The sequence below is a fragment of the Schistocerca gregaria genome, chromosome 3 (genome assembly GCF_023897955.1).
Source record: "Schistocerca gregaria isolate iqSchGreg1 chromosome 3, iqSchGreg1.2, whole genome shotgun sequence".
NCBI lineage: Eukaryota > Metazoa > Arthropoda > Insecta > Orthoptera > Acrididae > Schistocerca > Schistocerca gregaria.
The window spans coordinates 774,746,840-774,891,018 of record NC_064922.1 but is presented as its reverse complement, the minus strand read 5'-3'; the positions used below and the strand labels follow the sequence as shown (position 1 = coordinate 774,891,018).

At 42.2% G+C, this 144,179-nt stretch overlaps 1 protein-coding gene across 1 annotated transcript; it reads right to left on the bottom strand.

Moving 5' to 3' along the window:
- Positions 1 to 28,549: 28,549 nt before the first annotated feature.
- On the bottom strand, positions 28,550 to 128,337 carry LOC126354148 (uncharacterized). The gene is made up of 5 exons (XM_050003558.1): positions 128,179 to 128,337; positions 51,884 to 52,005; positions 35,407 to 35,556; positions 29,686 to 29,741; positions 28,550 to 28,889 (listed from the first exon to the last, which is right to left on the bottom strand). The coding sequence occupies exons 2-5, from the start codon at positions 51,992 to 51,994 to the stop codon at positions 28,874 to 28,876; spliced, it is 333 nt and encodes a 110-aa protein (XP_049859515.1). The 5' UTR covers positions 51,995 to 52,005; positions 128,179 to 128,337; the 3' UTR covers positions 28,550 to 28,873.
- Positions 128,338 to 144,179: the final 15,842 nt, after the last annotated feature.

Here is a 144,179-nt window from a genome sequence, read left to right as displayed (position 1 = left end):
AACACCAAACTATTTTGCTGACACCCACGTACATAGGCAGAAATGACCATCATAATAAAATACGAGGATTCGGAGATCTCGTGGAACGATTTGTGTGTTCATTTTTCCCATGCTATTCAGTAGTGGAATTGCCGAAAAATGACCTGAAAGTGGTTCCGTTTACCGCTTGCCAAGCACTTGGATGTCAATTACGTTGTAGTCATGTAGCTGTAGATCCAGATGTAGAAGGTCGTGCACTGACTTCCCTCTAGGAAAAATTATTATCCATTCTGTCCATAAAACTACGAAACGCTAGTTGCATATTGAATGAATGAAGACTCTTGTGACACGTGAAGACATGACGCTTATCAGAATGCATCTTTTACACACACTCAGATTGGATCTTCAATAGTGCTAAATATTTATCTACAACTGATAGAAAGTGGATACATGTTTCAGATTTGTACTGCGCTTCAAATTAGTCAGCAACATTGTATATAACCCGTAGCCAAAGATGTGGAAGTTGTAGGACACCCTTCGCAGCGCCAGCTGTGTTGATAGTTCGTGTGGAGCATCTATTTCCTGACGACTGGAACAGTTCTGAAGTGAAAGCCATGAAGTACTTCCTTCACCTTAGGAATCAAGTTGAAGTCACGAGGGCTTAAGTCTCGGGAGTGTGGTGGGTGGTAGAACACTTTCCAGCACCATCGATCAAATCAGTCACAACTTGTGCCATATGCGCCCGAGGATTATCCTGCAAAATGGTTGGCGGGTTCAATAGAAAGTGTCGTCGCAATTTTCTCTGAGCTGTTTGCAGGCTCTGTTCCAAAAACGAACAACTTAGAGAAAGAATCGGGGGCACTTTTTACAGGACCGGCCCATCATCTTGCAAGACAACGCTCAGGCGGATATGGCGCAAATTGACTGATTTGTTCGATCGATGGGACTGGGAACTGCAGTACCATCCACTACCGTCTCCTGAGTTAAACCCTAGTGACGTCAACTTAATTCCTATACTGAAGGAAGCACTTCATGACATTCCCTTCAGAACTGTTACAGAGATTCGTCAGGCAAAATAAGTCTCCACTCGAGTCATCAACAGAAACGGCGCTGCTAAGGGTATCATTCGACTTCCACATCGCTGGCAACGGGATATACACACTGCCATTGATTACTTTGAAGGATAATAAAACATCGACACATGTATCTATTTTCTAAAATTTTTAAAAATTATTTGCCACTATTAAAGTTCCAGTTCTCGTAATAACGATTTCAGCCTCTCATGGAAACAAAACATTTCTGTCACCACTGTATAAGACAATCGTAACTTAACCGTGAGGAGAGTGAATGAATCTCCTATGATCTTCATTCAAGTCCATAAGTTGATATCCCCACTTAATATATTCTTAAAAGTGAAGAGCGGCGAGTCGAAAGTGATACACAGGAGTAGAAGGCTCGTTTGTTTCTAAGGACGTCACGAAGCCCTTTGCTTACAGCATAGCAGTTGCCAAACTTTCGATGGCAGCAACAATGTCAAACCAAAGTTGAGAAGTATCTGCACTCGTATTATGAGTGACAGTCAAATGAAAACCGGACACCCACCACGACGGTACCATGGAAGGTTCCATTCAACATTAATTACTAGATGTTTTTAAAGATTTATCCCATTGGGAGACGAGACGATCAATTCCTGTTTCGCAGGAAACGGTCGGCTTATGACCAATGCACAACTGCACCCGCTCTTTCACTCCCCCGTCCGACTGTAACCGACGTACACGCATGTCTCTCTTCGCGTCTCCAAAGACGTGAAAATCACCCGTTGAAGGATCCGAGCTGTACGGAGGATGTTTCAGTGTCTCCCAGTCCAATTGCCGGAGCGAAGCCTTCGTCCGATTGGCAGTGTGGTGGAGGGCGGTATCGTGCAAAGGGATGATTCCGTCCGACAGTATTCCTGGGCGTCTTGACTTTATGACGGGTGGCAGTTTCTGCAGTGTCCTCGTAGTGCTGTGGATTGGTTATGGTCCCACGGTCGAGGAACTCGACTGCCAGAGGGCCCCTGCAACTGAAAAACGTCATCATGACCTTACGCAACTTGTGTGAACAGTTTGGGATTTCTTTGGCGTGGGGAGATGCGAGATGTTTGCACTGCTGGCTTTGCCGTTTGCTCTCGGCCTGTCGGAATGCTGTCGAAATATTGCACTAAAATGCCCATCCCTCCACGCTACCAATCGGACGAAGGATGCGCTTAAAAGGTTTCATTGGGAAACTTGCAACATTCTCTGTGCAGCCCGGATCTTTCGCTGTGTAATTTTCACATCTTCATTGACTTGGAAACGACATGCTTGAATGTCGGTTTCAGTAGGACGAGGAAGTGCAGGAGTGAGTGCGGCTTTGGATCCGTCAGCGGTCGACCGCGTACTTCGAAAAAGGAATTAATCGTCTCGTCTTCCAGTGGGATAAGGGTCTTAACGCGTTTGGTGATTATTTTTGAATGGAACCATTCCATGGTCCTCTTGTGTTCGTTTCCCTTTGACTGCTCCTCATATCACGAGTGCCTGCAAATACTGAGTGCCTGCAAGAAAGAAAGCGAACCGCCAGCTACGAAGTCCCGTGACCACAGGAAAGTCGCGTACTTGCATGTTTACCAAGCTTACGACACAGGACTAAATATCCAAACAGAATAACTTTAGCAATACAAGAAAACGCGAACAACCATTTATGAAAATAGAGTACATCAAAATATACTCAGTTTTCATTTGCAGAGAATGCATGACGCAGATGCAAAGTGCTGAACCTAATCTAACTTAACACAGTAGGTGATTATTAACAAATCTAATTGTAGATCAGTATGAACTGCAGTTCAGAGCGCTTAACTTCAGTGTCTTGGAGGTAAACAATTTGACTATCATTTTGACTAATCTTCGACGGTTAGTGTTAACTGCCCGAAGACAGGAACTCGTTACCAAATGATGGCTGCAGATGAGAGCTGTCCAATCCCTGTACGCAACTGAGGGCAATTGGAAGTGTGTGATAACCGGCAGAGTATCGGCGTGCAGCCGCCGAAATACAGAGTTCGGCGGGTTTACGTGCAACTGCTGTCTATTTGACTGATTTATCAAATAATTCCGGGATTCTGTGCTGCCTGTGGTTGCGGGCGTAACTGTTGGCGGATGAACAGACTATTCCAATATCTTGTAATGAAAACATGATTAGGTCCTCGGTATATGTGCTCTCTATAACAGCTAACTGACCACACTTTATGGCGCCACACTGAGACTGCAACAAATAATTCTGAGCAGATAGGGAGTGTCATGACGGATTTTGCAGTTATTGAACATGAGGTCGTTGTACTGGGTAGTTATAATTAAGCGGTGAATTGTAGAAATAGTGCCGACAGAAACAGCAGTGAAGAGTCCGCTTTTCTTCTAAGAGATGGAACCTCATAGACCTTTTAGGTGTACATAGACACCTGCACGTTATAAGTAACTCCTTGTGCAACATGTGATTCTCGCTTTGCAAGAACGTAACTGCGTCCACGACACTATTTTCGTGGAAGATGGGACGACACCATATGCCACTTGTCAGGTGAAAGATTTGTTTCGAGAAACCTTCGGTAACGATTGCATCATCTCTAGGCAGTTTCAAGGTGTGTGGTCTTCCACATCCCACGACCTAAATTCATGTGAATACAGGATGTGTGGGTATCTGAATGATTGTGTCTGTCAGAGATGTATCTAGACGACGACAGATTGCTCGGATTACATCAGATATACTGCGATCATGCCATGTTACGGTTGCGGCATGTTGCTGAGTTGGGAGACCGACTGAACCTATGTTGCAATGTGTGACCATATCTTAATATATTTACCAGAACTACAGTTGTTTGATCGTTCCCCCACTTTTCCTGCACCAACATGACATTTTGACTGCTTAAGCTCCATATTTTCACCTGATGCCACAAAATGGAACTATTATTTTTTCAGCATAATCCCCGACCCTATCGTTTACTGAACGTACCTACGGTGTCAGCTTACTTGGATGTATAAAACCCGCGCTGCTGCAATCGGAATACCGCCAGTTTAATTATAACCACACAGTTGAAACACTGAGTATAGTAACATCCAAATCAACCAAAACTAAACGAAAAATCTCTCCAAAAAAAAAGAGCAGATACAAATTTTCCTGACGTCTTCCTAAGAGACAGTCTCTACTCCTTCCCAACTGACCGTGTAAGCATAGACCAATTTAGCTTAAATTCAAAGAAATAATATCGATGGCAGTTGAAAGACACATACCAAATAACGTAATAAGAGATGATACTGATCCCCAGTGGAGCGGCCGGCCGATGTGGCCGAGCGGCTCCAGGCGCTTCAGTCTGGAACTGCGCGACTGCTGCCGCTACCTATTGGTGTTATGCAACCTGCAGCGCTTTCAAATACCACGAACGAGCTTTTCATATTCTTTCCCTCGCTACATGCAAACTACTCATATTAGTCCTCCATAAAAACGAACTGGTCAGTTTTCAAGGAAATGCAATGTATAAAAATTTTATATCGAGATACACTTTCGCTAGTAGCAATAGTTTTCGAATTATTCAAGAAAAATGTACAAAAATGACCTTCAAACCTGTTTTTCTTCAATAACTCGAAAACCTTGATCCCCAGCAGATACGTACACTGATACAAAATTTAACTACATTAAATTTCGAAGAAAAAAGTGCTATCCGTTTTTTCTGCAGGACTAATACTCGTAGTCTGCGCATAGTGGGCGATAAAATATGAAAATCTCGCTGGTGTTCCTTGAAAGCGTTGCGGATTACTTAAAGCCCATCGGCAGAGTTAGCTGAATCACCACGTACACAAGGACTACGCAAAGAAAAGAAATCTGAAGACAATATTATAGACAGGAAAATGGATGGAGGTAATACGGGCAACGCAATACTGCATGCAGTAATTAAGTTGAGATTGATGTACTTATGTGGAGATATAGAGATAGGAAGAGAAATCCTTTGCCCCACTCCAAGCTTCCTGGTATTTGGCTGAAGGGAACGAAGTTTTGCAAAAGCCTCATCAATCATGAGAACAGAATTAAAGGTTAAAAGCGCAAAAAAAAAGAAAAGAAAAAAGCAGGGTCTGGCAGGGGGAAATTGGCAAAAGGGAACGAAGTCCCGCAAAAGTCTCAGAAATCAAGAGGAGAGAATTAAAAATTCAAAATGCAAAAGAAAGCAGAGTCTGGCAGAGGGCCAGACGAAGGCGTCTCACAGCGATCCATGTTATCTTGTCTCCCACAAATCCAAGAGCTTCCAGGTGAACTCAGCGCTTCTAAGGATATGTTCTCTCTTCCACATCTTTTCACACTGTTCCGTCCCACCAACAATATACACTCCTGGAAATGGAAAAAAGAACACATTGACACCGGTGTGTCAGACCCACCATACTTGCTCCGGACACTGCGAGAGGGCTGTACAAGCAATGATCACACGCACGGCACAGCGGACACACCAGGAACCGCGGTGTTGGCCGTTGAATGGCGCTAGCTGCGCAGCATTTGTGCACCGCCGCCGTCAGTGTCAGCCAGTTTGCCGTGGCATACGGAGCTCCATCGCAGTCTTTAACACTGGTAGCATGCCGCGACAGCGTGGACGTGAACCGTATGTGCAGTTGACGGACTTTGAGCGAGGGCGTATAGTGGGCTTGCGGGAGGCCGTGCTCAACACGTGGGGCGTGAGGTCTCCACTGTACATCGATGTTGTCGCCAGTGGTCGGCGGAAGGTGCACGTGACCGTCGACCTGGGACCGGACCGCAGCGACGCACGGATGCACGCCAAGACCGTAGGATCCTACGCAGTGCCGTAGGGGACCGCACCGCCACTTCCCAGCAAATTAGGGACACTGTTGCTCCTGGGGTATCGGCGAGGACCATTCGCAACCGTCTCCATCAAGCTGGGCTACGGTCCCGCACACCGTTAGGCCGTCTTCCGCTCACGCCCCAACATCGTGCAGCCCGCCTCCAGTGGTGTCGCGACAGGCGTGAATGGAGGGACGAATGGAGACGTGTCGTCTTCAGCGATGAGAGTCGCTTCTGCCTTGGCGCCAATGATGGTCGTATGCGTGTTTGGCGCCGTGCAGGTGAGCGCCACAATCAGGACTGCATACGACCGAGGCACACAGGGCCAACACCCGGCATCATGGTGTGGGGAGCGATCTGCTACACTGGCCGTACACCTCTGGTGATCCTCGAGGGGACACTGAATAGTGCACGGTACATCCAAACCGTCATCAAACCCATCGTTCTACCATTCCTAGACCGGCAAGGGAACTTGCTGTTCCAACAGGACAATGCACGTCCGCATGTATCCCGTGCCACCCAACGTGCTCTAGAAGGTGTAATTCAACTACCCTGGCCAGCAAGATCTCCGGATCGGTCCCCCATTAAGCATGTTTGGGACTGGATGAAGCGTCGTCTCATGCGGTCTGTACGTCCAGCACGAACGCTGGTCCAACTGAGGCGCCAGGTGGAAATGGCATGGCAAGCCGTTCCACAGGACTACATCCAGCATCTCTACGATCGTCTCCATGGGAGAATAGCAGCCTGCATTGCTGCGAAAGGTGGATATACACTGTACTAGTGCCGACATTGTGCATGCTCTGTTGCCTGTGTCTATGTGCCTGTGGTTCTGTCGGTGTGATCATGTGATGTATCTGACCCCAGGAATGTGTCAATAAAGTTTCCCCTTCCTGGGACAATGAATTCACGGTGTTCTTATTTCAATTTCCAGGAGTGTATTTGTCCAAGTAAATCGTTACCCAAGAATATTCTCATAAATATCCGTTTCTACAACATTGAGCCACCTGCAGGAATAAACTGAGAAACTAAAACTAAACAAAACACTCCATATTTTATTGCCTGGTACAGTGCACTGACATGTGAGTGTAATTTGCTCATAGGCTGTCCATGCAACACCCGCTGTCGGCAGTGTCATTAAACGGTACAGAATTTTTTTCTCCTGGTAGTACCAACTAGGCAGCGAAAATCACGGTTACAATAGCGCAATGTAACGATGGGTGTCAGTTTGTGACTACCTTACCTTGTAACTTATCACCACCCGTAGTTTTAGTCTGTTGTTCAAATTCACAGCGTATAACGACTTTTTTATTCTATAATGGTGACTACTTATTTGGAACTCCACACAAAGAGTCCTTCATGTAAAGACTCGACAGTGGACTTGATTGCTACAGGGTATGATTAGCGTCTCTATCAGTAAGTATTACACACATAAAAAAAAGGTTCTGCATCACCTCGGTTCCGAAAGATTCGGAACCTGTACAGAAAACTGGAATAGAGATCAACATAATTATCATTTCGTTCCTTTTTTTATTCCTCATGAAACCCACACATTGCATGTTCTACCACCATACAGCGATACCATCAGAGTCCAGATTGCTGTACACACCGTTACCTGTAATACCCAGTTCTAGGTCCTCTTGCATTGATACATACCTGTATTCGCCGCGGCATACTATCCACAAGAACATCAAGCCATTGGTCTAGATTGTCCCACTTCTCAACGACGATGATTTCTCAGAGTGGTTCGTAGGTAACGTCGTCCATAAACAGACCATTTCAGTCCATCCCAGGCATGTTCGATAGTGTTCATGTCTGGAGAACATGCTGGCCACTTCAGTCGAGCGATGTTGTTATCCTGAAGGAATTAATTTGCAAGATGTTCACGGTCGGGGTGCGAATTGTCGTCCGTGAAGACGAATGCCTCGCCAATATGCTGCCGATATGGTTGCACTATCGGTCGGAGGATGGCATTCAAGTAAGATACACCTATTACAGCACCTTCCATGACTACCATCGGGGTACGTCGGCCCCACATAATGCCACCCCAAAACAGCAGGGAACCTCCACCTCCCGGCTCTCGCTGGATAGTGTGTCTAAGGCGTCCAGCCTGACCGGGTTGCCTGCAAACACATCTCTGACGATTGTCTGGTTGAAGGCATATGCGACACTCACCGGTGAAGAGAACGTGATGCCAATCCTGAGCCGTCCGTTCGGAATGTTCTTGGGCCATCTGTACCACGCTACATGATGTCGTGGTTGCAAAGATGGATCTCACCACGGATGTCGAGAGGGAAGTTGCCCATCATGCAGCCTATTGCGCACAGTTTGAATCGTAACACGACGTCCTGTGGCTGCACGAAAAGCATTATTCAACATAGTGGCGTTGCTGTCAGGGTTCCTTCGAGCCATAATCCATAGGCAGCCGTCATGCAGTCATCCTCAGCAGTAATAATCCATGGGCGGCCTGAGCGAGGCATGTCATTTACAGTTCCTGTCTCTCTGTATCTCCTCCATGACCGAAAAACATCGCTTTGGTTCACTACGAGACTCCTGGACATGGCATGGTTGAAGTGTAGACAGCACGAGCCGTGTGCCTCCTTCCTGGAGGAATGACTGGAACTGATCGGCTATCGGACCCCCTCCATCTAATAGGCGCTGCTCATGCATGGTTGTTTACATCTTTTCGCGCGTTTAGTGACATCTATGAACAGTCAAAGGGACTGTGTCTGTGATACAATATCCACAGGCAACGTCTATCTTAAGGAGTTCTGGCAACCGGGGTGATGCAAAACTTTTTTGGGTTGTGTAAAAAATACAGGGAATTAGATGCAACTAGGTACCAGCTGGTGATTACAGTTTCCCAGAAGACAACTTATAGAATCATCGAAGAATGTACACTGTATATAACGTAAGAAAATTTAAACGTGAATACCACTCACGGATTAAACCTTAGGCCTACTGCGATTGGCGGCTGCTGCCTACAAGACAGTAAGAGGAGCGATAGATGGTCATGTTACGCGTGGTAAGCATGTCATCAATACATCCAGCTGTTATTGCCAGTACATGAATCCCGATGATGCCACCGCTTCTCTTCTTTATTCAAGGACCTCCTCATTTGACCTCAGAAGGCTGATTTGACCCCTTTCCAAATCAGCTTACCTCAGAAAAATCCGAGGAAGTACCAGGAACTTAATTCGGGTCCTTCCCCATCGAAACACTGACGCTAACCATTCTGTTCAGGGACGCTTGGAAATTACAGATTTCAAATTTACTGATCTGTAAAAAATGCTGTGAGGAGGAGTATATTGAGATTTGGAAATTACAGATTTCAAATTTACTGATCTGTAAAAAATGCTGTGAGGAGGACTATATTGAGATTTCATAGGACCGTAGCTATTGTTACTCTTTCGTACTGGAGTGAGAAAGGAAATATAGCTAAACAGACTGAAATAAGGCTACCAAGCCCAAATATTAGATTTAGGTGAAACACAACAGGACTGTTATTCATGATGATGTAAGTGGTATTCTTAATTAAATTTAGGGAATCTTTGAAGACAAGAGAAGCAGCTGTGAGAGCATGAAGAGGAAATCCGGCAAAAATGACAAATATGAATTAAAGGAAATCTCATGCATGTCTGTAGGCTTAGATAGAAAGGCTCAGAGTCGTACCCCAAATAAGATTATCAGACTCCTAATTATAACTTAGGGTCAGCAGCAACACGCAAAATGTTCAATTGTATGTGAAATTTTATGGGACTTAGCTGCTAAGGTCACCAATCCCTAAGCTTACACACTACTTAACCTAAATTATCCTAAGGACAAACATACACACCCATGCCAGAGGGAGGACTCGAACCTCCGCCGGGACCAGCCGAAACAACACGAGTTAAGGCAATAATGCACAAACTAAAAGTTGCACTGGAAACATTTTAGCACGTGAAAGTCATTCCTTGTCAAGGTATACCGGCTAACAGACCGTAAACCGTGGGTGGGCACATACACTGAGGTGACAAATTTCAGGAGATAAACATATGCCCATTTACTGATGGTGGTAGTATCGCATACAAGACGTATAAAAGGTAGTGTATTGGCGAAGCTGTCATTTGCACTCAGAGGATTTGTGTGAGCAGTTTCCTACGTTATTACGGCCACATGACTGGAATGAACAGACTTTGTTCACCGAATGATAGTTCTAGATACACGCATGGGACTTCCATTAGATAAATAAATATTCCGAGATCCACAGCGTCAAGGTCGAGCCAAATTTCCGGAATTACCTCTCACCACGGACAACGTAGTGGCCGATAGCCTTCACTTAACGATCTAGGCAGAGGCATTTGCGTAGAGTTGTCAGTGCTAACAGACAAGCAGCACTGTATGTAATAACCGCAGAAATCAGTGGGGGACGTACGACGAAAGTATCCGTTGCGTCATTGTGACGAAAGCTATGGCAGCAGAAGACCGATGCAAGTGATTTTGCTAAGAGCATGACATCTCTTGTAGCACAGCTTCTGGTCTTGTGTCTACGCCGGTTGGACCCCTGACGACTGGAAAACCGGGACCTGTCACTTGAGTCCTGATTTCAGTTGGTAAGAACTGTTGATAGGGTTTGAGTGTGGCCCAGACTCCCCTAAACCACGGACCCAAGTTGTCAACAAGTAATAAGCAAACTGGTGGTGGCTCTATAACGCCGTGATGTGTGTTTACATGGAATGTAACTGTGTCCTTTGGTCCAACTGAACCAATCATTGACTGGAAATGATTGTATTCGGTTACTTGCACACTATTTGCAACCATTCATGGACTTCACGTTCCCAAGCGACAGCGCCATGTCACGGCGCTAGTATTGTTCACCATTAGTTTGTGGACTATTCTGGACAATTCGAGCGAATGACTTGACCATCCAGATCACCCGGTATTAATCCCTTTCAAAATTTGTGGGACACAGTCGAGAGGTCAGCTCGTGTTCAGCATTCTGCACCGGCAACACGTTCGCAATTATGGACGGCTATAGGGCAGCATGGCTCAATATTTCTGCAGAGGACTTTCAGTGATTTGTTGAGTTCATGCCACGTCGCGCTGCTGCGCTATCCAGGCAAAAGGATATACGACGTGATATTAGGTGGTACCTCACGACTTTTGTCACCTCAGTGTACTTACTGTGTTGTTTCTAGTCTCTGGCATTCAGAATAGCACTAACGAATGCCACACAGTACACAGATTACATCACAAAAGCTCTGCATACTGCAGACCAGACAGTCCAACATTACTTATAATAATAATACTGGACAAGCACGTACTGGGGAGTCGCAGGTATCCACGATGGGACTGTAATTCTCTGACCCAGAGCATCCAAAGCATGTTCACTTGAGATTCAACTGTCCACTCAAAACAAGTATTGTTACAGGAGTTTGGCGTGCAGTGAATGATCAGGCAACATCACGCATTAGATAGAATAAAGGTCCATATACACCATCAAAAATGATCACATACCATTGTTGGATGACATCCCTGGTGCTGATAGTAAACGTTCGTCTTCCTCACACAATGTTGCCTCAGATAAAAACAGTTGGGGTTCGCAATCTCTCCAATTGGCGATACTTAGTGTAAAATATATAATTGCAGTTATTTTTATATGTGGTATCTTAATATGTACACATATCATTGTGTTGTTTGTTTTTTCTTCTATGCATTGAACTGTCTTCCCAAGAACACGTCACAAACTCTGTGTCCTGATGTTTTCTGCATGGCTATATTTAGGCCACGAAATGAACAACGCCAGGCGGAAAATGAACATTAATAGCTTTCTTGTGCCACATGTACTTGGGGGTACTGTCCAACCTGAAAACAAACAACTTGTAACAGCCAATAAGATAAATACTTATATAATGTTGTTCAGTACATCGTCATCAGTTATCAATAGAAATATCTGCACATTTACCTGTTGAATACCGTGTATATACAGTGTGAAGCAGTATGTGTGAACAGAGTCGGCCATGAGGTCACTATTCCAAGTGCAGTGATGTTTTGTTGTTTTGTTATAGTGTTCAATTCGAACACTGGTTTAATGCAGCTCTCCTCATTAATCTATCCCGTCCACGTATCTACACCTCTGCATAACGACTTCACCCGACATCCACTTGGACCAGATTACCGAGGCCAACATCAACCTCCCTCTACAATCTTTGCCCTCCACACTTTTTTCCATTTCCAAATTTGTTATACCTTGATACCTCAAGATTTGTACTATCAATCAGTCCCCCCTTTCAGTCAATTCTTTCGCTCCCATTCAGTACCACTTCATACAATCTGTAGAAACACATTTCAAAAACTACCATCCTTAACTGAATCATTTATCATCTGTCATTTCTATAAAACACAAGAATTCGTATATCTTCATAAAAATCTTTACAAAATGTTATATTGTAGAAAATACTGTAAGCAGCCACAAATTTCCTTAGAAATAATTTGGTTGCACCATTACTAGTTTTGGACCTTGGTGCAACATCAGATGGTAGCGCTGATTTCTTGGTAAGATTTACCTTTGTGTTCTTGAAAATCTCTCCTTTACATACGGGGTGTTAGTGGTATAGGTGCACAAATTTTTATTGGCGATTGAGGACGGCCGCGCGGGATTAGCCGAGTGGTCTGAGGCGCTGCCGTCATGGACTGTGCGGCTGGTCCCGGCGGAGGTTCGAGTCCTCCCTTGGACATGTGTGTGTGTGTTTGTCCTTAGGATAATTTAGGTTAAGTAGTGTGTAAGCTTAGGGACTGATGACCTTAGCAGTTAAGTCCCATGAGGTTTCACACACATTTGAAAATTTTGACTGAGGACAGTGTACTCAACAACATTATATCAATATTTGCAGACTGATACTGTAGCTATTACGAGTAGTATGTTTTTAGTTTGGTTAGCGCCTCTGAGTACTTGTGGCAAGAACAAGCCATTAATGCTTGTTGTCTCCTGGGCTGCAGATAAGGTGTTGAAGTGTGAATGCATGAGCGCAAAACAGTTAATGATAGACGAAGTCCACTTAGTGGTGCTATTACGACCATGGAGAAAACATCCTGTAGCAAATTATGTGACTTGTTTGTGGGAAGACTGTTAGAGGCAATGAAAAAAAATTACGCACTGAAATGGGTTTATATTAAGGTACCACTGATCACAGTACATGCATGTATATCCATAACATCGTGTGTTAGGTGAGATTCGCTTTTCCGATCCGTATTGATCTGTGAGCTAAACTAAATACAGCTATACTAAACTAAATTCGTTAGGTATTTAGTTTAGCTCATAGGTCAACATGGATCGCAAAAGAGAATCAAATGTGTAAAGGAGAACTTTCCATGAAGACACAAATGTAAAACTTTACAAGAAATCAACGCTAGCATTGGTGGACTCAGGCTCGAAACTAACAGCGGTACAATAAAATAATTTGTAAAAACTTGTGGCTGGTTACAGATTTCCTACAACGTGATTTACAAAAACTGCTGCGATGTTATCTAACCTTAATGGATAAAATAATGTTGTTAAAATATTTCTATTTTCCGGAAGCACTGTTCTTGCTATTTTTGCTATTTTATATTTTCCCAGTTTTGACCATCACCAGTTATCTTGCTGCCCAAACAGTAAAACTTGTCCACTAATTGTAGTACCTCACTCAGTTACCTAAATTCCTCAACATCGCCTGTTTTAATTCAACAACTCTCCATTATGCATATTTTACTTTTGTTGGTGTTGTTAACCACATAATATTTTTTTTTTTCAAAACTCTATCCATTTCCTGCAGCTCAACTGCCAAACTGTTTGCTTTCTCTGCTAGAATTACAATGCCATTGGAATTTTTGAATACTTATCCCAGAACTCTAATTTCCCTTCCAAATTTTCATATGAATTCTTGTAGTTATTGTTCTGTGTTCATTCTGAACAACATGAGGAATAGGTTAAAATCTTCATTCGACTGTTGTATACGGTCCAGTCACGTTAATGTGACCACCGCCTCGACATCAACATGGAATAACCACTCACACAGGGGAGGTGACAGCACTAGTTGGAGGGTATATAAAGCTTGTGTGTGGGACACAGGAAAAAAGTACAGCCGTTGTCGTGATGCGAAAACGGCACGCTTCATCTGACGTTCACTGGTCTCTAGATTTCAGGAGCAGGGTGAAAGCATTTCCGAAACGGCTGAGTTTCTAAACCGTTCGTGTGCAGCTACAGTTAAAGTATTCCGTGCATGTAAAATTGTACTACCCAAAATCGTCCTTGAGGCAACTGTGATGCACCATGGGCTATATATGACAGGGTTGAATGACGTCTGAGCAGATGTGTACGGGCTAACAGACGTAAAACTGATCAGCAGCTGACCGCCCAGATGAACCAATGGACTACAAACAGTGTTTCCTTACTACCGTTCCGAGAACTTTGCTGCGTGAAGGCCTCCACAGCAGGTACCTGGTTCGTGCACCAATTCTAACAGCTGTTCATCGGCGATGAAGGAAGGAATTTGAATGTCAATACCGCAACTGGACGTCCACTGAGTGGCGACAGGTGGCTTTTTCAAATGAATCACATTTTATGTTCCATCGACAGATTCCCATTGGTGTTATAATGTTGTGTCGATTCGTGAGAGTACGTCAATGAATTAGGCATTAGGTGGTGTATCAACATGTGGCAGACTTGAGTAAACCATTGCAGCATATGTTATGAAGAATAGTCTCCTCATTTTATGCATTTTAGTTGAATATTATTTTTTACTTCAATAACAGTATAGGAACGTACATTTACTTATGTGGGTGAGATGATATTTCCTGGGGCTGTGAAGTAGAAGAAAGTTTAAGTGTACATAATAGTATACTTGTGCCATGACGGACACCAAGAGACGAGTGAAGCTGTATGCATTAAATGCTGATCGACAGTGGGATGATAGAGGAACTGGTCATGTCTTTTCCACTTACGTTGATAGACTCAAAGGAATTTCTCTGTTGGTGCGTGCTGAATCTGATGGATGGTGCTTGTGAACTAGAACACAGCCAGATGAAGAACTGGATCTAGTGGAATATTGCTGAGCTTATGGTCCTTGGCAAGAAGATAATTGTGTGTAGTCACCATTAATCCTGCTGTAATGTATGTAGATAAAGGCAGATGTATTTGATAAAACAATAAACAGTCCACTGATATATGTATAAACATTTCTGAAACATAGCGACAATTCACCTACCGGTGTAATTTGTACTGATGCTTTGGGTGACACATTAGAATCACTGTCTCAATCCTGGCAGGGTCGCCATATGAAACATCCCCTTAGAAAAATATTCAATTACTGTGCTGATAAACCTCTTTCATTATTTGATTTTCAAACAGCTGAGCAGAACTGAACGTACTCAGTCATTTCGCTCTTTACCTATTCTGATCAACACTAAACTGACACACAATGTTTTTAGCGCAACGCAATCTGACTTTCAATAATCCCTACAAAAGAATGGCCCTGACTAACATTAACCTATACCTTTCATAAATCACTTACCTCACAAAAATCTTTGTTACTCGAACTACTGCAACACAGCGAGCGCCACTACTGGCAGCTAAATAAAAGATTCAAACTACTGAAGGCACTAACTACTGATAGGCATAGTTAGCAAATGAAAGATTTTGATAAAGGGCAAACAATGCATTTACCTTAATAGTGTTCAAAAGTCATAATATATACATCAGTTCATGATATCCAGTCTTACAAATTTACTGTCTCTGATGGACGCACGTCCAGATCATCCGCTCTCAAAACTCCGCCATCTCTCTCCCCCCACATCCACCACTGCTGGCGGCTCACCTCCAACTGCGCAACACTACACGCTGTTAACAGCCAACGGCCCAACACTACAATAGCATATACTCCAACAATGCAAACCAGCCACAGCCTTCACACAGCACAGTCAGTGATTTTCATATAGAGCGCGACGTGCCGTTACCAACATAAAAACCTAAACAGCCTACTTACAGCGTGTACGACAAACATCCTGCGTCAGTCTTTAGAGGCGTCTAGGCCAGAGGGCGTTCACTGGGTAACGTCATCATTCTGAAAGTCATAATGGATCAACGCAAGTAGGCATCCATCCACGGGGACCACGAAGACAAATATGCAATTTGCCTTTCCGACACGACGACATCTACCTGCAGGACAAAGCAGAGTACCTCGCAGGTCGCAGTGTACGTGTGTGGTTCGAAGCGCACCAGGATGAGTTCACCTCACTCCCCTGGAAACCGAACTCCCCGGATTTAAGCCCAGTGGAATCACCTCGATAGGGCTGTTCGCGCCATGGATCCTCAACCGAGGAACGTAGCTTAGCTGGCCACGGCACTGGAGTCGGTGTGGCTCCACATCCCTGTCGGTACCTTCCAGAACTTGACTCACTCCCTTCCCGCACCTTTCAGAGCGGCCCGCGCTGCAAAATGTGGTAGTTTAATGTGACTGGATATAGTGTACTGAGATATATCACAACAAGAGTTCGCAACATTTGGTACCAGAAGTACGTGGACGTCCGCCCAAAGCAGAAACATCGCTGGGCGCAAACCAATGAGACTGCCCGCGAGAATGACGCGCACTGGAGCGGCACCGCCAGCGGGAAGACCGACACGCCTTTAAGTAACCGTGCACAAGCAGAAGTTGTTAGATGCAAGGTGCAAGTCAGTACGAGTCATGCTAGGGTGCTCCTCATAACGTTTGTCGTGTCTTCAAGTCTTTAAGTCGTCGTGTAAGATACAATGACCCACAGGTAGTGGTCAGTCTTCAGTAGAAAGAGAACAATGAATATGGACAGAGAGCACTTGCCTAGAGATTTAACTGAGTGCTGATAGATGGAATTGTTCTTCGAATCAAGACAGAAAATTAGTTTTCTTCCGACTTCAGATCAGAGAACATTATTTACTTTTTGTTCATGGAGCTGTAGTCAATGTAGGCCAGATAGGCTAAACATGTATCCCAAGATTGCTGTAACCAGTGCTACTACAGCTGGGTAACATATTTTACTATTCGCTATTCTGTGTTACTTTCACTGTGTGTGTGCTAACCATGCATCCGTTCTACCAGGACACCTGTTGAAACTTCTCCTTTGGAAAATTATTAGACTGTGCTGGTAAACCTCTTACGTTATTTGATTTTCAAACAGCTGAGAAAAACTGACTGGCTGGCTCTGAGCACTAAGCGACTTAACATCTGTGGTCATCAGTCGCCTAGAACTTACAACTAATTAAACCTAACTAACCTAAGGACATCACACACATCCATGCCCGAAGTAGGATTCGAACCTGCGACCGCAGCAGTCGCACGGTTCCGGACTGCGCGCCTAGAACCGCGAGACCGAGAAAAACTGAACGAACTCAAACATTCTTCTTTTTAGTTATTCTCATCAACCCTAAACTGACACACAATATTTTTAGAGCAAAGCAGTCTGACCTTCAATAATACCTACAAAACAATGGCCCTGACTAACAATAACGTATACCTTTCATGAATCACTTACCTCACAAAAATCTCCGTTACTCGAACTACTATAATACAGCGAGCGCCAACACAGCCGGCTAAATAAAAGATTCTCAAAAGCCATTGTATATATATATATATATATATATATATATATATATATATATATATATATATATATATCAGTTCATGACATCCAGTCTTACAAATTTCCTTTTTCTGGCGGACACACGTCCAGATCGCCCACTCTCAAAATTCTGCCATCTCTCTCCCCACATCCACCACTGCTGGCGGCTCACCTCCAACTGCACAATATTACGCGCTGTTCACGTCCAACTGCCCAACACTACAATAGCGAATATCCCAACAATGCCAACCAGCCACAGATTGCACACAGCACAGTCAGTGATTTTCATACAGAGCGCTACGAGCTGTTACCAACATAAAAACCTAAACAGCCTACTTACACTCTATTAATATTTTTCAGCGGCAACGTGATTTTCATCAAAGTGGACGATCCCAGTCCACAACACAAGAGAGTATAGCTACTGTGTTTTCCGTATAAGCTTTAGATAACATTTTATTCCCTCCTGGAAATAGAAATGAAGTCCCATGCTTCTTGATAGAGCGTAGGGGACGATGCGGGAGAACCGCACGGCCGTACTAGGCAAGGTCCTTGTGGAGGTGCTTTGACGTTGCCTTCCTCCGACAGCAATGGGGATGAATGATGATGATGAAGACGACACAAAAGCACCCACTCATCTCGCGGCAGGTGAAAATCTCTGACCCGTCGGGAATCGAGCCCAGGACCCCGTCCTCGGGAAGCGAGAACGCTACCGTGAGACCAGGAGTGGCGAATTTACTCCCTCCTCCATTTAGCAATTCAATTAAAATTGTCACATCTTTCTTTAAATCTCCAAATGCTATAAACGCAGGTTCTCCTTTCTTTTTCAGGCATCTACGAAGATAAACCGAACAGTTAATATTGCCTGGCGTGTTCCTACACCTCTCTAGACACAGACTGGTCTTCCCCAAGGGAAGCGTTTCATTTTTGTTTCATTTTATTTTATTTTTTCATTATATTATATTTTTAGGGAATTTTTGTCGGTATTTTACAACAAGTACTTATTAAACTGATGATTCGGTAATATTCACATCTGTCAGCATCTTCCTCCGGTGGTACTGGTGTAAACACGTTGTTATTGAAGTCCGAGGTTATTTCATCTGTCTCATAGCTCTTGTATACTAGGTGCAACAGTTTTTTCGTGATAACTTCTCCTAACTATCTCAATATTCAGAAGGAACATAGCTACTCCAGGGACTGTTTTCAACTTAGATCTTTCAGTACTTTGTTAAATTCGTCTCACAGCATCATATTTCCCATCTCATCTTCATCTACTTTCTCTTCCTATCCACACTGTAAGAGGTCCATGACTAAGGAATTTGTTGTTAGCACAGTCGAGCAGATGTAATTTCGATGGATTGCTCACGCGCTGCCTGCGATATGTAAGCTGTAAGAGAATCTGAGAGCAAAGAGCAGTGTTGACTGCAGTAGGAACTATGTAGCAGTAGGAGTAAGTAGTTTCTAGCAGTCTGGTGTATCGTGTTGGCTGGGCCGGTCGTGTGGAGCGATGGCGGAGCCTGAGCGTTGTAGTGTAAGGTAAAAGCAGCCTCGCGCATATGTAGTATTGTTATATCAAGTCCCATGTAAATGTTTAAAAAAATCTTTTAATAATAATCTTTCTCATAAAAAATAATTTTTGAGAATCATTCATTTTAATTTAAAGAATTTACTAATTTCTCCAGTCCATGGTCATCCCGATTAATGAAAAGAAAAATCAGTTCTTTCTTTTTATACATGACAAATCTATCTGCCAGCATTGCACTCAGCTGCGCCAGAAGAATTTCTTATAGGAGCAGATATACAGGCGTTATCCGGCTACCTAATTGAGGTAAGATTTTTCAATTTATTCATGATGAATTTTCAGAGCCATGGCGCAGCACTGCTGACGCCCAAAATTTACCAGTTTAAATTCACAGTCAATTATTGAAAGATTATAAGTGAGCGACAATTTTATCGAGATGTTTGTCACATTGTATTATTGGTAGGTTACACTAAATGTCAATGTTATGGTTATATTTTTACTTTTGGGAGGTAACGGAATTTATTTTGTGGGGAGATTACAACACTACTCATGTTTCTTTGATGTGTATGGCCCTTCTGTATTAATTCCCTCAGCTTTCAGCTTTTTCACCGAGCGAGGTGGCGCAGTGGTTAGCACACTAGACTCGCATTCGGAAGGACGACGGTTCAATCCAGTCTCCAGCCATCCTGATTTAGGTTTTGCGTGATTTCCCTAAATCGCTTCAGGCAAATGCCGGGATGGTTCCTTTGAAAGGGCACGGCCGATTTCCTTCCCCATCCTTCCCTCACCCGAGCTTGCGCTCCGTCTCTAATGACCTCGTAGTCGACGGGACGTGAAACACCAAGATCCTCCTCCTCCTTTCAGCTTTTCCTTCGTTGCTTAGTGCTGGCTTGCCGTATGAGCTCTTAGCATTCAAGAAAAGCTGCCTCTCTTTTCTACAAACGTTTCTTTAATTTTCCAACAGTTGGCATATACAGGGTGTTCAAAGAGGCATTGTCAGTATTAAGGGATATGACGGAACAGATCAATCGAAGCAAAAAGTCTAGTAAACATGCTCTAAAGTGCATACCTTAAGAGTTATGAACACTTCGATGCTGGGAAACAAATCTTTTATATTTCGAGCTCTTTGCTTTCAAATTCTGAGAAGTAATAGCATGATCCGAAACAACAAAGAAAATTCCAGTAAACATGGGCTCTGAAGTGCATACCTTAAGATCTATGAACACTTGATCATATCCAGGTTGATCACAGGTTGCCTCAAGCCTGCTCCAGTAGGTAGACTGTTTCCTAGCTGTACTCCGAGAAATGGCTGCTGATAAAGGTTTAAAGAATTGTATAACAATGTCCACCGTCACGGCTGAGGTCCAGGGAGAGATTCCTACGATCATCCAAGAAGCTTATCGCACCTCCCGAGAATGCGTCTTCGGAACGAGGGAAGGTAAAAACACCTCATCATCGTAAATGAATGACAGCATCCCAGAAATTACTTATGAATAAAGCGAAAACAGTTGATGCAGAGGTCGCTAAACATATTATGATCAAGAATAGGGAGATCCAAGAACAATATGAAGAAATGTTAAATGTTGATACGAATTGAGAATGCGGTTAAGAACAAAACGCTAGCCACATACTTCAGCGCCTTCTGTGCCCAACAGCTTGCATAGCGCATAGTAACATCAGTGCCGCCCAAGTGCCTTGGAGATTTCGCAGTTCTGGCACATGCGGTAAGACGATACAAGTTCGCCACGTATATTGCCTTTTCCCAGTATTTTTCACGATTTGATTGTGTCTGTGTATTTGTTTGTTTCTAACCCGAGAATAAATATCTTTCACGTTATTAGCTTGCCCATAGTATAGCCATTTGCAGTAAGCTAATGGTATGATAGAACCAAAATGTTACTCTTTTCATATTTTCTTTGAGTTATAATTCTTCTGACAGGTTTGATGCCCCCCCCCCCCCCTCTCCCTCGAATTCCTCTCCTGTGACGACCTTTTCATCACAGAGTAATTGCATCCGAGTCTTCAGTTATTTGCTGAATGTATTTTCAATTCCTAAAGTAGTTCACTGCCATGGAACATGCAGTATTTGTCATTTGGGAAGTCATTATTTTGAGTAGATGTTGCATATTCGTGATATCACACGATAAAGTGGATTGATAACATCACTGTAATTCAGCTCAGCTTGTCGATTGTCCACATGGCCTGTTCGATGTGACGTATTTAGGAAAAGGATAGTAAAAGTTTTGAGGAAGTACAGTAATATCTTATCTAAACAAAAACAGCTTCGAATTAATATTTTATGCTTTCAGAATGTGTCACAAATACATCTAACGAGCTGCTCGTCTCAAAGAGACTTTTTATACTCTTCTAGATCAATTTTTGTAATTCAGATGTACAGAGTTGCTGTTAAGAACTCATCCTGAGCTAGCACTCTCTGTTTCGACCTCCTTTGATTGTATTCCCACATTCGTGGATCTTATGACTACCACATTTACTCCTAAACTAGCAATGTTTGCTAACCACAAAACGAGGAAAAAGTGGCCACCAGTTACTTCGGCTCGCTAGTTACTTGTTGCAGCTTTCATTTTATTCCAAGATCCGTCAGAGATCAATAATAGTCATTTTTTTGTGGCGATTAGTTTCGGACTGTCACATCTATTTTCAAACCATGGCTTTGAAAATGGACGTGATGATCCGAAACTAGTCACCACAAAGATATTACTGCTATCGCAACTGTTACAGATCTTGTAAGATAATAAAAAATTTAGTAACCTCGTTGCTGGTCCTCTCCTCAAGCACTATGATGGAACTTCATAAACTTGCTGCAATTTTGAACCTTCCTAGTAAGCGCTAACTTATGTAATTCTTCTGGTACACAGTATTGTCTCGCCATGTGATGATGCCATTAATTAACAGTCAGAATCATCACACTCGTAGCCACGTGTGTTTCTCCAACGTTCTCAAAGCTATTTTCCTAGTTAGATCACCTAGCGTGGGACGGACTAATTTAGTCCGTTTGCTTTACTCGGATGCATTTGCAGCAACGTCCAATGATATTCTGGTTCTCCCTTTTCGCCTGCGTATTAGGAAAACTGCATCCACTTACTGAACGAAGGAATCTAGAATGTACAAGACAGTTATAATATACAATTGCAACTTACGGATTTTTGAAAATGCGTGTATGACTTACCTGCCAACATATTCCTTCTTTCAAAAAGTCACTGAGCACAACATATTTCATTACTTAAGACCAAAAGTCTTTTAGCGGATCTGCGACCGTATTTGGCTCAATAATACCCTCTTCCCTTGATTGATACGTTATTTTTATTGTTGCTCTCCATTACAGTCGCCTTAACAGCGATTTCAGATCAAATCTTATGGATAGATAGTTTGTAGTCAGGGTTTAAAGCATCTTAGTCAACATCAAAAGCCAAACATATTGTTCCCTAAGAACCACGGATTAGGAAGAGTATGGCCCCCACGCAGAAAATATAGTGCAAAATGAAAAGAATGGGGTTAACCAATAGCAACTATGCATCAAGACGTATCCCTGGTCACATCTGATTGGCATGCCGAATATATTAATTCTTCACGACAGGAGGTAACTGCTCTCTACAAGACAATGCGTGTTGAGGTGGAATTCAGCTTCCTCAGAGACGACCGAAAGGGAGCATGATGACGAGACAACGTGTGCCCAGAGAATACGTCACAACATGGAGGACATCGCTCACTACCAGGATGGGAAATAGAAATTGAAAGAATACAGGATGATACCTCCAGTAAACCAATGGACGTGTCTTTGGATGGAAAGACGAGCTTCAAAGAGAGGCTGGATCTGGAGTAGACTGTCACTCCACCCCTACCTCCCACTCTCCCCATCAAGCTGGGAAATATTTCGTTACTCGCCTTTGGATTCGTATGGTAGTTTAAGCTAGTAAGAGTGCGAAATGGGATGTGCAATACCATCGCCATCGAAAGGTGGAAAGAAGATTAGAGTATAAAGTCCCACCGACAGCGCGGTCACTAAATACCGAGGACAAGCTCGGATTACGAAAGGATGCTGAAGCATCCTCTCTGAAGTACTGGAGGATCTAGGAAACTCCGTTAAGATCCTAGACCCAATAAAGGGTCCTAGTCTTCACTTTATGAGATGGCTAACTTAGACAGGGACCGATGAATGACCGGGATAAGTCATCACCCCGGTGTTTGCTGGGCAGGAAATGGACCCGGAAATGAGAAACTATTGCTGAAGGCGGAAGAACCAGTTGGTAATCAACGGCATCGGATGGGAAAGGCAAATGGAAACCACCACGTTAAAGATCCTCAGATACTACAAACATAAGTAAAGCCTCGCCAGTATCTTCCGTAAAGTTTCCCAGAGATAAAATAGTCCCCAAATCGGATCTCTGGTCGGAGACTGCAAAAGACACAGGCAAGATGAAGAAACAAAACTAATTTTTAAATAGTCATCTAGAATGTGAGTACACTGCTGCAGTGCAGCAAACTAGAAAACCTAAAACTTGAAATGGTACGACTGGAGGTCGAAATACTTGGCCTGTCAGAGTAGAGATGGCCCCGTTCAGGAAATTTCTACTCTGAAGAATACAGAGTGAAGAATACAGAGTGATTAAGACAAACTGGGAGTGGGAGGAGTTGGAATAAGAAAAAAAGCACTGGATCACTTGTCAAGGGATATGTGCAGTATAGCTAAACGATAACACTAAACCAAATGACAGTGTGATAATACAAGTGTACATGTCAATATTCAAAGAAAGAGTACGGTAGTTGACGAACTACATGATGAAATACGTTATGTGATAAGACACGTTAAACGAGATCGAAACCTGATTGTCTTGAGAACCGGAACGCGAGTGCGGGTGAAAACCGGCTGAGGGCATTGTGGGCAACTATGGACTTGGAAGAAGAAATGGAAGAGGAGTCCATTTGTTGAGTTCCACTCCAGGAGCCAATTACTTGTTACAAATAGACTTTTCCAACGTCACAACCGAAGAAGCAGCACCCGGAATCCCCAGGAGACTTAAGGAGACAAGTCGATTGGATTTTAATGAAATCACGTTTCAGAAACCAAGCAAAAGCGTGCAGGAGCTAACCATCTGCTGGCATAGATAATGCTCACAACCTGGTCCTGTCGGAAAGTTAATTCAAATTCAGATGTCAAAAGAAACAGACAGCAAAACGGAAATGAGAAATAGAAAAAATTGAGAACTGAGGGACTGGAAAGATATTATGCACACGAAGCAACCAACTTAACAAAAAATTTCCAACCTGCAAGAGTAGAAGAGGACAGGGAACAAATTAAGTCTGGTGTACAGGGTGTAATGGGTATAAGTGCATATATTACTATAGGTGATTGGGGACGGTGTATAGGACAACATTACATCGGTACTTCACTTACAGACTAATAATTATAAATATTACAAGTCTTATGCTTTTAGCTTGGGTAGAACGTCCAAGTACATTTGGCAAGAGCAACCTACTAATGCTTATTTTGTCCTGGAAAGCGGGTCAGGTGTTGTGTGTGGATACGTGGACGTAAAATGGTTAGTCCATACTGACACAAGTAGTCCACTTTGTGTTGTAACATGAAACCTTTAGGAGCAATCAAAATTAAATGCTATCTGGATTACGATGCGTAAAACCCACAAACATTTCCGGCTGTTGGCATAAAGTTTTAATACTTAGCCTACGGTACACCTACACTGTTCATAGTGATACGCTATCACCTAGCCCGTCAAAACCCACAAATTGTTTCGAACACCACGATCATTGTCAGATGCTACACTAGAGTTGAAGATGCACACGAGTCAGGGGTCAGACGATTACGCACCCGAAAAATTTGTGTTCTAATATGTTAAAAGCTTATGTGTTACGTCGTTCCTCGGATTCGGGTCCCTCTCTTCAGCATCACACCAGCATCGAAAGTAACTTTATTCCTGATGCCTTAATATCATGTGGTAACGTTTTTTGACGAATAAACGCTGGGATTTTTTATCCGAAGGAAAGTATTGGCACGATGGCCAACTCTCGTTCCTGGCACTCGACACCAACGAACCCAACCTCACAATTCGTCATTATTTTGATTTGAAGCTCCTTGTGTTGGCCGTGTCTGCAGTTAGAATTGCTGGATGTGAGGTCCGCCAGTTATGCAAAAAACCATTTTTTATCTGTACCCAGACATGTTTCGGTACCACTGCGCCATCATCAGTGGATTTTCGTTTTATTCTGTAATGTGAACATTTTTGTTAATGATTACAAAATTATGTGGATGTCTAGTCAAACAGTAGATCGTTTCTTTTTCCGGATCACTTGTGTGTTATTTACTACAGGCAGCTTGTCATCTGCAACCAAACAATGTTGATGAGAAAGTTTTTTGCTGGCAGTTAACCTATCTTCTAGAATGTAATTTAGTTTGTCGCAATTTTTTCGCTCCTATGTTCGTTTTTACTTACGTTTTCGTGTGACAAGCAACGTAGTTTGTGGCGATGTTTTCGCACCTATACTCGTTTTTACTTACGTTTTCGTGTGGCAAGCAACCTAAGTAAAATCGAATATAGGCGCGGAAACATCGCGGCAAACTAAATTACTTTCTAGAAGATAGGTTAACTCCCACCAGTAAACTTTCTCATCAACATCGTTTGGTTACAGATGACAAGCTGCCTGTAGTAAATAACACACAAGTGATCCGGAAAATTCACGCACATCAAATGTAAAAGTATTTACAAAAAGAAACGATCTATTGTTTGCACTAGACATCTACATAATTTTATAATCATTTATCAAAAATGTTCACATTACAGAATAAATAAAAACGAAAACCCTCTGATGATGGCACAGTAGTGCCGAAACATGTCTGGGTACTGAGTAAAAACGGTGTTTTGTATAAATGGCGGACCTCACATCCAACAATTTCACCCTCACACTAATTCATTCAAAGTAAGGCGAAACTACATGATAAATGGTACGCTTACACGAAGAACGTCGATACGCAGTGCCAAAGCCCTTCCCTTACTTTCACAAACCCTTAAGAGAGAAAGTAAACCATTTCCTTCCCTCAGCAAAACTTGACTGAAGCTGCTAGCACACACATACACCTTCCCCTCCGCCCAAATCGATCTTTTCTCCGCCCAGTAAGTCATTTATACACACTGGAGAGCACAATTTAAGGAATGATGTAACTTTCCCATCATGTTGCACTGCCAAGTGACATAGCTCGATGAAACTTGGACAGTACATAGTAAGAACTGTTATAGTGTAGCACAGAAGGCAACTGAAAGAAATATGTCTTGAGAGGAACAAAAATAACACTTTTTCTCAAACACAATAATTACACTGAAGTCGCCGAGACTGATGAGGTTCTCGTAGATATTACAGAATACTGGCCATAGTTCTTATCAGGGTGTATTGTCACCAAGAATAACAAAGCACACGCTACAACTTGCTCCCATGCTAGCCACAAGGCAGGTAAAGAGGTCTTACAGTACGCTGTTTCCCTCTTCCATGCCGACCCTTTTGAAATTATGACCAAAGGCCAGCTTTCTGGCAGTTTAGCATTCAAACCATAGTTATAACTTGTTAAGTGAAGAATATATTTACTTACTACCTTCTATGTGGTAAATACTCCATTTTGATGTTATCAATGGAACATAATTCTTTTCTAATAATGTCTCTACTTGGCAGGATGAAAGACATTCTGGGGTTTTTATGTTTCGTAAGCCAAAGACTTGAAGTTTAATAGAGGGTTGATCCTCTGAAATTTTCTGGCATTTAATGTTGCTTTTGCTTATTTCGCCGCGTGGAGTGAACGCGCGGTTTGAGGCTCCATGTCACGGATTGCGTAGGCCCTTCCCGCCGGAGGTTGCCATCCTCCCTCGGGCATGGGTGTGAGTGTTGTTCCTAGCATAAGTTAGTTTATGTGGTGTGTAAATCTAGAGACCGATGACAATAGCAATTTGGTCCCTTAGGAATTCACACACACTTGAACACATTTTTGCTTAGTTCAAAGCTTTAGTTATGTGGACCTCGGTTCGGGTGCCACGTTAAACTGCAGTTGCTTTGTTAAACTGACTGGATAAGCTGTTCACAGCCTAGAAGAGATTTACACAATATCACGTCCAATGCGACATTGTGTGTAGTGTTTAAGTGTTCTTTCTGGATGATGAATATAGAACTTACTTCTACATTATTATAAAAAGGTTTCACAAGGCAAATTGATTTGGGGGATAATTTTGAGTTTGATCTGAAAAATTTATTGCTCTTTCTACTTTAAAACAACTTGTTTTGATGATAAGAATTTTGGCAATCGGTTATTCAGAACTTGCATTTTTCATTATTGGTAGACTCAATATTGATTTTGAATTTATCAAAATTAAACCTGGTTTGCTTCAGTGATATTGTATCTTGTGGCGGAAGTATGAAGAGATCAGTCATTATCATTAGAATTGATGAATTGAAAAAAAACTAAATATCCGGAGAAAAATTCATTGATTCCCTTCACCTTCACATCAGCGACTGACACATACTGCTCTTTATACAACGACACTCTATTTAATGACATTACACAGCTGTTGTTCGCCAGCCTGTATTGCTGCCTTACAGTTTATACTCGGTACTTACTCTCTGTTAGTGATATGATGTTTATTTAACAGCTTATCAAAAGAGATGTACAATAATACAAAACATTTAAATGCTTCAGAAAAATAAAGCAATCTACAGGAGCTGGAAGATTGACGACACAGCATAAATTGATTACAACAATCGTGGAACACTGTGTAACGGAGCTGAAACTATTATGCGAGTCTCATATTTCATATATTTTCCACTGATTTTGCAGAAAGGTCCACAGTGAACATTCGAATGTGCGATTGTAAGTTCACTCCGCTTTTCAGTTACTATAGAATGAAATTTCAAATGTGTATCTCACTGTAAAAAGTAAAATTTCTTCGTAATCTCTGTGTATGATGTCAATGTATGTTAATTATAGGAAACAAATAATTTGACGTAGAATAACTTCGTTCGAGGGAAAGTGGGTACACAAAGAGGTACGATATAAACGTAAAATAATGTTAAAGTGCATTATAACGATAGCATGCCCTTGGAATGCTGTAAGTAGGGTATTAAAAAATTGTAATGACAGAAATGTAACTCGTACAATACAAACTTTTTCATTCACCTGACTCTACAGCCATGGACAGCAAGGCGCCTGTAAACACAGTGGAGAGGATCGAAGAGGTTCAAGTCTTTGGTGACTAACTCACTGTCTGAAGAAAGCTATATTGTATTTATATATTTTATGGACAATGGCCCACTGTCTGTCCTCATTCAAATATTTATGAAGACTAGTAACTTGATGTGTAGGAATCTAGAAACTTTTTCCATTGTAAGGAGGAAATCTGCTGGCAAGTAAAGTACATATTTACTTTTGGTGAATATCTTGATCAGATAAAAACTGTAGTTTTTTGATAAGACGAAATGCCACAATTATATTGGGTTGTTATTCCAATATGAAACCTCCTAGTGAACGAAAATCTCTTGACTCAAGTCTGCTGGTAAATAATACATCAGGAAGTGACTAAGTAATGTTGTGACAATGCCCAATGTCAAGGTTCCATTTATTCGTTTGTTGTTGACTCCTAAACTAGTGCTATCATGTAAGTGAGGAAAACAGTGCTGAAGAGAATTAGCACTGAGAAGTAATACAATTCTGAAAACACTGACAATAAGTTCAAATTTTGAATATTTATTATTTATTACAATCAGTGAAAGTGGAAAAATTCTTACATGTCTAAAACCTATTTTATTTTCATAAAAATATTTTAATTGTAATTTTTAATAAATAATTCAGTATTCATAAATAATTTCATTTTATTTTTGTAGCTAACAAACCAAGTTTGAAAATTTTGCCTACTGCAGATTGCACCTGTAAAAAAGAGACAATGGTCTGATTTACTCCTCTGATAAGGTTTCATGTAGTTTCATAGCAAATTGTCTGTGTTAGTTAAGCGACGGCATTTGCCTCTCTTACAGTCTATTGTTTTAAATGGTTTATATAGTTATCTAAGTTGAAAACGTGGTGGACCAACTAAGATTTCACACTTCCATCAACAATACGAGTCGAGTGACTTTGTGTTTACTTATTTTTCAGTCTATAGCTTTAATGAGAATGAATGACAGGGTACGACGAAAAATGAATGCAAAAATTAAATGGTAATGAAACTGATGGATGATGACATGCAAAAAATTTGTGTTTACTGCATACTTTTATAATATACAATTTTCCACTATTTGAGTGTTACATGTAAGTCAAAATGGCATGAATGGTGTACTTTTTCTAAAATTAAATTTGCCTCCAAAATAAAATAAAACTGATCAACAGTCAGTGCAAGGGATCAGGGAAATGTTACATTACATTGAGAATATTTACACAAAAGTACCGTTTAATAATCTTTCCACGAAATATTCTTAGAGCAGGTGTTTCAAAGTGGTAAAAATAGCTTGTGAGATTGTGAGGTCGCATGAGTTCCCTGTTGCAAGCTGAACAGCCTGCGGTGCCCATACAAACATTGACTGAGTTAAAACTTTTCTTCCATACATTTAACGAGTGTTTAAGCATCATTCATGCCATTTTGAGGTCGTTCGCCAGGCAATGGCGAGCTGTTGCGTGGCGTCCACGGACGTCGAGTTGTGGGCGAACTGCTCAGGAGGAGCGTGCTGACCTGCCGAAGGAGTTGTTGAGCAGGTTGTTGACCGCTCGCAGCACGGTGATGGGGATCTGCAACAGGACACAGCCAGGATCAACTCAGAAAGCATAGTTAAGGGTGCAAACGGCTAATCAGAAGCCGAGATCGAAACTACGGACGTCGCGGGCAGTTGTGACACAGTCACTACCGTTTTACACGTTTTCTTCAGGATCGTAATGACTGATATTCCTAGACGTTGTTCTTTCGATACGCTAAGATCCTTAAAAATGTATTAATTAAAAAAGTTATTAATGGTGTCATTAAATGAACCTAGTAATTTCCTTAACAAAACCCATTTCGAAGTATTTTCCAATGTGTTATAATGTCCCTACTTTTGCTTTTTACCTTTTCCTTTGTTTGGGTTCCTCATTCTGCTGGCTGCACTTATCAGATAGTAGCTAGGTTTAACTGCTCACCAGGACGTCATTTGCCCTTCTGTTAGTGTTCGTTTAGCTTACCGTTTTCATGCACAACACGTGTTTTAGCTTCAGGTAATACAATTATTCATATGCTGGGAAACAATATTCAATTACAAAATTTAAGAAATTCGTTCATATATAACTTACAATCTAAATATTTTTAATTAGGTAATGACGACGTGCTAGGAAGTCGAAACCGGTGATGACACTATTTGTTATCAGAGGCCCAGAAATACAATAAAACAGTTACGTTCCCTATCAAATTTTTCTATAATTTTTAAAATATTTATGATTTGACGGGAAAATTATCTAGAAGGGTTTAAATCAAGACTTTAGCTCCTACGAAAGGCTACTACATCGCTTCAGTTTCATTTTACACTAAGAGGAAAAAAACATTATTGTGACTGACGTCATCACTCGAGTCGATTATGTGACACAGAGGCCATGCCGATTCCAGTTACTATAGAGTTCCTTGTCACAGCAATCATGAATTCCCAATTTTGTAAGGAGTACGTACCGCGATTATTACTCATAATAAAGATATTTGCTGTTTCAGAAAAGGCAGATCCCACTTAGGACATACATTCAGTTTGAAATTTACAATCCGTAGCAGACTACTGAACTCTAAAGACATAGTTAAGCTTTTTTGGAAGAAGGCACTTGACGTTGTTGACAGGGAAACTCTCGACTAAACTGACAAATTTGATCCGTGAAACACCTCGTATAGACAGACTTCAAAAGTAAAGTAGGTGACTGTATTTCTAAGCTGTTTGAAATTAATGCTGGTATAAGATAAGATGATGGCGTATGTGTGTTACAACAAATAGTACCTAAGTGTTTGGAATAAAAAAAAAAGACAAGTACATCAACAAACTTTTCCCAATTATGCTGATGATACTTGAAGTCAACTATTTGACATTTGCAAATTATTTTGCTATACTATCTGAAAATGCAGATGCAGGAATATAGCCCGCACTCTTTAAAGTGATGCCACTAGAGCGGTTATCAGAATAAAATTCATTTTCGAATGACAAGAAATGTAATAAATAAAACGTGAAAACGGAAAAGTAATGTATCATAACACAGTAGTGAAATCAGAACGCCTCTACACAAGTGAATGTCTGCCACTGAATTGTGAACCAAACAAACTAGAAATATTAGAAGAATCATGAAAAAAGTTTAGATCCTATAAACAGCAAAGGCGCCTGGAAACTAAGAGCAGTGAAACAAATAAGGAAAAGACTGATATTATTTGAATGTTTAAACAGGATGATGGACACTGGGATGAGAAAATAGCCGTTCAGGTATCTCTGAGAAATGAAATCAACAACAATCAGTACCCGGGAAGTTAGAAAATTCTTAGAAATACACAACACAAAATAAGAAGGAGCAGCAGAATGAGGTAACTGTAAAAGGAACTTTAAAATTTAGGAGGCTTCAAAGGCAGAAACATAAAAGAACAAGTTTTGAGTGATCTGAAGATAGAAAGAAGACATGGTGAAAACATGAAAAAAAGAGAAAATCGAGATCAAATGAAATTATCACTTGACCTCTAGTTACCCACGAAAAATAAGATGCCATGACTGTTGAATAAAAAAAGAAAAAAAAAACAAAACAAAAACGTGAAATCGGAACCGCTTCAATTCTTTATTAATGTTTGAACATAGTATGCCTACCTCTGCAAATTGATCTCGATATAGACAGGCAATTACTTTTCAGCACTTGATGACAGCACGAATGGTTAGCAAAAGCTCGAGTCATCGCTAACATAGCTTCTGACGACTATGTAAGTATGGTTGACAAATACTGTTTGCTTTTTTTGTCTCTGAATTTTTAACATTTGTTCGGCTGTTCCCACGGATTGCCAACGTTGTCAGTACTGTCACGTGAATTAATTTAGTCACTCTTTCCCTGGCACTATATTAATTCTGGAGAATAGGCAGAAAAAAATGGACAGAGCTGGAATTAGATGTTATGTGATGTACGTTATGTGAGCGCCACGAATAACTAAGAGAATAAATACAACGACGCTGACATTTGCCTACCCGATGGGAATAGAAGTTACCGAAATTTACCACCACGAACAGCTTCTAACGGATTTAAACGTGCTATATGGGCTTCCTCCATCCTTCGCGCTAAGGATTTTCTGCGTTTATTTATAGTCACAATCATTGTGTGTGGTTTGACGCCGTCTTCCATCTTCTCTTATCTTACAGTAAAGTTTTCACCTCAATGTGCGTATTACATTCGTCATCCTTCTTTAACATCCCTTCCCTTTCTCTGTGAGTAGCTGACTTGAAATGTTCAGAAATTGGAGCAACTGTAAGTTCTCTAACTTACAGGTAAACAATTAGTGATAGTTTAATAAAAACAGTTGAGTCAGTTTTTGATATCATTTTGGTGTCCAATCAGTTGCACAGCCAGAGCAGCAGCAAGTTGTTTCTTGCTTCTCTTTTTTTTTTTCGATCGAAAACGTTTTATACTGTCTGACAAGAATCGGGTATTCCGATAAAACTGAAGGGAGCTACCCAATCGACTGAAACAGCAAAAAGTGTACAGATGTTATTGGTGCAAAATTAAGTTGATTTCCTCATTTCCATCTCCCCCTCCTTTCTCCTGCAGATCCCTGAAAATACGAACTATTTCAACAATTTTCACAACACGCGTTTGAGAGATGTTCTAAAGAAAGTTTCCACACTTTTTCTATTGCGTGGACATAATATTTAGTGTTACAAGAGATGACATAATTTTTCAGAAAGTTTTTCATGCATCTAGTGTAATTACCCAGGTGTGTTTAGGTTCTGCTGTCTTCAGCGTTAAACACACTTTGTATACAGTCTGTTTTCGCTTTCTACTGCACTATCTACGTCGACTTCCTACTTCCTACTGTGATAAAGTACGGCTCTACGATCCTATTCCCTGCCCCTGCTTCAGTACCCCACTTTCTAACCCTCCTTTTAATGCAAACGAACTCTCCAGCTCAGCCTCAGCCACTTCATCAACTGGTGCAACACAGCAAAAACGCAGGAATTAACGACAGAAAAAAACCGCCCGAACATTGTTCCCTCGATTCCTCTGTCTGTACCCCGACGGTCTTGTTCACGTATATAGAGATTAAAATTCCTAAAATGAAAATCTACATCTACATCTGCGTTTACGCGACTACTTAGAAATTCACGTTTAAGTGCTTGGCAGAGGGTTCATAGAAGTAATTGTAGACAATCTCTCCGCCTTTCCTCAGTTATGCAGCACGTGGGAAAAATGGGCACATGTATCTTCGAATGTGACCTTTGATGTCTCTCATTTCTTTTAGGATGGTCATTTCTAATGTGAAGACGTGCTTTAACTCACTGAAAATTCGTGTGAAGATCTCACCGCAACAAAAAACACTTTTGTTTTAATGACTGTCACTCAAAATCCTCTTTTTTTGATGTCCTCCATCAGTCATGTCCGGTAAGGATCCCATATCGTGCAGCAGTTCTCCTGGAGAGGACGGACAATTCAAAAGTAGGTAGTCTTTTTAACATACTTGTCGCATCTTCTAAGCGTTGTGTTTTCTATATGATGGTTTCAATCTAAGTCGCTCGCAGTTGTAATATTTAGGTATTGAGTTGAATCGACAACCTTCTGTGATTTATCATGTAACTGAAATATAACGGAATCTTTTGGTACTCATGTGGAGAACCTCACTTTTTATCTAAGTCACTCGCCACTTTTCGCATCGTGTAGATATCTCGCCTAAATCATTTTGTAATTTCTTTCGAGCTTCTGATAACAGCATCATCTATAAAAAATCTAAGAGGGCTTCTCAGATGGTTTCCTAACTCTTTTATATCGATCACGAACAGCAGAGGGCGGAGAACATTTCATTGGGGAACACTAGGTTTCACCTCTGTTTCACTAGAAGACTTCCCGTAAGATACTGTCAACTGTGACCCTTCTGGCAGAAAATCACTAATCCAGTCATATAATTGAGACAATACTCGACAGGCATACCAAAGACCTACTAGGAAGCCTAATACACAATGCATGGAAAGAAATCAACAACGAGGTCATTAGAGTTGGAAAACAAGCTCGGATTTTTTAACGATGGGAAGGGAAAACGGTCACACCCCTTCAAAGAAATCATCTTAGCATTTACCTCGAGCGATCAAGGGAAGGAAAATCTAAAATTGAATGGTCGGACGCGAATTTGAATAATCGGTCACCCGAATTTGAGTCCAATGTGCTAACAACTGTGGCACTCTGTTCGGTTCGAAGATACACACATCTGCTTCCATGAACAGGCTGAAAGTGGTAACTAAATCTCGGAACCCCTATCCACGTCACCCTCGCCCTTTCAAACGCAGAAAGTGCCTTAACCCTTCCGTTAGTTATATTAATACTTCTGATTGCTTGGATGACATGCGATTCCCAAGCCTTCCATACACAAGTATCTGATCCTGTACCAGCTCATAAAGTACCGACACGTCTTGAAACACACTTTAACATAACATTCTCTCCAGTGTTTCCGTAACCAGACTCGTCACTAAACCCGCATCTCGTGGTCGTGCGGTAGCGTTCTCGCTTCCCACGCCCGGGCTCCCGGGTTCGATTCCCGGCGGGGTCAGGGATTTTCTCTGCCTCGTGATGGCTGGGTGTTGTGTGATGTCCTTAGGTTAGTTAGGTTTAAGTAGTTCTAGGGGACTGAAGACCATAGATGTTAAGTCCCATAGTGCTCAGAGCCATTTGAACCATTTTTTTTTTTTTGAACTCGTCACTGACAGTTACCCGACGCCCTCTCAATCACGATTTCAACACCAGTAACATCGTGGCATACGTGTACCCAAACCCTTGCCTTACAAAAATTTATTTTGGACTGTAAGCCAAATTCTGATAAGTGGCAACCTAGTCATTACTTGGCATTTCTCCAACGGGGGAATGAAAATTACTAAAATTTTGTTTTCTTTCTGTAGGATTTATCTACTCTCAGTATTGCTATATTTCAGTTTCCTTTCAGTATGTATTTAAAAATGTACGCCACTTATACAGACGTTAAGTGCTGTATGTTGGCGGCAAAGTAACTGAAATTAATTTTTTCGTTTATGCAGAAATTTTTAATTTTTACTTGATCGCTTATCACTGGCATTACCTACATTCTGAGAAATGGAGTTTGATAACGACGACACTTGAAAACAGTGCATTGACGTTTTAATTTTTAATGGCAGGTTCTTAGAACAAAAATATTACGTATGAAATAGTATAGCGGAAAACACTCAGACATGATCGCTAGGCTTACCTGGAAAATATCATTCATTATCCTGGAGAACATTGAGGTCCTTGTTGTCGGGACTGTTGTGGATGTAGGGGCTTCAGTTGTGAAGTCCGACACACTACTGGAGTTTGTGCTGACGCTGGTCGGCGCTGGGGAATTGCTCACGTCAATACCCTGAAACAAATAACGTCCCACCTCAGTCGGAACCTCTGCGAAATTGAAGCACGAGTGTAAAGATGTTTTCAGTCACACCAGAATTTTAGGAAGACATAGTAGGTACAGTAAAACAGTAGCAAATACGAATACGACAACAACAAAAAATATTGGAGTATAGGGTTTTCCGTTATTGTATTACGCAGCTCAACACAACTCTCAAAAATTGTCGATAATACAGGTTTTGAAATTTTTATAGTGTCTGTAACACCCTAAGGAGAGGTCCATTTTTCTACAGGCACCGTGGCTTTGTCGTAGAAGGCTCACCTGCCACGAGAGTAATCCGGCTTCGATTGGCAGGCGATACATTAAAGAAGTAATTGAGGGCACGGAGAACAAGTACTACTCTGCGATGAAGAGGTTGCTACAAGGGACGAATTAGTTCCGAGCTATACCAAACAACTGTAAAAAGTTCTTTTCACATATTCTGTAGCTGAAGGAAATAATAAATATCTATATTCTTTGAAGATTACTGTTTTGTTGCAAATAAGGGTTAGGTAGATACAAAATTCTGACCAGCGCAAATACGTACGTGTGACACGTAGTAGGTGGTTTTTAAAAAGCAAATAAAAGTTGTTTCTCCTTGAAAATACCTTCTGCATTATAAATTAATTATTAAATTACAATACGTGGTCAATAACTGCCCCCTAAGCGTCCAACATACCGTCGAGTTAATAATTTTTATGATGTGTGCAACGGATATATACCAAGTTTCAGCTCTTATCTTCAATAGGATTTACGAAATAGGTAACTAAGTAAATAGCTGATAAGCGGTATGGATCATTTACCCTGTAAATCGTTTCACTAATAGACTAAGGACTGGAATTTAATTTGCGAAGTGTACGGAACTCCATACCGAGCGAGGTGGTGCAGTGGTTAGGACATTGGACTCGCATTACGGAGGACGACGGTTCAAACCCACAGGCCTCCGTCCATCGTGATTTAGGTTCCCCGTGATATCCCTAAATCACTTCAGACAAATGCCGGGATGGCTCATTTGAAAGGGCACGGCCGCCTTCCTTCCCCATCCTTCCCGAATCCAATGGGACCGACGGCCTTGCTGTTTGGTTCCCTCCTCCGAATCAACCAACCAACCAACGAACTTCATGGAAATGCCTGGTAATAAGGCTAGCGGCGGAACACTACGGTTGATGCGGTTGCCATGCTACAGGATTGAAGAGGCGACTAACAAGTTGGTAGAATGCTACAAAGAAAATACGCTGGACGACGTAAAACGAAAAATAAAGCTTTCTGGATATAATAGTTAAAGAGTGTATGACGATTGTGTCTCAAAACGTAACAAATAAGTTAATTTAACATAATAGCGAGAAATACAACTGTTCTCGCAATATTTATGACAAAGGCGCAAGTTCTTCGTTAGAAAATAAACCAACTTATAAAAAAAGTACAGAGCACTTCATGTACCGTGCAATACAAAACGAGCTGTATACTTCTTAAATACTTCTTATATACAGCCTTTGCCTCTTCCATCTATCACTTACATTTTCCCGTCTGCCCTCAAACAAATAACCAAAAACGTGGACCCTGAGGAGACTATTTTGCCCACTACACTTTTTGGAACCTCATGTTCTTAATGTTCTCTCCATCAACCCATAAAAGAGATCTTTGACTTTCTTTTAACATTGTCTTCTTCTCGCTTTCCGAATAAGTGTTTCCTCCATTGTAGGACTTTCATACTCTAAAAGAGAAAATAGATATTAAATTTATGTTGGCTGTTTCATCATTATACTCGATAAACAAACTTAAACGAGAAAAACATGGAGAAGAAAGCTCATTAGCCTGGTTCAAGATGCCACCTTGCGATTTACGTTAAATAATCTATCTCGGAGACAACACGGAATTTGTATTTTTATATTTTTATATCGTCGATAAAATAGACTTTGTAGTTATTCAAGAGTATTTAACACTCCAATACAATTTCATTATTTCGAAGAAACCAGTATGGCTCTGTGGTAGAATCCTCGTCTGCCATTTGGTTGGCCCAGGTTAGATTCTGAGATGCAAATGTGCAAGTTCTGTGAAAATTACAGTGTACGTAAAACACATATAGACGGAAAAAAGTCGTTAGCGGTCAAGTCTGGTAATCACTAAATTGCTGATTCGATACTCGCTTTGGTTACTTTTTCATTTTTCCCTTTCAATTCGACTACCGACGTCATTTAAATTTACAATTCCTAAAGCGTATGCTAATTAAAACACCTAATTGTAATTTTCATGAAAAATGCGGAACTTCTTACTTCTAATTACACAATGCGCACTAAACGCAGTTTTCATAGCAAGTATATATTCTTAATTTCAGATCTTCACTAAACTATTCTTAATAAAAGTAGTTTAAATGAGAAACACTACAAAGGAAAGTATTCTTCTTCATGTATTTTACAGTTCATATAAATGCTCGTAGAACTTTTTGCACCTTTGTTTAAAAACTTACGCCATCCCAGAATCGTTTCTGGGCCGCCCAACTGGCAAGCGAGGATTCTGTCACACAGCCACTCTGTTCCTCCGATTGAATGAACAAATATTAGGTTATTGAACACACTCTATAAACTTCGAAGTAGAATTTCTTGAATTCTTGAGGTTGATTGTTATTTCAGTGCTCAACTTCATGTAACATAAATATAAAAAATACAAAATCCTGATTGCTGTGCGGTCTCCGTGTTATGTCGTTTAACGTGAATCGCGAGATGGTTCTTTGAACCAGCTTACGGTATTTTCCTTCTCCGTATCTGCGCAGTTTTTCGCGTATAATGATCACAAAGTGAACGGAAATTTAATACCTAACTTTTCTTCCAGAGTACGAAAAGATTCATCGTCCTAGAATGGGGGTAACAATCGGAAAGTAATAAGAAGACAATGTCAACAGAGCAGACAACGATCTCTTTTATGGGTCGATGGTAGTGAGCAATACTAACAACAGGTTGAGAGTAGGTGTACGAGATAGACCTCGCACATAGTATAGCCTTCTAAGTTGGTTTAGATTCTGACGAAGAACTTGCACATTTGTCATAAATATCGTGAGAACTGCCATATTTCTCGCTCCTGTCTTTAATCAAGTTATTTGTTACGTTTTGAGACGAAACCGGCATATTATCTCCAAATATGATGTGCAGCACCGGTTGAGTATTTATTTCTTTCGTTCAAAATATTGTCTATTCAATACTCTGAAACCTTGTTTGTCGCCTTTCAAGCCTGTATCAAGGCAACCACATCATCCGCCGTGTTGCCCTGCTAGCATAAAAATCAGGCGTTTTCATTGAGTGGCTTGCCTTACACTCTGCAAATCAAATTTTAGTCCACAACCTAAAAGTGATGTAGAAACGAATTACAGGGTGAACGACTCACACAATACTATCAGTTATTTATTTAGTTACCTGTTTCATAAATCTTATTCAAGATCAGTATCGGAGCTTGGTATTCATCCTCTGACAGCTATTGTACACTTCATCAACTTTATTAACGTTGCTGTAGTTAGGGGAACGTTACTCAGTGCTTATAGCAATTTAATAACTCTTTCATAATGAAGAATTTCTTTTAAAGGAGAAACAACTTTTATGCGATTTTCAAAAGCCTGCTGCTGTCTGTCAGACGTTTTATTTCCGTTGATAAAGTTTCAAAGAGATTCGAAGCTATATAATCATTTTTTGTACCAAAGCTATAGTCATCAAAGAATAAATAACTATTATTTACTTCAAAAATATAGAATATATGAAAAGGAGTTTCTTTCTTTTATATTTTCAATTTTAAGTCGCTAGACTTGAGTCTAGTTTGATGCAGCCCGCAACAACTTCTTCCCTTGCAACCAGCTCTCCATCTCAAGAGGAGTACTGGACCTTGTACCCTCAAAATTGTTCAAATGGCCCTGAGCACTATGGGACTTAATATCTATGGTCATCAATCCCCTAGAACTTAGAACTACTTAAACCTAACTAACCTAGGGACATCACACAACACCTTCTACCCTCAATTATATCTTTAACGTATACCAATCCCTGTTTTACCTTACAGTTTTCATTTTCTACAGATCCCTCTAGTATGACGGAAGCTACTGTCTCATGTCTAAACACACGTCTTATAATCCTGTCCCTTACTGTCAGTGTGACTCTGCGGAACACCTCCCATATCCTTGTCTTACAGGTTCACCTGCTTTTCAGTATCCTTCTGTTGTTGTGGTCTTCAGTCCTGAGACTGGTTTGATGCAGCTCTCCATGCTACTCTATCCTGTGCAAGCTTCTTCATCTCCCAGTACTTACTGCAACCTACATCCTTCTGAATCTTCTTAGTGTAGTCATCTCTTGGTCTCCCTCTACGATTTTTACCCTCCACACTGCCCTCCAATACTAAATTGGTGATCCCTTGATTCCTCAGAACATGTCCTACCAACCGATCTCTTCTTCTGGTGAAGTTGTCCCACAAACTTCTCTTCTCCCCAATCCGATTCAATACTTCCTCATTAGTTACGTGATCTACCCATCTAATCTTCAGCATTCTTCTGTAGCACCACATTTCGAAAGCTTCTATTCTCGTCTTGTCCAAACCATTTATCGTCCATTTTTCACTTCCATACATGGCTACACTCCATACAAATACTTTCAGAAAGGACTTCCTGACACTTAAATCTATAACCAATGTTAACAAATTTCTCTTCTTCATAAACGCTTTCCTTGCCATTGCCAGCCTACACTTTATATCCTCTCTACTTCGACCATCATCAGTTATTTTGCTCCGCAAATAGCAAAACTCCTTTACTACGTTAAGTGTCTCATTTCCTAATCTAATTCCCTCAGCATCACCCGACTTAATTCGTCTACATTCAATTATCCTCGTTTTGCTTTTGTTGATGTTCATATTATATCCTCCTTTCAAAACACTATCCATTCCGTTCAACTGCTCTCCCAAGTCCTTTGCTGTCACTGACAGAATTACGATGTCATCGGCGAACCTCAAAGTTTTTATTTCTTCTCCTTGGATTTTAATACCTACTCCGAATTTTTCTTTTGTTCCCTTCACTGCCTGCTCAATATACAGATTGAATAACATCGGGGAGAGGCTATAACCCTGTCTCACTCCCTTCCCAAACACTGCTTCCCTTTCGTGTCCCTCGACTCTTATAACTGCCATCTGGTTTCTGTACAAATTGTAAATAGCCTTTCGCTCCCTGTATTTTACCCCTGCCACCTTCAGAATTTGAAAGAGTATTCCAGTCAACATTGTCAAAATCTTTCCCTAAGTCTACAAATGCTACAAACGTTGCTGGCCGGTGTGGCCGAGCGGTTCTGGGCGCTTCAGTCTGGAACCGCGCGACCGCTACGATCGCAGGTTCGAATCCTGCCTCCGGCATGGATGTGTGTGATGTCCTTAGGTTAGTTAGGTTTAAGTAGTTCTAAGTTCTAGGGGACTGATGACCACAGATGTTAAGTCCCATAGTGCTCAGAGCCATTTGAAACATTTTTTTTTTTTGCTACAAACGTAGGTTTGCCCTTCCTTAATCTAGCTTCTAAGATAAGTCGTAGGGTCAGTATTGCCTCACGTGTTCCAACGTTTCTACAGAATCCAAACTGATCTTCCCCGAGGTCGACTTCTACTAGTTTTTCCATTCGTCTGTAAAGAATTCGCGTTAGTATTTTGCAGCTGTGACTTATTTAACTGATAGTTCGGTAATTTTCACATCTGGCAACACCTGCTTGCTTTGGGATTGGAATTATTATATCCTTCTTTAGCATTAAATTTCAAACGCTTCGATTCTCATCTTTTCCAGTTTTTCCACTGTTCATGAGTCACTATCATGCAATGCTGTGTTGCGAACATACGTCCTCAGAAATTTTTTCCTCAGATTTAGACCTATGTTCGATTCCGTAGACTTCACTTGGCCAGGAACTCTCCACTTCTCTATGCTAATCTTCTTTTTATGTACTATTTGCCTCTTCCGCCATAGATTATTTTGCTTCCAAGATAGCAGAGTTCAGTAACTTCGTCTACTGCTTTATGGTCAATTCCGATATTAAGTTGACCGTATATATGCTACTCCTCGTTACTGTCCCCTTTGTTCGGTTCACTTTCAATCCATAACCTGTACTTATTAGAATATTCATTCCTTCAATAGGTCCTGTAATTCTTCCACTGGCGACAGCGATGTCATCAGCTAATTTCACCCTGAATTTTAATCCTACTCTTGAATCTTTCTCTTTTTCCGTCACTTCTTGTTCTATGTATAGACTGAACAGGAAGGTCGAAAAACTGCATCCCGGTATTACAGCGTTTTCACTCCGACCAATTTAATCTTTGTCCTGTCCTATGCTCCGTCATTCTCTTGTCCTGTTGCTTACTCATATTTTTCTGAGAATTTGCACCATCTTACGTTGTTGAACGCTTTTTCTCGATCCATAGATTCTGTGAATATGTTCTTTTTTCCTTATGCTTTGCTTCCATTATAAATCACAACGTCAGAACTGCATCTCTTGGGCCTATACCTGTCCTAAAGTCAAACTGATCGTCATATAATAGATCCTCAATTGTATTTTTCATTGTTCTGAGTACTGTTCATGTAGTATCTTCGCTGAATCAGCTCTTAAGTAGTCTGAGGGATAACTTTTGCTCTTGTCTGCCCTTGCCATCTTCTGGGATGTGTGGATGAAACTTTTCTGAAAGTCTGATGGTATGTCACCAGTCGCATGGAACCTATACGACAACATGTATAAATCTCTGTTGGTCCATCATGGCCAGGGTACATTGGCTGGTAAGAAATTTTAAATGTCGATAGAATTCACCAACAGCTGTATACTTTGAGGTATTTTATTTTATTCAGAAAGTAACCGGTTTCGGCATTTCATTTTGCCATCTTAAGGTCCCATATGATTTTATTTAAATAAGCGATATCCAGTGATTTATGGCGCTATGTGATAAGTTCGTTTATTTGGATAAAAACGTATGGGAAATGAGGAAGGCAAAATGAAATGTCGAAACTGGTTGCTTTCAGAATAAAATGAAATACCTTAAAATACACAGCTGTTTGTGAAGTTTATTGACATTGAAAAAATCCTTGTATAGATGTTCGATTGAACTTCCCATGATGATTTTAGAAATTCTGACGGAATGTTATTGATTCCTTCTGCCTTATTTCGTCGAAAGTCTTCCAAAGCCTTGTTGAAATCTGACGCTGATACTAGATTCTTTTTCTCTGGCTTATCGATTATCGTTTCTTCTTCTGCTATGCCGTCAGACAAGTCCTCTCCCGCTGAGGTCTTCAGTGTTTCTTCTCACCTATTTGCCCTTCCTCTGCATTTAACAGTGAAATTCCATTCTCACTCTTACTGTTGACGCTCTGGCTTTTTCATTTCACTGAAGGATGCTTGGACTTTTCTATATGCTGAATCAATCTTTACGACGATCATTCTTTTCGGTTTCTTCACTTTTTTCTGTAGCCATTTCACCTTGACTTTCCTGTAACTTCTGTTTATTTCATTTCTAAGTGCCTTATATGGTAGTATTGGATTTTCTCCCTGTATTGGATTTTCACTCAAGTATTTCTTCTGCTGCCCGAGGTTTCTTCGCAGTTGTCATTTTTAGTTGCGTCCATTTCTCCCTAGTGTGATATTTACTATCGCGATTTCTACAGCCTTACAAAATTGCAAAAGTGTCTCATCATTCCTCAGTACTTCAACATCCCACTTCTTTCCACATCTATTCTTTCGAACGATTCTCTTAAACTTTAGCCTCCTCTTCATCTACGTCTGGTCCCTAGGTATGCCTTAGAGTCCGGTATCTGTTTTTACGCAACCTTTTTCTCACCACGATGTAATTCAGCAGAAATCGTCTCATGTCTGTAGGCCTTCTCCAAGTATACCTCCTTGTCTTGTGAATTTTGAATTGTGCATTCTCTATTACTAGCTGAAATCTGTTGCAGAAACCAATTAAGCTTTCTCCCGTTTCAATCTGACTAGGAAGTCCGCATTCGCCCTTAACTGTGTTTTCTATTCCTTCCCCTACAACTACATTTCAATCCCACATGATAATCTAATCATCCCTTTACATATTGAATTATCCGTTCATTATCCTTATAAAGAGAAAACATATCTTCGTCTTGTGCTTGTGACGCCGGCATGTATACCTGATCTATTATTATTGGTGTTACTTTGCTGTCAATTCTGATGAGGAAAACTCAACCACTGAAATGTCCATTATAATACACTCTCTATGCTACCTACCTCTACCTGTATATAATCAATCCTACTCCCGTTTCTGTTGCTGTTCATATTACTCTAACGTCTACCAGAGTTCCGTCCACAGGGTACGTGGTAACAGCACTACTCGAGGACTGGATTAGGTGGAGTGCCGCGGCTTGCCAAAAATCGTGCACTCGGACGCCACAGCGGGATTCCCTGCGTATGGACGGCAAAAATGCCGTCCCGTGCCTATTTTCGGTAGTAAACTGACGTCAAAGAAAGGCAACTTAGCAACACTGTATTCACATGTGTGACAAGTACCTTCACTCAATACTGTGTTTCTGTGCTGTTAAGATACTTCAATGGGAAGTTTTTCTTCATTCAGTACTGAGTTTCTGTGCTGCCGAGTTACTGGAGTGGATAGTTTATTGCGTTAGATACTCGAGTTCGAGATTTTGATTCCCAGCCTAGTTTTCTTCTGTTTTTTTTTTTTAATTTTCTTTTTCGCACTGCATGGCTTCTTAATCGTATACAGACGTTATAGCGGGTATTGTACAAGACACGTTCAATTATTTAATCCTAAGTCAGAAGAGAGAACAGTCGATTTTATTAGTGCACTTTTAAACGCGTATTCAGTATACAAAGACTTTTCAGTATGTGGCAAGAATGTTAAACCTAGTTGCCATCCCTTTCAGACCAGCGCACCCAAACGGTATATTGTAGCGGCATAATGTACAGTTCACACCACAGATGCCTTGACGAATGTACAGACACATTACTTCCTGTTACCTGATTTGTCATCCGCAGAACATGAGTGGGATGCGATGGGTTAACGTAGATTTCCATACCAGCTGTCAATCAGCGATAAATGAAATGAAATAGATTGTATTTCAACTATGGAAAGTATGCTCAAGATGTTCAAATAACTTACGGGTTTGCTGCCGGGTGACGTCGTCGACCACCTCCGATATTTCGACAGGAGCACGCCCTGCCATTCTCAAGCCACAAGGCATTTGTGCCTTGAGAATGGCAGGGAGTGCTCCTGTCGAAATATCGGCGGTGGTCCACGACGTCACCCGGCAGCAAACCCGTAAGTTATTTGAACATTCAATTCGCCGGGAAAAGTTAAGGTCTCATATCCTCAAGATATTCCGGGAGGGAAAGAGCGCTGGTCTCCGGCACGAATCCGCCCGGCGGATTTGTGTCAAGTTCTGTTGAGCCGGCCAGTCTGTGGACAGTTTTTAGACGGTTTCCATCTGCCTCGGCAAATGCGGGCTGGTTTCCTTTGTTCCGCCTCAGCTACATTATGTCGGCGATTGCTGCGCAAACAAGTTCTCCACGTACGCGTACACCACCATTACTCTACCACGCAAACATAGGGGTTACGCTCGTCTGGTGTGAGACGTTCAGACGTTCCCTGGGAAGGGGGGGGGGGGGGGTAACCTTGGGTTCGGTGTGGGGCGGCGGAGGGGTGAAGTGTACTGCGGTAGTCGTCGTGGGGTTGTGGACCACTGCGGCTGCGGCGGGGACGGAGCCTCTCCGTCGTTTCTAGGTCCCCGGTTAACATAACATACATAATACAAAATCCTCAAGATGGCATTCGAAAGTTTGCTTCGATGCAACAGCATATACAAGATTTGATTCTTACCCGTGTGAGTCGTACAAATATTGATGATTGATCTTAGTTAAGAATGGAATGAAAATTTAACTATTTAATATTGGTATATGATATACATTCAAACAAAGTTTGATAAATATCGGACTGGCGCTTCATGGCATAAGACTTTTCAATTTCTGGCAATGTAGTGTATCAACTTCTACGACATATCACAAATGTTTGTATTAGCTCATGTTGGCAGCAGTTAAATAGTGGGAGACGCCAGTACCGTAACTATCTACCTACAGTGCCTGAAAAGTGCAGAAGGGTGGGCTGAGAATAGAGACGATATGCAGTAAGGGTTACATTAAGCCCGTCCAGCTAGCCGCGCGGTCTAACGTGCTGACGTGCTGCTGCCCGTGTGGAAAGGCGTACGAGCCCCGGCATGAATCCCGGCTGATTAGCGTCGTGGTACGGTGTGCCGGCCAGCCTGTGGATGGTTTCTAAGGCGGTGGTTTACCATCTATCATGGCGAATGCGGGCGGGTTCCCTTTATACCGCCTCAGTTACACTGTATCGACGATTGCAGCGCAAACACAGTTCCCACGTACGCGTGCACCATAATTATTCTACCACGCTAACACATGGGGTTACACTCATGTGAGAGGGTCCCGGAGGGGGGTGGGGGTTCCACTGGGGGGGGGGGGGGGGGCGAACCGCTCAATAACCCTGGGTTCGGTGTGAGGCGGCGGTGGGGTGGTTGGACTGCCGTGGCCTGTTGTTGTCTAGATTCCTGCATGACCGAGTAAACGAGCACAAAATACGACATGGGACGAGCACACACTAACTGGATAAGATGCCCGCACTAGTTCTAGTGACTGAGCATAGATGCCGTAATCGAATACGTAGCACGTAACTTCAAACACATTACACGTGTCATTATCTGTGTGAGACTGCAGCCAATATGGGCTTCTCATTTGTGGTGTGTCTCTCTCTGTAATCATGCAACCCGAGGAAGCCAGTGCAGTAAGACGTAAGACAGAAACCAACGTTTACGCATTGAAGAAACGGGAAGGTCTAAAAAGCCAATTATGGAGTAAGTTTCTGTTGGTTGTAGACGAAAACAGTGCGTCTACTGGGTACGTATCGTGCATAAACTGCTCCACATTATTGTGTTTCCAATTGGGAACCACTCATTTAAAGAAACACAGTTGTAAGAAACCTCACAAACATATAGCTCCTTCAGGGATACCGGCAGTTATAAAGAACAGTATTACAGCAAAGTGTGTTGGAATGTGTGCTAAGGATATGAGACCTTTTAATGCTGTTTCTGGTGAACGTTTCAGAGAACTATACCAAGAATTAATACATCTAGGTGCGCATTATGGAGACGTTAACACAGAAATGTCATGCCACATCTCTCTACTATAAGCAGACATGTCAAAGAACAAGGTGATGCAATACGAAACAGTATAATGCCTTCTGTTATTTCGGAAGTTATTAATAAAACATGTGCTGCGACAGTTGATATGTATACTGATTCGCATAATCAGGTTCACTATTTGACGCTTACAACACATAACATTAACACAGATTGGTCTCTTGTGAAAAATGTTTTATTTACAATAAAACTGCCGGCGTTAAGAAGACGGTAGTAAATGTTATGAAAGAAATTGAAGAGAGGATGGCTGATTCGGACATTACGCCGGACATGTTACACAGTTTTTTTGTCTCCGACCAGGGTGCAAATGTAATACAAGCTTTGGAAAATCACGAAAGGATTCCTTGTGCTGTTCATTGTATAAACACAGCACTTAGCCATACTTTCGATTAAGATAACTTCTTGTTAAATCATGCCCCGAACATCACATCAACAATAAATATTGCAAAATGCATTGTAAGGTACATGAAGAAAAGTGACCTCTGCTCGTCTTTGAAATCATCGTTGAAATAAGAGGTCTGCACACGCTGGAAGAGCTTGTACACTATGGTGGAATCCTTACGCACTCAGTATAACGAAGCTGCTGCTTTGCTGACGGAAAAGGACTCCGCTTACAGATTGCAAGGATATGATAATGAGCTAGCAGGAAAAATTGTGTATTTTTTGAGTCTATTCAAAGAGGCCACAGATGAATTAGAAGGCGAAAAACAACGGACAATCTAGTCAGTTCTTCTTTGGTTTCTCAAACTGCAATAGAATTGCAGTGTCAATGACACTGTCAGGTGAGTAATTACTGCAGTTAAAATCACTGTTTCATTATGATTGACGATATATTTATAATTAACTAGCGTAATTGATGTTTACTAACAGATGTGTATTTTTTAACAGGAGGTACAAAGGATTAAAAATCGAGCCTTGACTTTCGTTTTTGAGAAGATTGTGACCACTTCCAGACATAAAATTGTTACGTTTCTTTGGCCGTATTTCCATGATCTTAATATGCTTGAAATAAATGAACAGCAGGAAATTCTTAGCAATGTGCGACAAATGTGTGCTACTTACGCAGGTACAACATGAAATCACTAACATAATCATTTTTGCATAGTTAGTGGATTATGTACTATAGAGAAACGGGAATGTTATAATTCGTATAATATTTCATTTACGTAAAACACCTCGTTTTTACGGGAACATTTCGATTATTTCCACATCAGTTCTGTATTACTTGTCTCTTTTGTTTATTATCATAGATCCTTCAAGTACTGTGTCATCACCACCCTGAAAGAGAGATCGTCTCAAGGAATGGAGGAACAATAGATCATCCGCAACAGATGAAATAGATCTCTACATTTTAATGCACGCCGGAGATGATGATGATGATGACATCTTAAAGTGGTGGAGCAGACATGAAACAGATCTGCCAGGCCAGTCTGCAGTTGCAAGACGTATTTTATGTATACCTGCAAAAAGCTGACGTAGTGAAAGATGCTTTAGTAAAGCCAGCATGTTACTAACAAATCACCGCAGCTAATGAAATTAGGAACGCGTTAGTGATTTACTGCTGATCAACAATAACTATAATTTGGTTTCTGTTGCAAACAAGTGAAAAGAATTACAAGTTACGTCTGTAAATGTTTAATGTTCTTTGTATGCCTTATTTACGAAGATGGTTGTCTTTTGGATAACAGGGACAGCACGTATTTAATGTTTCCTATTAATGAAAGGAAAAATAATATCTTCTGTTTGGAAATGAGACTCTTCTTTTATCCGCGATTGTGTTGAAATATCATTTTACTTTCCAAGTGCTTTGCGAATTTAACTGCGTTACGTACCTGTTCTTGGAAACGTTACTTTTGTATTAAAAGAGAGAGAGACAGAGGTAAATACATTGTGTGTGTGTGTGTGAGTGTGGGAGTGTGTGAGTGAGTGCCAGACAGACAGACAGACGAAAAGGCGTTGGATTTGTACAGTACAGTGCAGTGAGCCAGGACGAGGCGAGGTGAGACGTCAGCGGTGACCGGTCATGCTCGATTATCCGCGTGTCCGGAATCCGGACATCAGACATGGGGCGAGTACGTGACAGAGCCGAGTCAAGTGGGGCCCGACACGAGCGGCTCGGTCGCCCCGTCAACAGGCGAGCCGTGACCGGTCAAACATTGAGCGTTGCAGCACTCTACTGTGGTGTTGTGTACCACTGAGGGCTACGGTGGGACGAAGGCTTACCTTCGTTTCTAGGTCCCTGGTTTAATACAGTACAATACAAGGGTAACATTGCTTACAGCGATACAACACCGGTTTACGGGTATCCGCGGCTTGTAAGTGATACTCAAGTGGGTAATTACAACGGAAGTCGTGGGTCATTCCTTTAGAGACGTTGAAAATAAAATTAGTTTAATGACAGCATACATAAAGCCATTTAAGCAATCATTTCTTGTTAACAATATTAGCTTATACCCAAGAATAAGCAGCTTCCACTCAGTTAATACTTGGCAGAAATCAAACCTGAATTTGGATCGGACTTCCTTAACACTTGTGCAGGAAGGTGTGCAGTATACTACTGCACCTACACTCCTGGAAATTGAAATAAGAACACCGTGAAGTCATTGTCCCAGGAAGGGGAAACTTTATTGACACATTCCTGGGGTCAGATACATCACATGATCACACTGACGGAACCACAGGCACATAGACACAGGCAACAGAGCATGCACAATGTCGGCACTAGTACAGTGTATATCCACCTTTCGCAGCAATGCAGGCTGTTATTCGCCCATGGAGACGATCGTAGAGATGCTGGATGTAGTCCTGTGGAACGGCTTGGCATGCCATTTCCACCTGGCGCCTCAGTTGGACCAGCGTTCGTGCTGGACATGCACACCGCGTGAGACGACGCTTCATCCAGTCCCAAACATGCTCAAAGGGGGACAGATCCGGAGATCTTGCTGGCCAGGGTAGTTGACTTACACCTTCTAGAGCACGTTGGGTGGCACGGGATACATTCGGACGTGCATTGTCCTGTTGGAACAGCAAGTTCCCTTGCCGGTCTGGGAATGGTAGAACGATGGGTTCGATGACGGTTTGGATGTACCGTGCACTATTCAGTGTCCCCTCGACGAACACCAGAGGTGTACGGCCAGTGTAGGAGATCGCTCCCCACACCATGATGCCGGGTGTTGGCCCTGTGTGCCTCGGTCGTATGCAGTCCTGATTGTGGCGCTCACCTGCACGGCGCCAAACACGCATACGACCATCATTGGCACCAAGGCAGAAGCGACTCTCATCGCTGAAGACGACACGTCTCCATTCGTCCCTCCATTCACGCCTGTCGCGACACCACTGGAGGCGGGCTGCACGATGTTGGGGCGTGAGCGGAAGACGGCCTAACGGTGTGCGGGACCGTAGCCCAGCTTCATGGAGACGGTTGCGAATGGTCCTCGCCGATACCCCAGGAGCAACAGTGTCCCTAATTTGCTGGGAAGTGGCGGTGCGGTCCCCTACGGCACTGCGTAGGATCCTACGGTCTTGGCGTGCATCCGTGCGTCGCTGCGGTCCGGTCCCTGGTCGACGGGCACGTGCACCTTCCGCCGACCACTGGCGACAACATCGATGTACTGTGGAGACCTCACGCCCCACGTGTTGAGCAATTCGGCGGTACGTCCACCCGGCCTCCCGCATGCCCACTATAGCCCTCGCTCAAAGTCCGTCAACTGCACATACGGTTCACGTCCACGCTGTCGCGGCATGCTACCAGTGTTAAAGACTGCGATGGAGATCTGTATGCCACGGCAAACTGGCTGACACTGACGGCGGCGGTGCACAAATGCTGCGCAGCTAGCGCCATTCGACGGCCACACCGCGGTTCCTGGTGTGTCCGCTGTGCCGTGCGTGTGATCATTGCTTGTACAGCCCTCTCGCAGTGTACGGAGCAAGTATGGTGGGTCTGACACACCGCTGTCAATGTGTTCTTTTTTCCATTTCCAGGAGTGTATTTTCAATAAGCTACCACCCGAATTCAAAAATCTTAGCAGTAGTCCACGCGCTTTCAAATCCAAACTGATGAGTTCCCTCATCCGTCGCTCCTTCTATTCTGTCTATAAGTTCCTGATTCTTCTTGTATTGTTGCTTGCGTTTACTTAAATTTATGGATTGACTTTTTCGGGTTCATACACATTTAATTTTTATCTGTCCCTACTTTTATATTGTAATTTCATCTACTGACACGGCCTAGAAGATTTGCTCCTCAATTTGCTCCTACGGAACTTGACGTGTAAATAAATACAAATAAAATGTGCGCACTCTCAATTTGTGAATAAAATGGGCAGAAATATTAATTTACTATGCAAAAAATACCTTTTATTGAGCGGAAGTAATTCACAAGAGTAGCTGGTGGTCACTAACTGTATTCGTAGCGCTCAGTCAATGAGAGGTAATAAGAATTCTGATACTTGTTTGCATGAATTTCAAAAACATCTCACAAAAGAAAGTCGTGTGCGGTGGTCTGCTATGGTGCCGAATACCTTGTCGCAATATACATGACGGCTATAATGAAAGTGCAGCTACTCACAGAGGTCCATTGAGGGCCGTAATTGCCGTATGACAGAAAAATTTGGTAGATAGGCTGTGGCGTTAATGCGGAACCGTTGTACCCTGGAAAAAAAAAATAGTTCCAATTTTGGCAACCAGGTACTAAACTGGCGAGGTGAATGCTGGAGAGACGCATAGAAAAAATTCCAGATGTAATGGATTAGAAATGGGACAAAGGCACGATAGGTCAAAAAAGTGATAAAGGCATATTATTGATTTTATTACCAACCGACACTTACACAGTCTGTTCAATATGAGCACTGGGCGCAGAGTAGCGCCAGATTTGCACCTGGAACCCAGAATTGGAACTATTTTTTTTTCCAGCGTAAATCGGTTCCACATTAACGCGTTAGCCTATCTACCATGTTTTGCTGCCATACGAAAGTTACAGCCCCCATACTGAACCTTCTTGAGTAGCCGCGCTGTAACTATAACCAGCCTGCATTACTGGCATTGGAGGATTGCAGGCGCCCTGCTGTGACTCACCAGAGGGATCTCGTTGCTGATCTCGGTCCTGTCCTCCTGTGGCCTGGCTGCCACCAGGGCCACACCCACTGCGGCGACGAGGGCGATCATCACGAACCTGTTGGCTGCCATCTTCGCGTAAACTGGAAACAAGAGGAGACGGTGGACGCAGTTTAGATTACGGAGCGTAGTTTTACTCGGATACAGAGAAGAGAAAAATACTTGTCGTTGATATTTAACAGCTGCAGTAGACTTTATGTGATACAACTTCCAGCTGCATTGTCGCCTGGGATCAAAACATTTAGAGAGCAGATGCAACCCTTTGGACCGCGGAAGTTGAAATAATGATAATTCGACCATTATTCGTGAAACACAAACAACCGTCTTATTTCAATGTGCTTGCGAGTTTGGACGGAACTGCGACCTGAGGTAAAAAAGGGAAAAGGAGAAATTTTGAAACAGTTATCAGCCACTAAATTGGCCACCACCTTAGCGGGCGACAGTTGTTTGACAAGGAGTCTGACCAGAAAGCCAAGTTACACTCAACATTTCAAGAGTAAACGTTTACTGCTCGTTAACCTATATCCGGTTCTAAAAAAACGGCTCTGGTCACTATGGGACTTAACTTCTTGAGAACATCAGTCCACTAGAACTTAGAACTACTTAAACCTAACTAACCTAAGGACATGACACACATCCATGCCCGAGGCAGGATTCGAACCTGCGACCGTAGTGGTCGCGCGGTTCCAGACTGTAGCGCCTAGAACAGCTCGGCCATCCTGACCGGCATATCCGGTTCTAAGGTTTTTTGCTTTTTATTAAAATTTTCCATAATCATGACAGTGTACGCACAGTATCGCCGCTTATAGGTACAGTAGAAATGAAGAAGTACAAGAGACGCTGAACGGTACTGTTGAAGAGGGCCAACATTCTGGACAGACTGAAGGGGATTCTGCTGTCCCACATTAAAGACACATTAAATAAGGACGGTAAGGTGGCGTATTCACTTTCCTCTAGCTCCATTTGCGAGTGAAACAGGAAAGCAGATGAATATCTTCGATACCCACTGACATACTCTCCACAGTGGCTTGCAGAGAATGTATGCAAACCATTACTCGGTTACACGGTATTATTGTTAATAAAATAGATATGAAGACTGTGGAAAGAGAAGCGAACGTTACCGAACTTGATAAAACAAAAATAGTGTTTGCTCATTAACATGAACTTTTCTGTTTTCAAGCGCCGCTGCAGAGCGACATGGAGCAGATTTCCAAACACTGGGTTTGTGTCTGGAAACAGCCGAGTTCCGACGCCCATCCTACGACCCTAACGTCGGGTTCCTTGAGCGAGTTCCCGCGGAACTCAGGTTGGTTCCTATTGACAGGGAATGCGGATCCTATCCCCTCTGTTCTTCTCTGCATTTGCTACACCTCCAATGGCCTTCATGCCTGATTTCCTCTTCACAGCACTGATATTTCGTAAAAAAAAAAAAAAAACCAGACGTTCCACTGAATCTGAATCTGTGGAGCCTTAGTTTCTGTGTTACATTTTATACACATGTCTTTACGACTATAGCTCTGGTTACAATCTTCAGTTGTCGATACACGTCAGGTTTCACACATATATGTAAGTAACTGTACCCGGACACTCTTTTCCTGTAGCTCAATCAACTTAAATTGAAAAGAAAGAAAAGAGAAAGCACGCGTTTCCAATATGTGTGGAAACTGGATAAACGCCCTAATCTGCTTCTCTCTCCTGTCTCTGTCCCTGTCCCTCTCCCTCTCCGCCACCCTCTTTCTTTTTCTTTGTCCGTCTCCTCCTCCATCCCCTCTCTCTGTCCTTCCCCTCCTGTCCTTCTCCCTGTCGATCTTTGCATGTACCCTCTTTCTTTCCCTTTCTCAGACTGTCTCCTCCCCCCCCCTTACTCTGTCCATCTTCTCCTCCCCCCTCTCTCGCCATCTCCTTCTGTCCCCTCTCTCTGTCCATTTCCTTATTCCCGCTTTCTACATCTATTATCTCACACCATTCTGTGCATCTCCTCTCCCCCTCTCTGACCGTGAGCCTTGTTTATAGTTATTGCTGCTTCAAATTTTGTAGTAGTACTCGAATCGTATACCAATAAGCCGTAAGCACAAATTTCACTTTGTCTAACAACGTTTCACTGGTGTATATTTTATACATTCGTTTATGTATTAAAAGTATATAGTCTATTCGTGCTTAAACGTTTATTACAGTAACGCGTAAAAATTTGAAGTAAATCAGAAACGTACATTATGAGATTTTTGGTAAAAATGTTTTCCCTTCGTATATACAGGGCGGTACATTGATAGTGACCGGGCCAAATATCTAAAGAAATAAGCATAAAACGAAAAAAACTACAAAGAACGAAACTCATCTAGCGTGAAGTAGGGGGGGGGGGGGGGGCAGACGGCGTTATGGTTGGCCCGCTATATGGCGCTGCCATAGGTCAAACGGATATCAACTGCGTTTTATTAAATAGGAACCGAATTTTTTTATTACATATTCGTGTAGTACAGGCAAATTGCGCGAGAATCGGGAATCTCAAAAACGTCGGTGTTGAGAATGCTACATCAGCATCGATTGCACCCGTACCATATTTCTATGCGCCAGGAATTGCATGATGACGACTTTGAACGTCGTGTACAGTTCTTCCACTGGGCACGAGAGAAATTATGGTACGATCGCAGATATTCTGCATGCATTCTATTTAGCGACGAAGCGTGATTCGCCAACAGCGGTAACGTAAACCGGCATAATGTGCACTATTGGGCAACGGAAAATCCATGACGGCTGCGACAAGTGGAACATCAGCGACCTTGGCGGGTTGATGTATGGTGCGGAATAATGGGAGGAAGGATAATTGCCCCCCATATTATCGATGGTAATCTAAATGGTGCAATGTATGCTGATTTCCTACGTAATGTTCGACCGATGTTACTACAAGATGTGTCACTGAATGACAGAATGGCTATATACTTCCAATATGATGGCTGTCCGGCACATAGCTCGCGTGCGGTTGAAGCGGTATTGAATTGCATATTTCATGACAGGACGATTGGTCGTCGACGCACCATACCATGGGCCGCAAGTTCATCGGATCTGACGTTCCCGGACTTCTTTCTGTGGGGAAAGTTGAAGGATATTTGCTATCGTCATCCACCGACAACGCCTGACAACATGCGTCAGCGCATTATCAGTGCATGTGCGAACATTACCGCAGGCAAACTACTCGCTGTTGAGAGGAATGTCTTTACACGTATTGCCAAATGCATTGAGGTTGACGGACATCATTTTGAGCATTTATTGCATTAATGTGGTATTTACACATAATTAGGCTTTAACAGTATGCGTTCTCAGAAATGATACGTTCACAAAGGTACATGTATCACATTGGAACAACCGAAATAAAATTTTCAAACATACCTACGTGCTGTAATTTAATTTTAAAAACCTACCTGTTACCAACTGTTTGTCTGAAATTGTGAGCCATATGTTTGTGACTATTACAGCGTTATCTATAACAAAGCGAAAAAAGTGGTCCAACTAAAACATTCATATTTCTTTAAGTTCTACACGAATATGTAATAAAAAATAGGGGTTCCTATTTTAAAAAATGCAGTTAATATCCATTTGAGCTATGGCAGCGCCATCTAGCTGGTCAACCATAGCGCCATCTGGTTTCCCCCTTCAAACTAGACAAGTTTTATTCTTTGTAGTGTTTTCGTTTGACGCTTATTTCGTGAGATATTTGGCCCGATCACGATCAGTGGACCACCCTGTATACAGGGTGTTACAAAAAGGTACGGCCAAACTTTCAGGAAACATTCCTCACAGACAAAGAAAGAAAATATGTTATGTGGACAAGTGTCCGGAAACGCTTACTTTCCATGTTAGAGCTCATTTTATTACTTCTTTTCAAATCACATTAATCATGGAATGGAAACACACAGCAACAGAACGTACCAGCGTGACTTCAAACACTTTGTTACAGGAAATGTTCAAAATGTCCTCCGTTAGCGAGGATACATGCATCCACCCTCCGTCGCATGGAATCCCTGATGCGCTGATGCAGCCCTGGAGAATGGAGAACTGTATCACAGCCGTCCACAATACGAGCACCAAGAGTCTCTGCATTTGGTACCGGGGTTTGCGTAGACAAGAACTTTCAAATGCCCCCATAAATGAAAGTCAAGAGGGTTGAGGTCAGGAGAGCGTGGAGGCCATGGAATTGGTTCGCCTCTACCAATCCATCGGAATGTTCAGTGCTCCCTAAGACGCCGATCAATTGCTTCGAACGTCTTCCTGTCGGGACACCTTCGTTCTGGAAATATGTCCCGATACAAACGTACCGCGCCACGGCTATTGCCCCGTGCTAATCCATACATCAAATGGGCATCTGCCAACTCCGCATTTGTAAACATTGCACTGACTGCAAAACCACGTTCGTGATGAACACTAACCTATTGATGCTACGTACTGATGTGCTTGATGCTAGTCCTGTAGAGCAATGAGTCGCATGTCAACACAAGCACCGAAGTCAACATTACCTTCCTTCAATTGGGCCAACTGGCGATGAATCTAGGAAATACAGTACATACTGACGAAACTAAAATGAGCTCTAACATGGAAACTAAGCGTTTCCGAACACATGTCCACATAACATCTTTTCTTTATTTGTGTGTGAGGAATGTTTCCTGAAAGTTTGGCCGTACCTTTTTGTAACACCCTGTATATCAAAACAATAGGTCAAGAACTTTTGGAATTTGAATAAACGAACATCTGTGTCTTTGTTTACATAGATTGGACTACCGTGAGAAACGTATTTACAGTCATATTGACCACCCAGCAAGTGTAACTGAAGGGATAAGTGTTTACACAAGTATTTTAAGGAGATAATGACCAGTATCAGTTGTGAGTAAGATTATTATCCATTATTTTTTAAATTCACTTGCCACAAATCATGAAATTAGGTTCATCTCCCTGTGCTACGTGTATAGCTACAAGACTATGATTGATTGAGAGAGCTACTGTTTTTGATTAGAACAACAGAAAATGCGAGAGTACTTCATGCAAACACTGGTTCATTAACGGAATAACCGTTACGGTTGCATTCTCTCCGAATCAGCCACTGGGTGTTAGAGGCTCACTTAAAGAAGTGCACTGTTTTTAAACGCGTTTCAGAGTTCTGTGACATTTTGGTTAGATGTGTAGTAAAAACATCTTAAGCATGTTGAAAAACGTGCTCAGGTTTGATTAAAGGAAGAAATAGAGAAGTTCAAAGACGATTTGCGCGATTGCTCACGAGTTTACTCAGTCAGCACAAGACAGTCTCAGGAAAGTTGATCAGTTTTCATGTTATACCGTAATTTATTACGTGAGAGGTCGCTTCAAATTTGCAGTCTCTTGTCATCTTCAAATGTGATAAACCCTGTAGCAGACTCGCCAAAATAGATAATTCCCGTTAAACATTCCGAAAATAATGAAGTCTTACAAAATGTGTTTATGAATTACACACCGGATGGTCACATAATAAACATATCGTCACTTATGAAACAGATTAAGATTGAGTTGGCAACATTTCAGGAGAGGAGCTTCAGTATCTCGTAATGGCTTGCTATTCGTAGTCCAAGAGGGTACGTTCCAAGGCGAATCAAGCCACGTACGAGGTGACTTCAGAACTTAGGTTGCGGATTATTAGGGCAACTCTTGTTGAATGCTGCGCTACGCCCGACAGGTACGCAGATACATGATATTGGTAGAGAGTTCCGACCTTGTTTATAGAGGTCTGGTAACTATGTTGAAAAATAGTCACCAAGTCTCCGTTAACAAGGTTGGAACTTTCTACCAGTCGTTCAGTTCTTTGACGTAGTCATTCGACAATCGCTGTTTGAACGTCCTCAGCGTTGGAAATTCTCTTTCCCCCACGTGTTCTTTCAGTCTACCGATAAGATGGAAGATCTGGACTTTCCAGTCCATCAGCCTTGGACAAATTGTTGGCACTGTTTCACTACGGCTGGACGCAACGATGCATTAAGACCGTATGCCACCAGAATTTCAATCAGACCAAAAAATCTTACTGTCCCGCGTAATTTAATTTTGAAGTACGTCTCCAGTTACCGCGCCGTTATCCAGATCCCATCAGAACTGTGTCTGTAGGACTCCCAGAACACATACTCTGTTGTTGCGCTGTGATGTTAGCGTGAGGCGAAAGTGTGACTTACTTTTTGAAGTCCATACTTATTAATCACCCCTCTCTAGTAAGGATTATGGCACTAAAATACTAGTAAAGATAAATTTTACGGTCGTTGCACTATTATGAAATTCACACTCAGGAGGCGTCACATTAGTCGCAATGCAATACAAAAACTCGCACTTGAAATTGACGTGTATTTCGCAAAATACGTCGTCCACAGTATAAATTAAACAACATAATACCGTGACTAGGATCAGTGAGTGTTCAGAGGCTAAAATCTAAAGTATAGTAAATACTCTTGTTGGCTTTTCACAGTCTTATGATGGAATTAACCAGCAACACCTGCTGAGATAGTTTTGAAGCACATAATGCAAGAACACACTGTGTGGGACGTTATGAGGTTGCGCATTCATAATGGAATGCTGAAAGATAATCTGTACTTAACGATGATTTCATGCGCCTATGTTAATTTGCATAGTCTGAATACAGTGTGCTGGAAGCCCACGCCAAAAACGAATGTCATTTGCACTATTATCACGCACCATTGTATCAGGATGACATAAGAAACTATGTTAAACCTGCTACTTGTAGTGTTTGACGCTGTGAAGAGAAGTGAAATGGCATTGAATAGTTGTCTTAAGTGAGTGCTTAAAGCTTAGAGCCCGGTTTACACCTTACGAGATTACGTTGACGCTCCCTGTCACAGGTTTCAGCTAGTAGTAGCGAATACATCCTCCAACACAAGAGGAGGAGATATAACTTTGAAACGACCTGGAGACACTGGAAGCTAGATTACAGCATGTTCAGTTAGAGACTCCAAAATCAGACACTGGACTGTAAGGCCCATCCAGGAGCATATATAAATTTTGACCACAATTTAGTAATGATGAAGAGAAACTGAAGCTGAACAAAACAGTCCGTAGGATTCTGTGTGGAAACAGATGAGATACTGAGGAATGATGAGATGCGTTTGAAGTTCCCTACGGCTATAGATACTGTGATAATACCACAGTAGACAAATCAGTTCGAGAGGAATGAATATCTCTAAAAAGGGCAATTACACATGTATTTACAAGAAAGGTAACTGTGGGAAAAACTTTGGGTTACAGAAAAAGATCGACAAAAGACGGAAATGAAAAGATGTTCAGAAAAAGACAGCAATCCAGCAATATAAATCACTCAGGAATGAAATAAATAAGAAGTGTAGGGAAGCTAGGGTAAAAGGTTACAGGAAAAAGATAAGGATGTCGAAAATGAAACGACATCTTAAAGACTTATTCAGCGTACGGAAAAGTCAAACAACCTTCGGTGAAATTTAAAGCAAGAATATCAGCATTAAAACTGCAATGTGAACTCCACTGTTAAACTGAGAGGAGAGAGAGGAGACAGGTCGAACGAGTACATTGAAGGACTTTGCGATGGGAAAAATTTGCCTGATGTCGTGATAGAAGAAGAAGTGGAAGATACTGAGGGGCCGGTATTAGATGCAGAATAAAAACGAGCTTTGGAAGAATTACAGTCAAATCAGGCAAAGAGCTTAAATAAAATTCCTTTACAATTTTCAAAATCATTGGCCGAAGTGGCAATCAAACGACTTTTCAAATTGTTTGGTAGAATCTATGTGACTGGAGACGTACCATTAGACTTTCGGAAAAAATATCATCAGTACAATCACGAAGTTAACAAAGGCGTACAAATGTATGAATTCTATCAGCTTAATATCTTATGCATTCAAGACTCTGAAAAGAATGAGATCTACAGAATAATGGGAAAGAAGTAAGGATATGTTAGAGACGATCAGCTTGGTTTCAGCAAAGGTAAATGCACAGCAGAGCCAGTTATCATGTTGCGCTTGATAATAGAAGCAAGACTGAAGAAAAATTAAGCCGTTCTCAGGATCTGAAGACCTATAAATTATGTAAAAGGATGGAGAAACATAAGGGTAAGCTATAGGAAAATATGGGTAATATACAATGTGTTCTATTCTTATCGTTCCGTCTGGTTTCTTGTACACATATTCTTGTACAATATACAAAGGTCGAAGTGTTTGGATTAAAAAGGTTGTAGGACAGGGACGCCTTCTTTAGCCTCTATTGTTCAATCTATACACTGCACAAGAAATGGCACAAATAACAGAAGGCTGCAAGACTGGAGTTAAAATTCAGCGTGATAGGACGTCAGTGACAAGATACTGTGACAACATTGCCGTCCTCAGTGAAAGTGAAAAACAATTACAGGACCCTTTGGATGGAATGCACAGTCTAATGGATACAGTATCTGGATTGAGAGTAAACCGAAGAATGACGAAAATAGTAAGTAGTAGAAGAAATAAGATAACACGATGAAATTAACGTCTATATTGTTGACCACTAGGTGGCTGAAGTAAAGAAATCTTGCTACCTTGGATGTGAACTAACATATGACGGACAAAGGAAGAAGGATGTAGAAGGCAGACTAGCACTGGCAATGTGGAAGTTTCTGGCCAAAGTTACTCTACTAAAATCAAACATCGGCCTTAATTTGAGGAATAAATGTCTGAGAACGTATTTTTAAAACACAGCAGTGTAAGTAATTACTCAAGGAATGTGGGAACATTGCAAAAGAGGAGAATCGAAGTGTTTAGATGTATTGCTTTATTGTTGTTGTTGTTGTTGTCTTCAGTCCTGACACTGGTTTGATGCAACTGTCCATGCTACTCTATCCTGTGCAAGCTTCTTCATCTCCCAGTACCTACTGCAACCTACATCCTTCTGAATCTCCTTAGTGTAGTCATCTCTTGGTCTCCCTCTACGATTTTTACCCTCCACGCTGCTCTCCAATACTAAATTTGTGATCCCTTGATGCCTCAGAACATGTCCTACCAACCGATCCCTTCTTCTGGTCACGTTGTGCCACAAACTTCTCTTCTCCCCAATCCTATTCAATACTTCCTCATTAGCTATGTGATCTACCCACCTAATCTTCAGCATTCTTCTGTAGCACCACATTTCTATTCTCTTCTTGTCCAAACTATTTATCGTCCATGTGTCCCTTCCATACATGGCTACACTCCATACAAATACTTTCAAAAATGACTTCCTGACACTTAAATCTATACTCGATGTTAACAAATTTCTCTTCTTCAGAAACGCTTTCCTTGCCATTGCCAGTCTACATTTTATATCCTCTCTACTTCGACCATCATCAGTATTTTGCTCCCCAAATAGCAAAACTCCTTTACTACTTTAAGTGTCTCATTTCCTAATCTAATTCCCTCAGCAGGACCCGACTTAATTCGACTACATTCCATTATTCTCGTTTTGCTTTTGTTGATGTTCATCTTATATCCTCTTTTCAAGACACTGTCCATTACGTTCTTCCAAGTCCTTTGCTGTCTCTGACAGAATTACAATGTCATCGGCGTACCTCAAAGTTTTTATTTCTTCTCCATGGATTTTATTTATTTATTTATTTATTAATGAATTTATTTTACCTGGCAAGATTAGGGCCTTCAGGCCCTCTCTTACACCTAACCAGGCATACTCAGATTGAACGAGTTACAGTTTCTACAGAACATTAAGGACATATAACGTATTATGCAGTATTGATGTTAAAGAAAAAATAGAGATTATAACAGTAGTACAATTGTTAGTTGGGAATTTTCTCGTTACGTTCTTCCAGCTTGTGAGTTATTCTCATCGAGCAGAGACATAAGACAATAGAATGTTGTAAAAGAGATATATAAGAGGTAGATAGGTTAGAGGAAGAGAAATAGAATGGTAAAATTCGAAGCTGTGATGGAGAGGAGAAAGATAGAGGTGAGAGGGGCACAACAATGGTGGCTATACCGTCCCTAATATGTAAGTTTTGAGTTCCTTCCTGAATGTTGAGTAGTTCTGGATAAGACGCAGATCACAGGGGAGCGCGTTCCATAGTCGTATGGCTGAGATGGAGACTGACACGGAGAAAGATTTTGTGTTATGTAAAGGTACAGCCAAGATGCTAGACGTATCCGATCTGGTATTGCGATTGTGGAATGATGATAGGTGTTTAATGTGAGAAGATAAGTATTGGGGGCACCAGTGGCTAAGAAATCGTTGAAGTAAGCACATCGTGTGGAGATCGCGTGCCTTATGTGGGCGTATCCAACCTAGCTGGGAGTATGAAGGACTGATATGATCATACAACCGAACATTGCACACGTATCTAACGCAAGCACTCATCACTAGCTCGAGGCATCTAGAATTTTCACAATTTGTGCCGTGTTGAACTACATCACAGTAGTAAAGATTAGGCAAGACTAGTGTTTGGACTAATTTTCGTTTAACATGGGTTGGAAATATTTTTCTAAATTTTTGAATTGCATATAGGGAGGAGAGCGATTTCCAGCAAGCTGTGACTGATTGTTCTTCCCAGTTCAGGTGTTCATCCAAGATTATTCCAAGGTTTTTTACTGTTTTTTGGTGTGGTAGTTGGGTACCATTGAGGAGTATTTGAGGGACTGTTTCGCGAAAGTACCGGTTGATTAACTTTGGATGAGATATAAGTATGACCTGGGATTTCTTGGGGTTTAGTTTCAGACCTAGGTTCTGTGCCCATCGAGAAACAGAGCAAAGATCTGTGTTCATACTCGATATTGCGTCAGCAATGTTTTTTGGATCTTGCACTTATGTACCGTTGGATGTCGTCGGCATATAGATGGTAGTTGCAGGAGTGAATCACTGAAGAAATTTTACCTACTCCGAATTTTTCTTTTGTTTCCTTTACTGCTTGTTCAATATACAGATTGAATAACATCGTGGAGAGGCTGCAACCCTGTCTTACTCCCTTCCCAACCACCGCTTCCCTTTCATGTCCCTCGACTCTTATAACTGCCATCTGTTTTCTGTACAAATTGTAAATAGCCTTTCGCTCCCTGTATTTCAGTAAATATTGTGAAAAGCTTTCTCTAAGTCTACAAATGCTAGAAACGTAGGTTTGCCTTTCCTTAATCTTTCTTCTAAGATAAGTCGTAAGGTCAGTATTGCTTCACGTGTTCCAGTATTTCTACGGAATCCAAACTGATCTTCCCCGAGGTCGGCTTCTACTAGTTTTTCCATTCGTCTGTAAAGAATTCGTGTTAGTATTTTGCAGCTATGGCTTATTAAACTGATTGTTCGGTAATTTTCACATCTGTCAACAGCTGCTTTCTTTGGGATTTGAATTATTATATTCTTCTTGAAGTCTGAGGGTATTTCGCTGTTTCATACATCTTGCTCACCAGATGGTACAGTTTTGTCAGGACTGGCTCTCCCAAGGCCGTCACTAGTTCCAATGGAATGTTGTCTACTCCGGGGGCCTTGTTTCGACTCAGGTCTTTCAGTGCTCTGTCAAACTCTTCACGCAGTATCGTATCTCCCATGTCATCTTCATCTACATCCTCTTCCATTTCCATAATATTGTCCTGAACTACATCGCCCTTGTATAGACCCTCTATATACTCCTTCCACCTTTCTGATTTCCCTTCTTTGCTTAGAACTGGGTTCCCATCTGAGCTCTTGATATTCATACAAGTGGTTCTCTTTTCTCCAAAGGTCTCTTTAATTTTCCTGTAGGCAGTATCTATCTTACCCCTAGTGAGATTGCTTTATATGGAAGTTAAAAATTAGATGGACTGATGAAGATTGAAGAGGTTCTCCAAAGAGTCGGCGAAGGAAGTAACACATAGAAAATTTTAACAAGTGGAATAGAGAGGATGATAGTGTGAAAGGCACAAGGAATAACTTCCAGAGCAATAGAGAAAGCTGCGGAGGGTAAAAAAAAAACTCTTGAAGACCACAGTCTGGAATACCACAGAGTCTGCAATACATCCAGCAAATAATTGATTACGTAAAGTGCAAGTGATACTCTGAGATGAAAAAGTTCACAGAAGAGAGGAATTCATAGTGAGACGCATCAAACCAATCGGTAACCTTAGCACTAACAGTGGGCTTTCTGCGTGCCTTTCATTTTGGAGACGTTTCATCTCCTTGCATAAGAGCCGGATGTTTCCCCCTAGCAGCTTTCACATTTTTGACCGTTGACATACAGCTGACGCTTCCATTCTGTGAAGTAAGTGAAAGCTATCATGACTGCGTTACTGATAATCAGTGTGAGTGAACCACGACCATATGTATCGCATGTTGCTATTTAAAACGTTACACACTAGAAAAGCGATGTGCGAAATGAAAGGTATCGTAAAATGGGATAAATAGAAGCAATTGGATGAACAGAAATGAAATTTCCAATAAAGTTCTACGCTATCGTGTCGGATGACAAATCGGAAAAACATTCAAAGATTTATTTACCTGGTTTGGTAGTAAACCAATTTAACACGGAAATTATGAATTTCAAAGTTCGTGACGCTATGAGTTGATGTTGATCATCTAAAATTTCAGTTTTAAAGAATAGTTTAATCTGACCTGTGTTTCGGCTAACTAAAAATGAGAGGTTGGATTTTTCTGATCAATGAAGTGGACAAACGCCAGTGCTTCTTCATAAGAAGACCACAAATTTGGCAGAAGAGAAGAGCCACGTAGTGCTGTTTTCAATACAGGAGATTATGTTATAGTGAAAGTATACGGAAAATGTAAGCGTGCTGTACTCGTATGAGAGAAGGTAGTGATTATGTCGATAGATGGTGCACGTAATGTACCCAGGAACGAACATTCTCGAACATGATAGTTTTAGTGGGCCGGGTGTTATGGTGTGAGGAGGAATAATGTTGAATGGGAGCACTCACTTCGAAATCTTTGCATATGGTACACCCACCGTCATTGAGACTCTTTACTTCCCCATGTGACACTTTACTTTCCCATGTGCGTCTATTCAGGGTTTACTCGGCATTGACTTCATTTTTACGAATGACGATGGGCGACCGCATCGAAGTGCGCAGCTGGAGGAGTTTTGCAGCGAGACGACACTCGGCGAATGGATTGGCCTGCCCGTCGTCCAGCACAAATCTCATTGAGCATGTTTGAGATGCAGTGCGGAGACTTATTGCAGCTCGTTAACATGAACCAGTGATCATCCAGCAGTGATCAACCGCAACGGTGGAACGCCCTACCGCAAGAACTCCAACTTTTGTGCCCAGCATGGGAGCCCGTTGCAGAGCAAGAATCATTTGTCTTGATCGATTTACAGAAACTGTATAATACCTAAATTTCGGGGCTCGACGGAGATTTGAACCGTTGTCCCTACAAATACTTGATGCTGCAAGATAAAGAAGACGAAAAGTACAAAAACTGAGCCATATGAGTTGCCACAGGGACTGAATATTGGGAGCGGAGTGTTTTGACAGAAGTCATTCAATACGATTTGACACGTTAGTTATTGAAAGTTGCACACATTTCTCTTCTAGTGCTTATTGTTTTGGTACACCTGTTTATTAAAGCTAAGGAAGAAGAACTAGAAACTTTGAGGTTCGCCAGTGAGATTGTAATTGATGTGTTGGCAGAAGAGCCAACACCTTGTTACTAGAGGAGGCCGAAATGCATGCGTTTTAGCTCACGCAGTCTGGCGTGAGGAGGCAAGAACTATACTGACGTGAGGTCTGGAACATGACAAGGAATTAGAATTCAGAAAGCGGACGTCATTAGTTTGATACTTAACTTTAATCAATTAATGATAAACGTCGCTCTTGACGGTAGGTACATCATTCACAATATTATCTGTTCCGAAGACATACAGTCACTGACTATGGCGCCTTGCTAGGTCGTATCAAATGACGTAGCTGAAGGGTATGCTAAACTGTCGTCTCTGCAAATGAGAGCGCATGTAGTCAGTGAACCACAGCTAGCAAAGTCGGCTGTTCAACTGGGGCGAATGCTTGGGAGTCTCTCTAGACCTGCCGTGTGGCGGTGCTCGGTCTGCAATCACTGATAGTTGCGACACGCGGGTCCGACGTATACTGCCGGACCGCGGCCGATTTAAAGACTACCACCTAGCAAGTGTGGTGTCTGGCGGTGACACCACAGTAATTCTGCTAGAGATAGCAAAGTGTTTGGAAGAGCAGTTGAATGGATTGAATAGTGTCCCGAAAAGAGGTTATAAGCAACAAAAAAAGTAAAACAAGCGTAATGGAATGTAGTCGAATTAAATCAGGCAACGCTGACATAATTAGGATAAGAAATGAAACACTAAAAATAGCAAGCGTAAATGAGTACCACTATTTGGACAGCTGAATAACAGATGATGGCCAAAGTAGAGAGAACAGACTATAGCACGAAAAACATTTCTGAGAAAGCGGATTGTATTACCATACAACATAGGTTTAAGTGTTACGAAGCCTTTCTGAAAGTATCTGAATAGAGTGTAGTCATATATGGAAGTGAAACACCGACGATAAATAGTTTAGACAAGAAGCGAATAGAAGCTTTTCAAATGTGATGCTCCAGAAGAATATTGAAGATAATACTGGTAAATCATATTACTAATACGGAGGTACTACACATCATCATCATCTTTTAAGACTGATTATGCCTTTTAGCGTTCAGTCTGGAGCATAGCCCCCTTATAAAATTCCTCCATGATCCCCTATTCAGTGCTAACATTGGTGCCTCTTCTGATGTTAAACCTATTACTTCAAAATCATTCTTAACCGAATCCAGGTACCTTCTCCTTGGTCTGCCCCGACTCCTCCTACCTCTACTGCTGAACCCATGAGTCTCTTGGGTAGCCTTGCTTCTCCCATGCGTGTAACATGACCTCACCATCTAAGCCTGTTCGCCATGAGTGTTAGATCTATAGGAGTTCATTCCCAGTTTTCCTTTGATTTCCTCATTGTGGACACCCTCCTGTCATTGTTCCCATCTACTAGTACCTGCAATCATCCTAGCTACTTTAATATCCGTAACCTCAACCTTGTTGATAAGGTAACCTGAATCCACCCAGCTTTCGCTCCGATACAACAAAGTTTGTCGAAAGATTGAACGGTGCACAGATAACTTAGTCTTGGTACTGACTTCCTTCTTGCAGAAGAGAGTAGATCGTAGCTGAGCGCTCACTGCATTAGCTTTGCTACACCTCGCTTTCAGTTCTTTCACTATGTTGCCATCCTGTGAGAATATGCATCCTAAGTACTTGAAACCGTCCACCTGTTCTAACTTTGTTCCTCCTACTTGGCACTCAATCCGTTCATATTTCTTTCCCACTGACATTGCTTTCGTTTTGGAGATGCTAATCTACATACCATAGTCCTTACATTTCTGATCTATCTCTGAAATATACCAATTTTGTTATGGAGGGAAGTTCGGGGAATAGAACCTGTAGAGAGAGACAGAGCAAGTAGTTTCCGAGGGACGTAAGTTGCGGCAATTATTTGGAGATGAAGAGCTTACACAGAATAGAATAGCATGGAGATCTGCATGAAACTAGTGTTCGGAGTGACTATCACAACAACAATATAAATTTATGCGTTGGGAAGTCTTTTCTGAAGGTATCTGTCTGGAGCGTAGTCTTGTACGGAAGTGAAACGTGAACTATAAGCGGTTTAGAAAGAACAGAATGTAGCTTCTGAAATGTGATGCCACGGATGGATGCTGAAGAATAGATGGGTAGGTCGGATAACTAGTGAGAAAGTACTGAATGGAATAGGGGGAAACAGAAATGTACGGTAGAACTTGACCAAAAGGTGGCATCAGTTGATGGTACACATGTGCGGCATCAAAGATATCATCTGTTTTTAATGAAGAATAATGTGAGAGAGTGAATTTTGTAGAGAGAGACTAAGGGTTCAATATAGTAAGACAGTTCAAGTAGATGTAAGTTCCAGTAATTATTCGGAGATTAAGAGGGCTACACAGAATAAAGAAGCGACAAGAGCTGCTTCAAGCCAGTCTTTAGACTAAAGATCACCACAACATCAACGTGTCTCTTTATGGCTTATACTTGGGGATTTTGATTTTGAGGGTAATTACGAGGGTCGTTCAAAAGTAATGCCCCACATTAAAAAAAAAAAAAAAAGCCATTAATACACATAGACAAACTTCCTTGTTGGTGCTTCACATTTTATTTTTCCTCTGTGCGTCGGTGACATTTCGAACCGTTCTGGCTGATGGCACAGCCGTAGAACAGCGTCAAAATGGCGTCTGCATACGACTCGCGTTACAAGCAGCGTGCGGCTATAGAATTCTTGTATGCAGAAAAAGAAACCGTGGTGAACATCCATAAACGTTTGTGTGCAGTTATGGAGACGCTGCAGTTGATAGTACAGTTGGGCGACGAGTAAAGAAAGTTACAGTCTTAGTAAATGCAGAAACAGACCTCCATGATTAGCCACGGTTGGGACATCCTGTCGCAGCCAGTGCTCCAGACATGCTGAATCGTGCGGACGTCATTATTCGTGACAACTGGCGTATCACAACTCGACACTTGGCTCTTCAGCTGTCGGTCAGCATTGGAAGTGCGTCTGTGATGATCGAGACTCTCGGATATTCAAAGAGGCGCTAACGATGGGTTGCACGAATACTCAGAGTGGACCATAAGATTCAAAGAAAGGCCATTTCATCAGAATTGTTGGAGCGTTTTGAGACCGACGAAGAGGCCTTTCTGTCACTGATCGTTACGGAGGACGAAATCTGGGTGCAGCAATTTGGGCTAGAAACAAAAAGCCAGTCCATGAAGTGGCATCACCCCCATCCATCAAAACAGAAGTTCAAAACAACCCCCTCTAACAGAGAAGTCATGGTGATAGCCTTCTGGGCTTGTTATGGGGTCATTCTCGTGGATGTGATGACGCCAAGAGGATTAACCATCAATCAGAGGCATACGTGAAGAATATGAATAAACTCAAGAATCATTTCCTACGTGTTTGATTGGACAAGAATCCAGCAGAAATCTTGTTCCAACACTCTAATTGACACCGTCACACAGGTCTGAGAACCCGGGAACACATCGTGAAATTGGGTTGGACATCGCTGCTTCATCCGCCCTACAGTTTAGAACTGGCACCCTCGGATTTCCATCTCTTTGAGCCGCTTAAAGATTCTCTACGGGGAACACACTTTGAAGATGACAAGAGTGTCATTCATGCAGTGAAAACGTGGCTACGCCTGCAGGACAAGAGCTTTCACCAGCAGGGAATACATGCTCTTCCACTGCGTTGGCGTACGGCCATAGAAAGTGATGGAGACTACGTAGAAACATGGGACATGGATAAGACTTGTTGATGTATATTGTCACCAAATTCTGAGTCTTAACAACAAATATGTTCTGAGAAAAAATATGTTGGGTATTACTTATTGAATGACCCTCGTATAAACCTGCCTTTATTTGTCTAGACTAGGGAAACTACCGAAAGAGTTACACAAAGATTGGTCTGCGTGGCAAACCTTCCGTGGTTAAACTGGCTCTCAGATGGTCTTGTTCAGCTCCCTAGCGCTAACCTACAAGAGCATTCAGCAAGAGAAAAGGATGTGTGGAAGATCTCTGATTTAGTGAAAAAGAAATAGCCATCCAATAATACACTCCTGGAAATTGAAATAAGAACACCATGAATTCATTGTCCCAGGAAGGGGAAACTTTATTGACACATTCCTGGGGTCAGATACATCACATGATCACATTGACAGAACCACAGGCACATAGACACAGGCAACAGCGCATGCACAATGTCGGCACTAGTACAGTGTATATCCACCTTACGCAGCAATGCAGGCTGCTATTCTCCCATGGAGACGATCGTAGAGATGCTGGATGTAGTCCTGTGGAACGGCTTGCCATGCCATTTCCACCTGGCGCCTCAGCTGGACCAGCGTTCGTGCTGGACGTGCAGACCGCGTGAGACGACGCTTCATCCAGTCCCAAACATGCTCAATGGGGGACAGATCCGGAGATCTTGCTGACCAGGGTAGTTGAATTACACCTTCTAGAGCACATTGGGTGGCACGGGATACATGCGGACGTGCATTGTCCTGTTGGAACAGCAAGTTCCATTGCCGGTCTAGTAATGGTAGAACGATGGGTTCGATGACGGTTTGGATGTACCGTGCACTATTCAGTGTCCCCTCCACGATCACCAGAGGTGTACGGCCAGTGTAGGAGATCGCTCCCCACACCATGATGCCGGGTGTTGGCCCTGTGTGCCTCGGTCATATGCAGTCCTGATTGTGGCGCTCACCTGCACGGCGCCAAACACGCATACGACCATCATTGGCACCAAGGCAGAAGCGACTCTCATCGCTGAAGACGACACGTCTCCATTCGTCCCTCCATTCACGCCTGTCGCGACACCGCTGGAGGCGGGCTGCACGATGTTGGGGCGTGGGCGGAAGACGGCCTAACGGTGTGCGGGACCGTAGACCAGCTTCATGGAGACAGTGGCGAATGGTCCTCGCCGATACCCCAGGAGCAACAGTGTCTCTAATTTGCTGGGAAGTGGCGATGCGGTCCCCTACGGCACTGCGTAGGATCCTACGGTCTTGGCGTGCATCCGTGCGTCGCTGCGGTCCGGTCACAGGTCGACGGGCACGTGCACCTTCCGCCGACTACTGGCGACAACATCGATGTACTGTGGAGACCTCATGCCCCACGTGTTGAGCAATTCGGCGATACGTCCACCCGGCCTCCCGCATGCCTACTATACTCCCTCGCTCAAAGTCCGTCAACTGCACATACGGTAAACGTCCACGCTGTCGCGGCATGCTACCAGTGTTAAAGACTGCGATGGAGCTCCGTATGCCACGGCAAACTGGCTGACACTGACGGCGGGGGTGCACAAATGCTGCGCAGCTAGCGCCATTCGACGGCCAACACCGCGGTTCCTGGTGTGTCCGCTGTGCCGTGCGTGTGATCATTGCTTGTACAGCCCTCTCGCAGTGTCCGGAGCAAGTATGGTGGGTCTGACACACCGGTGTCAATGTGTTCTTTTTTCCATTTCCAGGAGTGTAGTCGAGTTAGAAAAATCAGAGAAGAATGTGCTGACGTAAGATAATCAGTTGTGTACAATAGAGCATCAGAAGTATGGCGATTTATACTTCAAGTGAGAGCTAAACTTAGAAGAGCAACTAGAATGAGTTTCTAGAAGAGCACAATGAAGTGGAGATTTGTCCTATGGAAGAGGAAGAAGTTTATCAGGTTATTCAAAATTTAAAAAAATTAAAGTCTGCCAGTCCTCAATGTATAGAAATGGAATTATTGAAATACGGAGGACCTAAAATAGTAGTAACACTAATAATTATTTTTGATAAAGTAGTTAAGGAGGTGAAGTGCTCCAGGAACGTAAGAAGTCTTACATTAACGCCCTATGTAAGAAAGGGAGCAAAGGAGATCCGACTAATTACTAGGAATAAGTGTAACAGTTTCGGTGAGTAAGTTGTTCAGTAGTAAAAAGAAGAACAGATTGGGAATTGTTGCGCAGGTTGTTGTATCGCAGAGACAGTCCTGTTTTACCGCTGGGAAAAGCTGTGTTGATAACATCTTTTGTGTAAGCCGGATGTGTCAGAAAATTATCTCAAAAAATCAAGATCTACCTTTCGTGTTTTCTGATTTAATAAAGGCTAGGTTAACTATGGACAGCAATGGTAAAGGCTGGAGTGGGTGATGCAACCACAGAGTTGGTGAAAATGATGTATCACCAATGCGAGGCAGTTTTAAAGTCTGGTTGCACGATATCTGAAAGTTTTCAAACAAGTAAAGAATTAAGACAAGTATCTCTAAGTCATCAAATATTTAAGTTATACTCGTTGTACTTCTTAATTACTGAATAGCAAGTGTAGACGTTTGGGTATGACAGTACAGCATCAAAGTTTATATTAGTTACAGTTTGCCGACGATGACGTACTTATGGCTTTGCATACGGATGATGCCATGCATGAAACGTGAAAGCTAATGAATGCTTCTGACAATGGTGACTAACAGTCCATATGGATAAAACAGAATATCTTGGTGGAAGTGGGCCGAGTAAGAAATGTAGACGTGTTCAAGTATTTGGCTTCACTAATCAGCAAGCTTTGACTGTGTAAGCTGGACATATTCCACGGGATAAGTCAAACGAGGGTGGCTGTTTGATCATCAAACGGTGTCTTTTGGTGTCGGAACATATCCAGGCGAACAAATAAGGCAGTGTTACGTTCTAACATATGGCTCGGAGTGTTGTACACTGAACGAGAAACAAAAGAGGAAAATTGAGCCTGTCGAAATGGACAGGTTACGGTGGAGCACGAGATGGTGAATTCTGTCCTAGTACATGTCATGCCACGCTTGCTCGACCTGTTCATGTAGTTATGTAGGAGTTCCTAGTTGGCGAGACGCATGAGCCACTTCTCGTCCCACCATATCGCATACGTGCTCAATTGGCGACAAGTACGGGGATCATGTTGTCTAAGAAAGTTGCTGCACGATATGCAGATCACGTTGAGTTTCACGGCCAGTGTGTGGACGAGCATAATCCTATTGTAATGACACATCACCTTCCAGTTGTAAGGACGGCAAAAGAACGGGTCTAATGACATTATGCATGTGCAAAGCATTGGTTACCGTCTTCTCCACAAACACCATAGGTATACGACAGTTGTAGCATATCTTATCCCAGGCTACAAGGCTTGGAGTCTGACTGTATAGCTTCGACATAGGCACTCTACGAGTCAGTTCCACGTCTTACGCGCAAACGGCCCTCACTTGCGTGTAGGCAGAATCTGTTTTCATCGTTGAAGACCATTCCATCTTCTAAATGATCCTCTGACGGCACCAGTGTAGCAGTGCACGTAGCTGCTGTGCTGTGGTTTGAGGACAAGATGGGTTAGAGGTGTGAAGATGGATTAGAGGTATGCGTGCCCATAGTACGATTGATAATAACCAGATCGCAACTGTTTGTGTTGACACATCGGGGCTCGCAAGCTCACAGGAAAATTGAGCTTGTCGAAATAGACAGGTTACGGTGGAGCACGAAACCGCCCCTACTTGATCGACTAAGGCAGGGGTCTCCAAACATTTTTAGTCCGCGGGCCACATTGACTTCTCCACGAAGTCATAAGGGCCAAGATCTACCTAGTGGGATTAAAGCACCCTAACACTCCACGATCACCGTAATATAAGGCTAAAGGAAAGATGAAATCGCAAAAATCTAAGGGTGTGGGAATAGCTAGCACTGAAACGAACTACGATTTTTATTTAATTACATACTTTTGATTGGTGGGGGTACCTGACCGAAATTCTGGAGTACTTTATTCTGGCGAATTTCACCGAGAAAAAAGTATGTCACTACACATTCTTCAGGAAACCGCTCTGCAACTTTAACGAAATCTCAACATCATTGTTAGCAACACTATTACTGCAAGACGTAACAGAGGTAGAGTATGTCAACGTATTGTTATTTCAAGCGACGCAACAATAAGTTGTGTTGTCTTGTAGCGAGTAGCAGAGCCAATGTCGCGGTGTATTGGTCGCGATAGGCCTCGAAACTCATTTTTTGCAGTATAGGTACCACCTCAAATATCTGGCGGCTGCATACCGGGGATGTCCAGCCAGCTAACGCGAGCCGGTTTGCCGGCTCTCGCGGGCCGCTTTCGGCCCGCGGGCCGTAGTTTGGAGACCCCTGGTCTAAGGTATGATGCTGTGGAACCATTCACAGATAGGACTGATGATCGAGCGCTTAGGTACTATGGACGCGTCCGACGCTTGGAAGAACCACGATGGCCGCAATGTTTGCTCAATTGGTCACAGCCAGGTAGAAGGAGCCGAGGGAGGTCGAGGATAACGTGGACGGGATCTATAGCCGAAGTCATGGAGAGGAGAGGACTGTAGGAAGAAGACTGGCAGAATAGAAATTTGTGGTACTGAGAACAGGCAACAGCTGATAAGCGGAAACGCCCACTGAGGTTAAATAAGCAAGAAAACCAGCTTGCTGAAGAACGAAGAAGAATGCACGAAATTACGCAACGTTCCAGATAACACACCGCGCCACCGTTCCAAGATAGAGTGGAGCGAAGCTCAGGTGAAAGCGACACGGCAGTTGCTCCTGGGGCTACATCCGCGACAAGAAGCGGTCCCCCCGCAGAGTGGGGAACGCTGTAGGGCGGCGCGTGGCGTGGAGAGCCGCGGGTGAGGTGGGCGGCACCGGGCCACCAGTTGCACAAGGGACGCACTGCCTTGACCCGAGACGCTCCGCGGAACACTTTCTTCGCTGCCCCGCCTGTCACTGATGACTGCGGCAAGTGGAGCACACGCTACGCCACGTCTTGTGCAACTTTACTGTGACACTTTCCTAACGATCCGGTTCACACAACTCCCGGCCCCGTACTGCTGACAGCTGATTTTTTTACTTATATTATATCATTTCTTTGGCCTTCAACGTGGGTTAAGGGCGCGCATGCCGCCACTCCTCTCCCCTAAATCCCAGGCAAAGGGAAAAATATAGCCAAGTCATATGTTTTGCTTTCAAGAAAGTGATTTAAACTTCAGTATTGCGTAGATTTTAACTAAGTCGTAACTGAAACTTTTTGATGGCTACTAAATAGTCGCTATTTGTCTTCAAAAATATGAAAAATACTCAGCACCTCCAGGTCTAGGTCCCCCGCTAAAATCTATCGTATGGGGCCCTTGACGTGGGTACACTATGTAGTCATCAACAATTACACTGTTTAGGCTTCAAAGTTAGAGTATTCAACCACCAAAAATTACAAAAAACTATTTTTTTTAAACGTGTAAATGTACATATCACTTAAAAGTAAACAATTTTTCTTCACTATTAGCAAAACAGGAAAAGCTCTTCGCATTGCTCTCGTGTTTCCAGCCTGATTCACCCGTTTATGTAACGATGTATCGACAACGTAAGCGTGTGTGTGAGTGTGTGTGTGTGTGTGTGTGAATTCCTACGTGGCCAAACTGCTGTCATCGGTCCTTAGACTTACACACTACTTAAACTAACTTATGCTAAGAACAACACACACACACACACACACACACACACACACACACACACACAGACACGCACACACATGGCCGAGGAAGGACTCGAACCCCCTGCGGGAGGGGCCGCCCAATCCGTGACATGGTGCCTCAAACCCCGCGCAGCTCCGCGCGGCAACAACAACGTACCTAACCGGCATGTCAGGTAATACCTGCAGAGCCTCCGACTAGATTGAGCGCCTTCACTGCATTGCAGCTCATTTACATAAACAGAATGCTTATTCTACAGGTATCACCCAAAGAAGACGTCAAGATACGACGACGAAATATTGTTTTAGGTAAAAGACTGCACCAGCCTGGACACACCAGAGCGATACAAACAACTGATTTACCGGAGAAGCTTAAGATCACACAACAGAAAAACTCCTGTAAACTAAATATGGAAATAATAAATAAATTTTTCTTTGCAAAAAAAAGTTTACAAACTGGTTTGATAAGTGACAACTGTTACGGTAGTTAACTATAGATGGCTGCAACTTCTCTACACGTCTGAGGTCAGATTTTAAAATTCTTATCGAAAATAATCATGAAAGATTCATGGGCATCGCGTCGGGTGGTATTGTCTAAAATGCACTATATATCTGCGAGGCATCTGTTCGTCATCTTCAGGTGCGAAAATAAACATTATTGAGAAGATACTAACTGAATAGTAGCATCAGGGTTCTGCATTCTGAGAGCAGTTGGAACAAGCGAAGATTAATTGGTTAATATGTCCAACGTCCGTGTAACTGTAGAATAAAGGATGTTTTTGTTAAATTCCTGGCTGGTAAATGGAATAGCTTTAGACTCTGAAAAACCACAGTTCAAACAGCTTCGTAGAAAGTTCTATGGTCCTGATGTGCTTATTGACGAAAACTGAAAATTGAGAAATCATAAAGTAGACTTGCTTAAAGATTTAAGTTCAGGAAAGTACAGAAGTCAGTAAGTTAACATAATTTGCATATTTTCATACTATTGAGTCTTTTCGGATAATATACTATGGTAGTACTCACTTACCCAAAACGTATTCAGTGCACACAAGAAAGTATTAAAAATACGTGTGTTGGCTACACACACACACACACACACACACACACACACGTGTTTCATGCAGGTCTCTCTTTAGGCAACTTGGATTGACAACAGCCTTACAGAACATACATTCACTTGTGTTGATGTTGTGATCTTCAGTCCAGAGACTGATTTCATTCAGCTCTCCATGCTACACTACCCTGTGCAAGCTTCTTCATCTCCGAGTAACTACTGCAACCTACATCCTTCTGAATCTGTTTAGTGTATTCATCTCTTAGTTTCCATCTACGATTTTTACCCTCCACGCTTCCCTCCATCAATAATTTGGTGACCCCTTGACGCTGCAGAACGTGTCCTACTAATCGAACCCTTCTTCTAGTCAAGTTGTGCCACAGATTCCTCTTCTCCCCGAGTCTATTCAGTCCTCCTCATTAGTTATGTGATCTACCCATCTAATCTTCAGCATTCTTCTGTACCACCACATTTCGAAAGCTTCTATCTTCTTCTTGCCTAAACTATTTATAGTCCATGTTTCACGTCCATACATGGCTACACTCCACACAAATACAATCCTGGAAATGGAAAAAAGAACACATTGACACCGGTGTGTCAGACCCACCATACTTGCTCCGGACACTGCGAGAGGGCTGTACAAGCAATGATCACACGCACGGCACAGCGGACACACCAGGAACCGCGGTGTTGGCCGTCGAATGGCGCTAGCTGCGCAGCATTTGTGCACCGCCGCCGTCAGTGTAAGCCAGTTTGCCGTGGCATACGGAGCTCCATCGCAGTCTTTAACACTGGTAGCATGCCGCGACAGCATGGACGTGAACCGTATGTGCAGTTGACGGACTTTGAGCGAGGGCGTATAGTAGGCATGCGGGAGGCCGGGTGGACGTACCGCCGAATTGCTCAACACGTGGGGCGTGAGGTCTCCACAGTACATCGGTGTTGTCGCCAGTGGTCGGTGGAAGGTGCACGTGCCCGTCGACCTGGGACCGGACCGCAGCGACGCACGGATGCACGCCAAGACCGTAGGATCCTACGCAGTGCCGTAGGGGACCGCATCGCCACTTCCCAGCAAATTAGAGACACTGTTGCTCCTGTGGTATCGGCGAGGACCATTCGCCACTGTCTCCATGAAGCTGGTCTACGGTCCCGCACACCGTTAGGCCGTCTTCCGCTCACGCCCCAACATCGTGCAGCCCGCCTCCAGTGGTGTCGCGACAGGCGTGAATGGAGGGACGAATGGAGACGTGTCGTCTTCAGGGATGAGAGTCGCTTGTGCCTTGGTGCCAATGATGGTCGTATGCGTGTTTGGCGCCGTGCTGGTGAGCGCCACAGTCAGGACTGCATACGACCGAGGCACACAGGGCCAACACCCGGCATCATGGTGTGGGGAGCGATCTCCTACACTGGCCGTACACCTCTGGTGATCGTCGAGGGGACACTGAATAGTGCACGGTACATCCAAACCGTCATCGAACCGATCGTTCTACCATTCCTAGACCGGCAAGGGAACTTGCTGTTCCAACAGGACAATGCACGTCCGCATGTATCCCGTGCCACCCAACGTGCTCTAGAAGGTGTAAGTCAACTACCCTGGCCAGCAAGATCTCGGGATCTGTCCCCCATTGAGCATGTTTGGGACTGGATGAAGCGTCGTCTCACGCGGTCTGCACGTCCAGCACGAACGCTGGTCCAACTGAGGCGCCAGGTGGAAATGGCATGGCAAGCCGTTCCACAGGACTACATCCAGCATCTCTACGATCGTCTCCATGGGAGAATAGCAGCCTGCATTGCTGCGTAAGGTGGATATACACTGTACTAGTGCCAACATTGTGCATGCTCTGTTGCCTGTGTCTATGTGCCTGTGGTTCTGTCAGTGTGATCATGTGATGTATCTGACCTCAGGAATGTGTCAATAAAGTTTCCTCTTCCTGGGACAATGAATTCACCGTGTTCTTATTTCAATTTCCAGGAGTGTACTTTTAGAGAAGACTTCCTGACACTTAAATCTATACTCGATGTTAACAAATTTCTCTTCTTCGGAAACGCTTTTCTTGCCTTTGATAGTCTACATTTTATATCCTATCTATTTCGACAATCATTAGTTATTTTGCACCCCAAATAGCAGAACTCATCTACTACTTTAAGTGTCTCATTTCCTAATCTAATTCCCTTAGCATCATCTGATTTAATTAGACTACATTCTATAATCCTCGTTTTGCATTTGTTGATGTTCATCTTATTTCCACCAGTCCATTCAGTTCAACTACTCTTCCAGGTCCATTGCTGTCCCTGACAGAATTATAATGCCATTGGCAAACATCAAGGTTTTTATTTCTTCTCCGTGGGTTTTAATTATTACTCCAAATTTTTCGTTTCCCTTACTGCTTGCTCAGTATACATATTGAATACCATCGGGGATAGGACACAACCGTGTCTCACTCCTTTCCCAACCGCTGCTTCCCTTTCATGCCCCACGATTCTTATAACTGCCATCTGGTTCTTGTGCAAATTGTAAATAGCCTTTCGCTCTCTGTATTTGACCACTGCCACCTTCAGAATTCGAAAGACAGTATTCCAGTCAACCTTATCAAAACCTTTCTGTCTACAAATTCTAGAAACCTAGGTTTGCCTTTCATTAACTTGTATTCTAAGGTAAGTCGTAGGGTCAGGATTGCCACACGTGTTCCAGCTTTTCTACGGAATTCGAACTGTTCTTCTCCAAGGTCGGCATCTACCAGTTTTTCATTCGTCTGTAAAGAATTCATGTAAGTATTTTGCAGCCGCGACTTATTAAACTGATAGTTCGGTGATTTTCATACCTGTCAAATCCCGCTTGCTTTGGGATTGCAATTATTATATTCTCCTTGAAGTCTGATGGTGTTTTACTTGTCTCATATCTTGAACACAAGATGGTAGAGTTTTGTCATAACTGGCTCTCCCAAGGCTATCAGTGGTTCTAATGGAATGTTGTCTACTCCCAGGACCTTGTTTCAACTTAGGTCTTTCAGTGCTCTGTCTAATTCTTCATGCAGAATCACATCTCCCATTTCATCTTCTCTTACGTCCTCTTCCATTTTCATAACATTGCCCTCAAGTGCAGCGCCCTTGTGTAGACCCTCTATATACTCCTTCCACCTTTCTGCTTTCCCTCCTTTACTTAGAACTGATTTTCCACATGAGCTCTTGATATTCATACAAGTGGTTCTCTTTTCTCCAAAGGTCTCTAATTTTCCTTTAGGCAGTATCTATATTACCCCCAGTGATATGCGCCTCTACATCTTTGCATTTTTCCTCTAGCCATCCCTGCTTAGCCATTTTTTACTTCCTGTCGATCACAGTTTTGAGGTTTTTTGTATTCCTTTTTGCGTGCCTCATTTCCTGCATTTTTATATTTTCTCCTTTCATCATTTAAATTCAATATCTCTTCCGTTACCCAGGGATTTCTAATAGCCCTCGGCTTTTTACCTACTTGATCCTCTGCTGTCTTCACTATTTCATCTCTCAAAGCTACCCATTCCTCTTCTATTGTATTTCTTTCCCCTGTTCCTACCAATCTTTCCCTAATGCTCTCTCTGAAACTCTCTACAACCTCTGGTCCTTTCAGTTTATCCAGGTCCCATCTTCTTAAATTCCCACCTCTTTGCAGTTTCTTCAGTTTCTTCAGTTTTACTCTACAATTCATAACCAATAGATTGTGGTCAGAGTCCACGTTTGCCCCGAGAAATGTCTTAAAAGTTAAAACCTGATTCCTAAATCTCTGTCTTACCACTATTTAATCTATCTGAAACCTTCCAGTGTCTCCAGGCTTCTTCCATGTATACAGCCTTCTTTTATGATTCTTGAACCAAGTGTTAGCTATGGTCAAGTTATGCTCTGTGCAAAATTCTAGCAGACGGCTTCCTCTTTCACTTCTTATCCCCATTCCATATGCACCTACTACTTTTCCTTCTGTTCCTTTTCGTACTATTGAATTACAGTCCCCCATGATTATTAAATTTTCGTCTCCCTTCATTATCTGAATAATTTCTTTTATCTCATCATACATTTTTTCAATCTCTTCATCATCTGCAGAGCTAGTTGGCATATAAACTTGTACTGCTGTTGTAGGTTTAGGCTTCCTGTCTATTCATTTATGAAATTAATTATCAACTGTCCTTCTGAGCTTGAGAATAATATTCGTAACTACAACACCAGAAGGGAAAATAATCTGCATTATCCTATAATGAATCTAACTTTGGTATAGAAAGGGACGAAACACGCAGCTGTACACCTCTTCGACACTTTAACCATGGAAATAAAATGTCAGAGATACAGCAGAAATGTTTTCGGATGTAGATTGAAGATATTTCTCCTTAACAACAACTCCTATAACATGGAGGAATTCTTGAATGTAAATAATGAGTCATCAATGGAGAAAAGAAGCTCTAATCGTTATAATACTTCGGCACCAAGTGCTCAGGATAAAATGGCTCCATGTAAGCCACACCTGGAAATAGATCTCCCTGAAATCCAGACACGTGCAGTTTAACTGAATTAATGCTTCACTTTTAAAGTGTCGAGCCCTAAAGTACTTGTAGGGAAGGGGGGGGGGGAGGGAGGAGTTGCACTTGAGCGAAGCACAGGAATTCACCATTACAAAGAAGTGGGTTTGTCATTGGGTTGTAGCTTTAGTGAGAACTCAGGAGTACAAACGAAAGGTTTAAGTAATTCCTATAGATATTCACGAGGAAATACAGTGTGTACTCCTCTGGAGAGGAATCGGCCAGTGCTGAGAGGTATCAGAAGGAGCGAGCATGTGAGCAACCAGCTGCCGCTAACGGACTTTTCAGCTGACAAGGTTGGAAATTTTAGGACCCTGCAGGGTGTTTGGTAGGCACAGTTACTCAGTGTCGATCGTTTGACTGGTTAAGGTTACAGACTGATACCACCAGTGACAAGGGCGGTACTACAGGAAAGGACAGAATTAAGACACGGAACAAAACTGCAAGCAGGAGCAACCTCAATAAGAGACGGTAAGAGAAGGACATCAGAGAGTGAATGGCAGAAGAGATAAGACTGTTCATGTAAGATCAGGCAAGCAGTGAGTGGTAGACTAAGAAGAGGATCCAGAGACGCCTGAGAGGGAGAGATTATCATGCTGCTTTGCACAAAGCGTTCCAACTTTACCTTCTGGAGACATGTCAACCTACTGTAGACTAAGTTTTTATGCTCTAAATATAATACTTGGTTTCATTCCAGTGTCTACCAATGTGACATACTCATTGTTCATTCCATGTCGTGTGGACTTGCGGAACAATGCATGAATCTTTAATCACCCAATTGTGTATCTCTTATCTGACATCAGCCTCCAAATATAAAAGGTGTACCACCTCTGAGAGATAATCGGTCTAGAAATTAGACGCCAAGCGCGTGGACAATAACGCTTCATCAGCCGTGCTCGAGGAATTAAACTGGCTGTCAGAAGTTAAAACATTGTTTTGGAATGTTACTTTACTCCGGATGCCTGTTCTCCAAAGGCAGCATTATCAGAGTATGCATCATGGATCGACTCAAGGGTTAAATTTTCCATTAGTTTCGAAACTCTTTCTAAAACTCCACAACAGGCCTACCACGACGTTGTATGATTAGAATCACCGGCACGTAGGCTGCTAGAGAGAACTCAGTTTAAACAGAGCCTCAAGGGTGTTACTCGGGTGGCATTTTTTGCTAATACTGTTCACTAGTGTAAAAGTAGATTATATCAGGGAGAAATATGTCGCTTGACTCATTTTGGAACAGCCTCTATCGAAATTTTAGTCTTTCTTTTCTGTAATGCATAGTTCCTCTCTTTGGGAACCTCTCGTTCGACTTATTTATCGTTTCCGCGACACCTCTACTACACAAACATGCCAAGTTTGTGCCTCCTCTTTTAATAAAGCTCGGTAAGAGGCCTGAAATGAAAACAACTCTCAAGAAATCAAGTTACGGTGCATACCTAGGTGGTGCAGTGATAAGACGTTGGGCTCGTATTCGGAAAGGCGTTGGTTGAATAGCTCGCCTAGCCATCCACATTTAAGTTTTCCGTCGATTGCCTAAATTCTTTAAGACAAATTAGGAATAAACGGATTCTTTGGTAATATTTGTGTGAGAATTTATTAATTCATGCCTCTTACCTCGACAAAACGATTCGTTGTAGTTATTCAGTGCTTTTTCTACGTGAAGTCTGATAAACTCGCACGTCATTGTACAAAAAGGTAAAAAAATGTTCAAATGTGTGGGAATTTCTTAGGGATCAAATTCCTGAGGTCATCGGTCCCTAGACTTACACACTGCTTAAACTAACCTATGCTAAGAACAGCACACGCACCCATGTCCGAGGGAGGACTCGAAACTCCGGCGGGGAGGCTCCGCAATCCGTGCATTGCGCCTTAAACCACGCTGCCACTTCGCGCATCAAAGAGGTTAAATTTCTTTAGTTTACATGGAGTTCGTCACACTGTTGAGGGGGTAATTCGAGAATGTCTTAACTGTTTTTGTGTTATGATGTGCCGCTTTGAATAGGGGATCGAAACGACACTCGGTATTATACTCAGTACAATAGAAAAAAGTACTTTTATTATATCATAAACAACACCTGAAATTGTGCCGGTTAAGTAATGTACAATCGGATCAAACGCAGTTTTAAAGAGTCTAGCAAGAGTAAATCACCTTCGAAGGTCGAAATCGTGCTTTGGTACGTTTCGTTTTCATACCACCACATACCACTTGCCGAAAAATTTTGCAAATTTATATAACTTATCATGGATGTAATGATCAGGTATCATTTATTGTTACCACAAATATCGCTTTCGGGAAAAGTAGTTAATCTTAAAACACGAAGTTCGTGCATGTTACCATTATTACACGCACTTGGCGTCCATCGCAATGTCCATGACGCAAGGTGAAACAGTGGACCGAGAAATGGTGAATATCAGAACAACTCTTGTAGTGAAATATGGACCGTTCAAACCGTCATGCTACAATCAACTACCGATATTCTCGCCATGTGGTTATAAATACGTAAAAGTCGTTTTTTGTCATAAGCAAGAACACGACTGAAATGACTGACCGCCCTATGTGTGCTTTCACGCTCGAGCGACTGAACTGTCCTTGTGTTATTGTTCGATAAGGTTGTCCTAAACAGTTTCTATTTAGTAAGTGAAAACTTTATTTGCATAAAGGCAGTTGAATGATTCAGAGACATGGTTATTAATAAATCCTTTAGCAACAGTAAGACTGGCTTTTCATTTATCACAACAAATAATCCATTAATTGGTCAAAATTAGTAATCATTTCTGACAGTTTGAAAAAGAGATAGTTTACTATTTTGTCCGATCAAACCACAGAAGTTTTCAGCGTGCGTTTAATATGCTTACAGGTCCATACCACTAACGTCGATTTGCAGTGGGGTTTTGGAACATATACTGTACTCAGACATTGTGAAGTACGTCGGCCGCGCGGGATTAGCCGAGCGGTCTAGGGCGCTAAAGTCATGGACTGTGCGGCTGTTCCCGGCGGAGGTTCGAGTCCTCCCTCGGGCATGGGTGTGTGTGTGTGTGTGTTTGTCCTTCGGATAATTTAGGTTAATTAGTGTGCAAGCTTATGGACTAATGGCCATAGCAGTTAAGTCCCATAAGATTTCACACACATTTAAACATTTTTTTTTCATCGAATAAAACTGAAGTAATATCCGGCGCACCCCAAGGAAGAGTTATAGGCCATCTATTGTTCCTGCTCTATATTGACTACATAGGAGACCATTTGAGTAGCCGTCTTAGATCGTTTGCAGATGATGCTGTCATTTACCAACTTGTAAAGTTATCAGATGACCAAACCGAATTGCAAAATGATTTAGATAAGATATCTGTATGGTGCAAAAAGTGGCAGTTGACTCTGAATAAAGAAGAGTGTGAAACTGTTCACATGAGTACTAAAAGAAATCAGCTAATTTTCTATTACGCGATAAGTCACACAAATCTGAAGGCTGTAAATTCGACTAAATACTTAGTGGCTACAATTACAAGTAACCTAAATTGGAACGATCACATAGATAATGTTGTGGGTAGAGCAAACCAAAGAATGTGATTCATTGGCAGAACACTTGGAAGGTGCAACAGGCCTACTAAAGAGACTTCTTACACCAAGCTTGTCCGTCCTATTCTGGAGTATTGCTGTGCGGTGTGGGATCCGCATCAGATGGGACTGACGAATGACATCGAAAAATTACAAAGAAGGGCAGCTCGTTCTGTATTATCGCGAAACAGGGGAGGTAGTGTCACTGACATGGTACGAGCATTGGAGTGGCAATCATTAAAACAAAGGCGTTTTTCGTTGCGACGGGATCATCTCATGAAATTTCAATCACCAGTTTTCTCCTGCGATTGCGAAAACATTCTGTTGACACCCACCTACATAGGGAGAAATGATCATCACCATTGCAGTTTTTCTGGGGCAACGCTGGGGGATGGGTACCCCTAAACTTTTTCGTCGCCAAAGTAATTTTTTTACGATGTTGAGAACTAGAAGAGCGCCAAAGATTTATTTCACGGACGTAAATAATTTATTTCATTTTTTCTTGTTGGAAATTGCAATGCGAACGATATCAGGGCAGTTTTGGGTGGGAAAAGCAATGTCATTGACTGTTTCAAGCATTTAGAAGCTGTGGCCGATAGACGGGTGGTATCCCATGCTTCAGTTATAAGTAATTTTCGCTGCATTGTATCCAATGTCGGAGTACCCTCAAACTTTTTTTTTAGAAAAAAAGCACTGATCATCACGATAAAATAAGAGAAATCAGGGCTTCCTCAGAAAACTTTAAGTGCTCGTTTTCCCGCGCGCCGTTCGGGAGTGGAACGGTAGAGAGAGAGCATAAAGGTGGTTCACTGAACCCTCTGCCATGCACTTTATTGGGGATAGCAGAGTAATGGCGTAGATGTAGATGTAATACAACCTTCGCCTCGCAACGATGCGAGGAGTCGACCATACATGTGGTTCGGAATCCACGGTGAGCTATACGTCCCTTTTCTCGGGTTGGATAATTGAGGCAGGGTTAGGACACACAAGGCGCCTAAGCGGCATCCAATTGAAAGACATGCATCCGATTACTGAGTCACATCAGTTTATTATTATTATTATTATTATTATTATTATTATTATTATTATTATTATTATTATTACATGTGCTAGTATTATTTACCTGGGTGAGTGAGTGTGTGTGTGCCGTGAGATCAATTCTGTCACCAAATTAAATTAACAGCGGAAAAATACGGCCATACAACATAAAAATTTTTGCTTTCCTCAATGTATATTTTTTGCATTTTACAAAGGAAATTCTTCATCAGGAAGAGACATATAAAGAGACAAAACAAATGTAAGTAATAATTTATTATACGTTCGAAGTAAAAATGAAGATATCTGACGCTTCGTTATTTGATTAACTAAATCATGAAAATTAACACTGTACACCGAAAGATACAATTTTCTCGCAAAATGCGACGCTTCTCATTGCCGAATTAAAAGAACGAGGAACCCAGATTTACACTCTCAAATCTATCCTCTAACACTGTAATTCAAAGAAGAGTTGCTTTCTTTCCACGCTTCTACAATAAATCTGTTGGATGTGGTAATTTTGCTCATAACTGTTGCAAGACGAGTACTGATGTCCTTGAGTGTGATGGTAATGCATTTGCCTTGTAAGGAGCAGTTTGACTGCTGAGACACGTCGAACACGAACGCCTCGCTAGTCGCGTGCAGGGTAATGATGAACTACGATGACGTATCTGCAAACCCTGAGCACCTGATTCCGTATAGTCGGAACGGCCTTGCGGTAGCCTCTGTGCCGTAAACATCGCGTATCTTCACTGTTCTGAACGCCGGCCTCTCGATACTGCGCTGCTTGCGACGAGCTACTTTCATCAGCTCTTGATGCGTAATAGCCAAGTAGAAACTGCCTATTTGCTTCTGTCTCGGGGTCTTCGGCCGACGTTCGTCTGATGATTTTACTGACGTTTCGCCAGCACGAGTAGCTGGCATTTTCAAAGCTTCACCCTCCATTGCCTGTGGTGAAATGGAGGCGAGTTCGCAGCCGCAGACTATATGTCCCTGGCGCGGCAACGTTCGAGGGCTTCTCCGCTTGTCTTTTCCGGTGTGGTTTTCCCTTTGCTGCCTGCGACGCTCGTTCCCTGGAGTACGGGGATCCAGGATACGTTTACCTTAAGGCTTTCTTCTTTCTTGTGGAAGCTATTTGCGTGTTTGCGTATTTGTACAGCTTCTCTGCACAAGCGGGTGTGATAGTGCTTCTCTACAGCCAGAACTTCCGTGTCGCTGAATTTTATTACGTGGTCGGTCTCACTCAGCGCGTGCTCTGTCACGGTGGAGGAGTTCACATAACGACTTTTAAAAAAAAGATAAAACCCTTCTCAGCGAAAATTCTTACTCATTTACCGGTATGTGTTTCTCAAGACCAGCTAGAACAGTGGAGAACACAAAGCTCTAGACTTGAGACCATTATCCACGACGAAAGATTCGCCCTACTGGTTTTACAAGCCCCATTTATATCTCTTCGGGAGTGGCTCTGCAAACATTGCAAGATTCTAAACGAGACAGGGAGATGTACTAATTAATTTTTCTCGGGATATCGGCCAACTAAAGAGGTCGATTTGTGGCGATGTTTAGATAGATTTATTTCTTACCATCTTCTGACGAAGGCAAAACACGGCAGGTAAAAAGTTTGCTGAAAAGTCGCTACATGTGAACCATTTCGCCTGCTGATGCACCGAGAAGAATTCATCGGCGAAATTCGCCCAGAAATTTGTGTTCAAAGTGAGGTTAGTAAACAAGTAAGCGAAGAGGGAAGTAATGCAGAAGGCAGAGAAGTTAAGGTGGGAGTAGCTTGTACACTGATTTGTAAGATACTTTTACGGTTTTCATGTAGAGAGCTGCGAGACATGTAACTACCGCTGTTATACAATATATGCCCAAACATGTCGGATACTGCTGCGACTGTTGTACCAGAGACCCTGATATAAATTTCGGTCTCAGATGGAACTGGATAGTAAGACGGCAACATCGGTCATATGTAACATATTCATTAACGCGGCAGAATGTTAACTGACCAGACCTATGAAAAATATTGCAGCGCCAACTTCGCAAAGAGGGGCGGGGTGGGGGGGGGGGTGGGGGGGGGGGGGAGGAGCTAGGGCGGCTGAGCCTCCTCCTTCCCGTCCTCCCCGCCCCTGGAATCTAGCGTACAGAGTTTTCATTCATTACAGAACTCTCATACGCTTCCAGAAATTATTTACATATTGCTGCAGAACATGTCGTGACTGATCGCAGTGAGGCCTTAGCAGTTTCTGTACACCTTCTCTACGTTGGTTGTCGCAATGTTCGTGAAAAGGTATGCCATTTCTTTTGGTGCAGGTCCTATTTTGCACTAACCAGATACAGACCGTTTAGTAGGATACGTGTCAGATGTATTTATATATGGATAAAATTTGTTATCATCAGCTTCAACAATCTCACATCCATAATCATTTTAATAATACAGAATGATGTACACTGAACATAATCATGAAATAACGTTTACCTTTTAAGTATCGAAGTAAGCTGCCTATAACAAAATTTGAGCGGATATCAATTCTCTGCAACATAATAAGTCTTTGCGCCACCTATAGAATTTGGGTCTTGTGGCATGACAGGCCTTAAAACTTCGAATCTGTGCAACTCATTTACACGAAAATGGCAATTTTTGTCTTTCCCACAGATCCCCTGGACGATCTCTGTGTACGCCCATGATTCAGCTGCACGATATTTTATTCATCGGTAGTTCAATGCGAGCTAGTATAGGAAAATTGTAGAACTAACGTCTTACGGCTCTGTCCTGACAAATTAAGCTCCTTACCTGGTGTAAGAATGCATCTGTTATGTACTAGATATGATCACAGATACAGCAATAACTTGCTTATTTCCTATGACAAAATGTTTGTCTAATTTTTACATACAATGCTTCTATGATACAGAATACACATTTTTGTGTTTCTAAGAAATTATTAATGCATCAGCTACAAATTTTCAAAACTACGTTGACACAAACTACTAAAATTGACAAAGTTTAGTGGTGCTGCTGTCTAAAAACCGAGGTGAAGCCATATTTTCTGTTAGAAACAGAAGGATAATTCAGGAGACAACTTCTTTTCGCACTGTTAATTTTTCAGGAAATGACAGCTGAGAATTGAAGCTGTATTCGATTTGTAGCTCAGGACATCGGATCCTTTTCTGATAAAATACTGCTTAAGAAAATGGTCGCACGGGAAATTTTTTTGCCAACCTTTCTGACAGGTTATTCCGTATTCCCGACAGGAAATAGAAGTCGAGTTCGATATCTGGTTCGACTAACTGTTTTATTCTGCCACAGTGCTTCATTTCAGTCTGTGCAGTGCGCAATGAATATAATGTAAGATGTGTCGTAACTTACTTTTTGCTGTCATTCTACATTGATTACTATCGTTGAAGAAATACAGCCTTCTAGATTAATTTGAGACGTAAGAAAAATTACGGTACATTTATATAGTAGCAATACACTTACCACTTCTAATTAGTTTCACCTACTGAAAGTGAGTACACATTGGCTCTAGTGTAAGGCATTTTCGTAAAATATGATTGAAGTGCTACTTAAATTGAGAGGTACAGTCTAAACATCCAATACCGTACAGCGCTTTCTCAGGGACGGGCGTGCCCGTAAAACTATTTCCGTACGTCGTTACTGTTACATAGCTGTTGTCCCACATTCAGCAGTTTCTGGGATCCCGTACAGGCTGCGACTCCAACAAGCACATCGAAACCAGCAGTGCGCTTTCTCTGTGTGCCTATTCGGCATCACGTGGCCGCGGGAATCATAAGAGTCGTGTAAATGGTTCATGCGACACAAACTGAAGATATTGGTTGTTGTTGTTGTGGTCTTCAGTCCATAGACTGGTTTGATTAAGCTCTCCATCCTACTCTGTCCTCTGCAAGCTTTATCATCTCCCAGTACCTACTGCAACCTACATCCTTCTGAATCTCCTTAGTGTATCCATCATCCCTTGGTCTCCCTCTACGATCCCTTAATACCTCAGAACATGTCCTACCAACCGATCCCTTCTTCTAGTCAAATTGTGCCACAAACTCCTCTTCTCCCCAATTCTATTCAATACCTCCTCATCAGTTATGTGATCTACCCATCTAATCTTCAGCATTCTTCTGTAGCACCACATTCTGAAAACTTCTATTCTCTTCTTGTCTAAATTATTTATCGTCCATGTTTCACTTCCATACATGGCTACACTCCATACAAATACTTTCAGAAACGACTTCATGACACTTAAATCTATACACGACATTAACAAATTTCTCTTCTTCAGTAACGCTTTCCTTGTCATTGCCAGTCTACATTTTATATCCTCTATACTTCGACCATCATCAGTTATTTTGCTCCCCAAATAGCAAAACTCCTTTACTACTTTACGTGTCTCATTTCCTAATCTAATTCCCTCAGCATCACCCGACTTAATTAGACTACATTCCATTATCCTCGTTTTGATTTTGTTGATTTTCATCTTATACCCTCGTTTCAAGACACTGTCCATTCCGTTCAACTGTTCTTCCAAGTGCCTTGCTGTCTCTGACAGAATTACAATGTCATCGGCGAATCTCCAAGTTTTTATTTCTTCTCCATGGATTTCAAAACCTACTCCGAATTTTACTTTTGTTTCCTTTACAACTTGCTCAATATACAGATTGAATAACATCGGGGATAGGCTACAACCCTGTCTCACTCCCTTCCCAACCACTGCTTCCCTTTCATACCCCTCGACTCTTATAACTGCCATCTGGTTTCTGTACAAATTGTAAATAGCCTTTCGCTCCCTGTATTTTACCCCTGCCACCTTCAGAACATAGATGTAAAATTGCACTAAACGGCACCAGTCACTTGATAATGACGAAGAGGGTACTTGAAAAAACAATAAAAAATAAGATACAGAACTAATTAGTCCATTAATACTATAAAAACAGATGTTTGTAAACCATTGGACCTGTTTCAAGCAAACTTGTCGGGAAAGAATTGCTGTGAGAGTAAGAAGCAGCTACTTATCAAAGGGGCGGAAGTTGGAGTGAAAAACCAGTGTAGACTAGAACGTCGGAATACCCTTACTTTAGTCATCCAGTGATTGAGAATGATACGACTTAGCGACTTTCAAGGAACTTCACACATAATTTCAAACCTTTACGGAACTTTTTCTTGCTCACCACCCCTACAAAATGATGAAAGGATAAAAGTTTATCTGTTACTACATTTTCGCTCTTCATACAGTAAAACTAAAACATGAAGCATGAAGTTTCAGTTTATTACTTCTATACTACCAACTGTTTTGGCGACATATTTCTCAGACAAGCAAAATTATATCATTTTACGACGCACAGTTCAGGATATATGACTTCATAAACACTAAGATGCGTGAAACATGCAGCCTCATGTATGATGTTTCAATTTATAACTTCTTTACTATTAACTATTCACAAAACTTTTCGCAGACAGTACCCACATATACCACTGGATGTACTTGCAAAATTATAGCATTGTAGTACACATAGCTCATGAGATACATCATAAACGTTGAGCTGCGTGAAAATTATATTATAGGGCAAAATTCACTAGAGATGCAGTTGAAACCTGTAAATAAATACGTGTGAAATATGTGAAACACTTTTAACATGCCCACACGCGAACAAAGCTACGGTTAAAAAGCTCATCCTAAACTTCTGGAACAATTTCAACCAAATTTGGTACACATGTTAATTATGATCTCGGAAGAAGTACTGTGGGGGTAAGAACGACCGGCAACCCATGGGGGTGGTGGAGAGAGAAAGGGAAGAAGGAAGACATGGACAGCAAAGTGGAAAGAGGAAAGAGGAAATGGGCGCAGATAGGGGGAAGATGAGAAGGGCAGAGAGTGGGGAAGGTAAAATGGACAGAGAAGAGAAAGAGAAAGAGAAAGAGGAGGAGATGCACAGACAGTGGAGGAGGAAATGGATGAGAAAGAAAAGAGGAGATGGCCAGGGATGGGGAGGGGAAGGGATGGAATTAGGGGGAGGTGGAGGACATGGTCAGAGAGAATAGGTGGAGCAGCTGGACAGAAAGAAGGAGAGAAGGAGGAGATGGACAGAGAGCACAGAAGGGAGAAGGCAGAGATGGACAGGGCAGCGAGCAGAGAGAGGGAGGGGGAGGGGGGGGAGGAGGAGCCGGAAAAATAGAAAACTGGAAAATATGGAAAGAGCTCCAACGCCACAGCATCGAAGCACTGACGATTATAATTTTTTGGCTCTCCATGTGCTCGCTCAGCAGACAGATTGTCAGGGCGATGTAGATTATGAGGTCGTGGGTATAGCTTAATCAATTACGCAGGCGCAGCTTCAATACATTTCAGGACTTCCGATACAGCAACGCCCGTATTGCGTAATGTGAGTTTCGTTGTTTCTCACGCATACAGGCTTTGCGAAACCTTACGGTATTCGTGGCGAAATGTTTAGTCGTTACAGAAATAAGAATACAGCTAGAATATAGTTCGCGGAGAGGGGCGTGTATCTTCTTCATTCGTCTGGACGTATTCATTGTCTGAATGAAGTTCCGTTGCGATAACAGCACAGTTTTCTGTTCGAGGGATCTATGGTAGGGGAGAGAACTGTACCTGTAGGATAATGTATCTAGAAATAAATGATGTTTTCTCGTTTTTAATTCAGTCTAGTGGCTAATTAGAATCACATGAAGCAACGTGCACTAGTGACTGCCATAAGTAGTTTCCTCCATTTTCTACAGTTTTTGTTGTTGTTAGGCTCGATATTGCGTCTTCTGCAAAATTAGTAAATATTTCGCCTTGAGTGCTGCATTATATGCTAAAGCTATTAAGGTACAGAATTTTGTATATTTTTGGAACTTGTGTAACATGTAGGCAGCAAAGCCATACTTCGTCGGTCGAGCACAGCCTTCTACCACGGAAAATGTGGTACTTGCAAATGAACTAACTTAATGATTTTACTGTCGTGAAACTGGAAATCTGTTTTAGTTTCCAATAGCTTCTATTTCAAAACATTTTTAGCCTGTAACTGGTTTTTAACAACACTTTTGCTTAATTTACTTTCACTTACTGATTATCAGTATGTTGGAGAAATAATGTAACAGATAGACGATTAAATACAATGCTGACAAGATTTTCTCAATTGCAAACCCTTTTAGATTGCACTAGAATAGTTGTTTCTGGGTACGTGATCATGCTATACCTTGGGACGTGTCTTCATATATGCAGAAATCTTAATTTTCCAGAGTAATGTTTGAAATTTCACATAAGGACTGCAGCATGTAAAAAGTGGATGCCATCGTTTAAAAATAGAATTAGAAAATAGGTACGTCAACAAATTCGGTGAATGGTCGCAGAAAGAAATGAACACTAATCTCCTCCTTCTCCTAAAAAAAAAAAAAAAAAAAAAAAAAAAAAAAAATAGAAGAATGAAACACGAGTTACAAACAAAAAATCTTTGCTAGACTTCAAAGTAATCACAATTAGCTAAAACAAACTTCTGACTTCGGTTACAAAGCTGTTGAAAGCTGTCAGCAAACGTGTCTTGTGGAATCGCTCAAAGCACCGGGATCAGGCGTTGTTGGGTCTCTGCATCATTATAGGAGGTGAGAACTGGTGTTACCAATAAGATCCAGGGAACAAGCGACAGTACTGTGGTTAAAAGCAGTGCTGACCTACGAACTCTGTACAGAATCTGATAGAGATTAAACCATTTAATCAATGAATTTTAGTAAATTCAGCTGTTTCTCAACGCCACTGACATTGGTCTTATTTGCAGTAAAGGAACATTTAAAATCTCCCTAGTTTTGCTTTTATATCTAGAATTTCAGTTCCTTTATCATTCGTGAGCTTGTGGACACTAACTCTGGTGTCATCGGCAACCTTTATTTATGGCGCAGCAGGCCTGACATTTGGACAGAGCTCGAGAACTAAACCACGTGGATAAAAATTCTAAGTCAGGGTAAGAAGAATTCCTTTTTTGATAACAAGTTTCAGCTTCTTGACGAGCCATCTTCAGATCAATAAAAATGATTACTGAATTCAATGGGTATAAGCCATCTAGCATTAGAACTCGCCCTAATCTGTTAAGCTGAATCGCTCTTGTCATCATGTACATACTAAAGTAGAAGGTCCTCCTGGTTATATAATTTACGTTAGTGTGTACATGACAACAAGAACGATTCAGCTCAACTGATTATGACAATGCCATCTGGCCTATAAACACCGAATTAAGTACACTACTGGCCATTAAAATTGCTGCACCAGGAAGATGACGTGCTACAGACTCAAAATTTAACCGACAGGAAGAAGATGCTGTGATATGAAAGTGATTAGCTTTTCAGAGCATTCACATAAGGTTGGCACCGGTGGCGACACCTACAACGTACTGACATGAGGAAAGTTTCCAATCGATTTCTCATACACAAACAGCAGTTGACAGGCGTAGCCTGGTGGAAAGTTGTTGTGATGCATCGTGTAAGGAGGAGAAATGTGTACCATCACGTTCCCTACTTTGATAAAGTTTGATTGTAGCCTATCGCGATTGCGGTTTATCGTATCGCGACATTGCTGCTCACGTTGGTCGAGATCCAAATACTGTCAGCAGAATATGGAATCGCTGGGCTCAGGAGGGTAATACGGAACGCCGTGCTGGATCCCAACGGCCTCGTATCACTAGCAGTCGAGACGAGAGGCATCTTATCCACATGGCTGTAACGGATCGTGCAGGCACGTCTCGATCCCTGAGTCAACAGATGGGGACGTCTGCATGACAACAACCATCTGTACGAACAGTTCGATGACGTTTGCAGCAGCATGGACTATCAGCTCGGAGACCACGGCTCCGGTTACCCTTGACGCTGCATCACAGACAGGAGCGCCTGCGATGGTGTACTCAACGACGAACCTGGTTGCACGAATGGCAAAGCGCCATTTTTTCGGATGAATCCAGGTTCTGTTTACAGTATCATAATGGTCGCAACCGTGTTTGGCGACATCGCGGTGAACGCACATTGGAAGCCTGTATTCGTCATCACGAAACTGCCGTATCACCCGGCGTGATGGTATGGGGTGCCATTGGTTACACGTCTAGGTCACCTCTTGTTTGCATTGACGGCACTTTCAACAGTGGACGTTACATTTCAGATGTGTTACGACCCGTGGCTCTACCCTTCATTCGATCCTTCCGAAACCCTACATTTCAGCAAGATAATGCACGACCGCATGTTGCAGGTCCTGTACGGGAGTTTCTGGATACAGAAAATGCTCGACTGCTGCCCTCGCCAGCACATTCTTCAGATCTATCATCAACTGAAAACGTCTGGTCAATGGTAGTCGAGCAACTGGCTCGTCACAACACGCCAGTCACTACTCTTGATGAACTGTGGTATCGTGTTGAAGCTGCATGGACAGCTGTATCTGTACACGCCATCCAAACTCTGTTTGACTCAATGCCCAGCCATATCAAGGCCAGAGGTGGTTGTTATGTGTACTGATTTCTCAGGTTCTATGCAACCAAATTGCGTGAAAATGTAATCACATGTCAGTTCTAGTTTAATATATTTGTCCAATGAATACCCGTTTATCACCTGCATTTCTTCTTGGTGTAACAATTTTAATGGGCAGTAGTGTAATAATATTTGTTGATCTAATATGGCTCTTCAATGACCTGAAACTAGTTATGAATAAAGGAACTATTTCGATATTTACTTCGGATATTTATCCACACATTTTAATATAACAGATCGTCTGTCTCCCTAACGAAGGACTGAATTACCGCGTGTAGACGGGACGTGTTTTGCTATCACGTTACTGAACTACTTTGCTGGATGCTATAGATAAAGAATTCTGGCCTTAGCGGTAACATAGATAGCAGAAAGCAGGAGAGTGAAGACATCGTCACAGCTTGTTTGGTAATCTTCGCTACTGCCGCTTGCACTTAAAGCCCACAAAAGGCATTAGGGCTTTATGGCATAGGGGTGAGGAGGCCGCAGTCTCCACCCTAAATGCCTCAGCCACATTCGACCCCTCCGTCGGAATGTGTGCTGATACCGCATTCCACAGAAAAGCACTGCCTGAGGCAACGGCTCGTAAACAGCAAAAAAAAAAAAAAAAAAAAAAAAAAAAAAAAAAAAAAAAAAGGAGGAAAAAGTTACGTGATGATTCAGAATAGCACACTACATTGTTTAGTAGGATTCAGTTCGTGCCCAGTGTATATATGGCAATCTGTTTTAATTTTGTGTACGCTTTGTTACATTCTTCAGTTGTGAGCTCACCAGTAGTTTATTTTGGCGCTTTGAGGAATACTCACGTGAAAATAGTTAATTCTTCTGGAAGATTAGAAGCCGGTAAGGGTGTAGGTGACTCAATATAAGCTGGTTGAAATGACCTTCCAAATGATAAAACACTATCTGCCAACATAAAATTCTAGGTTGTCTCCCATCTTCCACATCGTCGGAAGATGATGCAAGTGACAGTAATCTACTTTCCATGAATTCATGAGCTTGGAAACCCGAGAACGCTAAATCGATATAAAGAGCACTCAGTAGCAAACATAACGAGATAATTTTTTGCCATTGGCATTGCGGAATGCTCGATCACTTGATTTTTGTAGTCGTGATTCTTAGTACAATCTGTAGTATCCGAGGTAAAGCCTGTCCGAGTCTCGGACGTTATTAGAGATATGTAACTCATTCAAAATTAGGATTTGCTGCAACTTCGAAGAGGCTTGATTAATGTGGAATTCATTGAGTCTTGCGTGACAAAAAATATCACCTCCATTCAGTGGATCAAGAATAGGTTTATTTCTTAATAGACAAAGTGAATCACTTGAGTCAAAGCCACGTTACGGTGAGTGACGGTGATATGTGGAGCGTGCTGCTCGGCCATAATGATCTACCGGTAGATATCCCTAAGTGACTTCGCGCAGATGCCAAGAAAGTCTCTCCAAAACCGTTGCGGTCCGTTTGACGCTACTTTCTCGCACAGCAGAGCTAGTCACGCAACTGTTGTGATACTGGTAGCAGCAGGATGCAAGCGTTGTGTCCCTTGACGTGTAAATTTATGACGCTTTGATGAATCGCGGCATGTGATATCAGCTAAAAGTGGCAGTGCAGGAACTAATAGTAGATGACAGATATTCCTCGGTATTGAAGGAATGAGTTTGCTTGAAATTGTTGAGCTACACAAGCGTAGTTACCAGTACGTTTCATTGCGAAGTTTCAAAATCACGTTTTGTCAGAAACAGTTAGGCAAAGGTCCATAAAATTAGTTATCGACATTCTATCTTACAAGTGAAAACAGCGATCAATATACTGAGTACAATTTGGTGCTTTCTAGTACAGAAGTCCGCTATAACAATTCTAATAAATAATTAAATTAATAAAACAGGTATATGCATGTAGCATAGACGAAGTAGCTGTCGTTTCTCGCTACGTGACTTAAAGTCAAACATTTGGACTGTATTACATTATTTTATACACATTCCACGGACCCCATGGTGAGTGGTCTATGGCACATGGAAAGAAGTCAAGGATAAACTTCTGATTTACTTTAAGTAAGACAATGAAATATCTGGACTGCAGTGCCAATTCTAGTTACACATTCACCTTTTGTTGTCGTTGTGGTCTTCAGTCCAAAGACTAGTTCAGTGCTACGTTATGCCGTTCAAACCTCTTCTTCTCCGCGTAACTACTGAAACTTACATCGTTCTGAATCTGCTTACTGTATCATCTCTTGCTCTGCCTCTACAACTTTCACCCCCAGCGCTAGTCCTAAGCTGGTGATCCCTTGGTGTCTCAGAATGTGTCGTATCAACCGATCCCTTCTTCTAGTCTGGTTGTGCCACAACTTTCTTTTCTCCCCGATCCTGTTCAGTACAGCCTCATTAGTTAAGTGATCTACCTATGTAATCTTCAGCTTTCTTCTGTAGCGCCACATTTGGGAGGCTTCTACTCTCTTTTTGTCTAAATTGTTTATCGCCCATCTTTCACTTCCACACATGGCTACAATTCAGACAAATACTTTCACAAAAGACTTCCTAATACTTAAAACTGTACTCGATGTTAACAAATTTCTCTTCAGAAATGCTTTTCTTGACGTTGCCAGCACATTTTATATCCTCTCTAATTCGAGCTTCACCACTTATTTTGCTGCCCAGATAGCAAAACTCATCAACTACTTTAAGTGTCACATTTTATGATTTAATTCGACTACATGCAATTGTCCTCGTTTTCCATTTGTTTATGTTCATATAATACCCTCCTTTCAAGACACTGTCCATTCCATTCAACTGCTCTTCCAAGTCCTTTGCTGACTCTGACAGAATTACGATGTCATCGGCAAAGTTTTTATTTCTTCTCCCTGGACTTTAATTCCTTTTCCCAATTTTTCTTTAGTTTCCTTTACTGCTTGCTCAATATACAGATTGAATGAGATCGGGGACAGGTTACAACCCTGTCTCATCCTGTTCTCAATCACTGCTTCACTTTCATACTACTCGATTCTTAAAACTGCCATCTGGTTTCTGTACAAATTGTAAGTAGCCTTTTGCTCCCTGTATTTTACCCCTGCCACTTTTATAATTTGAAAGAGAGTATTCCAGTCAACGTTGTCAAAATCTTTCTCTAAGTCTACAAATGCTATCAACGTAGGTTTGCCTTTCCTTAACTGATCTTCTATGAGAGGTCGTAGAGTCAGTATTGCCTCGCGTGTTCCTACATTTCTCTGAAATCCAAACTGATCTTTCCCGAGGTCGGCTTCTACCAGTTTTCCATTCTTCTGTGAAGAATGCGTGTTAGTATTTTGCAACTGTGACTTATTAAACTGATAGATTGGTAACTTACACATCTGCCAACACCTGCTTCCTTTGGAAATGGAATTATTACATTCTTCTTGAAGTCTGAGGATATTTCGTCTGTCTCACACATCTTGCTCACTAAATGGAAGAGTTTTGTCATGGTCGGTTCTCCCAAAGCTGTCAGGAGTACTAACGGAATGTCATCTATTCCCGGGGTCTTGTTTCCACTTAGGTCTTTCAGAGCTCTGTCGAACTCTTCACGCAGTATCATACTTCCCATCTTCATCTACGCTCTCTTCCATTTCCACAATATTGCCGTCAAGTACATCTCCCTTGCATAGACCCTCTATATACTACATCTATCTCTCTGCTTTTCCTTCTTTGCTTAGGAATGGTTTTCCATCTGAGCTCTTGCTATTCATTTAGGTGGTTCTCTTCTCTCTAAAGATCTCTTTAAGTTCCCTATAGGCGGCATCTATCTTTCCCCTAGTGCTATAGGGTGCTAAATCTTTATATTTGTCATCTAGCCATTCCTGCTTAGCCATTTTCCACTTCCTGTCAATCCCATTTTTTGGATGTTTGGATTCCTTTTCACTTGCTTCATTTACTGCATTTTGATATTTTCTGTTTTCATCAATTAAATTCAATACATCCTGTGTTACCCAGGGACTTCTACATGCTCTCGTCTTTTTACCTACTTGATCTCCTGCTGCCTTCACTGTTCTATCTCTCAAAGTTACCCATTCTTCTTCTACCGTATTCCTTTCCCCCGTTCTTGTCAGTCGTTGTCCATTGTTCCCTCTCAAACTCTCTACAACATCATTAATCTGAAACATTAAATTTAAGGTTTTCCCTGAAGATATTGTGCAGTGGAGTAGACTGAGTTGCCTGCAAAAAAATTCTTCTATTCATTCTTAAACTCCACGACATTATTTTCACTATATTTTGAGCAGAGAGAAACAGTGGTAATGACAAACGATTTTAATGAATATCCAGGGTGATTCAGCTGCCCTTGATGACGTCGTTTTACGCAATCTGTAATGTTACAATTGGCCTTAAAAGACCACGCATGAGATTTTCATATTCTCTCGCTCACTGCGCGTTAACTATTAGTCCTACAGGAAAAATGAAGAGGGCCTCTTCGAACGAAATTTAATACAGTTAAATTTTGTACTGGGGTACATTTTCGCTAGAGGCCATGGTTCTCGAGATATTCACGAAAAACGTATAAAGGTGTTCTCCAAAATGGTTCAAATGGTTCTGAGCACTGTGGGACTTAACACCTGAGGTCATCAGTCCCCTAGAACTTAGAACTACTTAAACCTAACTAACCTAAGGACACCACATACATCCATGCCCGAGGCAGGATTCGAACCTGCGACCGTAGCAGCAGCGCGGTTCCAGACTGAAGCGCCTAGAACCGCTCAGCAACAACGGCCGGCTAAAGGTATTCTTCAAGCACACCTCCACTTCTACACTCGTCTAGTCAGATTTTCTAGTGCGTTGTTCATAGCATTCCCTCCTGACACCCTAGAAAAATTTTCGACTGCAGGAACTATTTCCAATATGAGACCTTTTTTGGTTTCTATTGATGGGGCTATCACGCCTCCGGCATAGTCGGCTATTTCGTTAACATTATTCATTTAAACGTACCCGTATTATTACGCTGACAATACCACCCGAAATTAACTCTTATAAGCACAACATTTCGTTGTAAGAAGTTCTGAAAAATACAATGATGATGTTAAAACGTTATCCTGTAAAAACCACAAAATTGTTAGGTTAAAAGTGCACAAAGCTCCACTAAGCTGATGGCGTAATAAGACTAGTCAATTAAGACCTAAAAGGGCAGAGAGTGGGAAATAATTCGTTCAGTCGCAAATAATTCTACAGTGGTAGGAGAGAGTGCTATGAAAGGCATAGTAGAAACCCTGACCGATGGAAGCTGGCTGTGGGAGTGGGGGTGCGTTTGAAGGTCACTTTTGCACGTTTACCTTGAATAACACGAAAACTACGGCCTCTAGCGTAAACGAATTCCAGTATAAAATTTAACTAAATTAAATATCATATAAACAGGTCCTGTTCATTTCTCCATAGTATCAAAAGTTTGCGAGTACCGAGCGAGAGAATATAGAAATGGCGCCCACGGTTTTGGAACGTCATATATAACATTGCGGATTGTGCAGAGCGACATAGGTAGGGGCAGCAGAATCATCTTGTATGTGTTGTGAAGTAGCTGTCAAAATGCTCATTTTTTAAAGAGGAATCTGCAGGATGTATTTGAATTAACACTAGATATAATTCACTTAAAACTCTTCTACATTCTGAAAGTATTGTCTCTGGAACTTGAATTTTTATAGTGAAACATTTTCGTATCTTATTAGTGAATGGAAATAAGCACAATAAACTAGTTTTTTTTCATTTTCAAATGGCTTATAGCATTAATAATGGGTACTGTACGCACAGCTGAACCAAGATGCTCCATTAATTGCAAACGGTAGGTTTCTAGTTGAGTTTGTGATCTATTTGCAGCAGCCAAAATCAAGACTATCTACTTATTGTATTTCACTGTTTTAGAAAGATTTACAGCTTGACAAGTTATGTGAGAAGTAAAGAACCGTATGTACTTAGTCTTGTCAAAATTCAATGTAATCAATTTCTTTGAACTACATTCATGTTTCCGAATATTTCATCAGCTTCCTTTTCGGTTTTCCTGTCCTTAAGAAGTGAATCATTCCAATAAGACTGGTGTAAAAACGTTATTGATCCAGATTCAATTGGTAGTGAGGAAAATTTGCCTTAGATGAAATTCTGTAAGGCGATAGTCATAAAATAGAATCCAAAAACTTTTGTCGTTGTTTCAGTGCAAGACAAAGTAGCTAAGTTCCCGTTTGTCCGAACTAAGACACTCTATGAACATTCATGAGGGACAGTATGTAGAGTCGCTGTCACGAGCGACTCTCTTCCTCTTTCTACGGCGACCAAGTCAGTGGTGTATTACAGTTGTTTTAGTTATTTTTTTCTTTCTCTCTGAACTTGAGGGACCACATCCTAATATTCTATTCTGCGAAACTGAGTATTGTACCAATAAAGGACTTTGCACGACAGTTTTGGTGGATTACTAGACATCCTTTCATTCACGATCAAATAGTGGAAAATTTCGAATCATTTCATTTTGTTGCGCAGGTAGAAAGTTATTTTTCATTTTGTAAGGAAGGAAGATCCAACGAACAGTTACAATTTTTGTATTAACTTTATTCACATATCGGTTTCGGAAACATATTTCCATCGTATATCACAGATAGTGGAAATATAAAATTCTGAAACCGATCTGCAAAAGTTCAAGGAAAAATTTTAGACGTTCGGTGGATTTTCTTCACCTACAAAATGAATTATACTGCAGCAGACCCAATGCAAGCATCCTTTACCTGGAAATGCATCAAATTATTATTCAGTGTTATTGCTTCAGTCTGGAGTAGCCAACAGATTACGTGTTTGGGTTATGACTATAGTAATGGTCCACTGGGAATTTCAGGCGACTCAGGATGTATAGAAGTCCCTTTGTGAGTTCGGGCTAAGCCACCACAACAAAACCATTAACTGCTCATCAATAGGTGAGGTGACGCATGCGACTTAATTTGGCCTGACATCTTGGTCGTCAAAGACGCGATGAAAGCTTGGTGTGTGTCACCACTGTCTAATGTCAGAAAATTCTTGTTCGTTCCTGTCGTTGACCACAGGAGCAGTTTTCGACATTGGTCATGTATATGACAAGTTAGAATCTTGAACTTACTTTTTTATTTCGGAGGAAATTATGTAGGTCATTCTTCTCCTAACGATTATTTTGTTTATATCTCAAAATTTTACGTCTTTCACATAACACTCGTTAACCGTTATAAGTGCTTTAAAATGTTTGGCTTGAGATATTTGTTTATTTCAAAACTAAATGATATTTTATGTCTCTTTTGTGAATGATGTTGACAAACAGCATTTGTATTGTTCGTCTAACAAGTAAACTAAAGAGATGACAACAGTTTTTGAGAAGAGTGTGTTTGTAATTACCTTCCGGCTGTCCTGATTTATTAAAGCGAACGGCCTTGCCGCAGCGGTAAAACCGGTTTCCGTCAGGTCACCGAAGTAAAGAGCTCTCAGGTTGGGCTAGCACTTGGATGGGTAGCCATCCGGTCTGCCGAGCGCTGTTGGTAAGCGTGGTGCACTCAGCCTTTGTGAGACGAACTGAGGAGCTGTTTGATTAAGAAGTAGCGGCTCCGGTCTCGTAAACTGACACACGGCTGGGAGGACGGTGACCTGACAGCTTCCCCCCCCCCCCCCCCCCCTCCCCCAATCCGCACATCCAGTGATGTCTGTGGGCCGAAGATGACACGGCGGCCGGGCGGTACCTTTGGGCCTTCATAGGCTGTTCCGGCGGAGTTTAGTTTAGTAGTCTTATTAAATCACTGAAAGTTAGTGGATCTGAAGTTGATGAGAGGCGGCCTATTCACTATGAAAGTGACAGCGATCCAGTGTTATGAAATTTTGTAAATATCACAACAACCAGACAAATGGTTCCGATCAGAGATGTTGTGGTAGTTACAAAATTGGATATGAAGTACTCAGTTGTCGCTGTAGGTATCTGCCTTACACCAGTTGGGTCACTCCAAGACGACAGCGAGTAACAACACGTATTGCACAGTCCGCTGCAGATCCGGTTCAAGTGGTTCGAATGGCTCTGAGCACTATGGGACTTAACTTCTGAGGTCATCAGTCCGCTAGAACTTAGAACTACTCAAACCTAACTAACCTAAAGACATCACACACATCCCTGCCCGAGACAGGATTCGAAACTGAGACCGTAGAGGTCGCGCGGTTCCAGACTGTAGCGCCTAGAACCGTTCGGCCACCCTGGCCGGCGATTATTCTAGTATGCTACGCATCCTCCCTTATATTCCGTACGGTGGCAGCCGTGAGAAAAGTAGCTGGAAATTTAGGAACTTCTACTACCAACGTGAATTAATTTACCATGATATGACAGCTTAAATTTAAATTAAAACCGTAGCGGTTCGTGTCTGCTAAGCTTAACGCCTCCTACTCGTTTGGCTTGTACGTGACTAAAGCACAGCTAACCCGGTAACATATGCCAAACGAGTATGAGACATTTAGGTTAGTGGCCACACCCATGCCCGGTGCATACAAAGTGACGTACACTGAGTTTTTTCGAACTGGAGAACTACTGCGTCAGTGTCTCCAAGAGAGTAACAATGAACTTCGCTAAAATTAAGTAAATGGACACAAACGCACGAATAAGTTCATTATCACACAGATGGATCACTACAGGTTCTGTATGTGCCTTGTGAGAAACTTAGCGAAGTATTTCACAAGCAAAATTGGGTTCTTTTGAGTAGGAACTGCGGAAAATTGGTTCAGCCTTTCTGCTTTCTTTGCGGATTAATTTGGTAATCGTGCGGACGTGCTCGACTATCGTAAGCTGCAGAGCACCAGTAGATGACCCACACCTAGATTGTATCCATTTGTTGTATCAGTAACAATGGGATTTACGTACAAACCGACGGAGACTGCGTCGCAGTTAGGTCACTAGACTATCCGCAGAGTGTCCCGTCCGGTCTTCCTGATTTAAGATTTCTGTCGTTTTCCTAAGTCAGTTGAGACGGATGTCGAAATGGTTGCTTTGATTACGCCACAGCCAACTTCCTCCCACATCCTTGACTAACTGAATTAGTTTTCAGTCTCTTCTATCGAAGACTGCCACTTAAACCTTGATCTTCCTCTTTCATTTCTGATATGTAAGACAGTATAAAAGTTAATCCCACTCCCATTTCAACCAGTTTTTCGATGATTCTACACTCCCCCCACCGAAAGACAGAACACGGCTAAGGCTTGAAAATACACACAGCCATATTTTCACCTTTTGGGAGCTCTCGCGAAACGCTGCTTCTTTCCAAACAACGAGGGATGTAAATCCAGTTTAGAAATTATTGCAAGTACAGGCTACATCGTGTTTGCGGTCGACCTAGATCGACCTACACCCGGGCTCACTTTGGGTTTATAAATGTATACTTGCTGTGGTAGACGGTTTTGGATCATCCATTGTAAATGTGAGAGCCATAGGTTTTGGTTGTTGCGTACTTCATCGACCACATTTTACTGAAGGTGCACGAAGTATCCGTGCGGTCTAGGACGTCTTGGCCCGATCAGCGCGGCAACCTCCGTTGGAGGTTCGACTCCTCCCTTGGGAGTGGGTGTGGGCGTCGTCCTTAGCGTAAGTTAGTTTAAGTTACATTAAATAGTGCGTAAGCTTAGGGACCGATGACCTTAGCAGTTTGGTCCCATAAGACCTTAGCACAAATATGCAAATTATTACTGAATTCCCTATGGATACAATCAGATATACTTTTACCTCGTGAATTCCCTTGCACAGCATGTCGTAAACATTTCGTTTCTATTTTGTGTGTCTTCTTACCTTGTTGCTTCAACGCCCTTAACTTACTTTCATTAAAACTGAGAAATGTGCAGATATAAGTCGCTAATAATTTGTTTATTGGAGATCTAGCTAGATTTGAACCGATGTGTGGCTATCGTTAGTGCGGTAAGATCCAATTCACATGATCATTAGCGCTTCCTGTACAAATAGCCGCTACTAGGGTATCTATGTCAGTATTTCAGTTCACAGGTAGGTCCTAATGCAAGTCTTCAGCAACACACTTCACACAACAATTCAATGTAAAAAACACAGTTACATGTCTAATTAACCTTCGCCACCAGTTTTGTAAAATATATTGACAGGGAATATATACAAAGTTTATGGTTACGCTTTTATAAAATTCCCATGGAACATTTTGGTACGATAGTCGCAATATTTAAAGTTTCGTGTGAAGCACGAAATACAGTGGTTAAAAGGGTCTTAAGCACAATTATTTTCACGCAAACTACACGTACTAGGTAACGCAAACGTGGTCGATTAGACAGTAAGCAACATACCTAGCTATATATAATTTCTCATGAACGATTTTCAGCACTACTGTTACAATATTTCGGAGTGAATATGAGCGTGCCAAGATGGAAACCCAGTTTGAAGCAAAGAAGGGAAAGCAGAAAGGTTGAAGGAGTATATAGAGGCTCTATACAAGGGCGACGTACTTGAGGACAATATTATGGAAATGGAAGAGGATGTAGATGAAGATGACATGGGAGATTCGATACTGCGTGAAGAGTTTGACAGAGCACTGAAAGACCTGAGTCGAAACAAGGCCCCCGGAGTAGACAACATTCCATTGGAACTACTAACAGCCTTGGGAGAGCCAGTTCTGACAAAACTCTACCATCTGGTGAGCAAGATGTATGAAACAGGCGAAATACCCTCAGACTTCAAGAAGAATATAATAATTCAAATCCCAAAGTAAGCAGGTGTTGACAGATGTGAAAATTACCGAACAATCAGTTTAATAAGCCATAGCTGCAAAATACTAACACGAATTCTTTACAGACGAATGGAAAAACTAGTAGAAGCTGACCTCGGGGAAGATCAGTTTGGATTCCGTAGAAATACTGGAACACGTGAGGCAATACTAACCTTACGACTTATCTTAGAAGAAAGATTAAGAAAGGGCAAACCTATGTTTCTACCATTTGTAGACTTAGAGAAAGCTTTTGACAATGTTGACTGGAATACTCTCTTTCCAATTCTAAAGGTCGCAGGGGTAAAATACAGGGAGCGAAAGGCTATTTACAATTTATACAGAAACCAGATGGCAGTTATAAGAGTCGAGGGACATGAAAGGGAAGCAGTGGTTGGGAAGGTAGTAAGACAGGAGTGTAGCTTCTCCCCGATGTTATTCAATCTGTATATTGAGCAAGCAGTAAAGGAAACAAACGAAAAATTCGGAGTAGGTATTAAAATCCATGGAGAAGAAATAAAAAGTTTGAGGTTTGCCGATGACATTGTCATTCTGTCAGAGACAGCAAGAGACTTGGAAGAGCAGTTGAATGGAATGGACAGTGTCTTGAAAGGAGGATATAAGATGAACATCAACCAAAGCAAAACAAGGATAATGGAATGTAGTCGAATTAAGTCGGGTGATGCTGAGGGAATTAGATTAGGAAATGAGACACTTAAAGTAGTAAAGGAGTTTTGCTATTTGGGGAGCAAAATAACTGATGATGGTCGAAGTAGAGGATATAAAATGTAGACTGACAATGGCAAGGAAAGTGTTTCTGAAGAAGAAAAATTTGTTAACATCGAGTATAGATTTAAGTGTCAGGAAGTCATTTTTGAAAGTATTTGTATGGAGTGTAGCCATGTATGGAAGTGAAACATGGACGATAAATAGTTTGACAAGAAGAGAATAGAAGCTTTCAGAATGTGGTGCTACAGAAGAATGCTGAAGATTAGATGGGTAGATCACATAATTAATGAGGAAGTATTGAATAGGATTGGGGAGAAGAGAAGTTTGTGGCACAACTTAACAAGAAGAAGGGATCGGTTGGTAGGACATGTTCTGAGGCATCAAGGGATCACCAATTTAGTATTGGAGGGCAGCGTGGAGGGTAAAAATCGCAGAGGGAGGCCAAGAGATGAATACACCAAGCAGATTCAGAAGGATGTAGGTTGCGGTAGGTACTGGGAGATGAAGAAGCTTGCACAGGATAGAGTATCATGGAGAGCTGCATGAAACCAGTTTCAGGACTGAAGACCACAACAACAACATGAGTGTGCCAATACCATAAAAAGTTTTCTTATAGAAACGTGAAAAGGAAAAAATTGAACAGCATACACTCCCACCATAAAGTGACGTAACCACAACAGCAAAGCTAAATCTGGAGTGGCTGATAGCCCATAACGTGTGAGTCCAAACGAAGCAACAACTACACGAGAAAGAGGAATAGTATGCACATGGCATATAACAGTTTTCGAACTTACATCACAAAGCAGTGAAATTTAGCGAACATTAACCTATACCAGGAAACCGTAAATATTTAAGATTCTCCTAATATCGTTTTGCTTTCGATGTGTAACAATACTCTTCGCAATTCGTGTTTAGTATCAACCACTTCATATGTTGACAAGGTTCCGAAAACGGCGGCATCTTTACCTAAGCAGACCGTCTTGCAGTCTTGAATGGTAATGTCCTTAGAGATCTCACGCTAAGCGCGACCGGGAGCGTGCGTTACCTTGAAAGTGCGTCACCTTGAAAGTGCGTGACCAGCGGCGCAAGTGCCTGGAGCAATGCCAAGGTAGCCGCTACAGCCCTGCAACGGAAATATCGCAGTCGGAAGTACGCAAGTTGCTGCCTTGCACCGTGACTCAACAGACCGTCCATTTCACTTTTACCGACGATGGACAGCCGGTTTCTCCTCCGTGGTCGAACGGAGCCAGTGCACCAGATGGCTTTCTCCGTCCGCTGCCTCTCTCTAGTCAGGATCAGCGGGTGAGCGCCAGAGCTGCTACAGCCTGCGACTTTCACTTGGAGAGGTTCGCCACATCCCAGAAGGTACGATGGGTGTTGCCGAACTTGGAGCGACCACACCCATCTTAGTGACGCACTCGGCACGGCCTACGTCCTCCGGTGCGCTATTCTGGCTAGAAAGAAGGAAGGAGGGAGGGAAGATTAGAGACTAACGTCCCCTCGACAGGCAGTCATTGGAACACAACCTTGGATTTCGGAAAGATGTGGAAGATAACCGACCGTGCCCTTTTCAAAGGAACCACCCCGTCAATATCCTGGAGCGATTTAGGAAAATCACGGAAAACCAAAATCTGGTTGGTGGGACGGGGACTTGTGGCTAGGAAAAGAATTCCCATCTTCTATGAAAACGCACTCACCGTACAGTGACTGTTATGGTAATTGCACCTAAGGCTCTAAGATGACACTACCGGAACGAATCTAGATGGTGAAGAATAATTTCCATAGTAGTTACTACATTAAATTTCACACCTCTACACAATTATATAGTGCAGGATTAACAAATAACTGATAATAATTCTTCCTCTGGACAAAGTGTCAAGCTTACTATTCGGATCACAATAGGTTGTTGAGGATACTTTTGTTCTGTGGTTCAAATAGAATTTCAAAGAAACTATGGCCAACATGGCCACAGAAATTAAGAGAATAATAGGTTGGTCCATAAGTTCGTAGTTTTTTGTTTTGTTTGTTGATATTCCGGTTGCTATGGGTTTATTTATCGATTGTCATGTTTTATTTGTAGGAGTATTTCACTGTTGTTATTTGAGTTTACAAATTGTCATTTTGTGATTTGGAGGTAGTGGGTGGAGCTGTGGACGGTATAAAATGGAGTGCCAAGTGGAGAAATCGGAATATTTCCGACATATTCTTCTGTTTGACTACTATAGAGGGTGACAGCAGCGAAGACAGCGAGAAACATTTGCGCCGTGAGTGGAGACAATGCCATTGGACAGAGCACGGTAAGAAAATTGTTTCTCTTTTTAAGGAGGACCGTTTTGACATTGTGACTCTCCGCATCCAGGAAGTTCTTTGGGATTTGATGAACATCGCATAAATTCACAATGATCAACGCCAGTGTAGTCGAGAACTGGCAAATGTGATGAAACGTGATCATTCCACCATTGCGATTTTGCATGCTATGGGGAAGGTTCAAAAATCGGGCGTATGGGTATCGCTTGTTTCAAGCAAAAAAACACAAAAATGAGTGGGTAGTCATATGAGTATGTACATCTCTGCTTGTTCCGTCATCGATTGGCTCGTGAATAGCACCGACAATTTTTATCCTGTATCGTTACTGGTGACGAGAAATGGTGTCATTATGCTAACATAAGGAGATAAATGAATGGTTGAGCCTAAATTTCCCGTACAAATACATGCGCGCATCCACAAAAGCGACTGTGGGCTGAAATTGGGATTGTTTCCTCAAGGTGTCACCATGACTGCTGACATTTATTTTGTGTTTTGCAGAAGCAGTCCAAGAACAATGACAAGGAACACTGCATGAGGTGATGCTACTCCACGATAAGGCCAGCCCGCATTCTGCTAGACTGACAAAAACCACTATACAGAAGTTACGTTAGTAAGCCATTGCACACCTAGTTTATTCAACCGATCTTTCGCCCTCAGATTTTCAACTTTTCCGCTCTCTATCAAACAATCTTCAAGCATCTTTCTTGGTTCAAATGGCTCTGAGCGCTATGGGACTTAACATCTGAGGTCATCAGTCCCCTAGAACTTAGAACTACTTAAACTTAACTAACAAAAGGACATCACACGCATCCATACCCCAAGCAGGATTAGAACCTGCAACCGTAGCAGTCGCACGGTTCCGGACTGAAACGGCCGGCGAACTTTCTTACTGGATGCACTCCGAACATAGTTTGACGAATTTTTCGCCTCAAAACTGCGTGATTTTTGCAGTCTCGTCCTCTGAAAGTTACCCCAGTATTGGCAAACTATTGTAAACAGTGAAGGAGAATATATTATTGGAGACTAAAGTCACTGTTACGTGTATCTGTTGTGTTTATTAAACTTATGGAAAAACTCTACGAATTTAAACCCCATTCCAATATTTCCCAAGAAGCATGGCCATTTTTCGGAACTGTTTTGTTACTTCTAAACTGAAAAGCAGTACATATACTGCATGGGACTGCAGTTAAAATGATATTTGTCATTTACTCTGTAACCGGTATACAATAACGCTATTGCCACAATTCTTTCTACATAAGCCATTATTGTTATTTATCTCGAATTGGGGCACCCGCCTCTGTTTCGCTTTTAAATTAATGGGTACGGTTCCAAACGTATGCAGATTCGATGGCAGCCGTCCAACTTTCATTAGAAACAAACTCTTAATCGAGCGTAATGTTCAGGTATGTTAGGTAGCGCTGTTTGGATTAGTAGTAAAAGGCGACTGTAAGTAAGTTTTTATACCTAAAGATGGTCGGATGACTGAAACGGGTCGTGAATGAAGAATTAATGTACCAACAGCCCTTGGACATTCTGAAATATGGATTCTTTCAAATACTTGCCAGTTGTGAGACATACCCTGCACAAAATACGGGAGAGGAGTTCCATTTTAACATTTCGAGTAGTTGCATGTAGTTTTACTTGGTTATATTTTCCAAAATCCATTTTCTTTCTCCATCACTTATTAAAAATAGTTGCTGTTAACATACTTTATCACTATATATACGAAGGGTGATATTTGCTGTCGGCGTGGCGGTACGGTTCTAGGCGCTACAGTCTGGAACCGAAGCGACCGCTACGGTCGCAGGCTCGAATCCTGCCAAGGGCATGGATGTGTGTGTTGTCCTTAGGTTAGTTAGGTTTAATTAGTTCTAAGTTCTAGGCGACTAATGACCTCAGAAGTTAAGTGGCATAGTGCTCAGAGCCATTTGAACCATTTGATATTTGCTAAATGGGGACACACCGCAGAAAACTATCCCTTAGAGGAGAAGGAGCAGGAAAGGTCATGTAGACTTCGATTCAAGGTGAAGATAAACGATGTTCTGCAGTGTAGTTTTCAATGGTTGACTGTACGCAAGAGGAGTCAGCAAGCAAGTGGGAATGTTGTGTCTTGTACAAGCACTTTAGCTCACACAACAGGGTATGCAGGATGTCTACGCAATAGGATCGCTGCAGAGGCAAGTCCAGAGAAATAAGACCAGCACGCGTTGTATGTGTTACAGATAGTGGCAGCTATTGTTGGCAATATTGCTGCTGTCTTGAATATGGAGCTAAAACTCTACTACAGGCAGACGATTCCCACTTGCCTGATAGTTTCTCATGCGTGCTTCCAATCACTGAAACCTACATTGTCAAAGACCTTTTACCTTAAACTGGGCTTATCTCCATTGGAACTCATTTCCGACTATATTGAACCAAATTACATTTCGAATAGTGGGACGCAGATTTCAGAATTTGAAGAGGTCCAAACTCATCACCTGTATCACTGAACTTTAAACACGAAGTTTGATCGGTGTAATTGATAGTTTACTTTCTCTTCCTGAATTATTCCAGAGAAAAGGTGCAAAGTAATTCAGGCAAGGAGATGTTTTTCGCTGACGAGATTCGCTGGCTCATATCCGATGTTACACCAGAAACTCCTTCGCGGGAAATGGGACAACATGCTACATATTCCTTCCTCCTTTGAAGTTAAATTAAAAATAAGAAACTGAGAGCGATCGTGAAATATAGGCAACTAATATTTTCACTTTATTTACAGCAATTATAACACGATATGAAGTGGATCAGAGTATCTTGTCTAGACTGACACACTTGGAAAGCAGATCAGCCGAGGGCTTTCCTGATTTATTGTCTACAGGTTCCTTTGCCTAACGGTGCAAATGTTTCAAAATATCTGAATAACAGAAAAAATCGTCAAAACCCTTTACGTTTCAGATGCCCACGTCGAGGGCAGCTAGTGACTGAGTCAAAATAGGTAAACTGTCGACGCTCCACATACGGCAAGCAAAGATAACTGTGAACAGAAAAGTACAAAATAGTTTGTATTTTATAATCTGGCAATGTCAAATTTAATTAGTTTACCTTTAGACAGTGCATACCATTTTCAGTTTTGTTGTAGCTGTAGACAGTCCTGTTTATATTTTACTAGCGACCCAGCTCGGCTTCTCACGGGCAGCATTAAGAATCTACAGCCAGATGACTTGAGTGGCGTAGCGTGTTTTGTTTGCGGCTCACTCCTTAGTGTAACGAATAAACTTCAGAGAACAACATTAAGTACCTAACTAAATATCATCACTTTCATATAACTGACCCGACGTAAGCAGTGCACCGTAGGGAAGTTGTCTAGAGGCAAGAATGTTGCAATAATTTGCCCTATGTTGAACTGGCGTTTGGAGTGACATGTAATGACAATGATAGGAGCACGTCATGATGTAAGTAATATGTTTACAATCAACGTAAATATTGTATGCGAATCATGCGTGAATGTGTTTGTGTGAGAGACCGAACGTATATCGGAGGCTGGCTGAGGTGAGACAAATAAAAGAAAATGAAATGAAAAAGCACGCATTATGTACATGTTTAGGTCGCGCTCAGCGCTCCTCTTGTGAACCTTAGCACTGTGATGCGTTGTTGCGGCTCGTTCCCGCAGTTCTTTGCCGTGGACTCTTTTTATGGCAGTCTTCTTTGTCGTGCCGCGCAAATAATCGTGTCAACATCTAGTTTTGACTCATGGAAGACAGAAAGTTGAAATCTGAGTCATCTGCCGCACTCCTGAAAGAAAATCCCTGTATATAAACGATATTGCTGAAGTTGCAGAAGTAGTTTTCCGGAAAATGTTTTATGTTAACATAAGAAACAAAACACCACATATTTAGGATTCGCTTGTTTTTCGCTGTGCAGTTGTTCTCAAACTGTTGCGGGGAAACTATTGCTTATAAATATTTGATTATTTCAAATTGTCCCACATCGCAGTCTGATGATGAAGAGGTGGTTATCTTTCCGTTATTGGTCATACTAATCAAACTACATAGAAGCCGAGTAAGTTGTTCAAAGAATTTGCACTGATTTAAGAGTGCGAATTGCGACTGATAATCTGACGGAAGCAGAAACTGTCAGACTGAAATTGCATCATATTTAGAAATGCGTATCTCCACATTACTGAAAGGTGAACGCTAGGTTAGAAGGCGCAGTGAAAAAAAGTGGCAGCGCTAGCAATGTAGGGTAAATAAAGCGTGTCGGAGAGACGCGGGAAAACAGTTCAGCCCCTGTCGTAATGCGACAACGCAGAGATTCATCTGTTCGTTGCTTTCGAACAGGTGTGGAAGTATTTACGAAACGGCCAACTTTGTAACCGGTTCTCGTATCGCCTTGCTTAAGGTATACCGTGCATGGCAAAATGGTGCTATCCAAAACAGGCCCTGAGACAACTGCGAGCGAACGACTGCTGCGAAGATGTGTACGGTCGAAGACACGAGCAACTATTAAGCGACAGACTGACCGAATGAATCAAGAGCCTACCAGCAGTGTCTTCTCAAAGACCGTTAAGCGAGCGTTGCTGCGTACAGGCCTCCGTGGCAGGCGCCTGGTTCGTTCACCCATGCTGACTGCTGCTCATCGCCGACGAAGGCTGGAATTGCACGCCAGTAACGATAGAGGGCTTCCACTGAGTGGCGACAGATGGCCTTTTCAGATGAATCACATTTTATGGTCCATCGGACAGATGGGTGTCGGCGTGTAAGGCGTGGAACGTCTAAGAGCAAACACACTACAACAATTGTCGGAAGGATCCAGGCCGGAGAGAGAGAGTTATGATCTGAAGAATGCTTTTGTGGCATTCCCCGGGTGATCACGTCATTGTGGAATGCGCAATGGAACCACAAAAGTATGCATCTATTCTTGGGGACCACATCCAACCCTAAATGCAGTTGGTTATTCCTCGGCACGATGGCATCTACCAGTAGAACAACGTAAGGTCGCAGTACAGGTGCGTGTTTCGAAGAGCACCAGGTTTTTACTGTCCTCCCCTGCCACCTATCGAGAACCTGTAGGACCATCACGACTGGGCTGTTCGTGCCATGGATTTTCAACCGTGAAACATAGCACAGCTGACCACGCCACTGGACTCGGCATTGCTCCATATCGCTGTCGGTACTTTTCAGTACCTCACTGATTCTCTTCCTGCACGTCTCGCGCTGCAAAAATGATTATTCAGGCTTTAGCTGATGGTCAAATTAATAGCACTGGACAGTGTATCAGGACAATGGAAACATGTCTCAGGATGGATCACTGAAAGCGACTGTCTAAAAGACCATAACTTTTTGTAATTGTTGACAGAAATAAAAGAAATTTACTCTGAAACAGCTTAAGTTCACTGTTGTACTATTTTGGATTTGCGATGCGGACAGTTATCTTACCGGAAGATGCCATCGCCGTCTGCATTTAACGCACAATGTTTGACGCCTCATCTCTATCAGAGACAAACCATTTTCAGTAGTCGGGCTACCACGGAAATGTTTTTATTCTGTGCAACGTCCCAATTTTGAATTTCGTCTCCATGAGCCTCAGACAGCGCTGTTTCCGCACTCATAGTGCCTAAGCTAATAGATGGTAGTACGACAGTTGTACTGTACTGCCAAAATATCGATGACACAGAAAATGGTGTTTTGCAATTAAGTGCAATTTTCGTTTACTGGACACGCGGCGTGTATTGAACAAGAAACCCGTAATACAGTAATTAGAAGTACCTCAGTATCTTAGGCCTCTGTATTACAATGACTTTCCATTTTGTGAACCCATAACAAAAGAAACCGAATTTTGGGAAACGTCACGGCTTCCAGTACTCTATTGCTACTTTGGAAGACTCCAAAAATGCCACGAGTCCTTCTGCAGCACTGTCATAACTAGTAAGATTTTCAGAGACTAGTCTCTCCGGAAGCAGTTCCATTATTTAATCGTACTGCTTAACTACTGTAGGATTCTAAACAAGCTGTTCCACCTGCTCTCCGTTTCAAATTATGGAATACATGTCACCTGTTATTTTCATGAAACAACTAGTCTCTAGCCTGCACAAAGTCCTGACCTGTATCCTATTGAATACCTTTGGGATGTTTTGGAACGCCGGCTTCGTGCCAGATCTCACCGACCAACATCGATACCTCTCCTCAGTGCAACATTCCGTGAAGAATGGGCTGCCTTTGCCAAGAAACCTTCCAGATCCTGATTGAACTTATGCCTTCGAGAGTGGTAGCTGTCATCAAGGCTAAGCGTGGGCCAACACCATATTGAATTCCAGCATTACCGATGGAGGGCACCACGAACTTGTAAGTCATTTTCAGCCAGGTGTCCGGATACTTTTGATCACATAGTGTACATTTCCTGTATTTCTTGACGGCTGTAGTCGCTGCAGTGCCTGTTCTTTGGACATGCCTACATGTTCGAAGGAACATTTCATCGTACTTCTTAATACCACAGGCATTGTTATCTCGTATTCGTGCCGTAGAACTATTCACAGAACAAGCACAGTTGACACCAGATGGCATTACACTCTTCCAAAATCAGCATTTATGGTCATATGGAATCCTAGATGCAATTGTTCCATTTCATTACCAAGTGCCGTTCTCCTTCAGCCTTTGGTCTAGTATCACTGGTGACTGATTAATGTGCACCAAGTAATTGTAAGCAGTCTTACCGGGTAAGCCTACACAAACTTACGGAAAACACCGTACCTCCTTACTCCTATTTTTTTTTAAAGACACTCCATTGATCATCCGTCAACAAGCTCACTTCTTGCCTGACTGCACTCCGGAAAACTTCAGTTTTAAGACTCACCAGTACTTGGATCAAATTTTTCTTGGTCGATAAGTTGGTGGGGCTGGGCCAATGTATTGGCCTACACGCTGACTTTATAGTATCTATTTCTACATCTAGGGCCGTTTAAAGTCGGTGTATTCATCTCCGGTGATTCCTTCGGAATCGAATTGTTACAGCTTGTGAGTAAATATGCAACACTCCTGGAATTTGGGATAGTGTTTGTCTTGTTTTCAGGGCTATCAGACATCAACGTGAAACCTTTATTTAAGCAGAATGAGGACTTTTGAGCATTTGTAATGGCAACTAATTCCGGAAAGAAAAACATTCCGGTAAATATCACTGTTTTGAAGACAGAAACCAAGCATTTTCAGACATGTAACAAACTTCTTTTCTGTCTACATATGAGGTATGTATAACTGAAATTATGCTTTCTGTTTCTGAAACACCCTATACAGGACGATTTAAATGCCACCTATGGATTTTATGCAACGCGCAATGTCATCAAGTACCATATGTGAGAATTTCACATTCTCTTGCTCACTACATGCAAACTGTTAGTCCCATAGAAAAAATGAACCAGACCTTTTAAGGGAAATTTGTAGTTAAATTTTGTACTAGGATTCGCTCGAATTATTCGAGAAAAACGCACAATAGTGATTTATAAACGCGTTTTCCTTGAATAGCTCAGAAATTGTGGCCCCGACGAAAACATATCACAATACAAAAATTATCTGCATTAAATTTCCTACAAAGTGGTCCTGTTCATTTTTTATGTAGGACTACTTGTTTGTGCCTAGTGAGCGAGAGAGTATGAAAATCTCGCATATGGTTTTAGAAGGCGCTGTAGGTTGCATAAAATCCCATCTGTAGCGGCAGTTTAGCCACCCTGCATAGTTCTATGCATCAGGCTTTCGACTCCCTTAGTCTTAAATAATTTTTGACAGTAACGAGACAGGATCCGTTGTTATAGAGACCTCATGCAAACATGCTAGAACAGGGACTGGTTCTACATACATTCAATATGGTGCCTAGCATATTGCTGTTTTGGCTTATCCAGCATACTGTCACAGATTTTTTTGGTTTGATGAACTACTTACGAGGATTTGCAGTGACCTCATCAACAGTCGTCTCCCTTTCACTGACATGGATAATGTGATCGTATCTGATATCTAAAAAGGTAGTATGATCTTCTGTAAAAATGTGTGAAGCAACTGGGACGGACTACTAAGAACTATACTGCAGGAAACTCTCCGATTCTAGACTCTGTAAATCCGTTTACCGCTGTGTTACATTGATCTAGTCGCATACCTTTTGTTTAGCTGTTCCTGACATAATGAAACGGTTACTGAAATAGACTTGTCTTTGGCTTGCTCCATTGAACGAGCAGTAGGCACGCAGGCTGTGGTAACTCACGTACGAGTTGATTAAACAGAAAAACGATTGGGTTTCTCTACTTACTGAGGGTTACAGAAGTGAGTCCTTTGGTATGTGTGCTGAAAGGTTTCCCTGAGTCAATGGACATTGCCTCTCGCTGAGTCATTTGCAGTGAAGCAAGAGCCACAAGGTGCTCGCCGTCCACCAGTTTCTCTCATGAGACAGCCGAGAGCAGAATGGAAAGTTAGCGAGTACTCAGAAACAGAAGAGTCTTGCTTAATGTTCTTACCAAGAAACTGCTTTAAATCATATCGACTGTTTCAGAGCCTTCAAAACAATGCTGAAACTCCATATTTTCATACTTTTTCTTATCAAAGCCCTAGCAGACTTGGCCATGCTTGTTTAGCAGCTTAATATGTAAACCTTTCAGTGTGTATATGTGAAGTGAGAATGACTATAGCGCGTACGTGAATAATTGCTAGTGTTTTTATAACGGAATATTAAGATGAATAATTGCATTGCTACAGAAGACTCTGCCATGTACAATAAGGCAATTAATTAACATTATCTGTATCGATTCTGGATGCTCACACTGCTTCCCCTTGTGGCAATAGCCGGCCACGGTGGTCTCGCGGTTCTAGGCGCGCAGTCCGGAACCGTGCGACTGCTACGGTCGCAGGTTCGAATCCTGCCTCGGGCATGGATGTGTGTGATGTCCTTAGGTTAGTTATGTTTAAGTAGTTCTAAGTTCTAGGGCACTGATGACCACAGCAGTTGAGTCCCATAGTGCTCAGAGCCATTTGAACCATTTGAACCTTGTGGCAATAGTTGTCGTCGCTGGGACAACAGAGCGTCCCAAGTAAGTGAAACAAGAAGGAGATCGTTTATGTAGTTACGAAAACTGGTGCGCAGAATATACACTAAGTGATGAAAAGTATCCGGACATACCCAATAACATACATTTTCATATTAGGTGCATTATGTTGCCACCTACTGCCAGGTACTCCATATCAGTGACCTCAGTAGTCATTAGACATCGTGAGAGAGCAGAATGGGGCGCTCCGCGGAACTCACGGACCTCGAACGTGGTCAAGTGATTGGATGTCACTTGTGCCATACGTCTGTATGCGAGTTTTCCACACTCCTAAATATCCCTAGGTCCACTGTTCCCAATGTGATAGTGACGTGAAAACTTTGAAGGGATATGTACAGCACGAAAGCGTGCAGGCTGACTTTGTCTGTTGACAGACAGAGACCGCCAACCGTTGAAGAGGGTCGTAATGTGTAATAGGCAGACATCTATACAGACCATCACACAAGAATTCCAAAATGCACTAGGATCCACTGCAAGTAATTTGATAGTTAGGCGGGAGGTGAGAAATCTTGGATTTCACGGTCGAGCGGCTGCTCATAAGCCACACATCATGCTGGTAAATGTCAAACGACGCCTCCCTTGGTGGAAGAAGCGAAAACAATGGACAATTGAAGGATGGAAAAACGTTGTGTGGAGTGACGAATCACTGTACACAATGTGTCGATCCGATGGCAGGGTGTGGGTGTGGCGATTGCCCGGTGAACGTCATCTGCCAGCGTGTGTAGTGCCAACAGTAAAATTCGGAGGAGGTGATGTTATGGAGAGATCGTGTTTTTCATGGAGGGGGCTTGAACCCCATGTTGTTTTGCGTGGCACTATCACAGCACCGGCCTACATTGATGTTTTAAGCACCACATGGAATACATGTCACCAGTTATTTTCATGAACATGAAACTTGACAGTAACATCCCTGTACTGGACTGGCCTGCTTTCCATCCTGACCTGTATCCTATAGAATACGCCGACTTCGTGCCAGGTCTCACCGAATGACATCGATACTTCTCCTCAGTGTAGCACTCCGTGAAGAATGGGCTGCCATTCCCCAATAAACCTTCCAGGACCTGATTGAACGCAAGCCTGCGAGAGCGGGAGCTGTCATTAAGGGTAAGTGTGGACCAACACCATATTGAATTCCAGCATTACTGATGGAGGACGCCACGAACTTGTAAGTCATTTTCAGCCAGGTGTCTGATTACGTAGTGTATGTTATGGAAATCAGTCTGTTGTAGAAACGTGGAACATATTTGGTACTCGGTCTGATAACAGTTTCGGAAACGACTCTTCTGAAGGAGTCAACATTTATTCCGAAACCACCACTCGCGTGCATCAAGATAGTAGGAGAACTGGTAACATAAGAAAGTGCACAGGGTGCAACAATTAATATTTACCCAATTTCTAATGGACTGTCTGATCGTGATATGTAATTAGTACAAATAAACAATATCACATCGTAAAACCTTGAGGCAAGTTCATACAAAGCAGTGATGCTTATTAATGAGAACAGGACACAATGTTTTAAGAGTAAATTATAAGGGGTGGAATGGCATGAGGTATATATAGAACGAGATCCTAATGTCAAATTCAGTTAATCCCATAGTAAATTTTTGTTAATATTTGAAAGTTACTTTCCTGAGGAACTGTCCATAAGAGCCATTTAAAAACAAATCAGCTGTAGATAACTAAGGAAATTAATGTTTCATCTAAGAGGAAGAGGGAAATTTACAAAAAGAGCAGACTAAATTTAGATCCGAGATTACTTGCATAATACAAAAAATACTGTAGTATTTTAAGGAAAGTCATTAAAATGTCCAGAAGTATGCACGTCCTGACGGAAATGAACAATGCAGATAATAAGATCAAAACTTTATGGGATGTTTTTAAATGGGAGACACCGCAGCTAGTCATTGACAACGTACCATAACAATTAAACTAAATGACAATGTAGTTACTGATAATTCACCAGCTGCAAGTGCGTTTAACAGCCACTTTCTAAATGTAGCAGCAAAATTATAAGTAGATGGTTCAGCTGAAGAAGCAAGAGAATGTATTTCAAATGTAAGTCTGCAACACTAAGCAACTAGAAGTAGCATCGACATCTTTCGCTGGAATGAACAGAATTATAAAAATTCTGAAAAACCAATCTCAGTTGCTCCAGCTTTATTAGAAATGCTCGTAGTGATCCACACAGTGCTTCACTGGCAAAGGCGATTTTTACAGGTGAGTTAAAACATGAAATTGTTGAACGTCTTCGTAAGAAAGATGATAATACAGAACCAAACAATTATCGTCCAGTAACATTACTGACATCTTTTTCCAAAACATTCGAAAAAAATTTTTACTCAAGAGTAGGCCCACACTTAAATGAAACAATTTACTTATCGCATCACAGTTCCGATTCCAGAAGCGTTGCTCGACTGAGAACGCTTTTTATACATTCATTCATCAAATAATGTAAGCGTTAGGTAGTTGGAATTTTTTGAGATCTTTCCAAGGTGTTTGATTCTGTAGATCAAGTTACTCTCCTGAAAACACTCATGTTTTGCGGAACTGATGGTTTTACGCACGGATGTTTTGCATTATACTTCACGAGCAGAACGTGAAAGGTGCGCTGAGTAGTTGAAGAAATGTCGCAAAGTTAGAAAATTTTAGTGACTGGGGAGAAATTACAAAGGGAGTATACTTTGGGTCCACTCCTATTCCTTATATACGTGAATGACATTCCACTTAACGCACAATTGGTACTTTTTGCAGATAATGCTAATGTTATAACAAAATCCATTAGAGAGAAAGCAAGAAAGAGATGTTAGATGATACTTTCCAAACAATTATACAATGGCTCTCAGAAAATGATTCGCACAAAATTTTTAAAAAGAGCACTATATTCAATTCCTTACAAGAAATAGTCATACCAACAATTGATGTAACACACGAGCAGGGGCCAGCAAATAGTAGAACGCTCGAATATTTTGGGTGTACATGTTGATGAAAACTTGAACTGGAATGAGACATATTGATGATCTACTCAAACAATTAAGGTCAACTGTTATTGCTCTTCGTAAAACTGCTAATCACGGAGACAAGAATCAATCTCCATATATGTTTTGCATATTTCCTCTTAATGTTTTATGGAATAATTTCCCAAGTTAACTCATCATTTACAAAGAAAGCATTAATTGCACAAAAACGACTAGTAAAAATGGTACTGAAACAGAGGATGACAGACTAAAGGCCGAAATACTAAATGTCTTCTTCCAAAGCTGTTTCACAGAGGAAGACTGCACTGTGCTTCCTTCTCTAGATTGGCGCACAGTTGACAAAATGGTTGATATCGAAATCGACGACAGAGGGATAGAGAAACAATTAAAATCGCTCAAAAGAGGAAAGGCCGCTGGTCCTGATGGGATACCAGTTCGATTTCACACAGAGTACGCGAAGGAACTTGCCCCCTTCTTGCAGCGGTGTACCGTAGGTCTCTAGAAGAGCGAAGCGTTCCAAAGGATTGGAAAAGGGCACAGGTCATCCCCGTTTTCAAGAAGGGACGTCGAACAGATGTGCAGAACTATAGACCTATATCTCTAACGTCGATCAGTTGTAGAATTTTGGAACACATATTATGTTCGAGTATAATGTTTTTTCTGGAGACTAGAAATCTACTCTGTAGGAATCAGCATGGGTTTCGAAAAAGACGGTCGTGTGAAACCCAGCTCGCGCTATTCGTCCACGAGACTCAGAGGGCCTTAGACACGGGTTCACAGGTAGATGCCGTGTTTCTTGACTTCCGCAAGGCGTTTGACACAGTTCCCCACAGTCGTTTAATGAACAAAGTAAGAGCATACGGACTATCAGATCAATTGTGTGATTGGATTGAGGAGTTCGTAGATAACAGAACGCAGCATGTCATTCTCAATGGTGAGAAGTCTTCCGAAGTAAGAGTGATTTCAGGTGTGCCGCCGGGAAGTGTCATAGGACCGTTGCTATTCACAATATACATAAATGACCTGGTGGATGACATCGGAAGTTCACTGAGGCTTTTTGCAGATGATGCTGTGGTGTATCGAGAGGTTGCAACAATGGAAAATTGTACTGAAATGCAGGAGGATCTGCAGCGAATTGACGCATGGTGCACGGAATGGCAATTGAATCTCAATGTAGACAAGTGTAATGTAATGTGAATACATAGAAAGATAGGTTCCTTATCATTTAGCTACAAAATAGCAAGTCAGCAACGGGAAGAGGTTAATTCCATAAATTATCTGGGAGTACGCATTAGGAGTTATTTAAAATATAATGATCATATAAAGTTGATCGTCGGTAAAGCAGATACCAGACTGAGATTCATTGGAAGAATCCTAAGGAAATGCAATCTGACAACAAAGGAAGTAGCTTACAATACGCTTGTTCGCCCACTGCTTGAATACTGCTCAGCAGTGTGGGATCCGCACCAGATAGGGTTGATAGAAGAGAGAGAGAAGATCCAACGGAGAGCAGCGCGCTTCGTTACAGGATCATTTAGTAATCGCGAAAGCGTTACGGAGATGATAGATAAACTCCAGTGGAAGACTCTGCAGGAGAGACGCTCAGTTGCTCGGCACGGGCTTTTGTTAAAGTTTCGAGAACGTACCTTCACCGAAGAGTCAAGCAGTATATTGCTCCCTCCTACGTATATCTCGCGAAGAGACCATGAGGATAAAATCAGATTAGAGCCCACACAGAAGCATACCGACAATCCTTCTTTCCACGTACAATACGAGACTGGAATACAAGGGAGAACCGATAGAGGTACTCAGGGTACCCTCCGCCACACACCGACAGGCGGCTTGCGGAGTATGGCTGTAGATGTAGATGTAGATGTAGATGTATTTGATGTTCACCCACAGACGTCATGTAGTTATCTCTTTAAGGAGATAGGCACGCCGTCACATTAGATATATTCCCTAAGGAAATTCGTCATAAATGCTCCATCACAATTCGAGAAAAACAATTATGTTCATACTTAGAACACTGGAAGGAGAAATGATCTTTATTACCCTTTCTTAACGTTGTCGATGGCTCAGAAAGGCGTTCAGTGAGCAGTAACGAAAATTTTTGATCATGTGTCCAATAACCCAACATTTCTGACAGGTAAAAAAGTAACTTTCAATTTTAACTTAGTCATTTCTCCTGGACAGCTATTCCATTGACGAATTTCTACTAACAAAACCTGCAGCCAGCATACAACAGGAAGAAATACCTGTTTTTCAGTGTAGTTGCACGGATAGGACTAAAATAAGGCGTTCATCAATGTTGACACTAGTTATGTACACATATTCCGTAAACTAAATCGTTCCCCATCATATCGATAAAAGAACTGTTCAAATGATTTACGGAACATGTAATTAACACGGCTTGCTTTGTGTGTCCACGCTAATTAGAACGGTATAGATGCGTTTCTTTACTTCTGGAAAGGCTTAGATGCAGTTACGCATCGCTACTAGAGAGGGAACATTATACAAAACATAATACAGTGCTTCGGTCGAAATGTGGGGATATTGCCAGGTACGAAAGAAGCTTTCCGTGTAGGAAACGTGATGAAATCGTTACGGTTGACGATGTACGTCAGCAACATGGCAGATAACGTTCACAACTCTCCCAGCTGTTCACAGACTATGCCGTTATCCACACGTATGTTACGTCGTTAAAAAAAAGAAAAAAAACCTTGTTAAATGCAGGAGGAATTGCAGACGAACGTCGTCGGGTAGAGGGACTGGCAGTTAACCCTTACCATAACTGGAAGTAACGTAATGCCCATAAATAGGAGAAAGGACTCAATGTCAGGTGGAACGACAGCATAAATCCATCGGAAGACGGAAGCATTTCTTGTGCACGGAGAAGGCAAAATTCTCGTTCATACAACTTAAGAGTATCGTTTCCTGATAGAGACTTTTCTTCTTCTTCTTCTTCTTCTTCTTCTTCTTCTTCTTCTTCTTCTTCAACTGCTTTTCCTTTTTATCAGTCTTCCGACTTGTTTGACATATGCTTCCACCCCAGGACCAACCTTTCATCTCAGAGAAACACCCAACGTCCTCCATTATTCCGATCTCTCTCTTTCTATATAGTTTTTACTCTTTGCAGTTCCATCTAGTACCACGGAAGCTATTTCATGATGTGTTCGCAGGTTTAATGTTATTCTTATAATTACATGAGCAAACAGTCACTAATGTCGGGATCGTAATCCTTACCAAAATGTTTCGGGAGCCAAGGTCCCATTATCTGGCTGTCTGTGTTAACCCTGCAAAAACATACTTCTAAATGTCAGGAAAAGACAAAAAATAACGTTATTCTGGCATAAAATAATCGGTGACCGTTGGACAATGTGTGACACGGCAAATAGTTTTCCCGGCGACCTCCTAGTAAGTGTGATTCCCCGTTGAATTTTTATAAGCCATACATGACGCGTTACATGCGTATCTATGTTATTTATCATGAGAATCAACAGACTGTACCGGAAAGGTACTTTCTGTCCTATCCGCACGAACGCATCGTGGTTCACATAGGGTTTAACTCAGGGAATTGACACCAAGTCTGGTGACAAGACGCCGTATGCCATCACTTCTCATCCTCAAGGATAAAAAATGTTGGTGACGTACATATCCTCTATCACGACGAATGGTGGAGGACACTGCTGTCGTGTGTGTTGGCTGATTCGGCTAAGTACCCTAGACCCCATCCTGCTACATCCCTGTTATGCTCATACACCCACGGCTTCTCACCTCTGCCAACTATGTCTTCTTCCTACAGTGTTTTCCCATAGTGAAGCACTTCCGGCAGAACTTTATAACGCGACGTATCCGTTGACCTTGTCCTACATCTGACAGCACGTTTACTGCATTTCAGGCACTTGGTGGAAATACACACGGCACGAACTTTCTAATTTCGCACAGTGGCGGTGTTGCTGGTGCCTGCCGCTTGATGAGTCACTTTCCGTGAAGCGGGCACGTTAAGGTTTACCCGACCGTACATTTTCGGCCGCCAGCGAACATCCGGTCCATTTAACATCTGAGTGAACTACCCACAGGGAAAGAAAAAAGACCAATACGAGAGCAAGCATAACGGACACGCGTGGTGTGTTCTGTTTGGCTTCTTTAGATACGGCTTTCGCTTTTTCGTCTTCTGCTGAAATACGCTCTAGATCGCTATTATTTCTTACAAACATAGTAGCAACCCCCTTTCTTAGGGGTTCTCACGGGTTAAATTCGATATCGCCTTCATACGGTCCTGGAGACAAGACACACATGTTCGTAAGTCTTGATTGCAGTTTGCCATGGTAGACTGCATTTGCCTTAGCTACGGCCTTCTGCTGAAATACACTCTAGATCGCTATTATTTCTTACAAACATAGTAGCAACCCCCTTTCTTAGGGGTTCTCACGGGTTAAATTCGATATCGCCTTCATACGGTCCTGGAGACAAGACACACATGTTCTAAGTCTTGATTGCAGTTTGCCGTGGTGGACTGCATCTGCCTTAGCTACGGTCAAGGATGACTGCAACTTCACTGACAGATAATGTTTTCATGTTATTGAAATAATCTCAACACCGCACCTACATTCCACAGATTTTACTGCTACTTCAATCTTTAATGCATAAATTTTCCATGAATACTTCACGTTCTAAATTATGTGATACCTCGCTGCAGTTGATGGACTCAAATATGAAGCGTGTAGTATCGGACAACGGCCAAGAAAAGAACACTCTAATGCTAAAATGCAGTCCCAGACGTAAAACCAGACAATAGCTGTGGAGTGCTAAATGTAGTCCACGACTATATTCTTAACAATAGGTTTTACCACTAAAGTATCTGGATGAAAATTGAATACTTTGTAACTATTAATCATATACAGTTGATACTCCTGAGGCATACTGAATAATGAAATAGGTTGAAGCAGCTAATTATAATTTCAATTGGTTTAGCCTACATCATTATTTTGTAACTATGTTTAATCGTTGTGAATTTTTGTCTGATAGACCGAAAAAGTTAAACTGAAAATGAAAATAAATAAATGATGTTAGACTGTACTACTCAACTACAGTCGAGCTGCCGGACTACAAATTAAAATGACAGCAGGTGTTTCTTGAACGTGACTTATCACTTGCAGGTATAACGGCATAGTTGTCCGAATAACACAGTCTAGATCACAGATTTTGTTATACCCTGATAACCGGTTGCAACCAGTATAGGGCATCTTCAGACCAAAAGACAAGTCACCGTAACTGTTGCACGCCGTCAATTCAGTCGATCAGTCAGCAAAAGCTGCGACAGGTTATTAGAGCTGAAGGCTGCCGACATTGGATGAAACTGTGACGTTTGATGCTTTCATTGTGTGCCGCGCACAGAAAATTACGTGGGATGTTTAATGCGTGTGAGTCTATGCTCAAGTGGGCTACATGAAGACCTAAGACAACAGAGCAATGCAAAACTTCACATATCGCTAACACTAAGAATAAATGCCGTAGCACACGAAAAACGGACTTGAAAATGGAAATCAATTCCCGAAAAGAGTGGTGCGAAATACAAGTGAAAAGAAGATCGTGACTGGTAGCAGAAAATGATATTTTATAAACAAGCCCACGATTGTATTTACAGCTGTTCTTGTATGTTGAAAATATTAAGAAATTTTTATCTCCATCCCAAGTTAATAAAAATGATAAACTGTACTCTAACAAACGCATAATCTAACGGTGAATAAATGTCTGAGGCATTTACGATTAAAACAGGATTAATACAGGAAGATGGTTTATTTCCATTACTTTTCAACTGTGCTTTGGAATACGTGATGAGGGAATGGTACAAGGAAAACCGTAAAAATAGAACTCGAAACAAGAAAGATCAAATAAAATGAAATTGCTTGGGATTTGCAGATGACTTAGCGTACAAGGTAATAACATTCAAGAAACCAGAAATCAAATAGCAACCCTATAAAATATAGTACAAAAATAGGACTCCGATTACCAGCCGAAAAGAATGGAGTAATGGTAACAGATTCACTAGTGGGCTAGTTATTGACGTAACAGTGAAGAACAGGAAAGTAAAAATAGTGAAACAATTTAAACAGCTAGGAGGAATCGTAGCGTACAGCTCGGACGAGAAACCTGTACAGCAACAAAGGTCTGATAAACGATAAATGCTCAAAAATTAAAAGGGGTTACCTAAATAAAAAATGTCCATCAGTCAACGTCAAATCGTTGGAAGGCGGTGATTCGACCAGAGGCGAGACACGGAAGAGAAACTCTAGAGTCACCCAGAAAAATGGAATCGACTAAATCCTACAAATAGAGAGAAGAATAGCTAGAACAAGCATAAATAATACATACCATAAAAGATGAACAATGGCAGTTAGGGCCAGATGCAGTGGTGTACCGCAAACTGGAAACAGCTACAGATATTATACGGAAAGAAGGATCTCTCTCTCTCTTTTTTTTCTTTCTTTTCATTGTCTGGACACTTTTTGAGACCACCGGAAAGCAGGTTACCAAGAGAATTATAGAAAAACTTGAAAAACTTTCGAACAAGAAGCAACAAGTAGAACGGATAAAGCAGGTCATGGAGGATATGAAAGAGCTGCAACGAACCCTGGACGATTTGCGAAACAAAACAGAAAATTTAAAGAAACTGAAAACCATACAGATAAGATTTAAACGACAAACAATAAGAAAGGGATTTACAGATGAGCACCGACAAAACCACTGGAAATTTCGGAAAGATGACCAAAAATTATATATGAATGGCGGGCTCCATGTGGTTCCCAATTTGTGCAGCGACCGTAAACCATCAAATTACCAAATAAGCTGCAACCAGTTGCAAAATCATGTTTTATTTATTCACTTTTGCAGATCGATTTCAACTGATTAACAGCCATCATCGGTGCTTTCAACGAATATGTGCCCTGAGTAGTAATTCTGTCTTAAGCAACCGAGCGAGGTGGCGCAGTGGTTAGACACTGGACTCGCATTCGGGAGGACGACGGTTCAATCGCGCGTCCGGCCATTCTGATTTAGGTTTTCCGTGATTTCCCTAAATCACTCCAGGCAAATGCCGGAATGGTTCCTTTCAAAGGGCACGGCCGACTTCCTTCCCCGTCCTTCCCTAATCCGATGAGACCGATGATCTTGCTGTCCGTCTCCTTCCCAACCCAACCCTCCGAGTTCTATGTTCTATGTCTTAAGCATAGGTCAAACATAAAGTCATGTTTGACCTCTGCTTAAGACAGTATTACTACTTAGAGCACATATTCGTTGAAAGCACCGATGATGGCTGTTAATCAGTTGAAATCGATTTGCAAAAGTGAATAAATAAAACATGATTTTGTGACTGGTTGTAGCTTATTTGGTAATTTCAAAAAAATTATTGACTGAAGTAGTCCAATGATTCTGTAAAAACAAAGAAGAAAGAAAATTACTCTTTTTACAGTCACAGGCTCTCTCCAGTTATTTCTAATGGATAAAATGAAACAACCGTAAGTTCTACAGCAAGCCATATTTTTCTGTTTGAGGGACGGTATCATGCAACTGCCACTTCGAAACGACGCAAGAGTGAAAAAGATGCAATAAAAGGATACTGTATTCAAATTACGACAGCCAGTGCGGCAGAATATTGCCATTCGAACAATTGTAGACGTATATGTTACTTGAGTTAATTAACACTTGGTACTGCAGTACTGCCTCGTGATGGCGATCGCGGCAGCCGATCTCACTCGTTGCTCCCCTACCTGCTGCTGCTGCTGCGACTGGCTGTGGCGGTGTCTGGAGCAGGACTGGCGCGAGCTGCCGCGGGCCGCACAAAGACTTTCGCGTCTCCTCGGCACGCCGGGCCGGGCGGGGGACAGTCGCCGCCTGATGCAACTGCCGCCCTCCGGACACGCCGCCGATACCGGCAGCTGCCTTTCGAAACCTGCTGCTAATCTGGTCTACAGCTATGTGTGTGTCAGAGGTAGAGAGATCGGGGACCCGGAAAGCATTTTTTGATGCTCGTGTCGCCTCTTTCCCATTGTTGCTCAATGACGTGCCACTCTAGTCCACCTTCACAGTTGTGAACAGTCAAAAGCTCTCGGCGTAATCGTCTCAGTCCTCAGTCGTTTTCCGACGAACCGCCCTAGTAGAGAGCGATGGGGGAGAATGCGGCAGCGGTGGAGATCCTACGACGTGGCTCGCTAGAGTGGATTTAGATAAAATTTGCTTCAGCGACAGGCGGTGCCTGATGAAACTACACTACCGGCCATTAAAATTGCTACACCACGAAGATGACGTGCTACACACGCGAAATTTATTCGATAGGAAGAAATGATGTGATATGCAAATGCTTAGCTTTTCAGAGCATTCACACAAGGTTGGCGCCGGTGGCGATACCTACAATGTGCTGACATGAGGAAAGTTTCCAACCAATTTCTCATACACAAACAGCAGTTGACCGGCGTTGCCTGGTGAAACGTTGTTGTGATGCCTCGTGTAAGGAGGAGAAATGCGTACCATCACGTTTCCGACTTTGATAAAGGTCGAATTGTAGCCTATCGCGATTGCGGTTTATCGTATCGCGACGTTGCTACTCGCGTTGGCCGACATCCAATGACTGCTAGCAGAATATGGAATCGGTGGGTTCAGGAGACTAATACGGAACGCCGTGCTGGATCCCAACGGCCTCGTATCACTAGCAGTCGAGATGACAGGCATCTTATCCGCATGGCTGTAACGTATCGTGCAGCCACGTCTCGATCCCTGAGTCAACACATGGGGACGTTTGCAAGACAACAACCATCTGCGCGAATAGTTCGATGACGTTTGCAGCAGCATGCACTGTCAGCTCAGAGACCATGGCTGCGGTTACCCTTGACGCCGCATTACAGACAGGACCGCCTGCGATGGTGTACTCAACGACGAACCTGGGTGCACGAATGGCAAAACGCTATTTTTTTTTTTGGATGAATCCAGGTTCTGTTTACAGCATCATGATAGTCGCAATCGTGTTTGGCGACATCGCGTTGAACGCACATTGGAAGCGTGTATTCGTCATCACGAAACTGCCGTATCACCCGGCGTGATGGTATGGGGTGTCATTGGTTACACGTCTAGGTCACCTCTTGTTTGCATTGACGGCACTTTCAACAGTGGACGTTACATTTCAGATGTGTTACGACCCGTGGCTCTACCCTTCATTCGATCCTTCCGAAACCCTACATTTCAGCAAGATAATGCACGACCGCATGTTGCAGGTCCTGTACGGGCCTTTCTGGATACAGAAAATGTTCGACTGCTGCCCTGGCCAGCACATTCTCCAGATCTCTCACCAATTGAAAACGTCTGGTCAATGGTGGCCGAGCAACTGGCTCGTCACAATACGCCAGTCACTACTCTTGATGAACTGTGGGATCGTGTTGAAGCTGCATGGGCAGCTGTACCTGTACAAGGCATCCAAGCTCTGTTTGACTCAATGCCCAGGCGTATCAAGGCCGTTATTACGGCCAGAGGTGGTTGTTGTGGGTACTGATTTCTCAGGATCTATGCACCCAAATTGCGTGAAAATGTAATCACATGTCAGTTCTAGTGCAATATATTTGTCCAATGAATACCCGTTTATCATCTGCATTTCAAATTGGTGTAGCAATTTTAATGGCCAGTAGTGTATTATTGTTTTTCCTTATTTTATTGTAACAGGTTTATTAATAGGACAGACAATGATAGCTTTCTATTTGTATGAGTGGTGTTCAAAAGGAAAGGTACGGAACGACACTGGATATAATGGACGTCTTTATCCAAAAGTAATCAGCAGGAGCCTGAACACTATTATCCCACTGTTTTGCGAACCGAAGGACCTCGTGTTCCCAGAGTTCCTGCGCTTTTGTTTGTTGGCCAAACACATGGAAGTCGCAGGACAACATGTTCGGTCTGCAGGATGGATGCTCAAGCTGCTCCCACTTGCACGTGTCCATTGCACTTTGTGTGACCTTGAAGACATGTGGACGCGTTTTATCGTCGACTCCAAGCCGTTTGCTCTTGGTGGACTTGTGTTAGCTAAGAAGTGTCTCACAGTACACGTCATTTTAATGGCTTTTCCACACTCGAGGAATTCGGTGAGTCTCGGACTTCGGACATCGAAAAAGACGGTGACACAGGTGCAGTTGAGGACGCAGCTTTGAATTTTTTAGGGGGAGGTGACGCCGCATGCTTCCATTGTCTAGACGTCTCACTTCGTTACTTCATGAAGCCTTATCCCAAAGTGGCATATGCAGATTTCAACTGCTTTGGCTGTTCTTACGTTTCGTTCCTTTTCGTCTGAATACTCCTTATAATTACCTGATGAAAAGTAACTGGACACTCTGACATAACGCGGAGCTGACTGCTCTAAACATCACGAGAGGACGACCAGTTAGTATACGCAGTGTATGCCAGTTCCTTAGGGCTGTGGCTATAAAAAATATAAGTCATGAATTACGTTCACAAAATCACTGTGTTTATTCAGACGGTCTCCGCATGAATCAATACGCAGCTGAAATAGTATTAAAAGTTTGTCTAATGCCTGGAGAACTTTACTTGACACAAAGTGTAGTCGCAGCTGCTAAGTATGGAGGAGGTGATCTTATGGTATGGGAGTCTAGTGTGCAATCCTCACATTGCTGTTAAGGAAACGCTAGATACTGAAGGATATGTATACAAATCTACAACATTGTGTACTCCGTACAGTAGAGAAACAATACAAAGACGATGAGCATGAGAATGTATCTTCCTACATATCGGCATCTAACACTGATTTGCGGGCAGTAGTCCTCCTGGAATGGATTGACGTGCCCACTGTCCCTATTGGAATTCAATAGAAAATCTTCGCTCCGGAACCCAGCAACTTTGAGGAAGAATGGGCTGCCATCGGTCCACAGACATTCAGACACCTCACTGCAAGTGCCTCCAGAAAAATTAAAGCCATAATAAACGCTGAGGGTAGATACATCCCATATCAATGTCCACTAATAGGTTTCCAAAAACTTTTGATCAGACAGGGTATATTAGATTTACATGTTTTATACATATGATGCTCCGCAGCCCGCGCCCATTTCAGGAACTTTATGGGATGACTAAGACGATGACGTCAGCTACATCTTACAACAACTGGCGAAAAATATTCTAACACTCGGTAGGATGTCAGTTAACGAGAATTTACATTTTGTATATCTCCGGCGTAGCAGCAAAAACCAATGGCGACCAATATTTTGGCACTGGGTAGGATGCCAAATAACGAAAATTTACTTATTGTGTGTATCCAGCGTAGTAGCAAAAACACATAATTAAATCTATAGTTGATTTGGTGACGTACAGGTCTCGAAACTTAGAACACAGAGGAGCCACATCTGGCAACAATACCGGCCCTAAGAAAGCTGGTATCAAGTCGAACTGCACTTAAATGATTGACATAGATACATCATTCCTTGTAAGTTAATGTCTCTGTCAGAAGTCATAAATCATACTGGATGGCGACTGATGGTGTGCCAGTCTCTCGATCACCCATGACCAGATGTTTTCAAGCGGTGGGAGATCTGGAGAACGTGTTGGCCAGGGCAGTAGTTGAAAACCCTTATTGCCGAGGTGGGTCGGGATAGCTTGGGTAACATGTGATCTTGTTTTATCTTGTTGAAAGATCGTATACATAAACCTAGAACATGGGGCAGAGCCACCGTCCTTAGAAGTCATGAATATAATGTTTTTTGACCAATTCAACAGATCTGCAAAACAAAAGGTGGTCTATCCTATGACACTTTATATCATCACACCAGGTGCTCAGGCTGCATGACGACGCATGCGCTTTGGCAACTTCATTCTCCTTGAAGTCTCCATACACATATATCTTACATCAAGATGCAGAGGTGGTACTCGCCTGAAAAGACGCAGCGCCATCCCTTGTCCAGTGTCGCCATTAGGTGCCCCATTGTCAGCTCATCTCTCTTTCTCTCCTGCACAACATGAAGAAAAGCTGCAACAATGGTTCTCCAGACTACATCTATCTGTTCGTGTGGGTACTTGTCTTCCTGTAGACAAACCCCTTTCTTGACTCAGGTTACTTGTCGTGACTGTACGATTCTGCTGAGGGAACAATATGTCCTGGTCTCTCGGGCGCTAGTTGAGTCAGGTCATAGATGTCCTGCAGTCTGTTGAGCACAGTCGTCTTGGAAACACTGACAAGAAAAAGGAACACGATAATAGGACATCTGTTAAGACATCAGAGAATAACTTCCATGGTACTACGGAGCTGTAGAGGATAAAAACTTAGGGGAAGACTGAGACTGCAATATATCTAAAAAATAATTTTGAACATAGGCTGTAAGTGCTACTTCAAGATGAAAAGATTGGCCCCAGAGAGAAATTCGTGGGGGGGGGGGGGGGGGGGAGGCACGTAAAACCAGTCCGAAGACTGATGACTCTAGGAAAAAAGAAGAAAAGGAAAGAATTGTAATAATCACAGCTGTCAGCAATTGGCTGTGGGGGGAAAAGTACCAGTATGACCTTAGCTAGCATTTTTGATCAAGGTTAGCGTAACCCCTCCCTCCCACCTTATCCTCTAAGCCAATGGGGTGACTTAAGAATGGCAGGAAATAGAAAAGGGATGTAGTCTTGTAGATTGGAGATATGAGCCCAGTCTGCATAGTTGCCAGATTTATCCGATATCGTCGACACTATGACACAGCAGATCGAACAAGGTGCAACGATGTTGGTCGAAGGTCACCTCAACAAGAAACATCATGATCGACAAGAGGGTGGCTCCATTATGGTGGAACCATGACTCCTCAAGACCAACAGCACCCAAGATGGCGGAACCATGATGGCCCATAGTCAAACAGACAAGGAACCTCTAGGTCTACAAGATGGCATCCAGTGTGATGGATCTGCTCTCAGGGATCAGAGGACTGAACTATGATACCAAATTGTGTCCAAGATGGTGGACCTGCCCTGTAGATCAGTTCCTACTACTTTTTTATTTGGGGATAATATTGTGTGGATATAAGGGCAGTGGAATAATGTTTGTCCAGGTGCAGTCTGCATTTTTGCCAAATTTATACAAGATGGCGGCTCTCCCTGCGAAGTCCACCACCATGGAGGGTAGATGTGGCAATATCACACTAATGATGTCACCAATCCCACTCCTCTAGTTCCCCTCCCCTCCCCTCCACTGCCCACTCCCCTTCTACACTTACTATTTGTGAATAGGCTGGAAGAAGACCCAGTCTGTGCTGAGCTGCTAGAGAGGAAGGATATAAAGTACTGTCTTGGAAATTGTTTTGATTTATTTGCATGTATATTATCCTGCTAGAAGAGTTTTCTAAATTTTGGCAGAGAAACCTAACTGACAATTACCCTGCAGATTTTCTGCTTGAAATTTAACTAAACAGAACTGCTTAAAATTGGCAGGATGATGGAAAAACACACTCGTGAACAAACGGATCACATGAGATGAAGTGAGTGCTAGATTCAAGCAATGTATTGTTTACTGGTTTAAACATTAATTAAATTATTTAATTAAGTTGTTGAGAAATGTGTTTCACTGATGAACTGTTGGCATTCGACAGACAGGATATTAATAAGTGTATTACCTGTAAGCATACAGCTGAGGACTGTATCCATAGCCTCCTACATGGGGAATGGAAGGAGGTGTTAATGGATGAGCACAGGTGGAATACTTTTCAGCAAATAATGATGATGTAGTAGGATTGACTGAGGATGCATTTTGCAACTCATAGTGACTACTACCAGTGATGGAGTTGTTACTGTTTTTTGAATTGAGCAGTCAATCCACAGTGCAGGAGATGACTTTGTGCTCTTCTTCTAACCGAGACTGAATGAATCACAGGTGCTTAGTTTATAGGGTTCGACATAGGATGCCTGGAATTGGTTTTGTTCGCCTTTCTCATCATACATGTGTGTGTACGTATTTACCTTGTTGCATGCCATAGTCCACAACACCACTCGAAATACACGGGGAATTGTCCTACAGTTGCTGTTGGGAGAATTGTCTCCTGCTGATCTACAAGCGTGTAGCTGCTAAGGAACTTGTACAGAGATACATGGTAAGAAGGGATAAGGCAGGAAAGTATCACTGAAAGTGTAGGAAGAGTTGCACCTTCCGCCCAACAAGTGAAATAGCTGCTGAGGAACTTGTATAGCCGGCCGCGGTGGTCTCGCGGTTCTAAGCGCGCAGTCCGGAACCGCGCCACTGCTACGGTCGCAGGTTCGAATCCTGCCTCGGGCATGGATGTGTGTGATGTCCTTAGGTTTGTTAGGTTTAAGTAGTTCTAAGTTCTATGGGACTGATGACCACAGCAGTTGAATCCCATAGAGCTCAGAGCCATTTTTGAACTTGTACACAGATGCGTGGTGACAAGGGATAGTGCAGCGAACTTTCACTGAGGTGTTCAAAGGGTTGTTCCTAGCAATCTAAAAGTGCATATCTGCTGATGAATTTGTACATACATGTACATACATGGTAAAAATGAAAAAGGTAGTGAAAGGAAGATACACGCAACCACAATTGACAAAAAATGTATTACTTCTCCAATTACACATCGATATAGTTGTGAATAATTAACCACTCATCAACAATGGATCATAACGAAATCCACGCACTGGAATTGAGAAAAATCATTGTAATAACACAATTACCACAAAAACCAACCTCAAAAGATTTTACAAGGAGAGAGTGATGGCAGTTGTATGTGAGTTCACCTCACAGTGTGGATGCAGATTAAGCAGCTTAGAACCAGTGTTACCACCCTCTCCTACCTTCCCCTCTTCCTCCCTCATCTCCCCGATTGCCAGGGATACCGGTTTTCCAGGCCCGTTCTAACGTGTCGCTGATGGTACAATGTGCTGGCAGTGATATGCTGTTTTCAGTTTGCAACAATCAGTCATAGATGGATGAAAGACTCAAAAACAAGGTGCTTTTTGGAAACTGTTAAATGTATTTCTTGGGAAGAGTGGCTCCCTGGAGTGATAGGAAAATATCTGACTAGTCATGACAGATGAAGAACTGTATGGTTAACAACGGTGTTTTTTCATACATTCAGGATGTCAGCATGTGCCAGTACTATCTGAAAGTGATCGTTGGCTAAGTAAAGTCAGTCTCACGTGGAAAAAACATTGAAATTACACGTCCTGTGTAAATAATACATATATATTTATATATACAGGGTGTTACAAAAAGGTACGGCCAAACTTTCAGGAAAAATTCCTCACACACAAATAGAAAAAACATGTTATGTGGACATGTGTCCAGAAACGCTTAATTTCCATGTTAGAGCTCATTTTAGTTTCGTCAGTGTGTACTGTACTTCCTCGATTCACCACCAGTTGGCCCAATTGAAGGAAGGTAATGTTGACTTCGGTGCTTGTGTTGACATGCGATTCATTGCTCTACAGTACTAGCATCAAGCACATCAGTACGTAGCATCAACAGGTTAGTGTTCATCACGAAGGTGGTTTTGAAGTCAGTGCAATGTTTACAAATGCGGAGTTGGCAGAAGCCCGTTTGATGTATGGATCAGCACGGGGGCAATAGCCGTGGCGCGGTACGTTTGTATCGAGACAGATTTCCAGAACCAAGTTGTCCCAACAGGAAGACGTTCGAAGCAATTGATCGGCGTCTTAGGGAGCACGGAACATTCCACCCTATGACTCGCGACTGGGGAAAACCTAGAACGACGAGGACACCTGCAATGGACGAGGCAATTCTTCGTGCAGTTCACGATAACCCTAATGTCAGCGTCAGAGAAGTTGTTGCTGTACAAGGTAATGTTGACCACGTCATTGTATGGGCAGTGCTACGGGAGAACCAGTTGTTTCCGTACCATGTACAGAGTGTGCAGGCACTATCAGCGGCTGATTGGCCTCCACGGATACACTTCTGCGAATGGTTCATCCAACAATGTGTCAATCTTCATTTCAGTGCAAATGTTCTCTTTACGAATGAGGCTTCATTTCAACGGGATCAAATTGTAAAGTTTCACAATCAACATGTGTGGGCTGACGAGAATCCGCACGCAGTTGTGCAATCACGTCATCAACGCAGATTTTCTGTGAACGTTTGGACAGGCATTGTTGGTGTTGTTCTTCACCTACGCTCAATGGAACACGTTATCATGATTTCTACGGGATACTCTACCTGTGCTGCTAGAACATGTGCCTTTACAAGTACGACACAACATGTGGTTCATGCACGATGGAGCTCCTGCACATTTCAGTCGAAGTGTTCGTACGCTTCTCAACAACACATTCGGTGACCGATGGATTGGTAGAGGCGGACCAATTCCATGGCCTCATGCTCTCCTGACCTCAACCCTCTTGACTTTCATTTATGTGGGCATTTGAAAGCTCTTGTCTATGCAACCCCGGTACCAAATGTAGAGACTCTTCGTGCTCGTATTGCGGACGGCTGTGATACAATACGCCATTCTCCAGGGCTGCATCAGCGCATCAAGGATTCCATGCGACGGAGGGTGGATGCATGTATCCTCACTAACGGAGGACATTTTGAACATTTGCTGTAACAAAGTGCTTGAAGTCACGCTGGTACGTTCTGTTGCTGCGTGTTTCCATTCCATGATTAATGTAATTTGAAGAGAAGTAATAAAACGAGCTCTAACATGGAAAGTAAGCGTTTCCGGACACATGTCGACATAACATATTTTCTTTCTGTGTGTGTGAGGAATGTTTCCTGAAAGTTTGTCGGTACCTTTTAGTAACACCCTGTATACAGAGTGTCCATTGATCGTGACCGGGCCAAATATCTCACGAAATAAGCGTCAAACGAAGAAACTACAAAGAACGAACCTTGTCCAGCTTGAAGGGGGAAACCAGATGGCGCTATGGTTTGCCCGTTAGATGGCGCTGCCATGGGTCAAACGGATATCAACTGCGTTTTCTTCAATAGGAGTTCCCATTTTTTATTACATATTCGTGTAGTACGTAAAGAAATATGAATGTTTTAGTTGGACCACTTTCTTCGCTTTGTGATAGATGGCGCTGTAATAGTCACAAGCATATGGTTCACAATTTTAGACGAACAGTTGGTAACAGATAGGTTTTTTAAATTAAAATACAGAACGTAGGTATGTTTGAACATTTTATTTCGCTTGTTCCAATGTGATACATGTACCTTTGTGAACTTATCATTTCTGAGAACGCATGCTGCTACAGCGTGATTACGATAACAAGTATCCTTCAACTTTCCTCACAGAAAGAAGTCAGATCCGATGAACGTGCGGCCCATGGTACGGTGCTTCGACGACCAATCCACCTGTCATGAAATATGCTATTCAACACCGCTTCAACCGCACGCGAGCTATGTGCCGGACATCCATCGTGTTGCAAGTACGTCGCCATTCTGTCATGCAGTGAAACGTCTTGTAGTAACATTGGTAGAACATTACGTTGGAGCCGGCCGCGGTGGTGTAGCGGTTCTGGGCGCTCAGTCCGGAACCGCGCGCCTGCTACGGTCGCAGGTTCGAATCCTGCCTCGGGCATGGATGTGTATGATGTCATTAGGTTACTTAGGTATAAGTAGTTCTAAGTTCTAGGCGACATGACCACAGATGTTAAGTCCCACAGTGCTCAGAGCCATTTGAACCATTACGTAGGAAATCAGCATACATTGCACGATTTAGATTGCCATCGATAAAATGGAGGTCAATTATTCTTCTTCCCATAATGCCGCACCATACATTAACCTGCCAAGGTCGCTAATGTTCCACTTGTTGCAGCCATCGTTGATTTTTCGTTGCCCAATAGTGCATATTATGCCGGTTTACGTTACTGCTGTTGGTGAATGTCACTTCGTCGCTAAATAGAATGCGTTCAAAAAATCTGTCGTCGTCCCGTAATTTCTCTTGTGCACAGTGGCAGAACTGTACACGACGTTCAAAGTCGTCACCAGCAATTCCTGGTGCACAGAAATATGGTACGGGTACAATCGATGTTGATGTAGCATTCTCAAGACCTACGTTTTTGAGATTCCCGATTCTCGCGCAAATTTGTCTGCTATTGACGTGCGGATTAGCCGCGACGGCAGCTAAAACACCTACTTGGGCATCATCATTTGTTGGAGGTCGTGGTTGAAGTTTCACGTGTGGCTGAACACTTCCTGTTCCCTTAAATAACGTAACTATGCGGCGAACGGTCCGGACACTTGGATGATGTCGTCCAGGATACCGAGCAGCATACATAGCACACGCCCGTTGGGCATTTTGATCACAATAGCCGTACATCAACACGATACCGACCTTTTCCGCAATTGGTAAACGGTCCATTTTAACACGGGTAATGCATCACGAAGCAAATAACGTCCGCACTGGCGGAATGTTGCGTGATACCACGTACTTATACGTTTGTGACTATTACAGCGCCATCTATCACAAAGCGAAGAAAGTGGTCCAGCTAAAATATTCAGATTTCTTTCCGTACTACACGATTGTCTAATAAAAAAAAGGGGGTTCCCACTTTAAAAAAAAAATCGCAGTTGATATCCGTTTGACCTATGGCAGCGCCATCTAGCGGGCCAACCATAGTGCCTTCCGGTTTCCCCCTTCAAGCTAGACGAGTTTCGTTCTTTGCAGATTTTTTGTTTGATGCTTATTTCGTGAGATATTTGGCCCGGTCACTATCAGTGGAGCACCCTATATACAAATCTTGAAACTTTTCGTCTCACTGTGCACAAGTCTGCCAACTCTGTCCCCGACACGTGGAAGGCAGTTCCCATATTCGCTACCCTCCGCTGCTGAGTACGGTTGTAGCCTGTCATCGCTCACATTTATTCTAATTCATAGGTATAGTGAAGGCTGTTTGGTAGAGATTCCTGATCGTCCACTGTAACGAATCACAGCTTTCTGTGTGTGTGTGTGTGTGTGTGTTATTATATACTGTTGACGGTTGAGATTCTTGCTGTACAGATGATGGAGTGTGCTGCAGCAAACCAGTTAACAGGAAGTCTTGGAAGGGCTAGGCCGCAGGTTACGACCCCATTCATTATTTGTCAAGTGATTCATCTTTACTGAACAATATTCTTTTTCACTAACGTCAATAGCAGTAAAAACCATGAAATAATTTTTTAGAAATAAAAAACTCCGTACTGGTTTTAAATTACAGACCCAAGATTTAAAGTGGTTCTGACGGATATAAAGCAAAATTTTTGAAGGTCAAATGTAACAACAATTAGCACAAATTTAGTAACAGTTAAAAATATCCAAACAAATTAAAATGTATAAGCTGACGATATGTTTTTAAATTACAAATCAAACATTTGACTAGGGACAACTTTATACAGAAATGTCACGACACAAAAGGGATGCACCCAAAAAGAAAAAAAAATTGAACTCTGAAAAGTTTAGGCCCATGCGAACCAGAGAAGAGAAAGCTTAACTTAAACAGCAGTCAGTGTGCCGTACAGCCGCTTCACACAGGGTAACGGCAGCGACGAATCTCAAATGTTGTCCAATAATATCGTGCCGCCGGTACACTCATCGCTGTCAGGCCGGGCCAACTGACCACATAGTCTGAAGAAACAGTAGCTGACCCTGCCAGGCAATAGCAGGGCGCTCGTAAAATAAGTGCCATGCGACAAGAAGAGGCCTAGTTACAGCAAAGGGTCGATGAGTACGACAACATACTTTCAACACACAGCTGGCTAAACAAGCAATCCAGAATAAGTTAGAACAACCTCGGCAAATGCTATTAAAAGATTAAACTAAGAATTTCGAGAATAGTACAATTTAAACACTGTCAAGAACCAAGAATGAGCACATTAACATAACCGACCTATGTTGTTAATGTTGTTGTTGTGGTCTTCAGTCCTGAGACTGGTTTGATGCAGCTCTCCATGCTACTCTATCCTGTGCAAGCTGCTACATTCTTCTCAATCTGCTTAGTGTATTCATCTCTAGGTCTCCCTCTACGATTTTTACCCTCCATGCTGCCCTGCAGTACTAAATTGGTGATCTCTTGAGCCTTAGAACATGTCCTACCAACCGATCCATTCTTCAACCGAACTACAAATATAATTTAAATAGCTTTTAAACAGCTATCTGAACTTCCCTTCCAGGTTGAAATGCTGATTCTGTTAATAATGTAAGGTCAGATACCAGTACATGATTGCCCGCTGACCCAATCAGGCTCCAAGAATTAGGTTATGGCTTTGGCCTTATAGCACCCAAGGGAGCCAACACAGAGAAAAGAGCCCAATAATAATAAATGTTCATGACAGCATGTAACACCATAGTTTAGACACTACATATCTTTTCTTGTTCATTTTGCTTTCTGTTTTCTTCAACATACCATCGTCGAGCTTCTGTAATTACTCTATGATTAATTCGGTATTGTATAAAAATGTGTATTTTTTTCCTTGTAAAAACTTTGATGTCATGGTTTGATTCTATACAATGTAGTGTATATATCATTTAAATTCTTTGTCTCGTTTGGAGGGAGCAAAACTTAATGTATATAATTGTAATTTTGTTTAAATAATTTTTTATAGAAATACCAATATGTGCAAGCGATATGTTTTGTTTAAAGTAACTACTTGCTGTTATGTAAACTGCTGACCTTCACTTAGGGAACGAAACTTAGTAGCGCGCGCAAATTGTGGTTGGCATAGGTAGAAGAGGTGGATTAAGAGTCAGTTGGGGACGAGCTACCAAACTGTTAACTGCTCATGTAAAAGTTGTGTATTGTGCTGATGCTCGGAGAGGCTTTTCGTGCCGTTTTCCAACGTGCCATTGCCTCTGATGGATAGATAAAGAGCTGGAGTTATGTTGGAATTGATATCTATCATCGTCACCAAGAAATGACAGAGTCCAGCAATTCTACCTGCAAATCCACCTACCACCACATAGCGTAATCACGGTAATGGAACAGAAGAACTACGGTAATGTACAGTGAAGGATCAGCTTATTGGATGGTATAGTGTACTCAAATATAAGGTAAATTATAACTGAACTCTTGTATCTACCGTGATTTATGCTCTGTCACATATCCACTTAGGGTCCTCCCTCCCACGCTAAAGTGCTTACCGAGTGTCCTTTATTGAAAGCATATTAAAGTTAACGTGGCAATAGAGTGTGCTAAAATTAATATTGTTTGTTGTAAGGATCTTACAAATATCTAAATTTTGTTGTTTCAGTGCAGTAAAAGATCAGAACTGCAACTGTTGAGAGTTACATGTTCATGCTTGCTAAGTGCTTGTTTCACTAATGTAACGAAAGTGTGTTTATTTTGCTCTATTGCAGTGGTCAAGGTTATGCCCCCCCCCCCCCCAATGGAAAGTAGTCCGAATGCACAAAGTTACTTAATTATAGAAAGTTTCAATTACTTCTGCTATTCCTATCAAGTTCTGTACAGTACTGGGTTCCTCCTGTGTATTGAAAGTGCTTATTAATAGTGTAACAGGACCCACAGTTTGTCTATTGTGCTAATCTAAATAACGATTAATAGAAAGACCACTATCTATCATAACAGTAACGAAAGGTCAGTGAGAAATTGTTTGTTAGTGAAATACATTTAACTTTCATTCTAAATAGAAAAGAATTTAGCTGAGATAGACTTAACCTATGCCCAGTTTATAATATTGTAGTGGACTACACTTAGGATTGGTTTTGTCAGATAGGAAAATGTTTGAAAAGTAATACTGAATCTATGTCCAGTTTATGATTCTACAGTGAATATCAATAGTAATGTTATTGAGACCACTCATTTTGACTAAGTCCTGAAAGTAATAGTGTGTATCGTTATCTGTTATATTTATGCAAATAGTTTGTTCTGATCTGTCAGCTCCAACCTTAACGTGAACATATGCAGGTGCCAGATTTCATTGCACTCTCGTGTGTATGGGCTGTGTTCTCCCATTGAAGTTACTTATTTTCAATTCCTTGAACAAGAATGTTACTCATTCTTAAGCCTAATTAGGCTGGCGACCGTTTTTATTATCATTTGAACACTGTTTATAGGTAAATTATTGTTTGTTACTGTTTAAATATTTACGTAATTCCGACATTCACTTCCGATAAGCCACTTGCGTTAGGCACATCACGGTCAACATAACAAAATTCCTTTCACAGGGTAACACCTCTCTGCTTCTTTATACCGTAATTGCATTAATAAAAATAATTTCATTATACGAACTGCCTCCAGCTTTGAGGTTATGGTATAACAGTAGCAGGCGTTAGTGCTACAAGCACCAGTAGCACTGGGAATGATCGTCACATTTCAACCACTAACATAAATGGTGACAGTAATAATTTTAGGCATCATCTGGCAAGGAGAAACACTATTAAAACCAAACAATAAAAAACTATCACCACAATTATCACACCCGGTGATTACAACTACGTTAATTTCCAGAGAAGTCACACAGTTTGTGTATGCGACAGAGATCATACCGCGGCCGATTCAAACCTCGCCGAAAAGTACAAATTGACAACTCAGGAAAGAATCATACAAGGCAGGGCAGTAACAAGAGAGCTCGCTAATGCAACCAAACTAGACCACACAACCCAGCCCAACAGCAGGAAAGAGGTGCCCTTTCAGAGCACCGGAAGCAGCTAATGATTATCAAAGCAGTCCCCGTTGCAACGGCTCCATCAGAGCGAACTCATCAAGACTGTGACCATCGGCGTATGACAAATACGTTTCTTCCAACCGACTTCCTTCCTCCACATGCCTTGGTGACTGACCGATCCCCCCTCTTTCCCGCCTTCAGACCAGAAGATGCTGTGCAAGAGCCCACCCGGCGACCACAGGGAAAGTAAACCCGAGATACTACCTACAGACTGCAATCGATACGAGCTGACGTGGCTCACAGAGGAACAGTGGTGGAGGAATTGTATGCAGATCACTTGCTCCTCATGAAGCAACACACTGCATTTCTGCCTAAATGTTGACGTTATTAGCAGCTCTGTCCTGTAATGTCAGCTAATTTATTTAAAAAAGTAAGTGATCAAACGTGAACACTAATTTACTGCATGAAGCATTGCCCTCGTGTAGTCTCCAGGTGCGATTCTTATTCTTGCTGCAACCAATGTTGTACTGACGGACCTCATCTCATATCGTGTAAAGAGTGCAGTTTTGTCTTTTGAAACGAATATTATGACGACAACAGTGCAAGTAGCGGATATAGCACTGAAAACAATGAAATCTCCAGCTACATAAGTATAAACACACTATCGTGGTGTGAACTTACGATTGTTACAACGAATGTTGAACCGAGAATATCGAATCTTACAATGAATGTACTACAAAATAAGCACTTAACACGATTCAACAGACTTTAAACATATATTCAGCTAGCAAATTCCACACCCTGTGGTGAGTAGAAGACTACGTCAATAACGTAATTCTGGTAGGACCAAACATCAACATGATAAGCAATACTGAGCAAAAATTCCGGGCCAGATATAAGTGTTTTCTTGTGAATGTTACCAGTGTGTCTTAAGAGGAGAAAGACATAAGCCTATTACATACCTCTTCACCTGTTACAAAAACACAGCTGTTTTTACACGCAACAGCAAGGCACAATTCGCATAACCTTCCTCCTCCCCCAACCCGCCCTGCTTGTTATTTCGTAACGTTGAACTGAGTAAAAATATGAACTCGGTCTACGACATTGTTCTCCATGACGGATGAGAAAACTGCCTTGATTTTCGTACACACAAGCGAGCATGTAAGCATCCTTATTTTTGTTGTATTTTTCTCATTT

Coding starts and splice junctions, on each gene's coding strand:
- LOC126354148 (XM_050003558.1), bottom strand. CDS start 51,994: ATGGCAGCCAACAGGTTCGTGATGATCGCCCTCGTCGCCGCAGTGGGT. Junction 35,557..51,883: donor TCAGCAACGAGATCCCTCTG/GTGAGTCACAGC, acceptor TATTTGTTTCAG/GGTATTGACGTGAGCAATTC. Junction 29,742..35,406: donor TAATGAATGATATTTTCCAG/GTAAGCCTAGCG, acceptor GTCCTGTTGCAG/ATCCCCATCACCGTGCTGCG.